A 129,124-nucleotide genomic window follows, 5' to 3' on the forward strand; every position below is an offset into this window, starting at 1 on the left:
TAGCTCAAAATGAAGCACAATTTGATTCCTAGTAATGTTTGCAACTCTGGTGAAGGTATGACAAATGTATAATTATTATAATGCACTGTATTGATAACGCCAATAGGGATGACTTTATGCTTGAAGGCAACATTGAAGGGCAATGGACCCATTCTTCCGTGGTTTGTATCTATCAGTGTGTTTTTAGATGAGACACCGGAAGGTGACCGGATGTCGTCATACCCAGCTGTATTATCATTGGCTCCGCTTCTTCTTCTCTCTCTCTCTCCTGGACTGTTGGTGGAGTAACATCTCCCCGTCCTTGGCTCCCGTTATGTAGCCGCTAACTGCTGTTTATTGTCCCTGAAGAAGACCTAAACCTGGTCGAAACGTTGGATGTACAGTAAGACGATTCTCATGTTTTGTCGGGCTCAAGAAAAATAAACGGCAAAGAACAATCCTTTCTCCGTTTTTTTTGCTAAAAGCTAAGTCATGCTGGAGCTAAATGCTAATGCTAAGCGGGCCTATAAGCTAACTGAGGCTATCCTAGCACAGCCCGCTAGCGAGTCCATAGACATTGAGGCGTATCACGCACAACATGAGGCGAACGCGAACGCGGCACGACGTATGATGATGCAATAACATCGAAGCAAGGGGGCCGGAGAGGAGAGAGACGACGCACACGCGATGACCTGCGAACCGAGCCACGCCGCTGAGACCAGTCCAGGTGCAGCGTCAGCTAAACCGCAACACGGACGGCTGCTGATGAAGGTGACGGCTTCGTGTTTACGTTTACAAAATCAATAACAGTTTAATAACAGAAAGCTGGAGGCTGGAGACGGAGGACAACAGGAGGCTGCGTGGATGTTCGGGACTGCGGGACCTGTCCGGTTTGATGGACCGTGCACCGACAGTGGTCTTCGGACCGCTGTCCCAACCCTTTCACCCCTAACCAGCCAGTGCCTCGCCGGTCTGGGTCCTGTCTTCGCTGGACGTCTGTGCGGTCCCCGATGTTCCTGTCCCTAAGCCTAACCACAGAGGTTTTAAGCCCTAATCACAACCACAGTGACTCACCTGCAATCCACTAACATGGACTATTTCATACTTTAATATGTATTCCTGCTATTAGGATTCTTCATCTGTGTGTACAATACTGTTTGCAATTATTTAAGAGACAAAGTTAACTCCCAGAATGTTATGCATATTTATATACAGGACGTAGCTCAAAATGAAGCACAATTTGATTCCTAGTAATGTTTGCAACTCTGGTGAAGGTATGACAAATGTATAATTATTATAATGCACTGTATTGATAACGCCAATAGGGATGACTTTATGCTTGAAGGCAACATTGAAGGGCAATGGACCCATTCTTCCGTGGTTTGTATCTATCAGTGTGTTTTTAGATGAGACACCGGAAGGTGACCGGATGTCGTCATACCCAGCTGTATTATCATTGGCTCCGCTTCTTCTTCTCTCTCTCTCTCCTGGACTGTTGGTGGAGTAACATCTCCCCGTCCTTGGCTCCCGTTATGTAGCCGCTAACTGCTGTTTATTGTCCCTGAAGAAGACCTAAACCTGGTCGAAACGTTGGATGTACAGTAAGACGATTCTCATGTTTTGTCGGGCTCAAGAAAAATAAACGGCAAAGAACAATCCTTTCTCCGTTTTTTTTGCTAAAAGCTAAGTCATGCTGGAGCTAAATGCTAATGCTAAGCGGGCCTATAAGCTAACTGAGGCTATCCTAGCACAGCCCGCTAGCGAGTCCATAGACATTGAGGCGTATCACGCACAACATGAGGCGAACGCGAACGCGGCACGACGTATGATGATGCAATAACATCGAAGCAAGGGGGCCGGAGAGGAGAGAGACGACGCACACGCGATGACCTGCGAACCGAGCCACGCCGCTGAGACCAGTCCAGGTGCAGCGTCAGCTAAACCGCAACACGGACGGCTGCTGATGAAGGTGACGGCTTCGTGTTTACGTTTACAAAATCAATAACAGTTTAATAACAGAAAGCTGGAGGCTGGAGACGGAGGACAACAGGAGGCTGCGTGGATGTTCGGGACTGCGGGACCTGTCCGGTTTGATGGACCGTGCACCGACAGTGGTCTTCGGACCGCTGTCCCAACCCTTTCACCCCTAACCAGCCAGTGCCTCGCCGGTCTGGGTCCTGTCTTCGCTGGACGTCTGTGCGGTCCCCGATGTTCCTGTCCCTAAGCCTAACCACAGAGGTTTTAAGCCCTAATCACAACCACAGTGACTCACCTGCAATCCACTAACATGGACTATTTCATACTTTAATATGTATTCCTGCTATTAGGATTCTTCATCTGTGTGTACAATACTGTTTGCAATTATTTAAGAGACAAAGTTAACTCCCAGAATGTTATGCATATTTATATACAGGACGTAGCTCAAAATGAAGCACAATTTGATTCCTAGTAATGTTTGCAACTCTGGTGAAGGTATGACAAATGTATAATTATTATAATGCACTGTATTGATAACGCCAATAGGGATGACTTTATGCTTGAAGGCAACATTGAAGGGCAATGGACCCATTCTTCCGTGGTTTGTATCTATCAGTGTGTTTTTAGATGAGACACCGGAAGGTGACCGGATGTCGTCATACCCAGCTGTATTATCATTGGCTCCGCTTCTTCTTCTCTCTCTCTCTCCTGGACTGTTGGTGGAGTAACATCTCCCCGTCCTTGGCTCCCGTTATGTAGCCGCTAACTGCTGTTTATTGTCCCTGAAGAAGACCTAAACCTGGTCGAAACGTTGGATGTACAGTAAGACGATTCTCATGTTTTGTCGGGCTCAAGAAAAATAAACGGCAAAGAACAATCCTTTCTCCGTTTTTTTTGCTAAAAGCTAAGTCATGCTGGAGCTAAATGCTAATGCTAAGCGGGCCTATAAGCTAACTGAGGCTATCCTAGCACAGCCCGCTAGCGAGTCCATAGACATTGAGGCGTATCACGCACAACATGAGGCGAACGCGAACGCGGCACGACGTATGATGATGCAATAACATCGAAGCAAGGGGGCCGGAGAGGAGAGAGACGACGCACACGCGATGACCTGCGAACCGAGCCACGCCGCTGAGACCAGTCCAGGTGCAGCGTCAGCTAAACCGCAACACGGACGGCTGCTGATGAAGGTGACGGCTTCGTGTTTACGTTTACAAAATCAATAACAGTTTAATAACAGAAAGCTGGAGGCTGGAGACGGAGGACAACAGGAGGCTGCGTGGATGTTCGGGACTGCGGGACCTGTCCGGTTTGATGGACCGTGCACCGACAGTGGTCTTCGGACCGCTGTCCCAACCCTTTCACCCCTAACCAGCCAGTGCCTCGCCGGTCTGGGTCCTGTCTTCGCTGGACGTCTGTGCGGTCCCCGATGTTCCTGTCCCTAAGCCTAACCACAGAGGTTTTAAGCCCTAATCACAACCACAGTGACTCACCTGCAATCCACTAACATGGACTATTTCATACTTTAATATGTATTCCTGCTATTAGGATTCTTCATCTGTGTGTACAATACTGTTTGCAATTATTTAAGAGACAAAGTTAACTCCCAGAATGTTATGCATATTTATATACAGGACGTAGCTCAAAATGAAGCACAATTTGATTCCTAGTAATGTTTGCAACTCTGGTGAAGGTATGACAAATGTATAATTATTATAATGCACTGTATTGATAACGCCAATAGGGATGACTTTATGCTTGAAGGCAACATTGAAGGGCAATGGACCCATTCTTCCGTGGTTTGTATCTATCAGTGTGTTTTTAGATGAGACACCGGAAGGTGACCGGATGTCGTCATACCCAGCTGTATTATCATTGGCTCCGCTTCTTCTTCTCTCTCTCTCTCCTGGACTGTTGGTGGAGTAACATCTCCCCGTCCTTGGCTCCCGTTATGTAGCCGCTAACTGCTGTTTATTGTCCCTGAAGAAGACCTAAACCTGGTCGAAACGTTGGATGTACAGTAAGACGATTCTCATGTTTTGTCGGGCTCAAGAAAAATAAACGGCAAAGAACAATCCTTTCTCCGTTTTTTTTGCTAAAAGCTAAGTCATGCTGGAGCTAAATGCTAATGCTAAGCGGGCCTATAAGCTAACTGAGGCTATCCTAGCACAGCCCGCTAGCGAGTCCATAGACATTGAGGCGTATCACGCACAACATGAGGCGAACGCGAACGCGGCACGACGTATGATGATGCAATAACATCGAAGCAAGGGGGCCGGAGAGGAGAGAGACGACGCACACGCGATGACCTGCGAACCGAGCCACGCCGCTGAGACCAGTCCAGGTGCAGCGTCAGCTAAACCGCAACACGGACGGCTGCTGATGAAGGTGACGGCTTCGTGTTTACGTTTACAAAATCAATAACAGTTTAATAACAGAAAGCTGGAGGCTGGAGACGGAGGACAACAGGAGGCTGCGTGGATGTTCGGGACTGCGGGACCTGTCCGGTTTGATGGACCGTGCACCGACAGTGGTCTTCGGACCGCTGTCCCAACCCTTTCACCCCTAACCAGCCAGTGCCTCGCCGGTCTGGGTCCTGTCTTCGCTGGACGTCTGTGCGGTCCCCGATGTTCCTGTCCCTAAGCCTAACCACAGAGGTTTTAAGCCCTAATCACAACCACAGTGACTCACCTGCAATCCACTAACATGGACTATTTCATACTTTAATATGTATTCCTGCTATTAGGATTCTTCATCTGTGTGTACAATACTGTTTGCAATTATTTAAGAGACAAAGTTAACTCCCAGAATGTTATGCATATTTATATACAGGACGTAGCTCAAAATGAAGCACAATTTGATTCCTAGTAATGTTTGCAACTCTGGTGAAGGTATGACAAATGTATAATTATTATAATGCACTGTATTGATAACGCCAATAGGGATGACTTTATGCTTGAAGGCAACATTGAAGGGCAATGGACCCATTCTTCCGTGGTTTGTATCTATCAGTGTGTTTTTAGATGAGACACCGGAAGGTGACCGGATGTCGTCATACCCAGCTGTATTATCATTGGCTCCGCTTCTTCTTCTCTCTCTCTCTCCTGGACTGTTGGTGGAGTAACATCTCCCCGTCCTTGGCTCCCGTTATGTAGCCGCTAACTGCTGTTTATTGTCCCTGAAGAAGACCTAAACCTGGTCGAAACGTTGGATGTACAGTAAGACGATTCTCATGTTTTGTCGGGCTCAAGAAAAATAAACGGCAAAGAACAATCCTTTCTCCGTTTTTTTTGCTAAAAGCTAAGTCATGCTGGAGCTAAATGCTAATGCTAAGCGGGCCTATAAGCTAACTGAGGCTATCCTAGCACAGCCCGCTAGCGAGTCCATAGACATTGAGGCGTATCACGCACAACATGAGGCGAACGCGAACGCGGCACGACGTATGATGATGCAATAACATCGAAGCAAGGGGGCCGGAGAGGAGAGAGACGACGCACACGCGATGACCTGCGAACCGAGCCACGCCGCTGAGACCAGTCCAGGTGCAGCGTCAGCTAAACCGCAACACGGACGGCTGCTGATGAAGGTGACGGCTTCGTGTTTACGTTTACAAAATCAATAACAGTTTAATAACAGAAAGCTGGAGGCTGGAGACGGAGGACAACAGGAGGCTGCGTGGATGTTCGGGACTGCGGGACCTGTCCGGTTTGATGGACCGTGCACCGACAGTGGTCTTCGGACCGCTGTCCCAACCCTTTCACCCCTAACCAGCCAGTGCCTCGCCGGTCTGGGTCCTGTCTTCGCTGGACGTCTGTGCGGTCCCCGATGTTCCTGTCCCTAAGCCTAACCACAGAGGTTTTAAGCCCTAATCACAACCACAGTGACTCACCTGCAATCCACTAACATGGACTATTTCATACTTTAATATGTATTCCTGCTATTAGGATTCTTCATCTGTGTGTACAATACTGTTTGCAATTATTTAAGAGACAAAGTTAACTCCCAGAATGTTATGCATATTTATATACAGGACGTAGCTCAAAATGAAGCACAATTTGATTCCTAGTAATGTTTGCAACTCTGGTGAAGGTATGACAAATGTATAATTATTATAATGCACTGTATTGATAACGCCAATAGGGATGACTTTATGCTTGAAGGCAACATTGAAGGGCAATGGACCCATTCTTCCGTGGTTTGTATCTATCAGTGTGTTTTTAGATGAGACACCGGAAGGTGACCGGATGTCGTCATACCCAGCTGTATTATCATTGGCTCCGCTTCTTCTTCTCTCTCTCTCTCCTGGACTGTTGGTGGAGTAACATCTCCCCGTCCTTGGCTCCCGTTATGTAGCCGCTAACTGCTGTTTATTGTCCCTGAAGAAGACCTAAACCTGGTCGAAACGTTGGATGTACAGTAAGACGATTCTCATGTTTTGTCGGGCTCAAGAAAAATAAACGGCAAAGAACAATCCTTTCTCCGTTTTTTTTGCTAAAAGCTAAGTCATGCTGGAGCTAAATGCTAATGCTAAGCGGGCCTATAAGCTAACTGAGGCTATCCTAGCACAGCCCGCTAGCGAGTCCATAGACATTGAGGCGTATCACGCACAACATGAGGCGAACGCGAACGCGGCACGACGTATGATGATGCAATAACATCGAAGCAAGGGGGCCGGAGAGGAGAGAGACGACGCACACGCGATGACCTGCGAACCGAGCCACGCCGCTGAGACCAGTCCAGGTGCAGCGTCAGCTAAACCGCAACACGGACGGCTGCTGATGAAGGTGACGGCTTCGTGTTTACGTTTACAAAATCAATAACAGTTTAATAACAGAAAGCTGGAGGCTGGAGACGGAGGACAACAGGAGGCTGCGTGGATGTTCGGGACTGCGGGACCTGTCCGGTTTGATGGACCGTGCACCGACAGTGGTCTTCGGACCGCTGTCCCAACCCTTTCACCCCTAACCAGCCAGTGCCTCGCCGGTCTGGGTCCTGTCTTCGCTGGACGTCTGTGCGGTCCCCGATGTTCCTGTCCCTAAGCCTAACCACAGAGGTTTTAAGCCCTAATCACAACCACAGTGACTCACCTGCAATCCACTAACATGGACTATTTCATACTTTAATATGTATTCCTGCTATTAGGATTCTTCATCTGTGTGTACAATACTGTTTGCAATTATTTAAGAGACAAAGTTAACTCCCAGAATGTTATGCATATTTATATACAGGACGTAGCTCAAAATGAAGCACAATTTGATTCCTAGTAATGTTTGCAACTCTGGTGAAGGTATGACAAATGTATAATTATTATAATGCACTGTATTGATAACGCCAATAGGGATGACTTTATGCTTGAAGGCAACATTGAAGGGCAATGGACCCATTCTTCCGTGGTTTGTATCTATCAGTGTGTTTTTAGATGAGACACCGGAAGGTGACCGGATGTCGTCATACCCAGCTGTATTATCATTGGCTCCGCTTCTTCTTCTCTCTCTCTCTCCTGGACTGTTGGTGGAGTAACATCTCCCCGTCCTTGGCTCCCGTTATGTAGCCGCTAACTGCTGTTTATTGTCCCTGAAGAAGACCTAAACCTGGTCGAAACGTTGGATGTACAGTAAGACGATTCTCATGTTTTGTCGGGCTCAAGAAAAATAAACGGCAAAGAACAATCCTTTCTCCGTTTTTTTTGCTAAAAGCTAAGTCATGCTGGAGCTAAATGCTAATGCTAAGCGGGCCTATAAGCTAACTGAGGCTATCCTAGCACAGCCCGCTAGCGAGTCCATAGACATTGAGGCGTATCACGCACAACATGAGGCGAACGCGAACGCGGCACGACGTATGATGATGCAATAACATCGAAGCAAGGGGGCCGGAGAGGAGAGAGACGACGCACACGCGATGACCTGCGAACCGAGCCACGCCGCTGAGACCAGTCCAGGTGCAGCGTCAGCTAAACCGCAACACGGACGGCTGCTGATGAAGGTGACGGCTTCGTGTTTACGTTTACAAAATCAATAACAGTTTAATAACAGAAAGCTGGAGGCTGGAGACGGAGGACAACAGGAGGCTGCGTGGATGTTCGGGACTGCGGGACCTGTCCGGTTTGATGGACCGTGCACCGACAGTGGTCTTCGGACCGCTGTCCCAACCCTTTCACCCCTAACCAGCCAGTGCCTCGCCGGTCTGGGTCCTGTCTTCGCTGGACGTCTGTGCGGTCCCCGATGTTCCTGTCCCTAAGCCTAACCACAGAGGTTTTAAGCCCTAATCACAACCACAGTGACTCACCTGCAATCCACTAACATGGACTATTTCATACTTTAATATGTATTCCTGCTATTAGGATTCTTCATCTGTGTGTACAATACTGTTTGCAATTATTTAAGAGACAAAGTTAACTCCCAGAATGTTATGCATATTTATATACAGGACGTAGCTCAAAATGAAGCACAATTTGATTCCTAGTAATGTTTGCAACTCTGGTGAAGGTATGACAAATGTATAATTATTATAATGCACTGTATTGATAACGCCAATAGGGATGACTTTATGCTTGAAGGCAACATTGAAGGGCAATGGACCCATTCTTCCGTGGTTTGTATCTATCAGTGTGTTTTTAGATGAGACACCGGAAGGTGACCGGATGTCGTCATACCCAGCTGTATTATCATTGGCTCCGCTTCTTCTTCTCTCTCTCTCTCCTGGACTGTTGGTGGAGTAACATCTCCCCGTCCTTGGCTCCCGTTATGTAGCCGCTAACTGCTGTTTATTGTCCCTGAAGAAGACCTAAACCTGGTCGAAACGTTGGATGTACAGTAAGACGATTCTCATGTTTTGTCGGGCTCAAGAAAAATAAACGGCAAAGAACAATCCTTTCTCCGTTTTTTTTGCTAAAAGCTAAGTCATGCTGGAGCTAAATGCTAATGCTAAGCGGGCCTATAAGCTAACTGAGGCTATCCTAGCACAGCCCGCTAGCGAGTCCATAGACATTGAGGCGTATCACGCACAACATGAGGCGAACGCGAACGCGGCACGACGTATGATGATGCAATAACATCGAAGCAAGGGGGCCGGAGAGGAGAGAGACGACGCACACGCGATGACCTGCGAACCGAGCCACGCCGCTGAGACCAGTCCAGGTGCAGCGTCAGCTAAACCGCAACACGGACGGCTGCTGATGAAGGTGACGGCTTCGTGTTTACGTTTACAAAATCAATAACAGTTTAATAACAGAAAGCTGGAGGCTGGAGACGGAGGACAACAGGAGGCTGCGTGGATGTTCGGGACTGCGGGACCTGTCCGGTTTGATGGACCGTGCACCGACAGTGGTCTTCGGACCGCTGTCCCAACCCTTTCACCCCTAACCAGCCAGTGCCTCGCCGGTCTGGGTCCTGTCTTCGCTGGACGTCTGTGCGGTCCCCGATGTTCCTGTCCCTAAGCCTAACCACAGAGGTTTTAAGCCCTAATCACAACCACAGTGACTCACCTGCAATCCACTAACATGGACTATTTCATACTTTAATATGTATTCCTGCTATTAGGATTCTTCATCTGTGTGTACAATACTGTTTGCAATTATTTAAGAGACAAAGTTAACTCCCAGAATGTTATGCATATTTATATACAGGACGTAGCTCAAAATGAAGCACAATTTGATTCCTAGTAATGTTTGCAACTCTGGTGAAGGTATGACAAATGTATAATTATTATAATGCACTGTATTGATAACGCCAATAGGGATGACTTTATGCTTGAAGGCAACATTGAAGGGCAATGGACCCATTCTTCCGTGGTTTGTATCTATCAGTGTGTTTTTAGATGAGACACCGGAAGGTGACCGGATGTCGTCATACCCAGCTGTATTATCATTGGCTCCGCTTCTTCTTCTCTCTCTCTCTCCTGGACTGTTGGTGGAGTAACATCTCCCCGTCCTTGGCTCCCGTTATGTAGCCGCTAACTGCTGTTTATTGTCCCTGAAGAAGACCTAAACCTGGTCGAAACGTTGGATGTACAGTAAGACGATTCTCATGTTTTGTCGGGCTCAAGAAAAATAAACGGCAAAGAACAATCCTTTCTCCGTTTTTTTTGCTAAAAGCTAAGTCATGCTGGAGCTAAATGCTAATGCTAAGCGGGCCTATAAGCTAACTGAGGCTATCCTAGCACAGCCCGCTAGCGAGTCCATAGACATTGAGGCGTATCACGCACAACATGAGGCGAACGCGAACGCGGCACGACGTATGATGATGCAATAACATCGAAGCAAGGGGGCCGGAGAGGAGAGAGACGACGCACACGCGATGACCTGCGAACCGAGCCACGCCGCTGAGACCAGTCCAGGTGCAGCGTCAGCTAAACCGCAACACGGACGGCTGCTGATGAAGGTGACGGCTTCGTGTTTACGTTTACAAAATCAATAACAGTTTAATAACAGAAAGCTGGAGGCTGGAGACGGAGGACAACAGGAGGCTGCGTGGATGTTCGGGACTGCGGGACCTGTCCGGTTTGATGGACCGTGCACCGACAGTGGTCTTCGGACCGCTGTCCCAACCCTTTCACCCCTAACCAGCCAGTGCCTCGCCGGTCTGGGTCCTGTCTTCGCTGGACGTCTGTGCGGTCCCCGATGTTCCTGTCCCTAAGCCTAACCACAGAGGTTTTAAGCCCTAATCACAACCACAGTGACTCACCTGCAATCCACTAACATGGACTATTTCATACTTTAATATGTATTCCTGCTATTAGGATTCTTCATCTGTGTGTACAATACTGTTTGCAATTATTTAAGAGACAAAGTTAACTCCCAGAATGTTATGCATATTTATATACAGGACGTAGCTCAAAATGAAGCACAATTTGATTCCTAGTAATGTTTGCAACTCTGGTGAAGGTATGACAAATGTATAATTATTATAATGCACTGTATTGATAACGCCAATAGGGATGACTTTATGCTTGAAGGCAACATTGAAGGGCAATGGACCCATTCTTCCGTGGTTTGTATCTATCAGTGTGTTTTTAGATGAGACACCGGAAGGTGACCGGATGTCGTCATACCCAGCTGTATTATCATTGGCTCCGCTTCTTCTTCTCTCTCTCTCTCCTGGACTGTTGGTGGAGTAACATCTCCCCGTCCTTGGCTCCCGTTATGTAGCCGCTAACTGCTGTTTATTGTCCCTGAAGAAGACCTAAACCTGGTCGAAACGTTGGATGTACAGTAAGACGATTCTCATGTTTTGTCGGGCTCAAGAAAAATAAACGGCAAAGAACAATCCTTTCTCCGTTTTTTTTGCTAAAAGCTAAGTCATGCTGGAGCTAAATGCTAATGCTAAGCGGGCCTATAAGCTAACTGAGGCTATCCTAGCACAGCCCGCTAGCGAGTCCATAGACATTGAGGCGTATCACGCACAACATGAGGCGAACGCGAACGCGGCACGACGTATGATGATGCAATAACATCGAAGCAAGGGGGCCGGAGAGGAGAGAGACGACGCACACGCGATGACCTGCGAACCGAGCCACGCCGCTGAGACCAGTCCAGGTGCAGCGTCAGCTAAACCGCAACACGGACGGCTGCTGATGAAGGTGACGGCTTCGTGTTTACGTTTACAAAATCAATAACAGTTTAATAACAGAAAGCTGGAGGCTGGAGACGGAGGACAACAGGAGGCTGCGTGGATGTTCGGGACTGCGGGACCTGTCCGGTTTGATGGACCGTGCACCGACAGTGGTCTTCGGACCGCTGTCCCAACCCTTTCACCCCTAACCAGCCAGTGCCTCGCCGGTCTGGGTCCTGTCTTCGCTGGACGTCTGTGCGGTCCCCGATGTTCCTGTCCCTAAGCCTAACCACAGAGGTTTTAAGCCCTAATCACAACCACAGTGACTCACCTGCAATCCACTAACATGGACTATTTCATACTTTAATATGTATTCCTGCTATTAGGATTCTTCATCTGTGTGTACAATACTGTTTGCAATTATTTAAGAGACAAAGTTAACTCCCAGAATGTTATGCATATTTATATACAGGACGTAGCTCAAAATGAAGCACAATTTGATTCCTAGTAATGTTTGCAACTCTGGTGAAGGTATGACAAATGTATAATTATTATAATGCACTGTATTGATAACGCCAATAGGGATGACTTTATGCTTGAAGGCAACATTGAAGGGCAATGGACCCATTCTTCCGTGGTTTGTATCTATCAGTGTGTTTTTAGATGAGACACCGGAAGGTGACCGGATGTCGTCATACCCAGCTGTATTATCATTGGCTCCGCTTCTTCTTCTCTCTCTCTCTCCTGGACTGTTGGTGGAGTAACATCTCCCCGTCCTTGGCTCCCGTTATGTAGCCGCTAACTGCTGTTTATTGTCCCTGAAGAAGACCTAAACCTGGTCGAAACGTTGGATGTACAGTAAGACGATTCTCATGTTTTGTCGGGCTCAAGAAAAATAAACGGCAAAGAACAATCCTTTCTCCGTTTTTTTTGCTAAAAGCTAAGTCATGCTGGAGCTAAATGCTAATGCTAAGCGGGCCTATAAGCTAACTGAGGCTATCCTAGCACAGCCCGCTAGCGAGTCCATAGACATTGAGGCGTATCACGCACAACATGAGGCGAACGCGAACGCGGCACGACGTATGATGATGCAATAACATCGAAGCAAGGGGGCCGGAGAGGAGAGAGACGACGCACACGCGATGACCTGCGAACCGAGCCACGCCGCTGAGACCAGTCCAGGTGCAGCGTCAGCTAAACCGCAACACGGACGGCTGCTGATGAAGGTGACGGCTTCGTGTTTACGTTTACAAAATCAATAACAGTTTAATAACAGAAAGCTGGAGGCTGGAGACGGAGGACAACAGGAGGCTGCGTGGATGTTCGGGACTGCGGGACCTGTCCGGTTTGATGGACCGTGCACCGACAGTGGTCTTCGGACCGCTGTCCCAACCCTTTCACCCCTAACCAGCCAGTGCCTCGCCGGTCTGGGTCCTGTCTTCGCTGGACGTCTGTGCGGTCCCCGATGTTCCTGTCCCTAAGCCTAACCACAGAGGTTTTAAGCCCTAATCACAACCACAGTGACTCACCTGCAATCCACTAACATGGACTATTTCATACTTTAATATGTATTCCTGCTATTAGGATTCTTCATCTGTGTGTACAATACTGTTTGCAATTATTTAAGAGACAAAGTTAACTCCCAGAATGTTATGCATATTTATATACAGGACGTAGCTCAAAATGAAGCACAATTTGATTCCTAGTAATGTTTGCAACTCTGGTGAAGGTATGACAAATGTATAATTATTATAATGCACTGTATTGATAACGCCAATAGGGATGACTTTATGCTTGAAGGCAACATTGAAGGGCAATGGACCCATTCTTCCGTGGTTTGTATCTATCAGTGTGTTTTTAGATGAGACACCGGAAGGTGACCGGATGTCGTCATACCCAGCTGTATTATCATTGGCTCCGCTTCTTCTTCTCTCTCTCTCTCCTGGACTGTTGGTGGAGTAACATCTCCCCGTCCTTGGCTCCCGTTATGTAGCCGCTAACTGCTGTTTATTGTCCCTGAAGAAGACCTAAACCTGGTCGAAACGTTGGATGTACAGTAAGACGATTCTCATGTTTTGTCGGGCTCAAGAAAAATAAACGGCAAAGAACAATCCTTTCTCCGTTTTTTTTGCTAAAAGCTAAGTCATGCTGGAGCTAAATGCTAATGCTAAGCGGGCCTATAAGCTAACTGAGGCTATCCTAGCACAGCCCGCTAGCGAGTCCATAGACATTGAGGCGTATCACGCACAACATGAGGCGAACGCGAACGCGGCACGACGTATGATGATGCAATAACATCGAAGCAAGGGGGCCGGAGAGGAGAGAGACGACGCACACGCGATGACCTGCGAACCGAGCCACGCCGCTGAGACCAGTCCAGGTGCAGCGTCAGCTAAACCGCAACACGGACGGCTGCTGATGAAGGTGACGGCTTCGTGTTTACGTTTACAAAATCAATAACAGTTTAATAACAGAAAGCTGGAGGCTGGAGACGGAGGACAACAGGAGGCTGCGTGGATGTTCGGGACTGCGGGACCTGTCCGGTTTGATGGACCGTGCACCGACAGTGGTCTTCGGACCGCTGTCCCAACCCTTTCACCCCTAACCAGCCAGTGCCTCGCCGGTCTGGGTCCTGTCTTCGCTGGACGTCTGTGCGGTCCCCGATGTTCCTGTCCCTAAGCCTAACCACAGAGGTTTTAAGCCCTAATCACAACCACAGTGACTCACCTGCAATCCACTAACATGGACTATTTCATACTTTAATATGTATTCCTGCTATTAGGATTCTTCATCTGTGTGTACAATACTGTTTGCAATTATTTAAGAGACAAAGTTAACTCCCAGAATGTTATGCATATTTATATACAGGACGTAGCTCAAAATGAAGCACAATTTGATTCCTAGTAATGTTTGCAACTCTGGTGAAGGTATGACAAATGTATAATTATTATAATGCACTGTATTGATAACGCCAATAGGGATGACTTTATGCTTGAAGGCAACATTGAAGGGCAATGGACCCATTCTTCCGTGGTTTGTATCTATCAGTGTGTTTTTAGATGAGACACCGGAAGGTGACCGGATGTCGTCATACCCAGCTGTATTATCATTGGCTCCGCTTCTTCTTCTCTCTCTCTCTCCTGGACTGTTGGTGGAGTAACATCTCCCCGTCCTTGGCTCCCGTTATGTAGCCGCTAACTGCTGTTTATTGTCCCTGAAGAAGACCTAAACCTGGTCGAAACGTTGGATGTACAGTAAGACGATTCTCATGTTTTGTCGGGCTCAAGAAAAATAAACGGCAAAGAACAATCCTTTCTCCGTTTTTTTTGCTAAAAGCTAAGTCATGCTGGAGCTAAATGCTAATGCTAAGCGGGCCTATAAGCTAACTGAGGCTATCCTAGCACAGCCCGCTAGCGAGTCCATAGACATTGAGGCGTATCACGCACAACATGAGGCGAACGCGAACGCGGCACGACGTATGATGATGCAATAACATCGAAGCAAGGGGGCCGGAGAGGAGAGAGACGACGCACACGCGATGACCTGCGAACCGAGCCACGCCGCTGAGACCAGTCCAGGTGCAGCGTCAGCTAAACCGCAACACGGACGGCTGCTGATGAAGGTGACGGCTTCGTGTTTACGTTTACAAAATCAATAACAGTTTAATAACAGAAAGCTGGAGGCTGGAGACGGAGGACAACAGGAGGCTGCGTGGATGTTCGGGACTGCGGGACCTGTCCGGTTTGATGGACCGTGCACCGACAGTGGTCTTCGGACCGCTGTCCCAACCCTTTCACCCCTAACCAGCCAGTGCCTCGCCGGTCTGGGTCCTGTCTTCGCTGGACGTCTGTGCGGTCCCCGATGTTCCTGTCCCTAAGCCTAACCACAGAGGTTTTAAGCCCTAATCACAACCACAGTGACTCACCTGCAATCCACTAACATGGACTATTTCATACTTTAATATGTATTCCTGCTATTAGGATTCTTCATCTGTGTGTACAATACTGTTTGCAATTATTTAAGAGACAAAGTTAACTCCCAGAATGTTATGCATATTTATATACAGGACGTAGCTCAAAATGAAGCACAATTTGATTCCTAGTAATGTTTGCAACTCTGGTGAAGGTATGACAAATGTATAATTATTATAATGCACTGTATTGATAACGCCAATAGGGATGACTTTATGCTTGAAGGCAACATTGAAGGGCAATGGACCCATTCTTCCGTGGTTTGTATCTATCAGTGTGTTTTTAGATGAGACACCGGAAGGTGACCGGATGTCGTCATACCCAGCTGTATTATCATTGGCTCCGCTTCTTCTTCTCTCTCTCTCTCCTGGACTGTTGGTGGAGTAACATCTCCCCGTCCTTGGCTCCCGTTATGTAGCCGCTAACTGCTGTTTATTGTCCCTGAAGAAGACCTAAACCTGGTCGAAACGTTGGATGTACAGTAAGACGATTCTCATGTTTTGTCGGGCTCAAGAAAAATAAACGGCAAAGAACAATCCTTTCTCCGTTTTTTTTGCTAAAAGCTAAGTCATGCTGGAGCTAAATGCTAATGCTAAGCGGGCCTATAAGCTAACTGAGGCTATCCTAGCACAGCCCGCTAGCGAGTCCATAGACATTGAGGCGTATCACGCACAACATGAGGCGAACGCGAACGCGGCACGACGTATGATGATGCAATAACATCGAAGCAAGGGGGCCGGAGAGGAGAGAGACGACGCACACGCGATGACCTGCGAACCGAGCCACGCCGCTGAGACCAGTCCAGGTGCAGCGTCAGCTAAACCGCAACACGGACGGCTGCTGATGAAGGTGACGGCTTCGTGTTTACGTTTACAAAATCAATAACAGTTTAATAACAGAAAGCTGGAGGCTGGAGACGGAGGACAACAGGAGGCTGCGTGGATGTTCGGGACTGCGGGACCTGTCCGGTTTGATGGACCGTGCACCGACAGTGGTCTTCGGACCGCTGTCCCAACCCTTTCACCCCTAACCAGCCAGTGCCTCGCCGGTCTGGGTCCTGTCTTCGCTGGACGTCTGTGCGGTCCCCGATGTTCCTGTCCCTAAGCCTAACCACAGAGGTTTTAAGCCCTAATCACAACCACAGTGACTCACCTGCAATCCACTAACATGGACTATTTCATACTTTAATATGTATTCCTGCTATTAGGATTCTTCATCTGTGTGTACAATACTGTTTGCAATTATTTAAGAGACAAAGTTAACTCCCAGAATGTTATGCATATTTATATACAGGACGTAGCTCAAAATGAAGCACAATTTGATTCCTAGTAATGTTTGCAACTCTGGTGAAGGTATGACAAATGTATAATTATTATAATGCACTGTATTGATAACGCCAATAGGGATGACTTTATGCTTGAAGGCAACATTGAAGGGCAATGGACCCATTCTTCCGTGGTTTGTATCTATCAGTGTGTTTTTAGATGAGACACCGGAAGGTGACCGGATGTCGTCATACCCAGCTGTATTATCATTGGCTCCGCTTCTTCTTCTCTCTCTCTCTCCTGGACTGTTGGTGGAGTAACATCTCCCCGTCCTTGGCTCCCGTTATGTAGCCGCTAACTGCTGTTTATTGTCCCTGAAGAAGACCTAAACCTGGTCGAAACGTTGGATGTACAGTAAGACGATTCTCATGTTTTGTCGGGCTCAAGAAAAATAAACGGCAAAGAACAATCCTTTCTCCGTTTTTTTTGCTAAAAGCTAAGTCATGCTGGAGCTAAATGCTAATGCTAAGCGGGCCTATAAGCTAACTGAGGCTATCCTAGCACAGCCCGCTAGCGAGTCCATAGACATTGAGGCGTATCACGCACAACATGAGGCGAACGCGAACGCGGCACGACGTATGATGATGCAATAACATCGAAGCAAGGGGGCCGGAGAGGAGAGAGACGACGCACACGCGATGACCTGCGAACCGAGCCACGCCGCTGAGACCAGTCCAGGTGCAGCGTCAGCTAAACCGCAACACGGACGGCTGCTGATGAAGGTGACGGCTTCGTGTTTACGTTTACAAAATCAATAACAGTTTAATAACAGAAAGCTGGAGGCTGGAGACGGAGGACAACAGGAGGCTGCGTGGATGTTCGGGACTGCGGGACCTGTCCGGTTTGATGGACCGTGCACCGACAGTGGTCTTCGGACCGCTGTCCCAACCCTTTCACCCCTAACCAGCCAGTGCCTCGCCGGTCTGGGTCCTGTCTTCGCTGGACGTCTGTGCGGTCCCCGATGTTCCTGTCCCTAAGCCTAACCACAGAGGTTTTAAGCCCTAATCACAACCACAGTGACTCACCTGCAATCCACTAACATGGACTATTTCATACTTTAATATGTATTCCTGCTATTAGGATTCTTCATCTGTGTGTACAATACTGTTTGCAATTATTTAAGAGACAAAGTTAACTCCCAGAATGTTATGCATATTTATATACAGGACGTAGCTCAAAATGAAGCACAATTTGATTCCTAGTAATGTTTGCAACTCTGGTGAAGGTATGACAAATGTATAATTATTATAATGCACTGTATTGATAACGCCAATAGGGATGACTTTATGCTTGAAGGCAACATTGAAGGGCAATGGACCCATTCTTCCGTGGTTTGTATCTATCAGTGTGTTTTTAGATGAGACACCGGAAGGTGACCGGATGTCGTCATACCCAGCTGTATTATCATTGGCTCCGCTTCTTCTTCTCTCTCTCTCTCCTGGACTGTTGGTGGAGTAACATCTCCCCGTCCTTGGCTCCCGTTATGTAGCCGCTAACTGCTGTTTATTGTCCCTGAAGAAGACCTAAACCTGGTCGAAACGTTGGATGTACAGTAAGACGATTCTCATGTTTTGTCGGGCTCAAGAAAAATAAACGGCAAAGAACAATCCTTTCTCCGTTTTTTTTGCTAAAAGCTAAGTCATGCTGGAGCTAAATGCTAATGCTAAGCGGGCCTATAAGCTAACTGAGGCTATCCTAGCACAGCCCGCTAGCGAGTCCATAGACATTGAGGCGTATCACGCACAACATGAGGCGAACGCGAACGCGGCACGACGTATGATGATGCAATAACATCGAAGCAAGGGGGCCGGAGAGGAGAGAGACGACGCACACGCGATGACCTGCGAACCGAGCCACGCCGCTGAGACCAGTCCAGGTGCAGCGTCAGCTAAACCGCAACACGGACGGCTGCTGATGAAGGTGACGGCTTCGTGTTTACGTTTACAAAATCAATAACAGTTTAATAACAGAAAGCTGGAGGCTGGAGACGGAGGACAACAGGAGGCTGCGTGGATGTTCGGGACTGCGGGACCTGTCCGGTTTGATGGACCGTGCACCGACAGTGGTCTTCGGACCGCTGTCCCAACCCTTTCACCCCTAACCAGCCAGTGCCTCGCCGGTCTGGGTCCTGTCTTCGCTGGACGTCTGTGCGGTCCCCGATGTTCCTGTCCCTAAGCCTAACCACAGAGGTTTTAAGCCCTAATCACAACCACAGTGACTCACCTGCAATCCACTAACATGGACTATTTCATACTTTAATATGTATTCCTGCTATTAGGATTCTTCATCTGTGTGTACAATACTGTTTGCAATTATTTAAGAGACAAAGTTAACTCCCAGAATGTTATGCATATTTATATACAGGACGTAGCTCAAAATGAAGCACAATTTGATTCCTAGTAATGTTTGCAACTCTGGTGAAGGTATGACAAATGTATAATTATTATAATGCACTGTATTGATAACGCCAATAGGGATGACTTTATGCTTGAAGGCAACATTGAAGGGCAATGGACCCATTCTTCCGTGGTTTGTATCTATCAGTGTGTTTTTAGATGAGACACCGGAAGGTGACCGGATGTCGTCATACCCAGCTGTATTATCATTGGCTCCGCTTCTTCTTCTCTCTCTCTCTCCTGGACTGTTGGTGGAGTAACATCTCCCCGTCCTTGGCTCCCGTTATGTAGCCGCTAACTGCTGTTTATTGTCCCTGAAGAAGACCTAAACCTGGTCGAAACGTTGGATGTACAGTAAGACGATTCTCATGTTTTGTCGGGCTCAAGAAAAATAAACGGCAAAGAACAATCCTTTCTCCGTTTTTTTTGCTAAAAGCTAAGTCATGCTGGAGCTAAATGCTAATGCTAAGCGGGCCTATAAGCTAACTGAGGCTATCCTAGCACAGCCCGCTAGCGAGTCCATAGACATTGAGGCGTATCACGCACAACATGAGGCGAACGCGAACGCGGCACGACGTATGATGATGCAATAACATCGAAGCAAGGGGGCCGGAGAGGAGAGAGACGACGCACACGCGATGACCTGCGAACCGAGCCACGCCGCTGAGACCAGTCCAGGTGCAGCGTCAGCTAAACCGCAACACGGACGGCTGCTGATGAAGGTGACGGCTTCGTGTTTACGTTTACAAAATCAATAACAGTTTAATAACAGAAAGCTGGAGGCTGGAGACGGAGGACAACAGGAGGCTGCGTGGATGTTCGGGACTGCGGGACCTGTCCGGTTTGATGGACCGTGCACCGACAGTGGTCTTCGGACCGCTGTCCCAACCCTTTCACCCCTAACCAGCCAGTGCCTCGCCGGTCTGGGTCCTGTCTTCGCTGGACGTCTGTGCGGTCCCCGATGTTCCTGTCCCTAAGCCTAACCACAGAGGTTTTAAGCCCTAATCACAACCACAGTGACTCACCTGCAATCCACTAACATGGACTATTTCATACTTTAATATGTATTCCTGCTATTAGGATTCTTCATCTGTGTGTACAATACTGTTTGCAATTATTTAAGAGACAAAGTTAACTCCCAGAATGTTATGCATATTTATATACAGGACGTAGCTCAAAATGAAGCACAATTTGATTCCTAGTAATGTTTGCAACTCTGGTGAAGGTATGACAAATGTATAATTATTATAATGCACTGTATTGATAACGCCAATAGGGATGACTTTATGCTTGAAGGCAACATTGAAGGGCAATGGACCCATTCTTCCGTGGTTTGTATCTATCAGTGTGTTTTTAGATGAGACACCGGAAGGTGACCGGATGTCGTCATACCCAGCTGTATTATCATTGGCTCCGCTTCTTCTTCTCTCTCTCTCTCCTGGACTGTTGGTGGAGTAACATCTCCCCGTCCTTGGCTCCCGTTATGTAGCCGCTAACTGCTGTTTATTGTCCCTGAAGAAGACCTAAACCTGGTCGAAACGTTGGATGTACAGTAAGACGATTCTCATGTTTTGTCGGGCTCAAGAAAAATAAACGGCAAAGAACAATCCTTTCTCCGTTTTTTTTGCTAAAAGCTAAGTCATGCTGGAGCTAAATGCTAATGCTAAGCGGGCCTATAAGCTAACTGAGGCTATCCTAGCACAGCCCGCTAGCGAGTCCATAGACATTGAGGCGTATCACGCACAACATGAGGCGAACGCGAACGCGGCACGACGTATGATGATGCAATAACATCGAAGCAAGGGGGCCGGAGAGGAGAGAGACGACGCACACGCGATGACCTGCGAACCGAGCCACGCCGCTGAGACCAGTCCAGGTGCAGCGTCAGCTAAACCGCAACACGGACGGCTGCTGATGAAGGTGACGGCTTCGTGTTTACGTTTACAAAATCAATAACAGTTTAATAACAGAAAGCTGGAGGCTGGAGACGGAGGACAACAGGAGGCTGCGTGGATGTTCGGGACTGCGGGACCTGTCCGGTTTGATGGACCGTGCACCGACAGTGGTCTTCGGACCGCTGTCCCAACCCTTTCACCCCTAACCAGCCAGTGCCTCGCCGGTCTGGGTCCTGTCTTCGCTGGACGTCTGTGCGGTCCCCGATGTTCCTGTCCCTAAGCCTAACCACAGAGGTTTTAAGCCCTAATCACAACCACAGTGACTCACCTGCAATCCACTAACATGGACTATTTCATACTTTAATATGTATTCCTGCTATTAGGATTCTTCATCTGTGTGTACAATACTGTTTGCAATTATTTAAGAGACAAAGTTAACTCCCAGAATGTTATGCATATTTATATACAGGACGTAGCTCAAAATGAAGCACAATTTGATTCCTAGTAATGTTTGCAACTCTGGTGAAGGTATGACAAATGTATAATTATTATAATGCACTGTATTGATAACGCCAATAGGGATGACTTTATGCTTGAAGGCAACATTGAAGGGCAATGGACCCATTCTTCCGTGGTTTGTATCTATCAGTGTGTTTTTAGATGAGACACCGGAAGGTGACCGGATGTCGTCATACCCAGCTGTATTATCATTGGCTCCGCTTCTTCTTCTCTCTCTCTCTCCTGGACTGTTGGTGGAGTAACATCTCCCCGTCCTTGGCTCCCGTTATGTAGCCGCTAACTGCTGTTTATTGTCCCTGAAGAAGACCTAAACCTGGTCGAAACGTTGGATGTACAGTAAGACGATTCTCATGTTTTGTCGGGCTCAAGAAAAATAAACGGCAAAGAACAATCCTTTCTCCGTTTTTTTTGCTAAAAGCTAAGTCATGCTGGAGCTAAATGCTAATGCTAAGCGGGCCTATAAGCTAACTGAGGCTATCCTAGCACAGCCCGCTAGCGAGTCCATAGACATTGAGGCGTATCACGCACAACATGAGGCGAACGCGAACGCGGCACGACGTATGATGATGCAATAACATCGAAGCAAGGGGGCCGGAGAGGAGAGAGACGACGCACACGCGATGACCTGCGAACCGAGCCACGCCGCTGAGACCAGTCCAGGTGCAGCGTCAGCTAAACCGCAACACGGACGGCTGCTGATGAAGGTGACGGCTTCGTGTTTACGTTTACAAAATCAATAACAGTTTAATAACAGAAAGCTGGAGGCTGGAGACGGAGGACAACAGGAGGCTGCGTGGATGTTCGGGACTGCGGGACCTGTCCGGTTTGATGGACCGTGCACCGACAGTGGTCTTCGGACCGCTGTCCCAACCCTTTCACCCCTAACCAGCCAGTGCCTCGCCGGTCTGGGTCCTGTCTTCGCTGGACGTCTGTGCGGTCCCCGATGTTCCTGTCCCTAAGCCTAACCACAGAGGTTTTAAGCCCTAATCACAACCACAGTGACTCACCTGCAATCCACTAACATGGACTATTTCATACTTTAATATGTATTCCTGCTATTAGGATTCTTCATCTGTGTGTACAATACTGTTTGCAATTATTTAAGAGACAAAGTTAACTCCCAGAATGTTATGCATATTTATATACAGGACGTAGCTCAAAATGAAGCACAATTTGATTCCTAGTAATGTTTGCAACTCTGGTGAAGGTATGACAAATGTATAATTATTATAATGCACTGTATTGATAACGCCAATAGGGATGACTTTATGCTTGAAGGCAACATTGAAGGGCAATGGACCCATTCTTCCGTGGTTTGTATCTATCAGTGTGTTTTTAGATGAGACACCGGAAGGTGACCGGATGTCGTCATACCCAGCTGTATTATCATTGGCTCCGCTTCTTCTTCTCTCTCTCTCTCCTGGACTGTTGGTGGAGTAACATCTCCCCGTCCTTGGCTCCCGTTATGTAGCCGCTAACTGCTGTTTATTGTCCCTGAAGAAGACCTAAACCTGGTCGAAACGTTGGATGTACAGTAAGACGATTCTCATGTTTTGTCGGGCTCAAGAAAAATAAACGGCAAAGAACAATCCTTTCTCCGTTTTTTTTGCTAAAAGCTAAGTCATGCTGGAGCTAAATGCTAATGCTAAGCGGGCCTATAAGCTAACTGAGGCTATCCTAGCACAGCCCGCTAGCGAGTCCATAGACATTGAGGCGTATCACGCACAACATGAGGCGAACGCGAACGCGGCACGACGTATGATGATGCAATAACATCGAAGCAAGGGGGCCGGAGAGGAGAGAGACGACGCACACGCGATGACCTGCGAACCGAGCCACGCCGCTGAGACCAGTCCAGGTGCAGCGTCAGCTAAACCGCAACACGGACGGCTGCTGATGAAGGTGACGGCTTCGTGTTTACGTTTACAAAATCAATAACAGTTTAATAACAGAAAGCTGGAGGCTGGAGACGGAGGACAACAGGAGGCTGCGTGGATGTTCGGGACTGCGGGACCTGTCCGGTTTGATGGACCGTGCACCGACAGTGGTCTTCGGACCGCTGTCCCAACCCTTTCACCCCTAACCAGCCAGTGCCTCGCCGGTCTGGGTCCTGTCTTCGCTGGACGTCTGTGCGGTCCCCGATGTTCCTGTCCCTAAGCCTAACCACAGAGGTTTTAAGCCCTAATCACAACCACAGTGACTCACCTGCAATCCACTAACATGGACTATTTCATACTTTAATATGTATTCCTGCTATTAGGATTCTTCATCTGTGTGTACAATACTGTTTGCAATTATTTAAGAGACAAAGTTAACTCCCAGAATGTTATGCATATTTATATACAGGACGTAGCTCAAAATGAAGCACAATTTGATTCCTAGTAATGTTTGCAACTCTGGTGAAGGTATGACAAATGTATAATTATTATAATGCACTGTATTGATAACGCCAATAGGGATGACTTTATGCTTGAAGGCAACATTGAAGGGCAATGGACCCATTCTTCCGTGGTTTGTATCTATCAGTGTGTTTTTAGATGAGACACCGGAAGGTGACCGGATGTCGTCATACCCAGCTGTATTATCATTGGCTCCGCTTCTTCTTCTCTCTCTCTCTCCTGGACTGTTGGTGGAGTAACATCTCCCCGTCCTTGGCTCCCGTTATGTAGCCGCTAACTGCTGTTTATTGTCCCTGAAGAAGACCTAAACCTGGTCGAAACGTTGGATGTACAGTAAGACGATTCTCATGTTTTGTCGGGCTCAAGAAAAATAAACGGCAAAGAACAATCCTTTCTCCGTTTTTTTTGCTAAAAGCTAAGTCATGCTGGAGCTAAATGCTAATGCTAAGCGGGCCTATAAGCTAACTGAGGCTATCCTAGCACAGCCCGCTAGCGAGTCCATAGACATTGAGGCGTATCACGCACAACATGAGGCGAACGCGAACGCGGCACGACGTATGATGATGCAATAACATCGAAGCAAGGGGGCCGGAGAGGAGAGAGACGACGCACACGCGATGACCTGCGAACCGAGCCACGCCGCTGAGACCAGTCCAGGTGCAGCGTCAGCTAAACCGCAACACGGACGGCTGCTGATGAAGGTGACGGCTTCGTGTTTACGTTTACAAAATCAATAACAGTTTAATAACAGAAAGCTGGAGGCTGGAGACGGAGGACAACAGGAGGCTGCGTGGATGTTCGGGACTGCGGGACCTGTCCGGTTTGATGGACCGTGCACCGACAGTGGTCTTCGGACCGCTGTCCCAACCCTTTCACCCCTAACCAGCCAGTGCCTCGCCGGTCTGGGTCCTGTCTTCGCTGGACGTCTGTGCGGTCCCCGATGTTCCTGTCCCTAAGCCTAACCACAGAGGTTTTAAGCCCTAATCACAACCACAGTGACTCACCTGCAATCCACTAACATGGACTATTTCATACTTTAATATGTATTCCTGCTATTAGGATTCTTCATCTGTGTGTACAATACTGTTTGCAATTATTTAAGAGACAAAGTTAACTCCCAGAATGTTATGCATATTTATATACAGGACGTAGCTCAAAATGAAGCACAATTTGATTCCTAGTAATGTTTGCAACTCTGGTGAAGGTATGACAAATGTATAATTATTATAATGCACTGTATTGATAACGCCAATAGGGATGACTTTATGCTTGAAGGCAACATTGAAGGGCAATGGACCCATTCTTCCGTGGTTTGTATCTATCAGTGTGTTTTTAGATGAGACACCGGAAGGTGACCGGATGTCGTCATACCCAGCTGTATTATCATTGGCTCCGCTTCTTCTTCTCTCTCTCTCTCCTGGACTGTTGGTGGAGTAACATCTCCCCGTCCTTGGCTCCCGTTATGTAGCCGCTAACTGCTGTTTATTGTCCCTGAAGAAGACCTAAACCTGGTCGAAACGTTGGATGTACAGTAAGACGATTCTCATGTTTTGTCGGGCTCAAGAAAAATAAACGGCAAAGAACAATCCTTTCTCCGTTTTTTTTGCTAAAAGCTAAGTCATGCTGGAGCTAAATGCTAATGCTAAGCGGGCCTATAAGCTAACTGAGGCTATCCTAGCACAGCCCGCTAGCGAGTCCATAGACATTGAGGCGTATCACGCACAACATGAGGCGAACGCGAACGCGGCACGACGTATGATGATGCAATAACATCGAAGCAAGGGGGCCGGAGAGGAGAGAGACGACGCACACGCGATGACCTGCGAACCGAGCCACGCCGCTGAGACCAGTCCAGGTGCAGCGTCAGCTAAACCGCAACACGGACGGCTGCTGATGAAGGTGACGGCTTCGTGTTTACGTTTACAAAATCAATAACAGTTTAATAACAGAAAGCTGGAGGCTGGAGACGGAGGACAACAGGAGGCTGCGTGGATGTTCGGGACTGCGGGACCTGTCCGGTTTGATGGACCGTGCACCGACAGTGGTCTTCGGACCGCTGTCCCAACCCTTTCACCCCTAACCCTAACCCTAACCCTAACCCTAACCCTAACCCTAACCCACCCGGTTATTTTTTCCTAAACACAACCACTCCATAACCTATGCCTAATCTTAACCCTTCATCATGTGTGGTTGTATTGTAAATATTTCTGCTTATTGGAAAAAATGTGTGTATTATTCCATATTCCATTACTGTTTCTAATTTTAATAATTCAATGTATGATGTTTGCTGATGTTATTATCATGTTTTTGCTGTATTACTAAGTGATTCATGTTTCTGGTTTCGACGATGCTGGTATTTCGGATTGTGAGACGGGTGCATTGAACGTCTCACTGTATGCGATGCACCTAGAGATTTGTAGTTCAGCGCAGCTATTGGTCAGCTACACCGGGGAGGGGAAAGGTCACGGCCGCCATATTGGCGACGCCCTAGCCGGACCGTCATGTCACCGAGCTGACCAGAGCGACAACAACAGCGCGCATCTTTAGCTCACACTTTTTTACAAGTTTTATAGCCTGAGGAAGGATATTCTTTATATCCGAAACGTTGCTAAACTGTTTAAACTTGTTCCGTTTATTGTTTTATTTTTGTTGTTATTGTTCCAGTGAATAAAAGGTAAAAAGAACAACTTTTCCTTCGCCTTTTTTTCGTGGCTAGTGAACACGAGGCTTCACTAGCTAGCGACATGTACGGGCGTGGCCGGGAGGATGAAGGCGAGTGGACGCTGGTGCAGTACGGCAGACGCGGTAGGCGCCGCAATCAGCACGCTCCGCCACAGGACCAGCGCCGAGCCCCGCAACAGTTCCAGCCGCAACAGCCCCGCTTTCAGCAGAACGCACCGCCACGTTTCCAGCGACAGCAGCCCCGCTATCCACGCGACACCTACGCGAACGCTGTCCGGAGACCCGCGGATCGGGGAGGCGCCCCGCGGTGGCGCTATGATGGCGGCCAGGATGACAGGTACACGGGACGTCCCGCTAACCGCGGTCCCCGTCCAAGACCCGCACAGCCCCGGTCCTTTGACTCCCGCTTTCAACGCGCCCCCTATAATAATAATAGCAATAACAATAGCAACTTAAATAACAATAACACACGGTACCAGCGAAACCAGAACCAGAACAATGAGGGCGCTCAGAATAGGCCCAGATCTGACGACCCACTTTTCACTGTTAAATGCCGGATCCTCCATAAGATCATTAAAGCGGCACATCACTTTTCTAACATTGTTATAACACATCCACCGGTCACGATCTCTAGAATGACCCAGCAGTTAGCCGCATTCATTAAGCCGGCTATTCCCAACACGGCCACGCAGATGCTTATTGAAGGCAACGCTAAGAACTGGGAGCACACTGCGTTGGTCATTTTACAGGACCACTATGAGTCTGTGATAAAGGAGGAAATCCGGAACCTTCACAGACTCAATAGTCCTGAGTGGAATGACCCGTTCGAGGTGGCGGCAGCCTGGGCCAAAAGGCAGTTTGGCCGCAGACTCGGCCCGGACACATTAAAAGAGGCCAGAGAGACAGTTGTGGACTGGATGGCCGGTCTGGCGGTAGATGAGCCAATACAGGCCCCTGCAGCGGCGGCGCCGGCGACAACAGCAGCACCAGCGGCCCAGACTGACCCGGCGAGTCATCCCCTGAGGCGAGTGAGACCTGTGGCCAGAGCGGAACCGGTAAACGCACCGCCCACACACACTATCGAGGCCCAGAGACGCCCAGACTCACCTCAGCCCGCCGCAGCAGCAGCAGCAGCAGCAGCACCTGTGGTACCTGTCATCACCACGACGGCGGCCCAGGTCCACGCGGGACCGCATGCTCCAGCGGCGGCGTTGGTGACGCCCTCCTCACCAGTGACGGCAGAACGGCGGCCCAGCACTCCTCCACTGATCCAGAACCTGTTAGACTTCCCGATCGAGGTTAGTTTCAACTCTGACACCCTCTCCCCCGACACGCCACAGTCGGCAGGGGGCTCACAGCAGGTGGTTTCACCCACTCCGTCTTCCCAGCTGCCCCGGCCACAGAGACTGAACTTTCGTAGACCACAGTTCACGATAGAACTTTCACCCAGCTCGTCGTCAGTGGCTTCAGCAGAGGCAGCAGCAGCAGCAGAGACGGAGGCGGAGGAGGCAGCAGCAGCAGAGACGGAGGCGGAGGAGGCAGCAGCAACAGCGCCATCATCAGCAGCGACATCACCGCCGACACCTCCACCGGCGGCAGCGACGCCCTCAATATCTGCTGTATGGTCCTTCGCACCGCGCAATCCGTGTGTGGCCCCGAACACGGACGAGGTGGAGTTCTCCCAGAGGAACCTGGAGGAGCTGGTGCAGCAGGAGGCGAGAGAGCCGTGGTCCCGAATGCAGAGGGACGTGAGGCACGTTCCCTTAACGCCCATCAGCACCACCAGGTTGAGGACAGCGGTGCAGACCCAGCTGATCCGGCCGGTGGCCACTCCCACTTCCGGCCTGCAGACACCGCAGGGAGCTCAGCGACCATGCAGACACCAGTCCACCGCGCGGAAGGCACAGGATTGGAGTCTCCATGTGACCAAGAAGTGGCTCATCATTGGAGACTCCAATGTGTACAAACTGCCAGCCCACAACATCGAGGATCTGCAGGTGGATGCTTTTCCAGGGGGCACCTTCAGGAACGCAGATCTCCTGATGAACAAGACGACCTCGGAGGTCACGGTGCAGAAGGTCATTTTGGCCTTCGGCATTAATAACCGGGTCCAAAAAACGCAGGAGACGGCCATCAAACAGCTGCAGAGGGCCCTCAGAAGCGTTAGACTGACTTTTCCATCTGCTGACGTTTTTGTGCCACAGGTCAACTTCTCCGGAGATCTTCCCCCGAAGGAGAAACTGCGCCTCACACATCTGAACACTGCCATTGCGAGAATGTGTGAGTACATCCCAGCGCTGCCAGCAGGTCTCTTTCACACAGGTCCGGATCACATCCACTGGACCCGAGCCACAGCTGCCCGCATATTTGACAATTGGGTTCACTACTTAAACTAATTGTCCCCATAAACCTGCCTACTCAGGAGGGGGATAAGTTAGTTATCAACCTCACTAAGCACTTTAAACTCACTGAAGCACAGCGCACTCTCCTTGGCAGGGGGTTAAATTTCATTCCCACTAAGGGAACTAATAAACAGATTGTGGAGCAGAGCCGCTTTGATCTACAGCAGTATCACAGGAGGTTAAAGCTGGCGGCTTATTTTGAAAACTCGAGAGAGTGTGAACGACTCCCGTTCATTTATAAATCGTCCTGGGCTCCTGTACAGGCACAAATACCACACACCATAACTGCTCTAATACAATCAGACATTCGGTATTTTAACACACGCTTCAAAATTCACCACGTGCCGCCTAACCTCAGTAGGGAGGAAGTGCGGGCACTTGATGAACTAGTTAATAACAAACACATAGTTATTAAACCAGCAGATAAGGGCAGCTCTATAGTGATCTTGGACAGGGAGCAATATTTATGGGAAGGCTACAGACAGCTTAATGATCCCAAATACTACACCAAATTGACCCACCCCATTTATCCAAACACTGTCCCGATTGTAAATAAAATCATCCTAACTCTACATGAGAAGAAGTTCATTAATCTGAAACAAAAGCATTATTTAATGGGTGACGCTGTACCTAGAGCCAGATTATTCTATATGCTGCCCAAAATACACAAGGACCCTGCCAAGTGGAGTAAACCACATGAAATCCCTCCCGGCAGGCCCATCGTGTCTGACTGCAGCAGCGAGACTTATCACACTGCAGAGTACCTCGACCACTTTTTGAATCCTCTGTCGACCACACACCCGAGTTACATAAAGGACACGTACCACTTTGTAGAGATAATTAAAAGACTCCGCATTCCGGACAACTCAATTTTATTCACCATAGATATTGATAGTCTCTATACAAACATTGACATAAAAGAAGGCATGCAGGCCGTTAAGAATTCATTTCGGAAACACCCCGACAAAAAGCGACCAGAAAAAGAATTATTACAGTTACTGGAGATCAATCTGACCCAAAATGATTTTGAATTTAATGGGGAATTTTTCCTTCAAATCAAGGGTACAGCGATGGGGAAGAAGTTTGCTCCTGCATACGCTAACATTTTTATGGCTGAGTGGGAGGAATCAGTCCTGAAAATATGTCCTAAAAAGCCACTGCATTATTATAGATATTTGGACGACATCTGGGGTGTGTGGCCCCACTCGAGGGAGGATTTTGAAGTGTTTCTGTGCACCCTCAACAATCACAATCAGTCTATTAAAATCAAATCCACCGACAATTTGACTTCTGTTGATTTTCTGGACACCACAACGTTTAAAAGTAACACATTTAAGGAAACCCACACATTGGACATTAAGGTATTTTTTAAGGAGACAGACACACATGCTCTGCTCTTCAAGACCAGCTTCCACCCAAAGCACACATATGCTGGCTTAATCAAATCCCAACTGTTGAGGTTTCACAGAATATGCAGCAGAGAGGAGGATTTCCGTGTTGCAGTCGGGGTGCTCTTTCACGCTTTGTCCACCAGGGGGTACTCTAGGACCTTTCTTAGAAAATGCCAGAGGTCATTTCTAGAGAAGAAGCCTATTACTGTGGGCTCCAGTCTCCCCTTTGTCACCACGTATTCACCTTCCACCATGGCATTGGTCAGAGGATGCAGAAGGAGATTCCTCTCCCACACCACAGGGTCTTCTGTCCTGCAGGACCACAGGATCATCCCGGCCTACAGGAGAAACAAGAATTTACTGGACTATCTGGTAAAGGCCAAATTAAAACCTCTGCACAGCACTAAGGGGAGAGGTCAGAGTGATGCCTTTTATAAACACAGAAAATGGCTGCAAAGCCACAGCACGGGAGACGTTTTCCTGAACTCAGCCAGGGGAAACACCAAGTCTAAGAACTGTGTTTACCTCATCACGTGTGTACAATGTGGATTACAATATGTGGGGGAGACGGGGAACACCATCGCGACCCGCTTCACACAACACAAACACAACATCATTAAAAAGAAAAAAACACTGACGCCACTTGTGGCACATTTTATTTCGCACGGTTGGAAATCTGTGTCTGTGTGTGTGATCCAGATGAACCCCGGATGGAGCGCTCCCCAGAGGAGGAGAGCGGAGAGGGGCTGGATCAATAAATTAAAAACCAGGTATCCTAAGGGCTTAAATGAGGACTAAGAGCTGCGGGCTGTGAGGCAGTGCTGGACAGTGCACAGATGGTCCTGCTCGCAGGTCCATCCAAAACTATTTATTCCCTAACCCTAACCCTAGCCCACACTTAGCCCCCGCTAACCCTAGCCCACACTTAGCCCCCGCTAACCCTAGCCCACACTTAGCCCCCGCTAACCCTAGCCCACACTTAGCCCCCGCTAACCCTAGCCCACACTTAGCCCCCGCTAACCCTAGCCCACACTTAGCCCCCGCTAACCCTAGCCCACACTTAGCCCCCGCTAACCCTAGCCCACACTTAGCCCCCGCTAACCCTAGCCCACACTTAGCCCCCGCTAACCCTAGCCCACACTTAGCCCCCGCTAACCCTAGCCCACACTTAGCCCCCGCTAACCCTAGCCCACACTTAGCCCCCGCTAACCCTAGCCCACACTTAGCCCCCGCTAACCCTAGCCCACACTTAGCCCCCGCTAACCCTAGCCCACACTTAGCCCCCGCTAACCCTAGCCCACACTTAGCCCCCGCTAACCCTAGCCCACACTTAGCCCCCGCTAACCCTAGCCCACACTTAGCCCCCGCTAACCCTAGCCCACACTTAGCCCCCGCTAACCCTAGCCCACACTTAGCCCCCGCTAACCCTAGCCCACACTTAGCCCCCGCTAACCCTAGCCCACACTTAGCCCCCGCTAACCCTAGCCCACACTTAGCCCCCGCTAACCCTAGCCCACACTTAGCCCCCGCTAACCCTAGCCCACACTTAGCCCCCGCTAACCCTAGCCCACACTTAGCCCCCGCTAACCCTAGCCCACACTTAGCCCCCGCTAACCCTAGCCCACACTTAGCCCCCGCTAACCCTAGCCCACACTTAGCCCCAATGTCCAAAAAAAGGTCTTACCTTCTGCCAAAGCCTGTAGAGATTTGCATTCTATCATCCTGCAAGAAATACATTACCCAACTTATCCAGAACAGTCTTAAACACTAGCATGACCTTCTTTCACCTACAGGTTTACATGTAGCAATAAACACATTCCTAAAACATTAGCGAATGGAAAATGGTTAAAACCGAAGAGTTCAGGACACACAACCAAAGACAAGAAGCACCACAAGTGCATTATGCAATCATACCATATCAAGCATTACTGGGAAAACAAAAAACTCTTACCCGTTAGTCAAATCGCTACTTTGGCAATAGCATAAGGCAATTTCCACAGGAGGCTAAAGCTGCTTGCCCCTGAAGCAGGAGCCTGTAGTGTTCTGAATCGTCATGTGTGGTAGCCCAACAGTACTTTAGCAAACAAGAAATATTTAAACACTGACAAGAATGCATCTTTTTACACACTGGGAAAGCGCAGATAAAGACTGGATTAGTTCAGTACATATTAGCAGCAGATGCAGTTAACCAACAAACCGTCAGGCATTCTAACATTTTATTAGACTTTTCACACAGCATGACATGAAAAGGGTCTTCCCTCTTAATTTTCACAGGAGGCTGAAGTTGCTTGGCCGCTCCTAGGGAGCCCAAGGCAGGACCCTGTTGTCTTCTCTGGGCCGTCGTGCGTGGAATCACAGAACTACTTTACCCAACCGGAATGTTTTCCGAACATTGATTGCAGTTTCCCTGTACGAGCAAAAAGCTTCCAAATTCAAATGAAGCAGCTAAAGAGGGTGGTATAGTTCAGGAAATCCAACCACATTTTAGAAGATAGTTAACACATTATGCAACAGTCAGGCTCTTGACAGTTTGAAAAAGAATGTATTATTAGACCAGTCACACAGCCTGCATGTCAAGCATTACACATCAAAAACCATACTGGAAAAACGTCTTACCGTTCACTCAAATCACTAAAGACTGCTGGTAATTTCCACCGTCACAGGAGACTGAAACTGCTCGACCACTTGTGGGGATCCTCAAGGCAGGAGCCTGTTTTCTTCTCTGGACCGTCCTGTGTGGAATCACAACCCATTCTGAAAAATCTTTTTGCCCATAGGTTAATGTTATTTAGCAATACTAACACATTGGGCAACAGGAAATAGATAAACAGCAGCTAAAGGATCCAAATAGTTCTTAAGGACAGGCCACAACACTCAGGCATTCTTTACAGTTAGAAAGACATTTTATTAGTGCCATTACAGCTTGTACGACAAGCATTACCAAAAAAAAAAAAAAAAAAAAAACACCTTGACAAAGACCCCAGGCCTCACCCATCTTCTCCCTCTCCTCTAGAATACATTGACATTTTATTAATTCACTGCCAAAATTACATTCCAGGTACACAGTAAATGTGACTGTCAAATTGGAGAACATTGCAACACTAAGCCAGTAGACATAAGGTCTTAACCTACAGTGTTGGGGTTACACTGAAGTGTACAGCACTATGAGGTTGACTTTTCCATTTTAAAACATCTGCATGAGAAATATTTAAGCAACTATTCAAATCAATAAAGATATTACTAAAACACCCACTTGTGATACATTGTGCAACAAACTCTGGTTCAGTTAATGAAAAATTGCTCTTTAAATAAAAATTTAAAATGAGTTTTAATTACCGTCACAGAAATGTGTATTTAAAGTGCATTTTTACAGGGTACACACACACACACACACACACGATTCACTTGCACTATGGAACAAACATCACAATCACCATAAAACACCAAGCAATTCAAACAGTTAAAACATTGTGAAAAATGCGTGCAGTTAAATATGAGCAGTGGCTCTTTAGTAATGTACTTGTTTACGCAAGTCAGTCATACCTTTTGTTTGCTTTTATGGCACCACGGTCTCCACCAGGTTTCTTGCCCAACGCATATTGAACCAACTGAAATGAGTAAATGACAATACAATATTTTAAAAAAAATTAAATTATCTGCAACAATTTATAAAACAGGGTTACGAAATATCCCACAGGTAGGTCAAACATTTTACACATCAACTAACCCATTTGGCCTCCTACTTGTCCCTGAAATTCAGTGGTAGAGTTGAGATTAAAAGTAATTGCCAAAAGCTTGGTCCATGTATTGAAGTGAGGTTGCCCTTTAACATACCCCGAATTTCCGAACCTTGGAAGTTTTAGCTTTTCCATTGGTCATCTTGATTCTGCAGGTGTAGAACCAGCCATAGCAGTCTGAGAAGAGATCACAAGCAATTAGTAAAGTTCAACGTGCAAGTAAATCCCCTCTAGGGGTATCATTGGCCAATTTCTATTTGGGCTGTCGACAGATACAAGAGAATGAGGGAGAAATAGTTGTAGGGCGGTTGTATTAGAATGCATTAGTTTTAGCTGATGCATAGTGTGTAGATCAAGTCATGAGAAGTTGAGCAACTGGAAGAAAGACATTTGTAACCACCGGTAGCACAGGGTTAAATATTTCCTCATAAATTATCCAATAACCACGGATCAACAGGTGACTGAAGTCAGACTGAGGAAAAAGTATTCCCAGATTTCAACATTTAGTTAAAATATAGAAAGCATACAAAACAATTAAACCAATTTCCATCAGCTGTAGAACTAACCAAATGCACTTCTACAAACAAATTGAGTGCTACTGGTGACTAGGCTGCACCGGGGCAGGGACAGGCTCTGGCACAGGGCACTCACCGACTCAGTTTCTACACACAAACAATATAAAATAGAGGCATGCTATGTAAAAAGAAAATACAGACAAACACAACTGACAATGGGATGAGCAGATGAAAGGCTCAGCCACCAAACCCACCATCTGGGATGCTACTCTGCAGAAAACCTCAAACACAAAAATGAACACAAATTACTTACCAAAAGTAATCATCTGCAAACTAACCAATATTACCAACATGAAGAAACTAGACCAGAAGTGAAAAAGCAACACAAAACAGCAATGGCTTCCAATGCCAGCCTGGAGTTTCTTTGAGGCTCCTCCACCTGGCATGGCTCACACATGGTTTGGGCCTCCCTGACGAGCTGGGAGACACAAACAGAAAGATCACCAATGGCCAAACCATTATAATAAGAACTGAGAATAAAAACACCTACCAGCTCACTGGCTTCTCCAGCCACTCTCCAACATAGAAAGGGACAAGCATGCCAAAAGCAGCTTCATTATGGACATCTTTATACCCTTTCTAATGGGTGAACCAGGAAGTAGGAGGTACCAAGGCCTGCCTGAACCTACAGTAGCTCAGGAAGGACATTTTCTCACTGGCTACACAATGAAAAAGATTATTTATTATTCAAATCATTGAGTTCTAATCTCACAGGCTGAGCTTGAGCTTTTGATTGAGTATATATTCTACTGGTTCCACTATATTAAAGTGGGTCCCAAAGTAAACATCTCTCCTTCAAACACTGGAAAGTGGAGGTGTATCACCAATTGTTTCTAACAAGGTTTCTCACACAGAACGCGCTGGCTAGCTCTTCAACTACTGACTGGTCAAACTGGCATCCATTATCTCTTAATATTTGACTAACAGTTTTTTGAGTAATCAGCACAGCCAGCACCAATCAAATAGTTAAAATCTAAAATAATAAAAATAATCTTCATATGCATTAGACAAGACAGATATTTTCTAACTTAAGCAGAATGGGAGCCATTTTAACCTCAATAACCTTCTCCAAGTTTTGAGAACTCTAATTGTCAAAAACTGAATTTAAAATAGCATTGCTCTTTAAACCTTCCCCAACTGAAATAATACTGGCAACATTGGCACAAGATTCTAGAGCCTCAAATATGAAATCGATTTGCACCTTTCTGAAATCAGACACTATAACCTTTATTAAAGTATGGTTCATTACACTGACTTTATTGCTGTAAACCGACTGAATGTATTTACTATACTAAATTGTTGATAAATTCAAACAAATTCTTCCAGCAGATGGAGCCGCATTCTTCCTTTGAGACTATCACATTACATTTCATTTAGCTGATGCTTTTATCCAAGTGCATTCAACTAAGAGGGAAAAGACCCAGAATGTAATGGAGGCTAATGTTAGATTATTATTTGACAACCACTCTGCTAATAGACCTGCAAGTTTAGCGTTAAAATTGTTTTTAACATACATATACTATGCACTCTCAGTTTACGATTTCTGCATGAAAAAAACAAACCAGTTCTTGGCAAGCACACATGTATATATTCTGTTGAACTGTTTAATTGTTAAAATGGGTTAAGATTTCTTCTTTATAATTTGCTGAGACTGTCGAGTACAAATGTGAAGCAGAAAAGGGGAAATCTTTTCTTCCGATTATTTTATTTTTTCTGAATTTTGAAGCTGGTGACACCAATAGACTTAAGAAGTTGGTGAAGAAGGCCAGCTACATCATTGGCTGCCAATAAGAGCATCTTGAACAGGTGGTGGAGTGGAGGACACTGAATAAACTGTTGTATATATTGGACAACCCGGACCACCCTCTTACCCACCTACTGCTGGGCCAGATGAGCACCGGCTGATTCAGCTCCGCTGTCACAAGGACAGATACAGGAAACCATTCCTGCCAGCGGCAATAAGACTTTACAACCAAATACCTCTGGCTAAATCCTTCTTTATTTGAACTTACTTGAACTACAACACAACACATAATACATATTCCACTGTACATACTCCTTTCACTTAACTTAATATGTTCTGCTCTGCTATTTTATTTTATTTACGGTGTATATATTGTGCATTTTTAATTCTATATTTTTTCCTCTTTATTTACTGTACAGCTGCTATTGCACACAAATTTCCCCTTGGGGATTACTCAAGATAGATTTCTATCTATCTATCTATATATCTATATATCTCTTCACATTTTAGTTGAAGATCCCTGCTCTAAAGCAATTACAGAGCTCCACATCACCTGACCGCCACTGCTTGTCTTCCCCACTTGAAGTTTGGAGTCAAACTGCTCTTGTGAACTTGGAGTCGCTTTCGTCTGACAGTCGGTTTCTCTGAGGTTGTGGCCCTTTAAGTGACACGGGCAGGCTAACATGTTACCTTTGTTAGCTCTGAAACGCTCAGACGTTGTATTTACAGTGCCGCATCGGGAGATTCAGATTAAAACTGAATCTCTTTGTCATTCTCCCTGGGAGTCCATGCTGTTACCATGGTGACAAGAAGCTGCCCTGTAACTGTGACTGTCCCGATACCCTTGTAGCTTGAACCCCCACTCCTTCTATCGAAGAGTAAACCCCTCCCCACCCTCTCTCTTACACTAGATCTTAGTTCTTTTTTTCTGTCTCATCAGAGGACAGACGAGAGGCATCAGAAGTATTTGTTTCTCCTCATTTACAGTGTGAATCATAGTGATTCAAATTTAATAATTTCAGGAAACAGTTTGGATGAAACTAAAGATTTAGCTCAGATTTATTTAAGACTGTAGCCATACGCTTCAGCTTGAGTTGTAGCACAAGACCACCTGGGTCTCTCCTGGTCTGGTCTGAGAGCTAGCAGGATGTTCTGGAAGAACACTGCATGGTCTTGGGACAATGCAGCAGATAATGATGACGCTGGTTATTTGCTCCAAATATTATTTGGCCCCACCTACCCCCGGGACAGACCCCACTTGGCCCCACCAACACCCGGGCAACCCCGAACTTGGCCCCACCAACCCCCGGGCAACCCCCCCACTTGGCCCCACCAACCCCCGGGCAACCCCCACTTGGCCCCACCAACCCCTGGGCAAGACCCTACTTGGCCCCTCCAACCCCTGGGCAAGACCCTACTTGGCCCCTCCAACCCCCGGGCAACCCCCCATTTGGCCCCACCAAGCCCCGGGCCAGACCCCACTTGGCCCCACAAACCCCCAGGCAACACCCAATTGGCCCCACCAACCCCCGGGCAACCCCCCACTTTGCCCCACCAACCCCCAGGCAACCCCCAATTGGCCCCATTTACCCCTAGGCAAGACCCTACTTGGCCCCACCAACCCCCGGGGCAACCCCCCACTTTGCCCCACCAACCCCCGGGCAACCCCCCACTTGGCCCCATCAACCCCTGGGCAAGACCCTACTTGGCCCCACCAACCCCCGGGCAACCCCCACTTGGCCCCACCATGCCCTGGGGAACCCCCAATTGTCCCCACCAACCCCCGATCAACCCCCCACTTTGCCCCACCAATCCCTAGGCAACCCCCCACTTGGCACAACCAACCCCCGGGCAACCCCGAACTTGGCCCCACCAACCCCCGGGCAACCCCCACTTGGCCCCACCAACCCCTGGGGAACCCCCAATTGTCCCCACCAACCCCCGATCAACCCCCCACTTTGCCCCACCAATCCCTAGGCAACCCCCACTTGGCCCCACCAACCCCTGGGCAAGACCCTACTTGGCCCCTCCAACCCCTGGGCAAGACCCTACTTGGCCCCTCCAACCCCCGGGCAACCCCCCATTTGGCCCCACCAAGCCCCGGGCCAGACCCCACTTGGCCCCACCAACCCCCAGGCAACACCCAATTGGCCCCACCAACCCCCGGGCAACCCCCCTATTTGCCCCACCAACCCCCGGGCCAGACCCCACATGGCCCCACCTACCCCCGGGCCAGACCCCACTTGGCTCCACCAACTTCCGGGCAACCCCCACTTGGCACCACCAACCCCCGGGCCAGACCCCACTCGGCCCAAACAACCCCCGGGCAATCCCCACTTGGCCCCACCAACCCCCGGGCCAAACCCCCACTTGGCCCCACCAACCACCGGGTCACCCCCCACTTGGCCCCACCTACCCCCGGGACAGACCCCACTTGGCCCCACCAACCCCCGGGCAACCCCCCACTTTGCCCCACCTACCCCCAGGCCAGACCCCACTTGGCCCCACCAACCCCCGGGCAACCCCCACTTGGCCCCACCAAGCCCTGGGCAACCCCCCACTTGGCCCTACCAAGCCCTGGGCAACCCCCACTTGGCCCCACCAATCCCCGGGCAACCCCCACATGGCCCCACCAACCCCCGGGCAACCCCCACCTGGCCCCACCAACCCCCAGGCAAACCCCCACCTGGCCCCATCAACCCCTGGGCAAGACCCTACTTGGCCCCACCAACCCCCGGGCAACCCCCCACATGTCCCCACCAACCCCTGGGCCAGACCCCACTTGGCCCCAACAACCCCCGGGCAACCCCCACTTGGCCCCACCAACCCCCGGGCAACCCCCCACTTTGCCCCACCAACCCCCAGGCAACCCCCAATTGGCCCCATTTACCCCTAGGCAAGACCCTACTTGAGTCTTACCTGTTACTCATATTGCTAAGTTGGCAGGAGCAAAAATTCTAACAGAACATTGTGTTAGACTTTTCACACAGCCTGCATGACATAAAAGCAGTACTGAGAAAGGGTCTTACCTCTCACTCAGTCAGCAGGCAATTTTCACAGGAGGCTGAAGTTGCTTGGCCACTCCTAGGGAGCCCGAGGCAGGACCCTGTTGTCTTCTCTGGACCGTCCTGCGTGGAATCACAGAACTACTTTACCCAACCTTAATGTTTTCCGAACACTGAAGGCAGCTTTTTGCACATAGAGGGAAACTGCTATATTCTCACCAGAACCTCATTAAATTCATAACATGGCTTTTTCCAATCAGCTGTGCAAGCATTTATGTACTATCTGTCCTGCTTGCTTGTATGTCAATTTGTCTTCAGTGTTGCTCTTTTCTATTCATTCGTATGGGTATGTTGTGTGCTTCCGTGGTATATGAAGTATATGTCCTTGTGGTGTAGGTGGTTCTGCTGTGGTGTATTGTTGTACAATTTTCTTTCCTTTTGCTGTGTATTGGTTTTGTCAATACGTTGTGGTCCGTTTGTCTATGAATTTTATTTACATTTCTTTTTGAGATGTGTATTATATTTCTGTCTTCTGGATTTGAGACAGAGTGAGAGCTCTGTCTTCTCTGTGAAGCTGCTGGCCCTTTAAGAGAGAAGAGGATGAGCCGACACCCAGCCCCCCCTCCGTCATTCAAACCCCCCTCCCACCCCCCCATTCTCTCCGACACATTGTTCTCCCGGCGAGCAGCAGCTTCTACGGACAGACAGAGACAGGCAGACAGACAGGTCTCCGCTGTGCACGTTGGGGACTCTTTGTGTTGGACATGAAATCAATGGAGCAGACTCACGGATCCACCAGCTGATTGAAGGAGACAAAGACAGAGGAGGACTGACGGACAAACCGGCAGACAGACAGGCAGAAAGACAGACAGACAGGGAGACCGACTGATGGGAAAGACGCTATGACCGGAGGCACGGGCCGCTGGACCGTCAGGCACGAGCTCAGGTGAGTGACAGAACAAAGACTCGTCCTTTCTTTGATCTCATCCAGTGATGCTCCCGCTGCCGTCGTCATGGCAACCATATCCCAGTCTGGGGTCATGGAGGGGTGTGTTGGTGCAGACACATAGCATCCGTGGCGCGTGGAGTAGAGAAGGTGCGCCGGGTGGACAGTTCGAGCCCCGTCAAACATCAGCCCAGACCTGACTTGTACCAGTAATACAAATAATTATAAAATATGATGCTACTATTATTACTACTAATAATACCATATATTACTAGTACTACTACTTTGAGTACTACTAAAACTACCACTAGTAATACAATGTAATTGTACCATATATTACTACTAATAATACAAGTAATAATTCTACTGATAATACCATATAATCTAATAAGAATACAATACAACTACTAATAATAAACTGCTATTACTACTACTACTAATATACTACTTAACATATAATACAATTTATAATATATAGTTCTGCTAATTGATACAGTACAATACTACTAATCAAATATTTTAATAGTACTAATAAACCCTAACTACTACTAATAATAATACCATATAACAAGAAAAACATATAACTAATAATACAGTAAATACTGCAAATGATATTAATAATACTATCATATAGGAGCGCTTAATAATAATACTAAAAACATATATTACTAATACCATATACTAGTACTACAAATATTATACAAAATAATATGCAAACCATATAATAGTACTAAAAAATCATATAACAATACAACTACTAATATCATTTAATCCTTCCCTTAATACCACGTAATACTAATAAAACTACAAATGACACCGTATAATGCTATTAATAATGTATAATCATAATACCATATAATACTTACACTTAACAATATACTACTTCTAAGAAAAAATAAATATAAAGAACTGAGTGTTTGATCAGTGAAACAATCAGCCAAATCACTCAGTAACAGTGACGTGCAGTGAGGTCAGTAAGAGGGTAGGCGTTGAGTTATGAAAGTCTGTTGTTTAGGCTAACACGTCAAAACAAGTAAATGTTACACACAAGCGCGAGACATAGGTAGACACACACACGCAGGGTCGGGATCAAGATATTTCCAATGAGAATGACATATCAATATTACTACTCTCTTGGTAGCTTGCTCGGGTACGCGCGCACACCCACACACCCTCAGCGATTTGTTTGGGGCAGTGCTTACATTTGCTTTCACAACCGATTGTAACATTATTGATGACAAAGTCTGGCCTCTCGGAACCTTTTGCTTATTTATTGCACAGCGGCCAATTATGTTTGTCAATCAGCATCAATGAAAACACACACTGCTGAATATGAAGACAAATGGCTTGTTGTCGGCATTCATTCAACAACACTTATCAACTCGATATTAAGCCCCAAATAGTTTCTGACTCACCAATCAGTTGATTATTTGTACATGAAATCCAACCTCCGCTCTGTCCACATGAACACGTGGATCACAGCTTTGTAAAACACCGCCGTCATTTTGACTTTTGACTGAATTTCGCAGGATTAAGTTTACAACCTAGCTGGTGTGGTAATGTCAGCTGTGCAAATGTCCAGTAATGTCTCGATTTAAATTGGTCCATGTTTGATACGAAACGTGGATGATTACTGGCAATAACCTATTTACGTGCAAAGGCACAGCAGAGTTGTGCTTTTTGATGTACATTTTGAAGAATACAGGATCGAAGTGCACATGTGCAACATGGGTTTTTTGCTTGCCGTCCGCAATCAATGGACAGTAAAAGCACTGCTTATTCTACCATTTCTTTGTAATTGATTATGCGTAACGGCTGCATTTGTCATCGTAACATCTAAACATTTGGAATAACACACATATTGCATTTATAACTATACGAATAAACAGTAAAAATATGACTACAAGTTTATTAAATAAAATAATGTAATAAGTATTTTTATGTTTGAATTTTGACAGGGTCGGCAGTGCCTAACTTGCCTACCCTGACTGCACGTCACTGCTCAGTAATATTACTGATTTATAATAAAATAAAACACGTTGAGTCTCTCTCCCCGATTTCACGACATTGCAGGTTTCATCCTTTAAACTTATTTAAATCTTATTTTGATCTATTTATTTTAATTTATTAATGAGAAATCTATTCTAACTGAAATATTTTTTCTCTGGATAAAAGTTTTAACAGACGGCTCCTTTAAATCAGCAAGTCAACAGGAAAACAACTTTGAAGGAAACCAGCTTCCTGACAGGAAACACATACACACACAAACGTACACATACACTTACAAACACACGCCCACACACACACACACACACACATACTAACATACACACAGCTGCTTCGGTCTGTCCTAGTGTGTGTGTGCATGCGTGTGCGTGCGTGTGTGTCCTACTTTCTGCTCTTTGTTTGATGGATTCATTGAAAACACACAAACAAAGAGACAAAAGGGACCAGAGACAAAGACAACATGAAGACATGAAGCAATATAATAGAGAACTCGACTAAATCAGGAAATCCGTAACTATGAAATTATTTAACAAATCTTCAAAGATCAAAAGTGAAGAAAAAACGCCTGTAAATAAACATTACAGGAGTCATTTTGAATATTTATATGAAGTACAGCAGGTCATAACTGCCCCACCGAATGAGATATTGGGCCGTCTCACGTTAGATGGTAGAGTCCATCAGGGTTTGGACCATAGCAAAGATGGTACTGCCGCACTGCTCTCCTGAGGTTGTGACTTTCAAGCGCTTTACATTATACCATTTAGCTGATAATCCATGAGACTTACAATAAGTAGTTTGAAGATAGGTCTATTGCTCAGGGACACCATGACACAGCTGGGGATCCAACCCGGACCCTGCAGTTACCAGAAGACCCTCTCTAACCACTGTGTCATGGTCACCCCTATTGTCACCATGAAGGACTTGAAACTTATCATTCTTGCTTCTACTTTATGCCTGGACTATTACAATGCATTCTTTTTCTCAATTTGCCTTAACTCAATTTATATTTGCCAGATTATTTGGCATGTATGTGCTTTCACTCACGGTGACACGTGATTGGGTGTCGGCAGAGGCGCAACATGCCTGAAGGTTTAGAGAAGTGCAGCTTTGTACTCTGCAAAAGACTGCATAATATTTAATGTATTGAGATCCACAATTTTGAATTGAGTTTGAATATAAAAGTACACATAAACATTAACCTTGATAGAATGAGCTAGATATTAATTAAAGATATGTATTGTTATTTTACATAAATTATATGTAATATAAGGAAACAGTAAAATGCTGTGTAAACAATAATTTGTCATATTAGCACCTATAATACCTAAAATAACAGTTTGGTTGTTCATTTACAGATATTGTCTGTCCTTTTACAGAGTCTGGGCTGAAGGTACCAATGTGATACGATGGATCTCCATGTTGACACATTAGTGCTTATAGATCAGTCCGAACTTTTAGATGTCACAAACAGGGTCAAAGCTAAATGGTCGGTCTGTGTATAGGTAGCCTGGCGCTGAGGTGAGGCTGCTTGTGATTGGTGGATGCCATGGGGCCCAGGCCGTCGTCAGGGGAGCTGTGGGGGCTCCACCTGATGCCCCCACGCATCCTGGTGGATTGCTGCCTTCCAAACGGTACCAGTCATTCTCTTCTCTACTACGTTGTTCCGTTCATATAATATCTATATAATATAATGATTATATTCCAGGGATGATGGTGAGTCTGGAGTGTCTCAGAGAAACTCCTCTCATCAGCATCAAGCAGCAGCTCTTCACTGAGGCCAGAAAGTACCCGCTATACCACTTGCTGCAGGTAAGATCCTTTCCGACCTTTGACACTTGTTTTTGAAGGCAGTGCAGTGATATCTTCTCTCTGAATGGCCAGGAGGAGTCCAGCTACATCTTTGTGGGAGTGACCCAGGAGGCAGAGAGGGAGGAGTTCTATGATGAGACAAGGCGGCTGTGTGACCTGCGACTGTTTCACCCAATCCTGAAAGTCATCGAGCCGCTGGGCAACCGGGAGGAGAAGATTCTGAACCGAGAGATAGGTAACACCAAATGTCTCTCCAGCCATTGGTCAGTTCACAAGCATCTCTTCACCCATCATGAGCATCTCACTAATCAGGGAAAAGTAGTAAGACTGAAAGACGCTGTTGTGAATAGCTTCACACGGGGCAAGAAGTTTTCCTTCTTTTTGGAGCTGCTTGGGCTGGAAGTGAAGACTGGGGCAGCCAGACTTATCTGGAGCAGCTAGAAAATGGTTTGGGTTGGAGAGGCCTAGCCACTGAAAGCTGGGGAGCCTGGGTCCTTAATACTGTCATCGACGCAAGTCGATTCGGAAAAAATGATCTGAAAAGATACTGCAGCCTTAACCTTGCACTGACAATTGTCAGTTTGGAAAAGCTTGATTTGAAGAGATCCTACAGTCTTAACCTTTAACCGGCAAGAGACAGTCCAGAAATGAAAAGATTTAGGAGTGGCTGTCTTTAACTTCACACTGACCTGAGGCCAGTCCGGAAAGAAAGTTTGTGAGAGGGAACTGACAGACCATAGCAGAGAGACCCCTGTCGTGTCTGTGGCTTGACCAATCAGATCTCAGGGCTGTTTCATCAAGAGAGAGAAATCACACCTAGGTGTGAAGACACATTCCTTGTGGGGGTTCCATGTCCTGCAGCAGAAAACTGCTCCAAAAGTCACCCTTGGTTTTATGCTCTGGTGGGAGCCCAACAATGCCAATGTGAAGAAACTAGGTACAAAACAAGCTCAAGCATCAACAGAACCAGAGATAGCTAAACTGGTTGCAGGTAAGAATAAGAACCATGTTGGACGTCTTTGGCTCCAACGGGAGCAGGACCAGAGAGTACTTGTTTCAAAACAGGTCCAAACAGGATTAAATGGAGGAATCAAGAAACAAGTCAAAAAACGTCTGTGTCCCCTTAGTCCGTCATCATACGCTAACCCTCATAATATGATGTCATCCCTCACCAAACTGCACTTCCCAAATTTCCACCCTCACAATATGACCTCATGGCTCACCAAACTCCACCTCCAAGAGTTCCACCCTCACATTCAGACCCCGTGTTCAGGATTCGCCATTGGGATGCCAGTCTGTGAGTTCGAGATGATGAAAGACCCGGAGGTTCAGGACTTCCGTCGCTCCATACTGAGCGTGTGCAGAGAGGCCATGGAGGAGAGAGAAGGAGGGGGCGCCCACAGCCAGGCGCTTTACGTTTACCCCCCCAACCTGGAATCCAGCCCCCAGCTCCCACAGCACATCTACAGCAAGCTGGACAAAGGTATTCACCTTGTTAAAGTATGCCCCCAGATCAGGGATAACCCAGAACAAATCCAACAAATCCAGCCAATCAGAAAGGGACGTCTACGTTGACTTTCAAAGTTCCTTAAATGAGCAGAGGTTACGATGATCCGTGAGCTTCCTTCTGGGGGACACTGTGAGTTCTGTGAATCTTTAGGTATAGATTAGATGCATTGAAAGTTAATGACTCTCTCTCTGTTTTGGCAGGCAGGTTGATCGTCACCATCTGGGTCATAGTATCTCCGTCCAACTCCAAACAGAAATACACCCTTAAGGTAAAGATGAAGATGGAGTCGTTGTGGCGCAGGGGGTAGAGAGGGTGTGCTGGAACCACAAGGTTGGTGGTTCGAGTCCCAGCTGCCCCATGTCCCATGTCGAAGTGTCCCTGAACAAGACACCTAACCCCTAATTGCTCCCTGGGCAAAATGTAAGAGCCATGGGTTAAAAATGTAATTTAAGTTGCTTTGGATAAAAGCTAAATGTAATGTAATGAATGTCTGTTGGTTTGAGTCACTTTCATCCTTTCAAAAATTACTCCTTCAAGCTCTCATTTGATTACAAATTGGTAATTTCATCACCTTACATCAACCAAACTCAGAACGTCACCAACCAATGTGCTCATGGGGGGTTACACCAGCATCATTAATGCATCGCTAACTTCATGTAATGCTGCAGAAGGTTCAGTCATGACAATAGCACCAAAGACTAAAAAGAGGAAGTCGACAAACCCTTTTTTTCTTTTACCATTTTAGAAATCTAAGTGGGAAAAGTTTAGGTGATCAAGAAGTTTTACATTTTCTTTATCATAAAGTTTCCTCATAGGTCTTTAAGATCACTACACATCCTCTGGACTGCTGCTCTAGGTTTGTGTTGGAATCAACAATGCAGATCTCAACCAGTCTCCTTCACACCTTTTAAATAGCCGGTCTGCCACTCCATACCCCTCTACCCACCTTGAGTATGATTTTAAAGTATGATATACAAATAAAATGCATTTCTTAGGGCTTGGCACCTTAAGCAATCCAATCGTGCCGATAATGATTTTATCATAGTTAGCAGCTTTTTCTTTTGCATTGGGAGGGTCTGCGCACATTAACCAAGAAAATGGAGAAAGCCTGTGGTCGCTGGTAGCTCGCCAAATGTTGGGGATTAATTTATTCATAGTTTTAACTATTTTCTAATTATTCTCTAACTCACTGACTTTATCTATCTAACTAAAAATGAGGACCCACACATCCTCCCAGACCAGGGACTCTCAGTAATACACACCCATACGACAGACTGGAGATCTGAATTCTTTCCAAAAAGACACTAACGAGGCGATGATACAACACTGTAGTTATACATTTCTATGACCATTAGATTGAGTGAAGCCCTCCCCTTCAATCTTGACTACGTAACTCTCCACCTGTTGTTGTTGTCCCACTAATCTCATCCTCGTCCTTCACCAGCCCCCCTCTCTGGTGTGTTGACTCTATTTTGGCTCCCTCGTTCTGACTGCGCACCTCATTAACCTGATGTTCTCACTGACAGCATGCAGACTCACACAGCAGTGTGGAGTCCAACATCTGCACCCTGAGGAAGGTGGTTCTCTCTCGCTGGTCATATTGTTCAGATAAAGAGAGGTTCTTTATGATCTGAAAATGTAAAAGACCATGGCCTGATGCACAGGAGTAAGAAAATGTTATGTCGGAGGAATGGATAAAAAAAAGGAAATCCATAGGCTTTACAGACTGAAAAATATTTTTTTTGCCAAACTCCTAGTAATCACTTGGGCTTCTTTGCCTTATTCTCCTTCCGTACAAAAGTTTGGCACGCATCTCCTTCCGCACCGTTGCTTGGAATTGTCTCAACCTTTCAGTGATTGTCGGAACCCATCGGGAATCTTGTGCTATTATCTGGTTAAGAAAAATGACTTACGGTTTTCCCCAAAAAAGCAAATTTCGAGCTCCAAACTCCAATGGAAACATTTTAGGAAAGGAGTTTTAAGAAAAAATAGGAAAAAAACACTAACCGGGGGAGAGCGGACATTACCGCAGGGGGGGCGGACAATTCGGTTTGGGTAGGAGCGGACGTTACAGCAAAAAAGCTCCATTGGAATGGATGCAGTACAATGTGTGTGTCGTTTTTAATGCAAGTCTAGCTGACATTACGACGGGGGCGATGGGGGAGTGGGGGGCAATACGGTGGGGGGAGCATTGCACTAGTAATAACAGGACCCAACTGCTGACAAGTGGCTAAAACAGCCAGAGAAAAATGGGTCATGTCTTTAGTTTACTACCTAGTCTTCACTTTCCTGCTTGGCCGTTTAATGCACAGGCACCTGCGGGCAGTCTAGGCCACACTCTTAAAATTTCTGCGGAATTTTCCAGTTTTTAATTTATTGTTGAATTTTGCGCATAATGCAACTGATCGCTGTTAATCAGAAAATCATGTGAAACCTGTTAGCCACCAACCCCCACTGGTGGGGGCTGGTAGAGGGGTTAGCCCCTTTGAAACTCGATAATTCTGCTGCATAATATCTGCATGCCATCTCATCACAAACAAACATAACAATGCCTCAAAACCACAGAAACGTCTTGCTTACAACATATCATATCCGTTTAAAAATGCTCCATTGTGTTAAGTGTTAAAAGAGTTTGAAAATATCCGATGCAAAGTAGTGCAGCAAATTGAAGCGTGCAGCTAACAAAGACACCAAACACCAAGCACTGCATCATATCAAATGTTTCTTACCCCTGCCATTTTTAACCAAAATATGAATCTAGGGTTTTTCGACTGGCAAATACCCACAGCCATCTTTTTCATGTGGAGGGGTTAGATTCCCCGTTTTCAGATCAAGTTAGAGTGTTCCGGGGGGGGTAAATTTCAGCGACGAGCGTCATCCTTTGCTCTACAGGTCTGATCCAGAAGTTTCAGACAATTCTGAGGGGTTGAGATCTCAGAGTCACCGTAAATCATGAGAACTGTAGCAAAGCCTCTAGGTGGTGTTTTGCTTCACTCTTCACTCAGTAAAACTTTCCACAAATACTGTCCACACACTGGGCTATGACTTAGATGTTTAATTTCTTTTCAGGCAATTCTGGAAATTTTATTTCTGTTCATTTCATTTATTTATTTTCATTTATTTTTAACCAGTAACATATGTACTGATATTTACACATCAGATCACACCTGCAGGTGTTCCCCTCTATCCTGACAGTAATATTTGTCCAGATAGACAAAGTCGTTCCAGAGTTAATGCCCTTTTTTATCAGCAGGGGCATAAAAACACGGTTTTCAAGAGGTTGATAAGGTTACATTTTTTCATCTTTGCTTAACATTAGTTCACTATTTTGTTCACTATCAAATTCCGTGTATGTCTGACATATTATGGCAACATATGTTTCCTGATCCCTGATTTTTATTACAAAATTTTATCATAATGTGTGTGTTTATGTACAGGTAAGTCATGATAGTTTACCTGAGCAGCTGATAGCAGAGTCCATCAGGAAGAAAAGCAGATCGATGCACCTGTCACCTCAACAGCTCCGCCTCTGTGTCCAAGAGTACCAAGGGCAGTACATCCTTAAGGTACAGCTGTCCTGACCTGAGGAATTAAAACATTAGTCAAGGAGAATATCTATATTAAAGGTATCTAAATGTAGACAGTACATCCTGAAGCCATCCAGTCTGTCTGACTCACCTGTGCACCTGTCTCCTCAGGTCTGTGGCTGTGACGAGTACCTGCTGGAGAAGTACCCTCTCAGTCAGTACAAGGTAACAACTTCAGTCTGAGAGCACAAAGCTTCATGGATGAGCTCTTTAGTACGACGCCTTTCCCTCTACCTGTCTCTCTGCAGTATATCCGGTCCTGTATAATAGTGGGACGTCTTCCACATCTGATGCTGGTTTCCAAAGACAGTCTCTACTCTCAGCTTCCTGCTTCTGGCTTTGTCACACCCTCATACAGGTACAACAGTCAATCAGCATCAACCAGCATCAATCTTTATCTCTCACATGACAGCGAATCAGCAGCCTCTACAGATGGAAGATGTGTGTTGTTTGTGTTTCAGTCGTCGGACTCCTCAGCCTTCTCCCTGTCCAGGAGGAGGTGATGGTTCTCCTCCTCGTTCTCTTTGGGCCTTTAACACTCTGCTGAGGGTACGACTACTGTGCGCCACCTACGTCAACGTCAACATCCGTGACATCGACAAGGTTCCTCACCACAACTTCCTCAGTCTACTTTTTAGAGTATCTTTCTGTTTTGTTTGTGTCTGCTGTAAAGCCTGATGTCAAAACTGACTGTGTGTCTCCTTGTGTCTTTGTGTTTAGATCTATGTGAGGACAGGAATCTATCACGGTGGAGAACCACTCTGTGACAACGTCAACACCCAGAGAGTCCCTTGTTCCAACCCCAGGTACCTCACTTTATATATATGAATGCTGAACACGTTAACACATTATCATTGGGTTAATGCAACAATTAATTTATGATTGTTGTGAGCCTGTTGATCACTGGCTCTGAAAACACATCCAGACACACAGGACTGGGGATTGATCAGTATTTGGGGACGGGCCTAAGACTGCTGTGGCGGGGACAGAAAAATTGAAAAAGTAGCAAACTGTTTTTTAAATGCTACACATTTTAAGTCTCTTCCAGACAAAGTTTATGGAACCAAAGTTGTTGATAAACTGCATCACTGAAAGGGACTTTCTTTTCTTTTTTTGACTGATATTCTCAACAATTAATCCAGAATAAACATGGACTACCTCACTCTAACGGGGACACTTGCTACTAAACAGAGGTTGTTGATCCATAGATGATGGATCTAATGCCCTGGAATTGGAAACTAGTTTTGGTTTGATGTATTTTCTTTATTTAATGAAGTTTAATTTGAGATTTGCAATAAATACTTTAACTTTATAAAGCAACTTCTGCTGTTATTAAGCACCTTTTTTGTTTAAAGTGATGGCACAAATAGAAGTGCGCAATACAGAAAGAATCAAGCAATTAATTGCGTTGAAAAATTGTAACCGTTGGCCAGCACTAATAAATATAAGTTACATTACAGGTCATTTAGCTGACGCTTTTAGCCAAAGCGACTTACATTACACTTTAAACCCATGGCTTTTTTTTTTTTACATTTTGCCCGGGGCACAATTAGGGTTTAGGTGTCTTGCTCAGGGACACTTCGACTTGAGACATGGGGCAGCCAGGACTCAAACCACCAACCTTGCGTTTCCCAGCGTACCCGCGCTACCCCCTGCGCCACGACGACCTCTATAAATATGCACAACACAGACTACATTCATAGGGAGTACCCGTCTCTCCTGTCCCATCTATCTGGCTGTCTCCAGGTGGAACGAGTGGCTGGCCTATGACATCTACCTGGCTGATATTCCTCGCTCCGCCAGACTCTGCTTGTCAATCTGCTCTGTGAAGGGAAGGAAAGGAGCCAAAGAGGTGAAATGGGAAGGAGACAATGGCTTATGAACAGATGAGGGAAGCAAAGGAAGAGTGACTAAATCCCCCTGTCTGTCCCTCAGGAGCACTGCCCTCTGGCCTGGGGCAACGTGAACATGTTCGACTACACTGACATTCTGGTTTCAGGTAAAGTGGCTCTCAGTCTTTGGCCGGTGCCTCACGGCCTCGAGGACCTCCTCAATCCCATCGGAGTTGCCGGTTCCAATCCCAACAAGGTAGAGTAAGTCCCTGACTACCGGTCCGTCTCCCTGCCTATGAATGAGTCCGTTCATTGACCGACTGATGGTCCTCTGTAGGAGACTCCCTGTGTGGAACTGGAGTTCTCCTGGTTTAATCAGACTGTGGTATTTCCTGATGAGCAGCAGATAGAGGAACATGCTAACTGGACCATCAGCAGAGAGCTTGGCTACAACTACTGCCACGGAGTGGTAATATGTGTACATGTACACACACACATATATGTGTATGGCCCGACTCGCAGTGTCGACCTAACCCTAACCCAGAAATAAAAGATGAGAGCAGATCCCATTCTAGTTCTCATTTTTACTTACTTTCCTACCTGACTCCTTTTTTTCATCCAACTCTCTCCCACCTGTCTCTCTCCCTCTAACTCCTGACTCCTCCCATTCTCTCCTATTTGTCTCTCTTCCTCTACCTGACTCCTCCACCTCTCTCCTCATACTTGTCTCTCTGTCTCAGAGCAGTCGTCTGGCCTGTGACAGCAGAACTTCAGTAGCTGATACAGAGCAGCTTTGTTCGCTGTGCTCCAGAGATCCTCTCTATGAACTCTCGGAGCAGGAGAAGGATTTCCTGTGGAGGCATAGGTGATCTCCTATCTCTCAAGCTGTCAACTCAGGCTTACTTTCTTAGTGTTTATCTCTAATGTCTCTGACTTTATTATTTATTATCTACAATATCTGACACCATCAGTGTTTTGCTCTACCTGTTTATCCCTCTCTCTGCAGACATTACTGTGTAAACATGCCAGAGTCTCTTCCTAAGCTGCTTCTGTCCGTCAAATGGAACTCTCGAGACGAAGTGTCTCAGGTCTGAACAACACGTCAGAATCTCACCTCCTCAGTTACCTTTCTGTCTCCTCCTCTGTTTCCTTCTCTGTTACCTGTCTGTCTCCTCTTCCTCAGTTACTTGTCTGTCTTCTCCTCTGTCTTCTCCACAGTTACCTGTCTGTCTCCTCCTCCTCTTCCTCTTCAGTTACCTTTCTTGCTCCTCCTCCTCAGATGTACTGTCTGCTGAAGGAGTGGCCTCTAATGGAACCTGAATCCGCTCTGGAGTTGTTGGACTGTAACTTTCCTGATCCGATGGTCAGAGAGTTTGCTTTGCGCTGCCTGGTACAAGGCCTAACCGACGATAAGCTGTCACAGTACCTGCTGCAGCTTGTACAGGTGAGTTTCTCTTCTTGGTACAGGAACGCTTCACTTCCTGGTACAGGAAGGCTTCACCTCCTAGTACCACCTCACTTCCTGGTACAGGAAGGCTTCACCTCCTAGTACCACCTCACTTCCTGGCATAAGTACATTTGACTTCCTGGTACAGGTCCATGAAACTTCCTGGTATGGGTACGTATTACTTGGGGTTACTTGTACTTTTTCCCTCCTAGTACAGAAATGTTTTACTTCTTCATACAGGTACGTATAATTTAAATGTACGTTTCACTTCTTATAAAGGTACATATTACTTGCAGAGTTAAATTTCACATCCTGGTAGAAGTATGTTTCACTTTGTCCTACAGGATTACTTCCTCGTACAGGTACGTATTACTTGCGGAGTTTTTTGTGTTTTACTGTCCATGCTGCATATGGCATGCAGTGCAAAAGTAGGAACACACTTGTTAAGGTTAGTTATTAAAATAGTATCCTAATATATGCTATGTCCCTCTCTTGTATGCACAGTAGTATAAGTACTTCATTAAGTATGTTGTCACTTTATTCGTCTTCCTCTGACAGTCTGTGAAAAACCTGTTGTTGTGTGGTCCAGCAGAGGCACGAACCATCCTTCTCTGGCTCTGACTGGCTTATATTCTTACCCTCATGTTCAATCCAGCCAATGAAGGAAACAACTACCAGCCATTTCTTAATTGTATGTTTCAGGTGTTGAAGTATGAGATGTACCTCGACAATCCTCTGGCTCGTTTTCTGATAAAGAAAGCTCTGACCAATCAGAGGATTGGACACTTCTTCTTCTGGCATCTCAAGTGAGGAACACCACCTATGGAGTGGAGGAATGCTAACCACGACGTGATGTCTAACATTTCTTCTGTTGTGTTCTCAGGTCAGAGATGCACAACAAGACGGTGTCCCGTCGCTTTGGGCTGCTGCTGGAAGCTTTCTGTAGAGCATGTGGGATGTACCTGAAACACCTCAACAGACAGGTGAGCACAGCTGGAAAGCCGTCTAGTGGTTCAGCGTCGTAATGACTGTGTGTGTGTGTCTGTGTGTACGTGGGTGCATGCAGGTGGAGGCCATGGACAAACTGGTGAACTTGACCGACACACTCAAACAAGAGAAGAAGGACGAAACACAAAAGGTATGAAAACATCCTGTTTCCCATTTTAGAGGAGCAGAGTTTGAGGTTTACTGACCAGAGAACTACAATGGCCTTCAGGGATACGTGTTATAACAACTAGGAGCTGCTCTTCAATCAATACTCACCCCTAACCTACGAAACAATTGTGTAATGTTAAAAGAATGAATTATTCTCCTCTCCTTCTCCTTCTCTCTTCTCTTTTCCGTCTGCCACTCTTCTATCCTCCTCTCCTCTGTCCTAATCCCTTCTGTCCTCCTCTCCTCTGTCCTCTTGTCTACTTCTCTTCTCTACTCTCTACAGTCCTCCTCTCTTCTGTATGCTTCTTTGTCCTACTGCCTTCTTCTCTACTATATCCTCTATCCTCCCCTTCTGTCGTCCTTTCCTGTGTTTTCTGTCCTCCTCTCTTCTGTTCCACTCTCCTCCTTTTGTCTCTATTCTCTCCTCTGTCCTCCTCTCCTCTGTCTCATCTTTTCTCCTCTCTTTGTTCTCTGTCCTCATCATTATCGTTGTGCTAAGCTAACACAAAGACAATAATTAGTGTCAAGTGGCACTCCGGTGTACCGGGCCGATGGTAGGTTCTTAAGCCAGATGCTGTCCTCCACTATTATGGAGTTCCAGTATGAAGACCAACAGACCTCCAGTGCATCTTAAAGGCTATTAGAACTCACTGGTTCCGGGAACCTGATCTGAACGTCAAGATGATTAAGATTTGAATAATATCCCGATCATCACCTCAACCATCAGCCAGCACCAGATGGACAGATATTTTAAGGCCAACTGAATGAAGGTCAACGCACCCAAAAGGACATCAAAAGAGGAACACTATATGCAGGTGTTGCTTTAACCTGAACAACACGAACATCTGGGACAGGGTGTTCTCCAAAGGAACAGCAAGACCCTAGTACCACTGAAGAGAAGGGCAAAACCTCAAACTACCACCTCGATGAAACCCCATCAGATGCCCACCGAGAAAGAACCTGTGGATCAAAGACTCTACAGACCAATCGACTGGAGGGCGATTCTACTTGGCTTCTTATTGTCAAAGTCATAATGATGGTTATCCTGATGTGCTGCAATTGGATGGTACTGATGTGTTTCTGTGCTGTGATTGGTTGTCAGACTCAGATGAAGTTCCTGGTTGAACACATGTCTCGTCCAGATTACATGGAGGCTCTTCAGGGATTTGTTTCCCCGCTGAACCCAGTTCACCAGCTGGGAAACCTGAGGTAACTAACAAAATAACCAACCAACTAACTCACTAACAAGCAAACTCGCTATATAACTAACCAACTCATTCACTCACTAACTACCTACTTTAATCACTAACTCATTAACAAACTAACTCACTAACTCATTAACAAATTAACTAGTTAAGTGAAGTGACGCTTCAAAAGGCATTTTAAGTTAAAGAACAAAAAGGTGAAGTGATGTCAATTAAGTCAAGTTAAGTAAAAAAAAACATAAAATAAAAATATACTACAGCGAAGAAAATAGAATAGGGTACAATAGAGTAAAGCTAAATAGAATAAAGGAAAGTAGAATAAAGTATTGTAAAATAGAATATATAGAGTTAACTATAACAAAGTAAAGTAGAATCGAGTAAATAGGAATAGAGCTAATACAGTACTGTAAAATATAGTAAAGTACATTTAATAAAGTTAAAGTACAATACATTAAAGCAAAGTGGGATATGATATAGTACAGTAAAGTATAAGTGAAGTAAAGAGAAGTGTGTTTATCTTCAGGCTGGAGGAGTGCAGGATCATGTCGTCAGCGAAGCGCCCCCTGTGGTTAAACTGGGAGAACCCCGACATCATGTCTGAGCTGCTCTTCACCAACAACGAGATCATCTTTAAGAACGGAGACGGTAGCTCAGTGCTAACAGAAGACCTATTGGACTGCGTGTAAGGCATTGTGTAACCTGTGTTTGTGTGTGTGTTGCAGACCTGCGTCAGGACATGCTGACTTTGCAGATCATTAAGATCATGGAGAACATCTGGCAGAACCAGGGCCTGGACCTACGGTGAGAACCTGTGATATCATCAATCACATGAGCTCTGATATCATAAAACACCTGGCTAATTGAGTGTGTGTGTGTCTTTGTTTGTGTGTGTCAGCATGCTGCCGTATGGATGCCTCTCCATCGGAGACTGTGTGGGTCTGATTGAGGTGGTGAAGAACAGTTTCACCATAATGCAGATTCAGTGTAAAGGTGGCCTGAAGGGAGCGCTGCAGTTCAACTCCAACACACTCCACCACTGGATCAAAGACAAGAACCGAGGAGAGGCGTAAGTACCTGTCTATCTGAATACCTTTCTGTCTGCCGGTCCCAATCAGAGCATTGTTTAAATATTATCTTAAGGAGGTAGGTGAAGTTTCCTTGGTGTAGCAAAGCTTTGGACGAGCAGCAGTCTGAAGTTCCATGAAGCTTCAACATCTACTGCGAAACTCACAAAGAAGACTCTCAGTTGAAATAAGTTGTTGAAAAAAGGTCAAACTGTCACTGAACCCGTCAAATCTGTAAGACAGACTCACATTATCTCAGGCAGTCACACAAACATATACAACACAAGAACATCATCAGACCTTTATATATATATCACAGATATATAACACAGATACACCATCAGGCAGGTGACAACGTCTATCTCTTAGGTACGACCGGGCCATTGACCTCTTCACCAGGTCGTGTGCAGGTTACTGCGTCGCAACCTTCATTCTGGGAATTGGAGACCGGCACAACTCCAACATTATGGTGAAGGAGAATGGCCAGGTGAGCAGCTCATCCGCAGATCCTGAAACGATCCAGACTCCCACTCACTTGACCTCCTCTTCTTCCTCCAGCTGTTCCACATCGACTTCGGTCACTTTCTGGATCACAAGAAGAAAAAGTTTGGGTACAAGAGGGAGCGGGTTCCCTTTGTTCTAACTCAGGACTTCCTCATTGTCATCAGTAAAGGCGTCCAGGAGTCGACTAAAACCAAGGAGTTTGAGAGGTCTCGCCTGCACCTCACCTGTAGAATGCTGGTCCTCGTTGTCCCTTTCTGCCTGTCTCACTACCTGTTTACCTGTCTGTATGTCAGGTTCCAGGAGATGTGTTATAAGGCCTACTTGGCCATTCGGCAGCATGCCAGCCTCTTCATCAATCTCTTCTCCCTATTGCTGGGCTGCGGGATGCCCGAACTGCAGAGCTTCGACGACATTGCCTATCTGAGGAAAACTCTAGCCCTAGGTAGGTGGAGGGGGAGACAAGCTGAGAGACCGGGGATGTAACCTCATCTTCTATTATTGGGCTGTGGTTGAAATGTTGTTTTTTCTCAGGAAGGTTCTTGACAAAAGCATCAGACAGTCAAGAGCTGCTCACCTTCGGGTGCTTCAGTCCTTCCACTCGTATCTCCTTGAGCTTGGGATACACTGGGCCGTCTTTTACCAAAGGAAAGGAGATAATGACCCTCTCACGGCTCCAACCGTGATAATGAAATAATGCATTATTAATCCATTAAGATATGTAAGTCCTTAATAAGTCTAACAGCACTAAAGGAAACCGTGCGATAACAACAAGAATCACTAAAATGACCTAAACCTCTAGTCCAGTGGTTCCCAAACCTGTTCTGCCAGGGCCCGCTTTTAGGGTCCGCCTGAAGCAGCGCTGGAGTCAGTCATCAGTTACCCAGACACACTTCCTGGAGGAGTCGGTGAAAACGATACCTGTCGATAACAGAACAAAAAGCTGCAGAGATAAGCCACTCCCCCTTTCAGGCACGAATGAAGTGAAAAAAATGGGACGCGAATGAAGCAAAATAACTACAACTAGTGGGCTGAGTAAACTCGTGCGAGTAAAGCGTGGCGAAAATTTGCTACAAAAAAAGGTTGTTCCTTCTTTGTTTTAAATGAATTGCTTATAATATGAACTCTATAAAAAGTGTTTTTATTTTTAAAATAAGTAAATTCACTAAAATTGAAGTTGGTAACGTATATTTCCACATCTATCGAGAGGGCAAAAGTCATACAACATATATTTTCCCACCATTAGATTTTCCGGTAGATTTTCTCACACAAATATAACATAAATAACAATATTTAGCAATGATCATATGTCATTTTCATGAATAGAAACTTGGGAATTCTGCTTTGAATCTATTGCTCGACAATTAACAACAACTTCTGTTCTGTTTTGACATCACTGTGAAATCATCCTCATCAAATATGCCTATTCTCTGTATAGAGCTGTGCACCAACCCTGTGCCTGCACAATACGACACATAATAACACATAATCAGGCAAGAAATTCCACAAATGAACGCTTTACAAGGAACACCTGTTAATGAAATATTATTCCAGGTGACCACCTCGTGAAGTTGATTGAAAGAATGCCAAGAGTGTAGAAAGCTGCAGCAATTGACACTTTTTTTGTTTATCACATAATTATATTTGTGTTCCTTTACTTTTTATGTCTAAAATATTAATCCACAATGTAGAAAAAATAAAGAAAAGCGTTGAATGTGAAGATGCGTCAAAACCTTTGACTGCTACTGTGTCTATGTAAATATATATATATATATATATATATATATATATATATATATCTTGTGTCTTTGACTCTTCACGAAAGTCTCCACAGTTCTTATCAGAACATTTAAACTAACTTGATGACAATTTCTTGTCTTCCGTATGAAACCGTTGCCAGATTTTTATACTTATACAGCTCTGGATCAGAGATATTTTCCTGATCTCCAGATTTTGATCCGTAAACTTATAAAACTTCCCATCTTTTTTTGTCGGTCTCTCTGTCTGTCTCTCAGAGAAGAGCCAGCAGGAAGCCTTGGAATATTTCACCAAACAGATGAACGACGCTCATCACGGAGGGTGGAGCACCAAGATGGACTGGATCTTCCACACCATCAGACACATGCCCAATGAACACTGACATATAACCATTTATATACAACTCAAACACACCATCAGACACATGCCCAACGAACACATACATGCATATATGTATTGTATGTATGTGTATACATATATATATGTATATGTACTGTATATACAGATACATATATATATATATATATATATATATATATGTATATATATATATGTATATATGTATATATATGTACATATATATAACAACACACACACCCTGCTGCGTATTTACTGCACTACTGTGATGACAATGAAGACAACGATGAAGGTGTCTGACTGTGTTAGATGTCGTCGTTCTGATATCATGTCGGTATTACGACATTACGTCGGTGGGCTGGTTGTTATAACAACATAAAACTCAGGGTCACAGGTCAGAGCCGTGGCTGAGAAGGCCAAAGGCATGCTGGGAAAAAGACAGCGATGATGTCGTACATGTCTTCCGGTCAGGGCTAGAGTTAGTGTGTTAGCTCTGCTAGCTCCTCTAAGCACAGACTGAGCCTTTCAAAATAAAATACTTTATTACCGTAGCATTTGAATTAGAGCTCATCGAGTAGCAGCTGTAACTTTATTGAAACCAGCTGAGATAACACTGTGGTCACTGTGAGAGCAATAAAACCTCCAATAACCAGTACTTTCATTATGACAATCAGGAGTTGTGAGCTGGCCGATTCATCCTGAGATCACACTAAAGTAATCAATTATGCTTCTGTGAAAGTTAACAAGACTTTGAACACGAGACCATTAAACCTTTATCACAGAGTGTCTGCATTAAAGCTCTTTTTCCACGGCAATATTATGGTCTGGTTGACATTGATTTGCTTTCTCTCTAAAACGCTCATGATGAGGTATTAGATGTAACTTTACCCATCCTTATATTATATTATTATTACTGTTAAATTATATTACTCCGAGTTCAATTACTTTTCTCATTAATACCATGGCTTCATTTAAACTTGTGTCTTGAAGATGTACACTTGTTTATTTTACAGTGGCACTTATACTCAATCATAGGAAGTGCTTTTTGCACTGTTTGATTGATTGATTATCAATGTAAAGTCATCAGCTGGTAATAAAGTTTTAACTCCAGAGGTTTAAAGGATTTTTACATTGTAAAGTTTCAGTGTGATTTATGGTCTGAGTTCATCCAAATTTTTAATTGATTTTCACTTACATGCAAGTACAACATATTACGTGTTTCCAGGACAATCTGACCCAATCAGCTGCTCGTTAGCTGAGTCAGGTCTTAGTTAGCATCAAGAGCTTTGAATCCAATAAACCACACTTATTAATTAGCTTAGCTACTGCACAGAATAAACAAATAGTTAGTAAAGCATAGTATTATTGGAAACCCCACAAGGCCGGCAAGGCTAGACTCAGACGGGTACATGGCCACTTTTTAATATATTAATATACATTTTTCTGCCCGTGTCAGAGATTAGTCTAAGCCCCACGCACACATTAGTAACAGTGACAACCGATGAGCTGGCCTGATCGTGATTATCAACCATACTGGTTACCATAGTGACTGGATATGTGGGAATGAGCATCAATATGTGATTGTTTTTCAGGTAATCAACACTATTCATTGATATTTGAGCAGATGTATGCTGTGATGTCCACTGATTCAATCAGTTTCTACTGAACACTATTGATCCTGTTCTAAGGTGAAGGTTACACGTATATATTCTGTATATATTCATTAACCCTCACCTTAATCTATCGAAGATTAAGATCCGACACAGACAACTGATGTACCAATCAGAGGGTCTGTACCATACATTCACACACACTAAACACTCAGACTCGTACACGGACGCGGACGCACACAGCACTAAGGATAAAGATAAGGATACGGATGTTTAATGTCATTGTAAAAGTACAATACAGTACAGCAATAACAGGTACAAAAGAATGTATAAAAACATGACAGACAGACAAGACAAGACATTAAATTAATTCACTGATTATTGATATAAACAAAACACAGACATCAATGGCTATGGTTATCACTATTCAAATCACGTTAAAATGAAAGTTGAATTTGATCATTTCAATGTAACAAAAAGCCACGTACATTTATTTTAGGTAACTTAGTGGATCAGTTTTTGGCCCTGTCGACTTTGAGTAAGCGATCTTTGATTTTTGAAATGTCCCTTCTGTCTTACCGTCCACTGGTCACGCACATGCGCAGTAACCGAAATTGCACAGTTCAGACGCAGATGCACGAGGAGACCGTAAGAGGACAATAGTAAGTAAACAGTAAAATAGTAAAGCAAATAGAAGAAATATAAAAAGAAGAGTCTGCCAAAGAAGGGATGAACCAGCTGGAGTGGTAAGACTAAGACATTCTTCATCCAGTAAATAAACGCTAAATGTCCGGTACGAACCCGCAGCTAACGGCTCACAGTTAGCATTAGATTACATTCATTTCAAACTTTAATCACGTAGAACGTCACGTGTTGTTGTTGTTGTTTACAGCTATTTGTGTGATTCCGGTTATTTTGTGTGTCAATACATCAGATGCTGATCAGGTTATTGATCCATATCAGGAGAGTGTGTTATGAACCAAGACGTGTGTGTGTGTGTGTGTGTGTGTGTGTGTGTGTGTGTGTGTGTGTGTGTGTGTGTGTGTGCGTGCACGTTCACGCACGCGTGCTTGTTTCTTTACTAACAGGTGTGCTGCATCTTTTTTACTATTCTAAATAATCTCGACCTAATTGACGTTGTGAAACCCAAAATGAAATCAATAAGTCAAACCGTAGAACTGAATGCTTTAGCATGTTAGCATGCTAACAACGGTCGCGTTTGTTTCAGCACAAGAGAAGAGGAGGACCAGGAAGAGACTGAGTGTCACCATGACAACAGTGACAGGACCAACAATAATAACAACAACAACCGACGCAAGGTGAGACACACTCTGTCTGTCTCTCTACCTGGACATGAACCTGTCTGTCTCTCTACCTGGACATGACCCTGTCTGTCTCTCTACCTGGACATGAACCTGTCTGTCTCTCTACCTGGACATGAACCTGTCTGTCTCTCTACCTGGACATGAACCTGTCTGTCTCTCTACCTGGACATGACCCTGTCTGTCTCTCTACCTGGACATGACCCTGTCTGTCTCTCTACCTGGACATGAACCTGTCTGTCTCTCTACCTGGACATGAACCTGTCTGCCTCTCTACCTGGACATGAACCTGTCTGCCTCTCTACCTGGACATGACCCTGTCTGCCTCTCTACCTGGACATGACCCTGTCTGTCTCTCTACCTGGACATGACCCTGTCTGTCTCTCTACCTGGACATGAACCTGTCTGTCTCTCTACCTGGACATGAACCTGTCTGCCTCTCTACCTGGACATGACCCTGTCTGTCTCTCTACCTGGACATGAACCTGTCTGTCTCTCTACCTGGACATGAACCTGTCTGTGCAGACGGTGTGTCCGGGTGTAGGTGAACATCCACTCCAGTATAACTACACCTTCTGGTACAGCAGAAGAACACCAAGTCGTCCTGCAAGTTCTCAAAGTTATGAACAAAACATCCGGCAGATTGGCAGCGTGGCATCGGTACGCACACACAACATTTTTTAAATGTAAATATGATTTTGATATACATATCAATACATCTCTACTTACTTTGTGTGGGTTTCTCTCTCTGTGTGTGTGTTCAGGTGGAGCAGTTCTGGAGATTTTACAGTCACCTGGTCAGACCAGGTGACCTGAGTGGACACAGTGACTTCCACCTGTTCAAGGAAGGAATCAAGCCCATGTGGGAGGTAACAGCAGCCTCAGTGTACTATAGTTTAACTGTCAAAATGCTGACTAGTACTGCAGGTTTACTGTTAAAATACTAATGCTCTACGGATACTGGGTTAGGATTATGGTTGCGTGCATTTCGGGGCGAAGCCCGCCGTGCTATATGCTCATCTGGTCTACAGGTGTTTTGTGTACTTGGAGAACCAGGTCCCCCAGGAGATACTATGGGAGGTGCTATGGGAGTACGAGGTGAGGGAGTCCCTTCCTGGGGCCTCCAATCCCTGTACACCCAAAGCTGGCTTCTGCCAGTTGAGGTTGTTTGGGCATCCTTAAGGATGGATAAAAGCGTCAGATAAATGACATGTGATGTAAAGAGGACTAGGTGGAGAGATAATACACTGGTAGATGTGGCCCGGGTAAGGGAAGTTTGGCGTCCCCTGCAGTAACTCTTGCAACATGCAACCTGGATAAGCGGTTGAAGATGAGATGAACATTTAGTCTGTTTAATGAAAGAGAAAGTTATAGACCTGTTCAATGGGGAGGGGAACCGTATATAACTTCTGTTGGGATCTGGCGTTGTATTGAAAATAAAATGAAACAACATCCACCTGACTGTCTAGGGCAGGCAGGGCTGCTTTTGGTAGAGGAAACACGGCTGATAATAATACTATAGCCACCCTGTAATAATGCTGCAGTATTAAAGTTAAATACTGTACTAATACTTTACTAATGATGTACTGTAACACTGCAGCCATATTGTCAAATGAATGTCCTTATGCTGAATTTATACGATTGTCTTGGCTGTTAGTGCGCGACAGTAGACAGACAAGACAGTGCACAAGTAATAAAATAAAGTGGAATGAAATGTTAATGCAATGGGATAGTAGAATAAGGCTATGGGTTAGTATAAAACAAGGGAATAAAGTTTAAAAAATTTAAATATTAAAAAGTTAAAAAGAAAAATATTAAGCATAAAGTGCACTAACGAACAAGTAACAGACAAGAGACAAAGTGACAAGTGACGACAAAGTGATGAATAACAGTTAAAGTGACGTGTGCATTGTGAAGGGGAGTGACCGGTGGAGTGTTATAGTCAGTCAGTGGGGGACCGGCTCTGTTGATGAGCCCGACTGCCGACGGGAAGAAGCTGTTGGTAGTTAAACTATTTATATAATGGAGTTGTACTGTTACCATGTTTTACTTTTAATGTTATATATACTGTCTCACTGCGTCCCCATAGGATGATTACAACCGTAGTGGAGGGAAGTGGATCATTCGACTTCGTAAAGGTTTAGCCAGTCGATTCTGGGAGAACATCATACTGGCCATGCTGGGAGAGCAGTTTATGGTGGGAGAAGAGATCTGTGGAGCAGTGGTCTCCATACGCTTCCAGGTACTACTGTAGTACTACTATTGAAGAATTGCAGCAGCGCTACTATAGTAAAATAAGAGGACTATTACTGCAAACCAAACTGTTTCTACTTCAGGATTACCATAGCTGGACAGGATCAATGAACTGTAACGAACGTTTCATCCTGAAGTCTGATGTGAATCAATTGTGAATCTTCTTTTTGTCCTGTCTGGTTCTAACAGGAAGACATCTTGTCGATCTGGAACAAAACGTCCAATGACCAAATAACAACTTCCAGAATCAGAGACACTCTTAGACGAGTTCTGAACCTTCCAGCCAATACCATCATGGAGTACAAGACCCACAACGACAGTCTCAGGTACGACTACTACTATGATACTGGTGTAAAACACCATCATGGAGTACAAGACCCACAACGACAGTCTCAGGTACGACTACTACTATGATACTAGTGTAAAACACCATCATGAAGTACAAGACCCACAACGACAGTCTCAGGTACGACTTCTACTATGATACTAGTGTAAAACACCATCATGGAGTACAAGACCCACAACGACAGTCTCAGGTACGACTACTACTATGATACTAGTGTAAAACACCATCATGGAGTACAAGACCCACAACGACAGTCTCAGGTACGACTACTACTATGATACTAGTGTAAAACACCATCATGAAGTACAAGACCCACAACGACAGTCTCAGGTACGACTACTACTATGATACTAGTGTAAAACACCATCATGGAGTACAAGACCCACAACGACAGTCTCAGGTACGACTACTACTATGATACTGGTGTAAAACACCATCATGGAGTACAAGACCCACAACGACAGTCTCAGGTACGACTACTACTATGATACTAGTGTAAAACACCATCATGAAGTACAAGACCCACAACGACAGTCTCAGTTACGACTACTACTTGTAGGGCCAATAGGATAATGAAAACCCCAGTTGGATTTGAACTTGATTGTGATCTCACCCTGAAAAGGTGTGGAATAAACTTTTTTTTTTAAAGTATTTTCCCACATGTGATTTGAATTAGTGTTTTCACATCAAAGAGAAACCTTGAATCTGAGCTGCATCAAGATCAATATAATCTAACTTTAAATGGCAGACCATCTGTTGTATCTAGAGCATTTTCTAAAAGAATGTATCTGTTTGGGTTTGTTGAACTCCGCTCGTCCCTGTTAATGTCCTTTGCCTTAGAACCCTGTGTTAGAGCCACAAATCACCGAAGACATCGCTCTGTGTGTTTCAGGGACAACTCCAGCTTCAGAAACACCAAGATCTCCCTCTGAAGAGTGTGAGTGTGAGTGTGTGTGTGTGTGTGTGTGTCACTGTTTGATTCATTTGAACCCTACCTGTACAGTAAAACCAGTATACTGACTTGTCCAGTATTGGTTCAGACTGGATTTCTTTTTTTTCTCTTCAATTAAAACTGATTCATGTCGATTTCCCATTTTTTCTCGTCCCGTTTTTATAAAACAATGACAAATCATATTTAATTTTATAAACTGTTAAAAGCACACAAATGAAGTAATTACAGTTCTGCGGCTATAAGAGTAATTATATATTCAGGAGAAACTTTATTCTCTCTGATGGCTTTTACCCAACATCTGACCAGTCAGTGCCTTTGAGCAAGGCACTTCTCCGGACTGTGACTCATTACATTTCCTTCAGAGCATCACTCTGACCCAGATGGCACTGCCTTCATCGGACCCATTGCTGGTTCTTCCAGGCAGGTTACTGCATGTCTAATCTTACCTATTCCTGGCCCCAGACCAGCTGGGAGCTGTGATCTCTGATCTCTGAGGATGGACCTAATCCAGATCAGGATTAACTGATCGCTTAGATCTGTGAGACACTAGAACTGTGAGACTAGAACTATGGATTCTACTGATGATTAATCCACTACAACTGTGAAACATTCAAACTATGAGACATTAGAACTGTATATATATTTTTTTACTGAACAACGTTTAAAACACCCCTGTCCACCGGTAGACTGTCACCTGAGACAAGGACAGGTCGATGACGTCATCACAGGTAAGAAGGTCGGACACACACAGTAAGTCATCCTCTCGTTACAGACTTAACTGAAGCCAAACTTCCCCCAGAACTCTAAACAGGATTAAATGAAAGCCTCTGTGACGCCTCTCCCTCGCTCCACCTGACATCAGCTTTCTCCAGCTCAGCGTCCTTTCTTCTTCTCAAGGGATTTCTCTTTGTCCATCAAAAAAGGGGTTTTGGACACATGAATCTTTGAGACAAAGGTAAACCCTCCGTCTGCGTATAAATGTTTGTCTGTAGGTGATTTCATGTGATTTTCCCCGTGTGTTAGGATTTAGGGTTTAGGATTACCTAACCCTAAACCCTGATGAGCCCAACCTGTATAGTTTGATAGAAGTGTTACTTTATTACTTACATTGGATGTATTTTTATACCTTTGAGTGCCTTGTCTATCCCCAATTTAAAAAGTTGAACCCAGTTAAACTGACGATAAAAATGATCACGTATCTATTGAAACTATATGTCTCATGTAATGATACGACGATGACCCCCAAAGTGACCAAATGAGTGTGTGTGTGGTTAAATAACTGAAACGTCCCAGCTGTCATTTCACATTGAAGCGGTTTAGCAATGAATCATTTCACGCATATTTATCCGAGGAGAGAATATGCCCACTGATTGATATTCTTTACGTCTTGGGCGGTAAAGGTGTCCTCTGTGGGCAATGGAGAAATCTGGCAGGGGTAGGGGGGGAGGGGAGGGCGAGGGGAGTCAACCTGGTGTGAACCCAAGCGGTGGATTGTTGTTGGACTTCTGTGCTGGTCATCAATTGGACATAACAAACACCGGGTCTGCTTCATAAGATTACGTGGAACATGTGACACAGGTCTTGTTTCTCAGGTAACGTTGAAGAGAGTGAAAATGGGACTTTAAAGAGTTTCAACCAAATGGTTTAATTGTACCTACCTCCCCACAAGGGGTCACACATCTGATCAGTGCTTCCTGCACCCGAGAGACATACTACCAGTGCACGCTGTCAGCTGTGGAGCGGTTTGAAATTATTGGTAGAAACCCAAGAAAACATCAAACGACATAAATTAATTCCAGAACAGGTTCTTTTCTGATATTTTTTGTTTTTTGATTAGGACAGATACAGAATACATAGTTATTCTACATAGCTGTTTGCCGTTCGTCCATCAGACTCTCCCACAATTATATCTCCACCACCTGCACACCGGATCTGCAAGTATAGTGAGTTTCAGCTCTCACACAATCACATTATATTCTTATTTCTAAACATACTGGCTAGGTTCCCCCTCAACCAAACCCTAATGATAGTTTGTATGTATGCAGATATATGCAGTTTAGTGTGGATCCAGTAATGTCCAACAACAAACGTTCAGATCAGTCTCCATTGTTACCAACAACTCATCTAACCTGTGGGCTCCCCACTGAGACAGAGGGTCTCCAAGAAGACAAAGTTCTTCAAGCCCATGTTTTCTACATGGACACAAGCCAAAGTCAGAGAAAATGATGGAGTGTAATAGTCGGCTGAACGGGTAGTGGATGTGAAGAAATGAGCCTCTCATCAGAAGGAGGGAGCCGTCATTATGTCATTTTCTTTATCGATGGCACGCGATCTACTGGTACTGCCTTCGATCGCAAACCTATTGGGCACCCCTGCACTAGACAATAGCTTTGTCTTTAAGTTGTGTAATTTTGCCTGTGGTGGACCTGCTGTCATTTGTCGAGATCCAGTCGAAGCGTTACAACAGCAAATACTTCACTGTCAACTGAAAGGAAAGGGAACGTTTTTTGCCATACCATTCTTATTCATATCCATACTAACGAGTATTATAAAACAATATAGATATAAGATCACAAAACCTTGCATTGACGGAGCCTCTGGATCTGGAACCAGATTGCTGCATTTAAATAATTGTTATTTCAATATTGACAAAAAAATGATTTCATATCTACCACTAGATTTTCGGACTTAAAAGTAATATAAAGATTCTTTGGGTGATGTCATCAGGTAAGAGTTATTTATATTGTCATTTCCAATGATGCTGATATTTTCTCTCTCTCAGCTTGTGTTAACAGATTTAGCAATGTTGCTATACTTAGCGTTCTTAGCACTATTTACCATTAGCTAATAATATGGTGAAGGTTTAGACGCTGGTGGTCACATCAGTTAGCTGGGTTCACACTGAAACAGTTGGTCTTTTTCTCCGTTTGAATGTGATATACAAATATACAGTTTGAGTTTCTGAATGTCACCATTTAGGTCACTTCAACAAGGGACATCAACAACCACTGATGTCATCTAAACAAACTCCTTTTAAACGTTTGCATGCGACGCAGGTCTATTGGATCTAAATTATTTTTATTTCCCGCTCTGAACTAAAATAATCCGACTGAATTAAACTGTTTTTGTTGATATTTCTTTTGTCTATCCAGGATGCGGCCTCCAAGATGGTTGCTAGGCTCATGGCTGTGGTTGCTATGCATTTCTGAGATCTGGACAGCAACCTTTAAGCTAGCCCTTATAGGTCCATGGTCATGTGACCCTATGTTCTCGCGGGCGATGCCGACCGTGGCGGCAAATCTGGCATTGTCGCGGTTACGGAGCGACATCACTCTGAGCAGAGGATACTGGTATGACATCAGACTCCTGGATGAGGACTGCTCCGCTTCCAAAGGTTTGCAAACCAATCAACCAACAAAGAGTTCATTAATTATATCATGAGCGGAAAGATTCAATAAAATGTAGATCAAAGGTTTTTAGAACAAATGTAATAAACATTAACATATATTGCAGAGATTTTCTATTTGTCTCATTAAAGGTTGCATCATCACCTGTGACTCATTTGGTTTATTACAGCACTGACAGAACTTGGGGACATGGAGGGTTATGGTCATGCCTACATTGGACCCTTCAACCCTTCCCTCTGTCATGCAGCCTCCTTATTAGCCCAGCATTGGGAGGCGGGGCTTGCCTCTCCAGGCTGTCTGAATGCTGATTGGCCGAACCTGGCCCCAGTCACTCCCCCAAGCAGAGTCCTGTTTACTGTGCTCAGATTCTTCCGTTGGGCCCATGTTGCGATCATCTCAGGTGAGTGCGTCAACATTGAAGAGTATGGTCGCTAATTAAGGGGTGATGTCACTGCAGTGCTTTGTCCAACATCAAGGGCAAATGTCAGTGTAGGGTGTGGTCTAACATGATTAGATGATGTCACTGCAGGGTCTCACTTGTAGTTCTTGTTCCTGTTTGGTCACCAGCTCCATCTGACCTATGGGAGAGCACTGGACAGGAAGTTGCCTCTGCGCTAAGGGTTCTGGGCCTGCCAATCGGTCCGGTGGTCACCATGGAAACAAAGAACAAGGGTGGACCCCAGGCTGCTCTCAGATCTATCAGAGATGCCAACAAGGTCAAAGGTCAGAGCAGAAAAATGAAATGAGAGGGAAATGTGGTTGTTTTTGTTTAAACCTTTAGAAAAAAGACATGAAAAATATTTAACTTAGTAGAGTCGAAACATTCAATCCATACACGTGCTTTGTCCACTGAGAAACAAAAACTCATTCACAAACTGTTGTTCTTTATTTCCAGTGGTGATAATGTGCATGAGCTCCGTCTTGATTGGTGGAGAGGATCAGAGAGAACTCCTATTGGCTGCTCTAGACATGGGGATGGTTTCCGATGGTTATGTGTTCATTCCTTACGACGCCCTGCTGTACTCCATGCCATATCAGGTACAATCTGGGAGTACTGATTACTGAATATAACTCGTCCACGGTACTGACAGTCACGCCCCCCCACAAATATAGCAGGTTAAAGAAAGTATATACTATATAATACTATTTATCTTTTAGTTTTGTGATAGAGGTCATGACTGAGCTTGGCATGCTTTCAGGTTGTGCGGTATTCATCCAGTTTGGCAAATATCCCCATCTCCACAAAGCATCAGCTGAGGTTATTGTGTCATCATGCAGGAGTCCAGTGACCTGATGCTTTTACTCTTATTAATCACACCTCATTTTGATCACATTGAAATGCCCCAGAATATGAATATATTTATATTATTACCAAGGTAATAATACATTTTATTTGAAGATGAATGTACTTTTTGTTCCCCGGTTTTCTACTCTATCCAATCAGGACGTAGTATTCCCTCAGCTAACCAATAGCACGCAGCTTCGGCACGCCTACAGCTCTGTTCTAACCGTTACCATGGCGTCCGACCAGAGTTTCTACGAAGCTTTTCGTCAAGCTCAAATTAACCGAGAGATCCGGTCTTCTGTCACAGCAACTGAGGTAAGTACAGAACAGATACAAGTACTATGCATCGAACCACTACACAGAGGTGTTCAACAGGGGGTGCGTGGAGGTACTGTACAAATTTAAATGTCTTCAGAATCAGAATTGTATTTATTGTCTTTAAATACACATTAACATGAATCCAACATATGGTAGCGTGAGGATAAATTGATAGAGAAGACGTACAGAAGATCTTTCAGTCCCACAGCAGCTCTCAAGCTGGGCACCGGTTCACTCACAGCACCTTTCATGCAAATACGACAGCACAGGCCCCAGCCAATCAGATCACGTCTAAAGAGCACACAGCTCAAAAAAAAAGATGGCGGACCAAACTCCATAGAATAGGGCGTCCCTGCTCCATCTCACCATCAGTTTGGGGGGAGACCCCTGCACTACAGGGATAGGGTTAGGGTCGGCACAAGTCTACTATACAACTACTACATGCACACAACACACAACTTATTCTGGATCAGTTACTATGGCAAAAAATACATCTTTTAATGTACTTTATTACAATTTGCCTGCAGGTGTCTCCGGTCTTTGGGACCATCTTTAACATGGTGTACTTCGTTGCTAAGGCGGTGGAGGAACGTCGTCAGGCAGGGGGGGGGCACTGGGTGACAGGCAATCAGCTTGTCCAATCAGATGGAGGCTTTGATTTCCAGGGCTTCAATCAGGTCAGAACATTTTTAACATTCAAGAATGCATTCAAAATATTTGTATTACCTCTTATTCATTGAGTGTAGGGAACGGGAATTCATAGAAGATAGTAAAAGAATAAGAAAGTGAAATAACCTGTTTCATTTAGCTCTATGAAGAGTTAATGTATCTCAATAAATTATGATATCAACATTTTTCATGACCTGACCCACAGGGTTCTCTCCATCTCTGCAGTGAAGAGAACCACCTAAGACCACACCCACCTGTTGCTCAAAGAGGCCACGTCTTATTATTGAAATATGTGATTATGTGCCCACAGTTGTCCTAAATGGAGGTATTAAAGACCAAAACTATGTTGTAACATGTCTACTTCTGCTGTAAAGTTTTTAATACGAGATCTATAGAAACGATCTCTTTTAGAGCCTCTAGTTGACATTTGAGGAACTGCTGTTTTTGCTTTTACAGGTTTGAAAAGGTCATAGATTACATTACATTACATTTAGCTGACGCTTTTATCCAAAGGATACAAACCCAGAAGAACAACAAGAAAGTGTAATTTCATCAATTAAGCCGATTTACAACTTGCTATAGATAGGAGCCATTATAAGTGCAATTAAGTGCTACAATTTGTTTTGTGTGTGTTAGTGGAGGTAGAGTCTGAAGAGGTGTGTCTTTAGTCTGAAGATGTGAAGGCTCTCTGTGGTCCTGATGTCTTCAGAGACCTCCTTTCACCATTTAGGAGCAGGACAGCAAAGAGTGGAGATCTAGTCGAGTGTTTTGCTCTCAGTGAGGAGGAACAAGCAGTTTATCACATGCAGAGCGGAGAGTGCGGGTCGGGATGTCGGGTTGGACCAGGTCCTGGATGTAAGCTGGACCCCATCCATTCACAGCATGGTACGTGAGCACCATGTTTAGAACTGGATGAGCCACCGGTACCAGTGAAGAGAGCGGAGGAGTGGAGGAGTGAGGGAGAACTTAGGAAGGTTAAAGACCAGTGGAGCTGCTGCATTCTGGATGAGCTGCAGAGGTGGAATGGTGGTAGCAGGAGACCTGCAGGAGAAAGTTACAGTAGTCCAGGAGGGAGATGACAAGAGCCTGAATCAGTACCTTCTGAGTGAGAAGAGGACGTGTTCTCCTGATGTTGTAGAGCGAGTATCTACAGGATGGTGTTGTCAGTGATGTTGGGAGTCAGGGAGAGTCGGCTGGCGACGTCACGCCGAGGTTCCTGCAGTCAAAGTTGGCGTTAACCCTTAGTTCCTGGGTAGGATAATCTACCCAGAACCTGATGTAATGTTTACACAACTGTATACTATATAAATGACCTGACCTGTATACACTGAAGCAGATAAGCTTCATGGAGAAAAGTCTTACTTCCCATCTGTTAAAAGTGACACTTTGGATTGTCTTGAGTTGAATACTTTACACTAGGTGCTTTCACAAACAAAATATAAAAGCTCTCCCTTAGCTTTCTGTTTTCACTCTGTCACGCTGGTCAACTGAACAATCAGAGCACACGTTAATGCCGACATACATATGATGCTATCTGGCAAGTCAAAGAATACGCCCAACTGGGCATGCGTCTGCGTCTTTACGCACCGTTGTGTCGACGCACTGGTTTCACTTCCTGGTTGTAAAGTCCTGCGTGTGTTGCAGAGCGATTCACCTCCAGAACAACAGGTGGAGTCACGTGTTTTGTTGAAGACGACCTTAAAGAGTCACGTCTTTGTGTGTGGAAGTCGTTGGTTGCTTTATTTATGTATCATAGACTTTATTGCCCCGTGCATCCACACTGCTGCTTTTCATCAAGGACACATTTGTCCCGTATTTTGCTCCACGACTTTGTTCCCCTCGTTTGTGGAGATCTCCCTCCATGAATCAGAGGCCATCCGGCGTCCTCATAGTCCGCCAATGACAGCTTGTACAAGCGCTCATATTTAAAAGCTCTTCAATCTGATCCGTTCTCTCGTAAACGTTCTTCCTTTTAATAACGGCCGTATTGTGCTGTGAAAACGGAGACGTGAGACTCCGTAAAGGACGTAGTCAGCGGACCAATCACAGCCTGGTGCTGCAGGAGGCTGCGTCGCTTTAGACGCAAGGAGGTGTGAAAAGACACGCCAGGGACACGCAGACGCAAGGCTGCGTCTCTCTCTCTCGCAGAAGCATAAACTAGGCTTAAGACAATCAACAATATGGTCCCCATAGACTTTTCTGCCTAGACTACCTCTCTTACGTAGAGACACGAGGCTCAATCTGACTGGATAAAAACTTTAAAACAAGCTGACCCCTAATTACTGCAACTTGGTGCTTCTTTGAGGAGACTTGACTGACTCAAATAAGCATACTACCATTACGGCTAAATTTGATCCAATTGTGTGAAATGTATCAGTGGATTTATATTATCTATCAATGAAAAATGTTGATGCAGCAAACCTTTTCCCATTGGGGATTAATAAAGTAACTAGCTATCTTAAATCAAAGTTAGGGCTAACAACCCCTCCTCCCTTCCTCTCTTTTCTCAGGTGTTACATGGAGGTAGAGACGGGCGTGGCCTGGTGGCCGGCTACGTGGTGTTGGACAGTGATGGTGATCGACTCGTGCCAACGCACTCGCTGGCTCCCAAACACACAGACGGGGCGGTCGGAGGCCTGAGACCGATGAGTCGCTCCTTTTTCTTCCCAGGAGGAAAACCCGCCTCCGCCAGCTTCTGTTGGTTCAGTCCAGACGAGGCCTGCAGTGGGGGTGCGTTCACCGGCTGACAGGGAGGGAGGGAAGTTTCTATAGTCTGTACACTATCAGCTGTATCTGTAATGGGCTGTTCATGTGCTGCTTGGTCAATAAAAGCCTAAGCTACTCTATCTTCTAAACTTTAGTCTCAACTCCGAAACTTCTTCGAGCTTTCGTTGTTTCTCGGCAGGTTTAGACACAGTGGACATGGTCTTCAGCCTCCTGCTGTTCTGTGGTGTCACTGGAGCTTTCCTCTTCTGGATCAAGTAAACAAACAAACACACACACACTGTTGCGTCTTTCTGTGTGTGTTTGTAAGATTCATTTAACTCACTTGTCTTTTTATTTGATTCATTTTCAACTTTTGTTTTTTCCCCTATATTGTATATATATGTGATAGGTGATTATGATGATTAAAATGACCTTTTTAATGAATGTGTGTACAGGAAGTACAAGAAGACAGCGAACATCACCAAACTCATCCTTACTCTGGATGATATTGTTTTCATTGATACTCATCTCAGTAAGAAGGTAAGAAACTCTTTAGTTCTCTACTTCAATATAAAGGTACTTTATATTGCTCCTGATTCTAGACTTACTTTCAAACTTGAGTATCAGTATTTAAACTAAATAATGCTTCTGGTTACACACATAGTTACACACATAGTTATTGTATTTGATTTAGTTCTTGTCTACAACATTGATTGAATCTTTGTCTTTTGTAGAAACTGAATGACGAGTCGATCATGAGAAGTTTACTTGAAGTTAAAACGCCTCAACGGTCGATTGCTCGAAGTTACATCCTGACAACACCTGAGAGCTCCAACATAGGAGTACTGGAGGTACGTACAGAAGAACTTCTCAAGGTTTTTCTTTCACAACCCGGTTGGAGGAATATGGAGAAAATGGAGAATATTCATTGAAACCACATTTTTTGACTCCTTCATTTATGCTTCTTGGAATGGAATAAAAAAATTATAGTCACCCTACCAGCAAAATTACATTCATGAATAGATATTACAGAAATTGTTTACAATATCTATAAGCAGCATATAATACAGCATTACAACAACCATTTTTTTAATCCTTGATAATACAACTTTTTATTTCCTTAACATTTTAATTTCATGAAGAAAAAAAAACATAATTAATAACTTTTACAAAAAAAGGGATAGTACTTTGACATAAATTGTTACTTTATCATCCAAAAACTCGAGAGGCAAACTTTTGACAAAGTTCCAGTTCAAATGAACCCAACTGGTGACTGATCCAAACAACACTTACAGCACCATTGAATAGAACGGTAATATACATACAGCACAAAGGGTTATAACGTGTTATTGTGCATGTAAACATGCACAATAACACGTTATAACAGTGCACTCAAACCAAAGCAAACTGAATGCGGGAATTCTTGAGAAGTGAAGGGGATTTTCATCCTTATGACTGGAAAATGTTTACTTGCTAAGGGAAAATAATGTCTTTCTCTTTCATTTGCAGGTTAATTTGGTAGAGACTTGACTGTAAAACGAGTCCTCGGTTTTCTTAAAAATCAACAACTTTTTGCGTGCCCTCTGTCTTCACTAATATTTACAGACTCATATGAGGATGAGCACAGGGATCCCGCATTGTCTCTGTGGCCCTGGTCCAATGAGACCGTAGACTTGAATGGGCCTTCTGTTTGTTAGGATTTATAGCCAAATACGACTGTTAAAAAACAGTCCCAACAACCTTTACGTGTACCTGTCTACCTGTCTGTTTGTCTGGCTTACTCCCTGACTGTTATATTTTTACCAGGGAGACTTGGTTTGGCTGAAGAAGATCCCCATCGGGAAGTCGATAATGGCTGTAAATCAAAACACTCAAAGTCTGTTCAGCCAGGTACGATGATCAGTAATCATTAGATACACTGTTCACACATAGTAAAATCATATTCTCATTATGAAGATTATTATTGTCTGGTTTTCATTTTGGGTATATGACATGAAAACCTGAAATTTGATATTAGTCAGCAATTACATTTATTTTAGAGTTATATTTTTCCTCTCACCTTTCTCCAGTTGAGGGAGATGCGACATGAGAATTTAAACCTCTACGCCGGTTTGTTTCTGGACTCTGGGATCTTTGCTCTGGTCGTTGAACAATGTCCTCGAGGGAGTCTGGCCGACCTGCTGGCCGACAGCGAGATGAGGCTTGACTGGATGTTTAAATCCTCCCTTCTAATGGATCTTATCAAGGTGCTGCTTGGGTAGTTCCACTACGATAGTACCACTATTACTGTCAATACTAGTACTGCTGCTACTACTACTTATATGACTGCTACGGCAGCTGCTACTACTTACACACATTTACAATGTATTGTCATACTCAAATTCTGGGACAATTACTACATTAACATCTGTATACCATCTGTATACATCATGTCAGATTAAATTGATTTGACATGAATGTATACAGATAGAGAGGAAGAGAAGGGAAGAGCTCTGTGTAACGTAGGAAGCAATCTTGGCATATCTAGGGGATGGACTAAAGCAACCCAGGTCAGGCCCTAACTATGAACCTGAGCCGGCCTCAACTATGAACCTGAAATATGAAATGGAAGGCTTGTCTGTTGCCACTTTAATGATAACAAAGCTTTCTGTTTTAGGGAATGAAGTACCTTCATCTACGAGGTTTGAGTCACGGTCGTCTGAAGTCCACAAACTGTTTAGTCGACGGACGCTTTGTTCTGAAAATCACAGACTACGGGCTTCCCATGATTCTTCATTCTCAGAGCATCACCCTACCTGGGGACCCACAAGGTAAAATGCTTAAAGTCTTCTCTCCTTGTAATCACTATTGCAAAGCGTGTTTGTGTGCTACTGTCACTGAGTGAATCATATCTGAGGTGGAACTCGGGTGGCTCGGCTGTCACTTTGTCAGAAAGGGGCTGGCAAACTCTTATCTCAACGACCCTGTCCAGCTCATATAGTTTGTTGAGGGGTCTGTGCCTGGTGCAGGCCTCTGAGCTTATGTGGAAGTCAGCGCGAGATGGTCAGAGCAGCTCTTAATCTATTATGGTGGCCCTGAGAAGGGATGTGCTCTTCTCAAAAAGCATATGTCAACCTGGATAGTTGACTGCCCGTCCATGCAAAGTGAATGACCGTGCTAAGCCATTCTACCAGGAGTGTGTCCACATCATGGGGTCAAGTTCCTCTGCTTCAGCAGTATGAAGAATGTACTTGGGATTCCTTGCAACTCTGTTGATATAAGTCTCTGCACATGTATCTCTGGGTCCGGTGCTCAGCGAGGATGAAATAGAACAAGGGTTACGAGTGTAACGATGGTTCTATGGATCCCGGATGCCTGCCAGAGTTCCTGGTCACTTAGAAATGCATGAACTCATGAGGAAATTTAGTAGGAATGGTATCCGAGGTGACAGCAGAGTCTATATTTTTATTACATTACATTACATATCATTTAGCTGACACTTTTATCCAAAGCAACTTACAATAAGTGCATTCAACTATAAGGATACAAACTAAGAAGAACAAGAAACAAGAAAGAGCAATTTCCTCAAATAAGCCAATTTACAATTTGCTATCGATAGGTGGCGTTACACTTTAACACAATTTAAGTGCTATCCTTTTTGCAATCCTGGTGTCTTCAGAGAGCATCTATACATTGCAAAGTTGACTTTGTTAATATATATATAGTCATAGTGAATAGTCCACTTGCAGGTGCGAAACACAAAAGATATCCGGCATATGGCAGTTACCCAGAATTCATAGAAGCGCAGTTACATTCGATTAGTTTTTAGTTTTTCTGAAACGGGAAGCATACATTTTTATCTAAAAGCTTCTCGCTGAAAAATAGAACTTTAATTTTGCATGTCAAAAAATATGAACCAGATAAAACAAGAATACCGTCAAAGATTCTAGACACACCATCTGCCTACCTGTCCGTCTCCCTACCTGTCTGTCTCCCTACTTGTATCTCAGAGTTGCTGTGGACTGCTCCAGAGCTCTTAAGGAAGCCGGTGCAAGGAGGTTCGTTTTCTGGAGATGTCTTTAGTTTCTCTATCATCATACAGGAAGTGATCTCACGATCATTGCCGTACGCCATGATGGACATGCCCTCCCAAGGTGAGAAAGGGTATATGACACCTGTCTATCGGGATAGTGGACCGTCTTAATCCCTCCTCCTCTCTGCAGAACCCCTGTCAGGCTGTCTACCTGTCTGTCTCCCTGAGGTAGTGGACCGTCTGAGGTTCCTCCTCCTCATTGCAGACACCCTGTCTGACCACCTGTCTTTCTTTTTTCCTGTCTGTCTCACAGAGATAGTGGACCGCCTGAAGCACCCTCCTCCTCTCTGCAGACCACTTGTTTCATTGGATGAAGCGCCTGCCGAGTGTCTCAGTCTGATGAACGAATGTTGGAATGAAGATCCGAGCATGAGGCCGAGCTTTGATGACATTTTCAAACAGGTGAGAGGAGCTACCCGCTGCCCTCTGCTGGCTCATAGCTCAAACTGTCACTGCATATGTTTGACTTTCATTCATGCAGTTTTAAAGCAGAGAACGTCTGAGCCCATTTTTCCTGAGAGGAGCTGTGATGTGCTTTTACTCTGTGTTTGCAGTTTCGGGGTATTAACAGAGGAAAGAGGGCAAACATCATTGACTCAATGTTGCGGATGTTGGAGCAATACAGTTCTAACCTGGAGGATCTGATAAGAGAACGAACAGATGAACTGGAGGTTGAGAGAAACAAAACAGATAAGCTGATTGGACAGCTGCTGCCCAAGTAAGACACATCTTAATTACATCCAAAATAATAAAATACAGGTTTAGCATAATACCGTTGCTACATTTTCCATAATTCTCCATCTATAATACCTGTGATACTGCTACCAATAGCAACACTACAGTTTTATCAATAAAAGATCTTCTGTTTACATCCTGAGCTGGAATCGTGTGACATTAAAGTGACATTATAAGATGTTAGACCAGTGGTTGTTCATCTTAATGGAGCTACTGTACCCTGCAAGCTTCATCAGGGCATTCACCAAACCCTTCGTTATTGAAAAAATGAAATATGGTTTCTTCAAAACATAGGTATATATTTAATTAGGGCACAAAATGAAATGCATCAGTTGCACACAAAATGTGCCCAAAGAACATTTCACACAAAAGAATAAACTCATATTTACACCACATCAATGTAACTTATTCTGTTGCCTTTCAGATACAAGCTTAGCAATGCACCGCTTCACCTTGGCAAGTGCCACTCTCATATCATTTTCGCAAAACAAAGTCTTCTCCAATTCTTAGTTTTTATGTCTACCATCCTTAAAAAAAGATTGCTCACAAAGATACGTTGTAACAAACGGTGTGAGAATGTCAAGGGCTTTCTTAGCAATAAAACGGTATGGTACAATTTGGTGACACCAAAACGTTTGTTTTTCTTAAGAGTTGCTGTTGAAACTGGCTCAGCTGAAATTCAATAACTTCGTCAAGGTATCCACTGACATCGGCTCTCGCAAAACTAAATGTGAACGACTATGTCACTCATGCCGAATATACTGTCCCGTCGAGAACATCAGGAATAATACGAGTGGGCTTCATACCACTGACACTGTGGAAAACAATTGTGTGTTGTTTTTGACGGCTGCCAAAAATGGCCCGACAATGCTCGTGTGAACCAGGCTATACTGTGTGTGTTTTGACCCCTGCCGCACCTCTGGGGTTCGATCAAACACAGGTTAAGACCCATTGTGTTAGACCTTCTGTTTTAAAAAATGTTGATTTGATCTTGAAGAGGAAACCCAACTAAGTTCATAATATGTCAACCGCTCCTATTGTTTGCTAGTTAAAGCAGATATCCTGCTACTTTTATCCCTAAGGGGCGAGTAGACTTTTATTCTACGGCTTCATTAATAACTGTGTGTTTCAGGTCCGTGGCTCAGGCTCTGAAGAAAGGGAAGCCGGTCCAACCTGAACATTATTCAGACTGCACTCTTTACTTTAGTGACATTGTTGGGTTTACAACCATCTCAGCTCTAAGTGAACCCATTGAGGTACAAAGTGTTCAGATAGCTGTGATAATCTCCATCCGTCCCTGTCACCACCATGAGGGCTAACGGTTTGTGTGTGTGTGTAGGTGGTCGATCTTCTGAATGACCTCTACACCATGTTTGATGCTATTATTGCCACTCATGATGTCTACAAGGTAGGAAACCTTTGACAAAGAACTTTCATGTTTGTCCACATGTAGCTGGCTAAATGATTAAAGACGTTCTTTTCTTTGAGCCTAGCCTAGGTTCAGAATAAAACGATTCACTAAAACTCACTGCAGAACTTAAACGTTAAACAGACAGCTGGTCAAAGGTGTGCACAGGTGCGTCTGGTAAAACACCTGGTGGTCGGCTTCATGTAGTCAAAGTGATTCATTGAACATAAAACATTGAACATAAAAAAACATATCTTATAAATGATAACTAATACATAGTTGTGTTTTGTGTGTGTCTGCAGGTAGAAACTATCGGAGACGCCTACATGGTGGCTTCAGGTGTTCCCAACAGAAATGGGAATCGACACGCAGGTGAAGTGGCCAACATGTCTCTGGACATCCTACATTCAATCGCAGCTTTTAAGATCAAACACATGCCTGAGATCAAAGTGAAGATACGCATCGGACTTCACTCAGGTACATACACAAACGCACGCACACACACACAAACATGCACACATTGCAGTGTGAGAGATTTAGAGGCATCTACTGGTGAGTTACATTCGGCTCTTTGACAAAACGGCCACCACAGTGGGGTGGGGTGGCCGGAAGCAGTACTCAGACGTAGGTTTTCACAACAAAAACGATTCTTTTAATAAATCCCAAAATCCCAAACCCAAAACACCAGGGGGGAAAAAAATGAAGACACGGAAAAACGCAGACGGGGAACAGGGACGAGGTTCAGGGTAGACATTCAAGGCTGTATTGTTCTGAAATGATTATTTTAATTATTTTAATCATTTCAGAACAAGATGAGAGATTATTCAAAATGTAAATTAAATATACCATCACAGCAATGTTTAAAAGACTTCATAAAGTTTCCTCTTGTTTCTGCTTTCTCCTCTGATATCCTGTGTGCTTTGTTACAAGTTTAAATGCGAACTCTTAGACCAGTTGTGCCCATTAGGTCGATCGCCAAGGCAGTGCCGGTAGATCGCCTGCCTTTGGAAAAAAATCACGTCGGGTCACCAGGCATGCGCGGACGACCGCAGGAGCTAACAGAAAATTTATGCTAATTAGCAATCCTTGCTTACTAACGGACACATTTAATTTAATTCAAAAGCAACCCTGACCGACTCCAATCAGTGCAAGTCATCCGACTACGGTAATGATCAGAAATGCCTGGAATGGTTGTGACGGTTCTCTCCTTCTTACAGATGAGAAGCTTGTTGTTATAAAAAAAATATCCACTTGTTTCGGGCTCACGGTATGTTTCCTTGTTGTTCTGCTTGGTTACTACTATCAGGAATCAGGAATCAGGAAACATTTATTTGCCAAAATATGCTAAACTACAAGGAATTTGTCTTGGCTGTTAGTGCGCGACAGTAGACAGACAAGACAGCAGTGCACAAGTAATAAAATAAAGTAAAATGAAATGCTAATGCAATGGGTTAGTAGAATAAGGCTATGGGTTAGTATAAAACAAGGGAATAAAGTTAAACATTTTAAATATTAAGCATAAAGTGCACTAACGAACAAGTAACAGACAAGTAACAAAGTGACGAGTGACGACAAAGTGATGAATAACAGTTAAAGTGACGTGTGCAGTATGAAGGGGAGTGACCGGTGGGATGTTATAGTCAGTCAGTGGGGGACCGGCTCTGTTGATGAGCCCGACCGCCGACGGGAAGAAACTGTTGGTGTGGCGGGAGGTCTTAGTCCTGATGGACCTCAGCCTCCTGCCAGATGGAAGGGACACAAACAGGTTTTGTCCGGGGTGAGAGGGGTCGGCTACCATCTTTTTAGCTGCTTCAGAGACCTGGAAGCGAACAAGTCCTGCAGGGACGGCAGATTGCAGCCGATCAGCCTCTCTGCAGAGCGGAGGACACGCTGCAGCCTGCCCTCGTCCTTGGCTGTGGCTGCAGCGTACCAGACGCTGATGGAGGAGCAGAGGATGGACTCCATGATGGCCGTGTAGAAGTGGACCATCATCGTCTTTGGCAGGTTGAATTTCTTCAGCTGCCTCAGGAAGAACAACCTCTGCTGAGCCTTCTTGGTGATGGAGCTGGTGTTCAGCTCCATCACCTGATCCCCATCATACTCATTCGCCTGATTACTACTCATTCGCATGACTACTACCACACCTGTCGGCCAGTACTTGGTGGGGGGGTAGATCGTCATGACTTGGTCGATTGAAAAGTAGCTTGCGAGACTAAAAAGTGTGGGCACCGCTGTCTTCGACTATAGACACACTTGTAGCATTGTGCTATTAGCCGAGCTAGCAAAGTGTTGGTGGAGGAGACGTGGGACAAAGCAAAGGGAACTAGGTTTCTCATTGTTCACATGTACATGCTTTGGCTATAACTCTGAATGTAACTCTGAAATGCAGGAGTGACATCAGAGGTTGTATCAATTCTGTGGTCTTTAATAATTTCATTCCGGAATTGATTTAATCCAGAGTTCAAGAACCATCCCTACCTTCAGATAATGCAACAACAGCAACGTTTATTTGTAGATTTGATGTTTGGTTTGTGGACTCCTGTAGAAATCCGTCATTAGACTGGGATCAGACACATAGCAGGATATTAACTCTCAAGAGTGTGAACATTGTGACTCATTCTAAGTTAGGGTGAGAACCTTGTGACCGCCCAGCTTTACAGTGATGACAAAGACTTGCCTGAGTCTCTCTCTCTGTGTCTCCAGGTGCGTTGGTAGCAGGTGTGGTCGGTCACACGATGCCCAGGTATTGTCTGTTTGGAGACACAGTGACCACGGCATCACACATGGAAGCCAGTGGACTACGTATGTAAAAACATATGAAATCAATGCGCTTAAGATTCCAACATCAGTAACTAATATTTTGAAATTATCTGGTTTCTGTGGTCTTTAGCCTACAGGATCCACATCAGTCTGAATACAGTGAAGGTCCTCACAAGTCTCAAAGTTGGGTACCATATAGACACCAGAAAGGCACAGGTACACTGACCTGCTCATATGTAATGTTTACAGATGTTACCTTGTATGAAGTATTTGTCCTTTAGAAATGTTACTTTATGATTCAACAGTCGTAGGAGACTTCTCAGAGTAATTACGTTAAAATCTGTTTTTTACCTGTCGTAACTAATGAAGAAATTTCTCGAATGTTCTGTACTGTTGCTACGTGGAAATGGTCTGTTTAAAATCAACACAAGAGGAAAAAAGGATCTGTTTTATGAACTTCTGAGAATCTTCAGATGTTCTCGATAGCAACACAGGTTTGACGTTTCAAAGTAAACATAAACATTTTAAATACATCACCTTGGAGTGATAATTAGATGTGTGTTATTTGTCATAACAAGAACAGAGGGTTTGGGTTTAACAGTATAGCATCGTTTTTCTCCAGTGTCATTTATAAGAAGTCACCAATCTTTTTAGTAGTATGAAGATATTATACTACATTATTATCCTTTCAAGGACTTTCAATGAGCAGTGAGAGGTTAGGTGACCTGCTCGGGGTCTCTATGAACCAGGACACGTATCAGCTGGGGATCAAACCGCCACCTCTGCTGTTGCCAGATGACCCTCCCTAATCAGTGCACCACGGTGGCCTACGGTTGTCTCTTTGATGGTCCACACTTCTTTGTTCACAGTGTTCCTATTACACCTCGTTCCCTCTCCATAATCAAGAGGTCTTTGACTCGTTTGATGTCAGAGTTCTTATGAATACTAAAGGGTTGAATCACTTCTCAAAAAGTCCCATCTTGATCCTTCCTTTCCCCAGAAACACAGACAATGACTAAGTTACCTGTCCTGTGAGGGAGATGTTCATGTTGCAACACTAAAGTGTAATCACATTAAATGTTTGTTTCTAGGTGAAGGGCACGGTGGACACATACTGGTTGATGGGTCGAGAGGGTTTTGATAAACCTCTTCCTATTCCTCCAGACCTCATTGGAGGGTAAGAATACACACACACACACACACACACACACACACACACACACACACACACACAGCTGTCTCTACCTCTTTCTCTCACCTGTCTCACTCTTGTCTGTCTCACTCTCAGGGCCAGTAATCATGGAATCAGTCTGGATGAGATTCCAGTTGAACGAAGACAAAAGTTTCTGGATCGACAAAAGAATGCAAAGAAATAATGCCAATGTACGCATACAGATGCCCACATATTTACTATACATATATTAACACGCAGATGCACTGAAATATACACATTAACACGCACGCACACACATTACCTCAAGATGTAGATCATTCTTTAATAGATTTTATCAGCTGGTGAAAAATGTTCAGCCCAAACTCGAGGAATGTGAACAAAGTGCTGACTGGACCGGGATTTTTCTCCCTGAACTTCTAAAAGAAGGAAGCGTCATTGTCAGTGTGATTCTGATTTTGCATTGATGCCAGACTTTTGTGCCAGTTCGTTGGAAGTTATTGGGGTAGGCATCCCAGGTCCCACTTCAAACCATCATATGTGTTTTGTTTCACCTTGGGTTGTTTTGCTTCCATTGAATAAAAAAAATGACATGAGAAGAGATTTTGTATTTTTTTTTTCTAAATCTTTGTCTGAAGTCTGAATCTGAATATCTTGCCAACTTCACCGAACCATGAAGGAGCCTGCGCACGTCTTACGTCAATTTCAACTCAAACCCCTTCATTTTTTCAGTGCGGAAATGGGCTTCTTTAGTGGGAATGCACAACGCTGAAATCCAGCCAACTCAAAGACGAGGTTTGTAACCAATCAGATGTAGAGATATCTGGGGACTGAATCTGCTCCTTTACTGTCAAAAAGAAAAACAGCACGCAAACAAGGGGGTTCAAGTTTCGCGATATCTTGCACGAGAAGGACTTTCTCGCGAATGTCTGATTTCCGCATGCATGAACTTTTTTTATGCTCTCGGATTTTGACATTGATTTGCTTTCATGGGGAGGCAGCATGACAAAAGTGTCACAGCGGGTGGGCGAAAGCAGGACTTAAATGCAGACTTGACTAACTATCCAAAAAACAAAAATGTCTAGGGGCAAAACCTAAACCAGGCAGGAAGTGAAGCTACCGCAGGGACAAAAAAGGCAGGAAACTACAAAATAAAACAGGACACAAACACACACGATGACAGAACCATCCCCCCTTCCTCAAGGGACGGATGCTAGACGGCCCTAAGTCACACAGGCGGGGGAACTCTGGCGGACCCGGTGGTTGGCTGGGACAGCAGTCGGGGGCAGGCATCGGGAAGCAGGAACTGGCAGTCAGAGTCAGCAGGCGTCGGGGAGACGGAATGGGACGTCGCTGCAGCCCAGCGGGAACGGGGGTGCGCTGCTTCCCTTTGTCCGATCGTCTCCTGCGGTTGAGCAGTTCTCGGAGCAGGTATGCAGCTGGTTTGATCCATAGGCCTACTCCAAAAACGAGGTGGTCGAGTCATTCTGTCACAGCGGGTTGGCAGAAGCAAGGACTCAAATTGAGACTTTTTCAGACTTAACAAACTGAAAACTTTATTTATACAAAAAACAAAAATGGCTAGGGGCAAAACACAGACCGGGGGTCCGTTTCAAGAAGTGCGTTTAGTGGACCGTCAGAGTTTGTTAACCCTGAGATGAGGCAAACTCTGGGTTGTCTGTTTACATCACATGTCATTTATCTGACGCTTTTCTCCAAAGCGACTTACAACTTGTTCAGTTTGTTTATCCTCGCAGGACGAAGACGAGCAGAACAAAGACAAGGGAGTCTTTCGTGGCAGTCAAGACGAGCAGAACAAAGACAAGGAAGTCTTTCGTGGCAGTCAAGACGAGCAGAACAAAGACAAGGGAGTCTTTCGTGGCAGTCAAGACGAGCAGAACAAAGACAAGGGAGTCTTTCGTGGCAGTCAAGACGAGCAGAACAAAGACAAGGGAGTCTTTCGTGGCAGTCTTCGGGGCGGCTGAATGCGGCGCCTTCTTCTGCTATTTTTAATAATGTGTTTGACCCCTTCACCCGTGCCTGTTCGAATCTCTTCCCGCAGATACTACAGGCCTCGGGCTAGATCTGCTCTCTATCGTAACCTCTCCTCTCTCTCCTATCCCACCCGCTCCTCACACGTCCAGCACCTCGTCACAGGAGGTCTCTGGAACTGCCAGTCAGCGACTCGCAAGGCTGACTTCATCTCCGGCTTTGCTATCCAGCAGTCACTCGACTTCCTCGCTCTGACCGAGACCTGGATCACACCCGAGAACACATCCACCCCAGCCGCTCTCTCCTCCGCCTTCTCCTTCAGCCACACTCCCAGGCCCACTGGTAGGGGTGGTGGCACAGGTCTACTCATTTCACCCAAATGGAGCTTTTCTCTCTACCCTCTACCACCAGCCACCCCATTGTCCTTTGAATTCCATGCTGTAACAATCACTCACCCGGTACAATTAACCATCATTGTCCTCTACCGTCCGCCAGGCTCCTTAGGTCATTTTTTGGAAGAATTGGACATTCTCCTGTCTAATTTCCCCGAAAATGGTCCTCCGGTCATCCTCCTGGGTGACTTCAACATCCAGACAGAGAAGTCATCTGACCTCGTACACCTACTTTCTTCCTTCGCTCTGTCACGCACTCCCTCTCCTCCTACTCACAAAGCCGGCAATCACCTTGACTACATCTTTACTAGAAACTGCTCTACCACTAACCTCTCTGTAACTCCACTTCATGTGTCTGATCACTTCTTCATCTCTTACTCCCTTCCACTCTCTATAACTAACAAACCTCCTTCATTGACTAACTCTATACCGGCTCGTCGCAATATTCGCTCCCTCTCTCCCTCCTCGCTGGCATCCTCTGTTCTATCAGCTCTCCCTTCAACTGACTCCTTCTCACTCTTGCATCCGAACGCTGCTGCAGAGACTCTCCTCTCATCTCTTTCCTCCTCTCTAGACTCTCTCTGCCCTCTTACGACACGACGGACTGGCAAATCCCCTCCGGCTCCGTGGCTGTCTCAACCGGTCCGTGCCATGAGAGCCACCATGCGAGCGTCGGAAAGGAGATGGCGTAAATATAAACGACCTGACGACCTGCTTGAATTTCAATCTCTCCTCTCCTCGTTCTCTGCCTCTATCTCTGCTGCCAAAAGCTCTTTCTACCAGTCCAAAATCGAATCCTCATTCTCTAACCCCAAAAAACTCTTCTCGATCTTCTCCAATCTCCTCGAACCCCCTACCCCTCCTCCCCCCTCCACCCTTCTTCCGGGAGACTTTGTCAACTACTTCACCAAGAAAATAGCTGACATACGCTCCTCCTTCTCAAACCCACCACCTACTTCTCGCGTCCCACCGACCTCACCTCTTTCGCCCTCACTTCCCTCTTTCACCGCCCTCTCTCCTAACCAAATTCTTACCCTAGTAACCTCTGCCCGTCCGACCACCTGCCCTCTTGACCCCATTCCATCACATCTTCTACAATCTATCGCACCTGACCTTCTTCCGTTCCTTACCTTTCTCATCAACAACGCTCTGTTATCTGGCTATTTTCCCAATTCTCTGAAGGAGGCAACCGGTGGCCGCCCGCATCCAGTTCAAAACACTGGTGCTCACGTACCATGCTGTGAATGGATCGGGTCCAGCTTACATCCAGGACATGGTCAAACCCTACATCCCAACCCGCACTCTCCGCTCTGCATCTGCAAAACTACTCGTCCCTCCCTCACTGAGAGCAAAACACTCGACTAGGTCTCGACTCTTCGCTGTCCTTGCGCCGAAATGGTGGAACGCGCTCTCTGAAGACATCAGGACCGCAGAGAGCCTTCACATCTTCCGCCGCAAACTAAAGACACACCTCTTCAGACTCTACCTCGACTAAAGACTAACAAATTGCAGCACTTAAATTGTACTTGTGACGTCACTCATCTATAGCAAATTGTAAATTCGCTTATTTGAGGAAATTGCACTTTCTTGTTTCTTGTTCTCCTGAGTTTGTACCCTATGGTTGAATGCACTTATTGTACGTCGCTTTGGATAAAAGCGTCAGCTAAATGACATGTAATGTAATGTAATGTAATGTAACCCTCTCCTGAAGAAACCCACCCTCAACCCTTCTGAAGAAAACAACTACAGACCGGTCTCTCTTCTTCCCTTCTTGTCCAAAACCCTTGAACGTGCTATCTTTAATCAACTCTCCTCTTATCTCCACTGTAACAACCTCCTTGACCCCCACCAGTCAGGTTTCAAGGCAGGCCACTCTACAGAGACTGCTCTCCTTGCTGTCTCTGAGCAACTCCACACTGCTAGAGCCGCCTCTCTCTCCTCTGTCCTCATCCTTCTGGACCTCTCTGCTGCATTTGACACGGTCAACCACCAGATCCTTATTTCCTCCCTTCAAGAACTTGGTGTCACAGGCTCTGCTCTCTCCCTTCTCTCGTCCTACCTCGATGGCCGCACCTACCGGGTAACCTGGCGAGGATCTGTGTCGGAACCGTGTCCTCTTACTACTGGAGTTCCTCAGGGTTCCGTGCTGGGTCCCCTCCTGTTTTCGCTTTACACCAACTCTCTTGGCGCTGTCATTCGCTCGCATGGCTTCTCCTACCACAGCTATGCCGATGACACCCAACTAATTCTCTCCTTCCCTCGCTCGGACACCCAGGTGGCGGCTCGGATCTCTGCCTGTCTAACTGACATCTCTCAGTGGATGTCCGCCCACCATCTGAAAATCAACCCCGACAAGACTGAACTACTTCTTTCCCTGAAAAGATTCGCTTACCCAGGACCTGACAGTCAACTTTGGAAACTCTGTGCTAACGCCCACTTCGACTGCTAAGAACCTCGGCGTCACACTCGACAACCAACTCTCCCTGACTCCCAACATCACTGCGACAACGCGATCCTGTAGATACACGCTCTACAACATCAGGAGAATACGTCCCCTTCTCACTCAGAAGGCAGCGCAGGTACTGATTCAGGCTCTTGTCATCTCCCGCCTGGACTACTGCAACTCCCTCCTGGCAGGTCTCCCTGCCACCGCCATTCGACCTCTGCAGCTCATTCAGAATGCAGCAGCTCGACTGGTCTTCAACCTTCCGAAATTCTCCCACACTACTCCACTCCTCCGCTCTCTTCACTGGCTACCGGTGGCCGCCCGCATCCAGTTCAAAACACTGGTGCTCACGTACCATGCTGTGAATGGATCGGGTCCAGCTTACATCCAGGACATGGTCAAACCCTACATCCCAACCCGCACTCTCCGCTCTGCATCTGCAAAACTACTCGTCCCTCCCTCACTGAGAGCAAAACACTCGACTAGGTCTCGACTCTTCGCTGTCCTTGCGCCGAAATGGTGGAACGCGCTCTCTGAAGACATCAGGACCGCAGAGAGCCTTCACATCTTCCGCCGCAAACTAAAGACACACCTCTTCAGACTCTACCTCGACTAAAGACTAACAAATTGCAGCACTTAAATTGTACTTGTGACGTCACTCATCTATAGCAAATTGTAAATTCGCTTATTTGAGGAAATTGCACTTTCTTGTTTCTTGTTCTCCTGAGTTTGTACCCTATGGTTGAATGCACTTATTGTACGTCGCTTTGGATAAAAGCGTCAGCTAAATGACATGTAATGTAATGTAATGTAATAAGAACATTTCAACCATAAGGACACAAACTCAGAAGAACAAGAAACAAGTGAAAAGTGCAATTTCATCAAATAAGCCGATGTACAACTTGCTGTAGATAAGAACCATTATAAGTCCAATGTAAGTGCTACAGTTAGTTAGTGTGTTAGTGGAGGTAGAGTCTGAAGAGGTGTGTCTTTAGTCTGAAGATGTGAAGGCTCTCTGTGGTCCTGATGTCTTCAGAGACCTCCTTCCACCATTTAGGAGCAGCGTCACCATGGTAACTGAAATATTGTTTTTTATATTGATTAGATATATTGTCATTTCCAGATAAGTACTTGTTTAAATGGTATCGTTTTTCTTCACGGTCCATCAAAAACATGTACATAACCGCACCCGTCCTCATATAACTAACGTTCCCCCATCGTGGACATACTCTCACATCGAAGCAGATTCTTTGCGTAGTATTACGTTTTTCTGCAAACGGCAGTTTTCTTTACAACATTAGAATATTAGTAAAGCTGCTGCATGCAGAGCCGTGAGAAACTTGTACCTGGCTCAACCCAGAGTTTCCCTCATCTCAGGGTTAACAAACTCTGAGTTTCCACTTAACCTGCTTCTTCAAACGGACCCCTGAAACCGAAATCTCAGGGTAAATCAACTCAAAGTTAAGGGTTTGACACAGTTTGTTAAACCTCCTACTTGAAACGGACCCCCAGGACCAAACCAAAACACATACAACGTAATGACTCGACAAAGGACGAGACACACAGGGATTAAATACACAGAGGTGCAAAGGTGCAGGTGATTGGACACAGGCGGAAACCATCAGGCACATGGCAGACAATCACAGGGGATGACAGGACAAGGCAGGAAGTGAACCCAGAAACACAAAAGGCAGGAAACTACAAAATAAAACCCAGATCCACACCGTGACAAAAAGCAGTTTGTTTTCAAATATTTAAAAACATAACATGGGTTACCAACGTCACGTCACTTCAGTTATTTTATAAACTAACGTGATGTTATATATTATAACATTGCTATATTTCTGTAGATATTCAAGTGAATTCTATTACTTCCATTTAAAAGTGAACTTCCCGCTTCCACCACAGACAGCTCACCTGCCTCTATCCTCGTCAACACGCACTGCATACTGGGATATGCTGATCTATCCTATGTGGCCCAGCCACATAGGATAGATCAGATGTGTCCTACAAATCGCCGCTAGGAAGACTGCGTTGTTCGATGGCGTTAAAGAAGCCAACGGAAAGGGACAGCCGAATCGCACGCTGTGTACCTACTATACAATGTGTACCTCCTGCACGCTGTGTCCCTCCTGTACGCCGTACAAACTGGTGTAAACTGGTATTAACTGGAGTAAAGAGACTGGTACAACAAACTGGGGTAAACTGGTATAATGGACAAAAATCAGAACTGTTCTTTATAGAACGTCTTCGGTCTGGAGCATCAAGAACAACACAAGATCTGTAGTTAAGACTTTATTAATTCATAAGATTCTACGCTCTATCATCATCATCAGATGTCATGGTTACCAGGGTCCTCTTTAATCTGATTATCAGCTTGTTCCACTCATTACCACGACAACGCTCTCAGGTCAGTGTGCTATGTATATTCTGTATATTGTGTGTTACATGATGTGTATTGTGCACAATGTGTGTCTTGTTTATTGTGTGCATACTGTGAGTTAGGTGTTGTGTTTACTCTGTATATTGTATTTACTCTGTACGTGTATTAATGTGTGTTAGGGGTTGTGTGTGCTGTGTAGATTGTGTGTTAGTGTTCTCAGGATTTGGTTCTCTCTCTCCAGCTGTTGGTTCTTTTCCTGCAGCTCTCTGATTTGTTCCCTCAGAAGCTCCACCTCCTCTCTGACTGCCAGCATCAGGTGACTCTTAACCAGGTCCTACAAACACACACACACATAATAATAACAATAATACCACTGCTGCTATATTATTATGTATATACAATACATATATATAGTGTAAATACAGTGTATATATATATATATATATATATATTTATAGTAGGGCTGTCAACATTAATGCATTATTCTATGCAATAAATGTGGCCTAGATTAATATTTAATCTAGCCGAACTTTAACTTTAGTTAACATTTGTTTGTTTACCTCGTTGACCACGGAAACGAAACAGCGGCTAGCTGCAGTCAGTTACATCACGATGGAGGGAGCTTTTTGCATTAGAGGAAAAACAAATAGTGGTGCGACATACAGCAGAGAACTGCAGAGGAATTACTCCATTACTCCAAGTGGGGTGAGTATGGCGGCAAATCACTCTCAAAATTCGAGAGCGCAAATCAGGTTGATGCGTAAATCAAACATCCGCGAGCAAAAGTCCATCTCGCGCAAGATATTCGCTCGCTCGCAGAACGTGAACTTCCTCGCTCGAGAGTGTCTGCTCGCGCTCGAAGGTGTTTTCTACGCGCTCGCTGTTGTTCTTTCTGACAGTAAGGGGGCGGAGCCAGTCACCACGGTCTCTACACCTGATTGGTGTGGAAAATCCGGTCAATTTTCAAAATAAAACATTTTTCAGAAAAAAAATATATACAAGCTTTCTGTGGTGCGGCCCGGTACCAAACGGCCCACGGACCGGTGGTTGGGGACCACTGCAGTACGTACTACTACACACCATTCTCATTAAGTAAAAGTAGACTTGCATTCAAAAATGGCGCATGTGGAATTCAAACCCAAGTGTCCAGCATTGAAGGTGAAATGCTTTACCACTGGCCTACCAGCCCTGCTATACATAGACATAGACTTACTAAGTAAGTAAGTAAAAAGTAAATAGGCCACTGGCCCTGCTGTACTGACACAAGAGAATGGGACCAACTTCTGCTCCACAGAGAGGTATTAACATGTCAACCACACACCTTTCTGATTGAGTAGAGGCCTGGCAGATATATTTTGCCCACTGAACACACTGAATGTGTCTCTGCAGAACAAAATGACCAATATTTAAACTGACAACGTAGGTGGTTTCCTGAAGAGAGCAGAGTTGTGGTCAAGTGACAGCAAAGAACTCTGCTTTCATGGAAAGGATCATTTCTCTCCAGTGAGGATGTGGAGAGCAGGAGCACCCTCACCGTGGAGAGTAAACTGGATCAGTTTCTGCCCTTTGTTTCCACATATTAATGTGAGGGCTCCTTCCGAGCAAACAAATACTGTGACTTAAAGCAAAGGAATAGACTGCCTTGAGAAGAGTTTGCTCAAACCATAGCCTCGCTGCTACAAGGACTGCCGAAGATAATCATTGAATCACATACTCAAACTCCAGTCGCTGGCTTGATAACCGAAACACCTAACCACTAGGCCACTGGCCCTGCTGTACTGACACAACAAAAAAGTCAGTAAAATATATATATATCGCTTCCATTCAGTTAAGGCAAAGAACGGGTGCTCATCAACCAACTTCTCCTCCACAGAGAAGTATTTCCTTGTCAACCACACACCTTTTTGATTGAGTAGAGACCTGGCAGATATATTTTCAAAATCATATGAAGTAACGACATCTTTAACTGTAAATGTGTATGCCAAGGCTTATCTGCAAAAATGTAAGGCTGATATATAAAAGGGCTAGGAGATAAAACGTTTGCATTTACCTATGACAATAGGTGGCGCTATAATTCTTTTGAAAATCACTGCATTGTAATACTTTAAGGCCAACATAACCATCATGAATTAGAAGTTTTGGCCAGAAATATGGCATACATACATACATGTCAATAGGCATACATACCTATTGACAGTCCTTATAAATATATATTATATATATATATAGTAAATACACTGTATATATAATAATGTTGGTAAAACTACAAAGGGAATTTGTCTCACCATAGCTGCCTCAATTTTGTTGTCGATGGCGATCAGACTGCTCCCGGAGCTGCTATGACACAGAGAGAGAGACAGGTGAAACAAAGACGGTGGTGGGAGAGAGTACTAGCTAATAGCACTAATGCATACAGTTGGACGACTAGCATAAAGTACTAATACACACAGATGAAGAAAGTACTGGCTCAAAGTACTCATGCACATACGAAGTCATCATCACTAACTTTTTATTAACATCGACCTCCAGGTGAATCTGAGCACACCTGGTTACCATGGCTACCTGTGGCAGAGCAGCAGATGTGACATCATAATGGCGTCAGAGCTCCGCCCACTGAGCGATTCTCTAATGGGGACTGACCAATGAGGGTGTAGGGCAGCGGGGAACAGGGCTGCCACGTTCACGTGAGGGTGTGGTTGGATGGAATCTTTAGACAAGGCCTCCGCAATTGGTCCAGCCAAGGCGGGTGGAGCCGGCATCCTCTGACTCTTCTTGGATTTGGGTTCGAAGGTCATCGGCCCGGCCCCCGGCCAGGACTCCCTGACACCTGATACCTGACCTTTGGGCTTCTTCCGATCACGTAACACAACGGTCGTTTCGGGTTGCTTAGCAACAAGTTGCAGAGTCCTGAGCGGGAGAGGCGGGGTTGACGGAGGACGCCGCTGATGACAAGGACGAGGGGCGGAGTCAGTCAGGGTAGACGAAGGCTGCCATCGCCCAGAAACGATCTTACTTGCACCACGATACATCTCCAAATCACAGCCCACCCACAAACATAACCAGCCAATCAGAGCTCAGCTACAGCAAACCAATCACAGTTCAGATTGGCCAATTAGGACGTGGTTGAAAGGCAATCAAAAAAACAGGAAATAACTCCAGTTTGCTGTCCCTTGTTATTGTCCCTTATCCTTGGTTTTGGTCTCCGGTCCTCCACCAAGGCTGTCTGTGATTGTCCATCCTTAGAACCCCTGGCTAATCCCCTGCAGCGGCCTCAGGACGTCCAGATATTGACGAGTGAGAGACATCATGTTCAGACACAGACACACACATTCCCTCTCTGTTCTTCGATTAGCTGCTCTCATTCCAGCCCCCGCCCACTCACTGACACAGCCAATAGAAACACGGCAGTGAGATTCTGCTCCCGCCCACTCAGAATGAGTCTGAACACAAGGCTTCATTCATCCATGAATTCCTCATACTGAGTCAAATATTAAGCAAATGTGGGGGGTGTCATCACATGTCCCAACCAATGACAGCATTTGGGGGCGGGGCTAAGACTGCGGCAGCAGGGACAAAAACATGGAGATACATTATTGATGCATAGATTGTTGATAGATAGATTACTGATCCATGAATAGATGATTGATCCATAGATAGATTATTGCTGCACAGGTTGTTGATCCATATATAAAATATTGATGCATCGATGCATCGATAGATGATGGATCCATAGATCAATAGACTGCTACTGTGTAAACAAATACTGCTCTCAAAAAGCACCTCATTTGTTTGAATTGTTTACACAAATAAAAGTACAAAAAATAGCTGACATACACTCCTCTTTCTCAAACCCATCGCCTATTACTAATGTTTCGCCGCTATCGCCCTCGCTTCCCTCTTTCACCCCCCTGTCTCTTAACCAAGTGTCCGACCACCTGCCTTCTTGACCCCATTCCATTCCATATTCTACATTCTATCGCTCCTCACCTTCTTCCTTTTGTGGCTGGTCTCATTAACACTTCCCTGCTATCTGGCCATCTCCCCAACTCTCTGAAGGAGGCAAGAGTCAACCCTCTCCTGAAGAAACCTATCTGAGGAAAAACAATTACAGACCGGTCTCTCTTCTGCCCTTTCTGTCTAAAACTAACCAACTCTCCTCCTATCTCGACCGTAACAACCTCCTTGACCCCCACCAGTCAGGCTTCAAGACCATTCCACAGAGACTGCTCTCCTCGCTGTCTCAGAGCAACTCCACCCTGTTGCCTCTCTCTCCTCTGTCCTCGTCCTTCTGGACCTTTCTGCTGCATTTAACACAGTAAAACACCAGATCTTCATTTCCTCCCTTCAGGAACTTGATATCTCAGGCTCTGCTCTCTCCCTTCTCTGTCCGCTGACAATCTGAAAATCAACCCTGACAAGACTAAACTTCTCCTTCCGGGAAAAGGTTCTCCTAATCTCTCTCCTAAACTTGTTAGACTTCAAGCATGTCATGAGACATCAAGTTTTGATGACCTGCAATTTCCTGATGCTAAACTCAGAAATGCTCAGAATGCTTATCTTGATAAGCCCAGAGCGCCTTCGAGGTCAGCTGTCACGTGATAGAGTTTCTATGGATGGAATTGCTCTGGTATCCAGGAGCACCGTCAAGAATCTTGGAGTTCTCTTCCACCGGGATATGTCCTTCACCTCCATATAAAGACTGCCTTTTTCATCTAATATCTAACATCTAAGATATCGAAACTTCCTGTCTCAGAATGATGCAGAACAATTAGTTCATGCGTTTGTCACTTCCAGACTGGACTACTGTAATTCTCTGTTATCGGGCTGCTCTTGTAAATCTCTTAAGCCTCTCCAGTTGATTCAGAATGCTGCAGCACGTGTATTAACAAGAACTAAGAAAAGGGATCATATCACTCCTGTATTAACTTCTCTGCACTGGCTCCCTGTTAAATCAAGAATAGATTTTAAGGTACTTCTCCTCACCTACAAGGCACTTGCTGGTGAGGCACCGTCGCATCTTAAAGAGCTTGTAACACCTTATTGCCCTACAAGGCAACTGCGCTCCATAGATGCTGGTTACTTGTTGTTCCTGTGGTTTTAAAAAGTAGGCTGGGGGCCGGAGCCTTCAGTTATCAAGCTCCTCTTTAGTGGAACCAGGTTCCACTTTCAGTCCGGGGGGCAGATTCGGTCAGCTCTTTTAAAGTAAAACTTAAAACGTTCCTCTTTGATTGTGCCTATAGTTAGGGCTGGCTCAGGTTAGTCCGGACCAGCCCTTAGTTAAGCTGCTATAGGCTTAGAATGCCGGGGGACTTCTTAGGACACACCGAGCTCCTCTCTCACGCTCTCCTTCTACTAATTCAGCTTCTTTCAGGGTGTTTTTGTGCTTTCTCGCCTGCAGGTCTTCGTAAATCGTAGATCCTTCTGGACCCTGGTCCTGACACCTGCCATGGCCCTGCTGACACCTGCTGCTGCCATCATCATCATCATCATTACTTTAAATATTAATCCAAACTATTACTGTCTATTACTGTCATCATAAATCAACATTACCCTTTTCTGAAGTCTCTGTGCTCTCCCTCCCCACACCTTCTGTGGATGGTGGTTCTATCTGATGGTGGTTGCCCCTGCAGTGGTCCTGCCATACACCTGGCTTGCTACTCGCAATTACTTGAATAATTTCTGTCATAGGAATTTTTATTACACATATTTTAAATAGTTCGTTCTGTACACATGACATCCATTGTAGTCTGTCCGTCCCAGGAGACTCCTCTCACGTTCTCCCTAAGGTTTCTTCCCTTTTGTTTCCCCATGGAAGGGTTCCTAATTTTTTGGGGAGTTTTCCTGTGCTGATATGAGGGTTTCGGGACAGAGGAAGTCACATTTGTACAGACTGTAAAGCCCTCTTTGCGATTTTGGGTTATACAAAATAAAATTAATTGAATTGAATTAATCAGGACCTGACTGTTAATTTTGCAACGCCGACTTTGACTGCTAGAAACCTCGGCATGAGACTTGACAGCCAACTCTCCCTGACTCCCAACATTACAGCGACAATACGATCCTGTAGATACTCGCTCTACAACACCAGGAGAACACGTCACCTTCTCACTCAGAAGGCGGCGCAGGTGCTGCTCTTGTCATCGCCCACCTTGACTACTGTAACTACTGTAAATTGTAGCACTTAAATTGTACTTATAATGGTTCTTATCTATAGCAAGTTGTAAATTGGCTGATTTGATGAAATTGCACTTTCTTGTTCTTCTGAGTTTGTGTCCTTATGGTTGAAATGCACTTATTGTAAGTTGCTTTGGATAAAAGCGTCAGATAAACGGCATGTGATGTAAATCAGTGCATTTCAGGATGCTTCATTCGTCTTGCGTTTGTTTGTTGACAGTTCTCCCGCACACACTGAACTGTAACATTATTGACGATAAAGTACAGCCTCTCGTACCTTATTGCTTAAATTGCTTAAATTCAGTTCAGTTGGAGAATTGAGCTCTAGCTCGTCCTGCCAGGATTTTAAACCTGAGCATGAACTTTGTCGTCACTCGTCACTTTGTTACTTGTTCACTAGTGCACTTTATGCTTAATATTTTTTAACTTTTTTAAATGTTTAACTTTATTCTCTTGTTTTATACTAACCCATAGCCTTATTCTACTAACCCATTGCATTAGCATTTCATTTTACTTTATTTTATTACTTGTGCACTGCTGTCTTGTTGTCTTTTGTTACACTGTCTGCTGTCACGCACCAACCGCCAAGACAAATTCCTTGTATGTTGACATATTTTGGCAATAAATGTTTCCTGATTCCTGAATGTAGTCAGAGCCATTCTCCTCACCTGGAGGTGCTCATTTAGCCTCATAATGGCGTTTCCCATCGGCACTTTTAATAAGTGCTATGGGTTCTGAGCATATGATATGTCAGCTAGTGTAGTGAAATTTTATTTTATTTTATTCCAGCATCAGTTTGATTTTTGAATGAACACCTTTAGGTTTAGCATCTTACTCATGTCGATCATGTCATATAAGGCATCTTCTTATATGCCTTATATAACATGCCTTATATCCTTATGCCTTCATATAAGGCATATACATGCAAAATAACGTGGGCCTATATGATCATGAGGTCAGAATGCACACAAAATTTTACCAAATAATACACACTTGATGTATTGAAAAAATAAAAACAATTAGGTGAAGATCCACCCTCAATTGTTTTTATTTTTTCAGTTAAGGAAAAATAATTATTCCATGAATTAAGATAAAATGTGACAATATAAGCATTGTTTATCCCACAGACAGTCAACAGTCAAACAGATGCCGAGTGAAAAAGAGAACCCAGCTGTACATGGAGCAGCCGGGGCTCGAACCATCAACCTTGCAGTTCCCAGCGCACCCTCTCTACCCCTGCGACCCCATGTCGACCCCAGGGATATTTTGGCTGGTATAATATCAAAGTCATAATTTGGTATCGTGATCTATACACACCTTGCGTCCCCCGGCAGGCTGAAGATGGCTTGGTCCAGACTGAAGACTGCTGGTGTTCGAGCAGGGGTCAAAGGGGGATGATATGCTCCAGCGGGGGGGGAGCTTGGTTGAGAGTGAGACAGCCTGAAGACAGACTGGCACAGAGAGACAGACAGATGAGCGGGTAATAAGACGCACAGTGGCTCACTTACGCCAATAAAAACTGGTCCTTACCCGGCCGGCAGAGTCGACGTCCAATCGTAGCGGAGGAGGGATGTGTCGGGGGCGGGTCAAAGGACATGGTGGGTTGGAGTCAGAACCCTGAGCTCCCATTGGCTCTTTCCAATCCAGGAGCCGGATAATTGGTTCTTGGTGTGTTAGTGAAGATGGCCCACTCAGCTGTATCAGACTCGCTTCTTCCTTTCCTCTGATTGGCTGAGCTAAAAGGTGGCCGGCGTAATGGGAGTGGACTCCGCCTCTGTCTGTGTCCTGGCCAATGATCTCCAGGGACTCTAGCGAGTGGGCGTGTCTCATAGAGTCCATCACCCGCCTAAACCCCGCCCCTTCCAGATGCTCTATAAATTCTGTGCAAGTCCATCGCCCTCTGCGATATGGCTCGCCCTGCCCACCATCACAGGCCCCTCCCACCGCCAGCCTCACCACCCTGAACCTGGAGGAAGACCCCACCCCGTGCCCAAAGGCATCATGGGAGATGTATTTCCTCTTCAGAGAGGGTGTGGTGGGCTGGGAGGAGCTTCCTTGAGGGCTGCAAGAGGCAGCTGCTGATTGGAGGACGGTCAGGACCACCCTGTCTGAGGTCACGCTCGTGATTTGGAAGCCACTCCTCTTTTTACCACCACTCATCCTCTCACACACACACAGACACGCACACACACTCTGCAGGATCACTGGAACACAAAGAGAATCGGCTTTATTACAGACACAAGCAGGTTAAACAACAGTGTCTCACCCCACATCCTGTCTCTCTCTCTTCTTATGGTCATCACACGTCATTTATCTGACGCTTTTATCCAAAGCGACTTACAATAAGAACATTTCAACCATAAGGACACAAACTCAGAAGAACAAGAAAAAAAGTGCATTTTCATCAAATAAACCAGTTTACAACTTGCTGTAGATAAGAACCGTTATAAGTCCAATGTAAGTGCTGCAGTTAGTTAGTGTGTTAGTGGAGGTAGAGTCTGAAGAGGTGTGTCTTTAGTCTGAAGATGTGAAGGCTCTCTGTGGTCCTGATGTCTTCAGAGACCTCCTTCCACCATTTAGGAGCAGGACAGCAAAGAGTGGAGATCTAGTCGAGTGAGTGAAGCGAGAGGAGGAGTAGTGTGGGAGAATTTCGCGCGTGTCCTCCGCTCTGCAGAGAGGCTGATCGGCTGCAATCTGCCGTCCCTGCAGGACTTGTTCGCTTCCAGGTCTCTGAAGCAGCTAAAAAGATGGTAGCCGACCCCTCTCACCCCGGACAAAAACTGTTTGTGTCCCTTCCATCTGGCAGGAGGCTGAGGTCCATCAGGACTAAGACCTCCCGCCACACCAACAGTTTCTTCCCGTCGGCAGTCGGGCTCATCAACAGAGGCGGTCCCCCACTGACTGACTATAACATTCCACCGGTCACTCCCCTTCACACTGCACATGTCACTTTACTGTCATTTCTCACTTCGTCGTCACTCGTCACTTTGTCTCTTGTCTGTTACTTGTTCGTTAGTGCACTTTATGCTTAATACTTTTCTTTTAAACTTTTTAATATTTAAAATGTTTAACTTTATTCTCTTGTTTTATACTAACCCATAGCCTTATTCTACTAACCCATTGCATCAGCATTTCATTCCACTTTATTTTATTACTTGTGCACTGTTGTCTTGTCTGTCTACTGTCGCGCACCAACCGCCAAGACAAATTCCTTGTATATTTAGCATATTTTGGCAAATAAATGTTTCCTGATTCCTGATTCCTGATTCAGTGTCTGTCTCACCCCACATCCTGTCTGTCTGTCTCTCCTCTTACAGACATTGTCCGTCGCAAACTTTTCTTCTTTACTTCTGGTTTTCTGAGTCATTCTGTTACTGTTGCTTCATCCTGCTGCCTGTTGCACAACCTGGAGTAATGTGTGTGTGTGTGTGTGTGTGCGCATGCATGCTGAGTTCAGGTTCTGCAGGATTTCAGCTGTGAAAAACACAATCACTGTCTATTTCAGATGATACAGATTCATATTCTATTCATAGATAGAACATCCACAACATTTTCTTAACACCCGTTAAGTTACTTTATACACTATTATTCTTTCATCACTGCAAACTGCAGCTGACAAAAGCTATGACCTACACGAACAGATGTGTGCACACAGACACACAATCACACACCACCGTGTCAGTCAACTACATATCATCAATAACATCTAAGAAGAATGCATTTAGTTGTGATGTTCATCATTAAGTCCGACCTCTCTGATGTCATCTTGTAAACAAACACTCACGTTCATGTATCGAGCTGAAGCGCGTTCCCGCCTCTCCTGGTTATGAGCGCGTTCAGCGGCCGCACGCCTCCCTCCGCTCCGGTGACGTCACAGCCGTGTCTGGTGACACAATCGGTCCATTGTACATAGGAGAAAAAAAGCCGCGGTGAGCGCATGCGCAGTACACGCAGGCAATGGTCGCGCGCGCAGTTAGCAGATAAAAAAGTTAGGAACTCCGACTTCTACGGACGTGATTCTTCTTCAGTTATCTCAACATCAACTGCAGGACGCTTCTTCTTCTTCTCTGAACAAAGACTCTCAACTGTGCGCGTACTGAAGCTCACCGGGACGACGGCCCGGCGCGTGAACGAGCCTGGAGCGAGCAAAACGCGTGCGCGTCCAAAGAGAGGCGCCTGCGCTGTGAGGACCGGGAGACGAAGATGATGATGGTGATGAAGATGAACACGTTTAACCGTTTTATTAAATATCAAAGACTTTTTCTTAACATTAAAATATAACTATTTAACATTCATCACCTTGACTTTCTCCACCTCCTCATTACCTCCAACATCCCCACCTCCTCCATCACATCTACCTCCCATCACCCCTATCTTCTCATCACCTCTTGTTTTCCGGTGGCTCATCCAGTTCTAAACATGGTGCTCATGTACCGTGCTGTGAATGGATGGGGTCCAGCTCACATCCAGGACCTGGTCCAACCCGACATCCCGACCTCTGACCTCTCCGCTCTGCATGTGATAAACTGCTTGTTCCTCCTCACTGAGAGCAAAACACTCGACTAGATCTCCACTCTTTGCTGTCCTGCTCCTAAATGGTGGAAGGAGGTCTCTGAAGACATCAGGACCACAGAGAGCCTTCACATCTTCAGACTAAAGACACACCTCTTCAGACTCCACCTCCACTAACACACTAACTACCTGTAGCACTTACATTGGACTTATAATGGTTCTTATCTACAGCAAGTTGTACATCGGCTTATTTGATGAAATCACACTTTCTTGTTCTTCTGAGTTTGTGTCCTGATGGTTAAATGTTCTTGTTGTAAGTCGCTTTGGATAAAAGTGTCAGATAAATGACGTGTGATGTGATGTTACATTACAGGTCATTTACACTTTAAACACGTGTCTTTTTACATTTTGTCCGGGGAGCAATTAGGGGTCAGGTGTCTTGCTCAGGGACACTTCGATTTGAGACATGGGGCAGCCGGGACTCGAACCACCAACCTTGCGGTTCCCAGCGCTCCCTCTACCCCCCTGCACCACGACGACCCCGTGTTCCTCCACCCATCAATCAGCTCAGAATCATCACCAGGTACGAGGGAGCTTATTGTTATTATTGTGTTATGATGGTTGTTATTGTTGTAATTGTTTATAGATTTAATAAATATAAACATCTGTTGTTGCCTCGATACTTAAGCTCCACCCACATTAGTACTTAATGAAATAATAAACCATTTAAATATCTCTCATATCTTTATTGTAATGTCACACCAGATATCTGCACAACATCTGTCACATCATTAGACAGAAATATATAAAAGGTCATATTAAGGTTTGTATTAAGGTAATGAGGAGGTCATGTGCTTTGTTTAAAGGTCATATGAAGGTCAGGTGCTGTTCGTCACTAACACCATAGTTGCGTTTGTGCTGTTCGAAGAGCTCCGTGAGATTCTGCATGTAAAGTCTATGAAGCATCTCTATGTCCTCGCTGCTGGGACTCGGAGTCTGGACCACCGCGATCGGCTTCCCCACTGAAACAGAGTGTGTCGATGAGACGGAGGACACCACTTCCTGTTGGTAAAACACCAGTGACTTCATACCGACGGTGTGGATGGGCTTCCTGTACGGTATCAGTCCAAAGCTGTACTGGAAAACTCCTCTGGCGTGAAACAGCGGCATCGCTACTCCCATGATGCTTTGCAACCCATTCTGTGAACACAGAACAACTTCTCAAATTTAAGACGTTTACTTTTTACTGCAATTATTTGAATATTTCACAGGGAAACATTAATGTGTGACCTCTGACCTGCAGCTTCCTCAGAGGAGAGCCGGAAGGATTCTCCATCTGATCAAACAACTCGTTTTCTCCGAAAGAAAAGACTGGAACCAACTGAGCTCTACAGCACACACACACACACACACACACACACTGTAATGTTTGGAGCTCCACCCCTCAGAGCCACGCCCCCCCCACAAGCTCCACCCACCCATGTTTGAGAGCCATTTTGATGAATCCCTTCCTGTTGAGAACCTGAAACAGAAACAAATCACATTTGGTGACATTACTATGGTCTCTAATATTGCTATGGTAACAAACGTTACCAACGTTACAAGTCTGTCTGTTTCCCTCTGGACTCTGATACTACTAAACTATAAAAGGCTGAAGGTTTCATAGTAAACCTGAAGTGTTAGAGCTCCTGGTCGAGCGTCCAGAGCCTCTGGAGCTCCGCCCACTGCGATGACAGCAACGTTACCTCCGCCAGGTCGGCTGGCGAGGTGAGACAGGCTGGATTTACAGCTTGACACCAAGCCTGAGAGACAGACAGGTTCATAAAGACAGACACCAGGCCCGAGAGAGACAGACAGGTTCATAAAGACAGACACCAGGCCTGAGAGACAGACAGGTTCATAAAGACAGACACCAGGCCTGAGAGAGACAGACAGGTTCATAAAGACAGACACCAGGCCTGAGAGACAGACAGGTTCATAAAGACAGACACCCGGCCTGAGAGACAGACAGGTTCATAAAGACAGACACCAGGCCTGAGAGAGACAGACAGGTTCATAAAGACAGACACCAGGCCTGAGAGACAGACAGGTTCATAAAGACAGACACCAGGCCTGAGAGACAGACAGGTTCATAAAGACAGACACCAGGCCTGAGAGAGACAGACAGGTTCATAAAGACAGACACCAGGCCCGAGAGAGACAGACAGGTTCATAAAGACAGACAACAGGCCTGACAGAGACAGACATGTTCATAAAGACAGACACCTGACAGAGACAGACAGGTTCATAAAGACAGACAACAGGCCTGACAGAGACAGACAGGTTCATAAAGACAGACACCAGGCCTGAGAGACAGACAGGTTCATAAAGACAGACACCAGGCCTGAGAGACAGACAGGTTCATAAAGACAGACACCAGGCCTGAGAGAGACAGACAGGTTCATAAAGACAGACACCAGGCCCGAGAGAGACAGACAGGTTCATAAAGACAGACACCTGACAGAGACAGACAGGTTCATAAAGACAGACAACAGGCCTGACAGAGACAGACATATTCATGAAGACAGACACCTGACAGAGACAGACAGGTTCATAAAGACAGACAACAGGCCTGACAGAGACAGACATGTTCATAAAGACAGACACCTGACAGAGACAGACATGTTCATAAAGACAGACACCTGACAGAGACAGGATTTGGTTCATCCTCATGTGATAGGTGCAATTCCACAGTCTGTCCACCAGGTGGAACGTGGCACAGGTGACTCCACCTGGGAAGCTGTTATCTAAGTGTCATCACTTGAAGATCAATGATGACCTTGAGCCCATGTGACGCTGCTCTGACCATCAGCCAATCAGAGCAGCTTTCTGCCTCCTCCTGCTCTGACCCGTAACACAGTGTTCCTCAAAACCTCTTTCGGAACCTGGTTCTGGTCCCCATTAAGAGAAAGAGCTAGGTGTTTACCTCCACACATGATGTAGTCTCTGAAGAGAGGAACTCTGAACCAGAACGGCAGCATCAGCAGGTGAGACCTGAGTCCAGGAAACAGACGAGAGAAACCTGTGGCCTCCGTACAAAAGTTCCCAAACGCACCAGCTACCAGCACACCTGAGAGACAGACAGGTCAACACAGCTACCAGCACACCTGAGAGACAGACAGGTCAACACAGCTACCAGCACACCTGAGAGACAGGCGGGTAGACGGGCAGAGAGACAGACAGAGATACAGACAGTTTCTCACCATGTGGATGGAATCCGAAGATGTAGTTTTTCTTTGGATCCAGATCGACTGTTTTAACCAGCTGGAGACACAGATCAATAATCAATCACCACACTCACAGATAAGGTTCATTGATCAGATCAATAATCAATCACCACACTCACAGATAAGGTTCATTGATCAGATCAATAATCCTTAGCTCACCGTCAAAGGGAAGTAGTCCTTAAAGAAGTCCCAGACGCTCCAACTCCTGACCCACTGTGACCTCCGACCCCCGCAGGTGGGCGTGTCCCAGTCCAGCCACAGCCAACCAGCATACAGCAGGGCCACAATCCACCAATCAGAGAGAGCCAAGAGCACGAAGGCAGCAAGACAGCACTGAGCTGTCAGGTGATCAGACAGACAGCATATTGATCATCATGATTCTACGCGGGGAGGTTCTACGCGGGGAGGTTTAACCCGGGGAGGTTCTACGCGGGGAGGTTTAACCCGGGGAGGTTCTACGCGGGGAGGTTCTACGCGGGGAGGTTCTACGCGGGGAGGTTTAACGCGGGGAGGTTCTACGCGGGGAGGTTTAACCCGGGGATGTTCTACGCGGGGAGGTTTAACCCGGGGAGGTTCTACGCGGGGGGGTTCTACGCGGGGAGGTTTAACGCGGGGAGGTTCTACGCGGGGAGGTTTAACCCGGGGAGGTTCTACGCGGGGAGGTTTAACCCGGGGAGGTTCTACGCGGGGAGGTTTAACGCGGGGAGGTTCTACGCGGGGAGGTTTAACCCAGGGAGGTTCTACGCGGGGAGGTTTAACGCGGGGAGGTTCTACGCGGGGAGGTTTAACCCGGGGAGGTTCTACGCGGGGAGGTTTAACGCGGGGAGGTTCTACGCGGGGAGGTTTAACCCGGGGAGGTTCTACGCGGGGAGGTTTAACCCGGGGAGGTTTAACGCGGGGAGGTTCAACGCGGGGAGGTTTAACCCGGGGAGGTTCTACGCGGGGAGGTTTAACGCGGGGAGGTTCTACGCGGGGAGGTTCTACGCGGGGAGGTTCAACGCGGGGAGGTTTAACCCGGGGAGGTTTAACGCGGGGAGGTTCTACGCGGGGAGGTTTAACCCGGGGAGGTTCTACGCGGGGAGGTTTAACGCGGGGAGGTTCTACGCGGGGAGGTTTAACCCGGGGAGGTTCTACGCGGGGAGGTTTAACCCGGGGAGGTTTAACCCGGGGAGGTTCTACGCGGGGAGGTTTAACCCGGGGAGGTTCTACGCGGGGAGGTTTAACGCGGGGAGGTTCTACGCGGGGAGGTTCTACGCGGGGAGGTTCAACGCGGGGAGGTTCAACGCGGGGAGGTTCAACGCGGGGAGGTTTAACCCGGGGAGGTTTAACGCGGGGAGGTTCTACGCGGGGAGGTTCTACGCGGGGAGGTTTAACCCGGGTCTTCGACCGCCAGCAAGGCGACGCGCTCCGCGGCTGCAGGGGGAGACGGAGCGGCTCGGCCCCGCTAACGACCAGGCGGACCGGGAGGAACGCAGGATGGCGGTCTGGGGACGTTGCCGTGCGTTCCTCCCGCCCAAAGAGGCGAAGGAGCAGTCCGGAGGAACCGACAGTAGTTCAGGTTAAAGCCGGGCGGATGGTTGTTGTGTTGGGTGAGATGTTAGCTTAGTTAGCTTAGTTGGGTTAGTTGGGTTCACTGCTTCTCTTCACCTGTCGGTGTCACTCTGTGTCTGTGGCGTGCTGCCTAAGTCCCGCCCCCCTTTCCACAAGGAGGGACAGAGGATCAACTTAAATGTTAAATGTAAAATGAATATCGCAGCACCAAGGATTATTGCACGTGATTTCTGAGAGTGTGAGATGTGTCATTTTATTGCACATTGCGACAAGCCTAGTTATGAGTAAGTTGAACTTTTAAAACATTGCACGAACCAATCACAGCAGGCGGATATCTTTTCTTACTGGCATCAGTCGTCTTTAAATATATGGTGGAGTTCCATCACTTCAGTGCAGGGCAACCCGTCCGTCCCACTATTTCAAATACTTAACCCTAACAGTTGGGACCTCCGGTTCAAAGGTCGCCAACCAGCTGTCGGTCAGCTGGTGACGTGGAGCTAGAGTCCAGAGCCTGGCTTTTCAGCACTCCGAAGACGAAGAGTCAATGTTACTTGACACCAGAATAAAATCATTAAACAGGACATTTATTAAATACTTGACCACATACAAGTCATCAAGGCTAAAGGGTTAGGGTTATTAAATGTGGAAAGGCACATGTTCTACACCTCAGGACATACATTTTGCCCCATGAGTCACCACGAGATTACCTGGACATTGAGGCGCAAACATCTTGGCTATGAGCTGACTTAACAAACTATCGTATTGTTGTGACAGAGAGCCTAACCCACTACTGACCATCAGTCAACAAATCAGATGTTTGTGTTCAGTCACATGCTCGTTAATGTCAAACAACCACACCAGGAACAGGCTTAACTACCGTTTTACGGCAGTAGCTCTGGTTGGAGCCGACGACGTAGTTGTCATGACGCCTCTAAGTTCAGCGTTTTGTTCGTCGCCACCTTGTTTTTGCAACCAGTGAAGAGGAAGTGACAGTATAAAGACTGAGGGGGACGCAGAGACATTCTATACGTCTCTAGTCCTGTCAATCAGCGTGTAGCCCCGCCCTAAAGCATCCCCTGCTTTATGGTGTGTTTGACTCTAAATGGACCATCTGTAGCGATGTGGAAGAGCATAGCAATGTACACATGAGAATATATATCTTGAATCTTGATCAATGTACTAAAATACATTACATTAAATGAACATCCTGCTGTATTGAAGAAAACCTATGTATTGTACATCTTTTACATTGGATGTGTACAGAATGAACATTGTAGTCTGTCCATCAGGAGACGGATCCTCCTTGAGGTTCCTTTTTCCCCATGGAAGGGTTTTCATTTTCTGGAGTTTTTCTTGTGCCGATGTGAAGGTTTCGGGACAGAGGATGACGTATGTGTACAGACCGTAAAGCACTCTGAAGCAAATTTGTGATTTGCGATTTTGGTCTATACAAAATAAAAATGAATTGAATTAAATCAAATATAGCTGAGTTCAAATGCATTTCCCCTTAATTAGGTTTGATCACCGCTTGCAGAGCCACCAGCTGTTTTATTCTAGTGTGAAACTACAACATCTGATGGAGAGCAAAACATCAGGACCACAGAGAGTCTTCACATCTTCACACTCTACCTCCACTAACACACGAACTGGAGCACTTACATTGGACTTATAATGGCTCTTATCTATCTTATTTGATGAACTTGCACTTTCTTGTTTCTTGTTCTTCTGAGTTTGTTTCCTCATGGTTGAAATGTTCTTATAGTAAGTCGATCTGGATAAAAGCGTCAGATAAAGGACATGTGATGATTCTCGTTAGAGCTAAAAGCAGCTGGACTTTGACCTGCAGCTCCACGTCACCAGCTGCCACTGAACCTGAGCGCGTCCTCGACGTGAGAGCACGACGTCCCGTGACGGCAGACAGGTACACGTTACCTAAAGCCAGGAAGGAGAAGACCCACTGCAGCGTGGCGGCGGTCTGCAGCCTCCTCCGCAGCGGGATGTTCAGCGGGGCGAACTCCACCTTCATGCCGGCGGTGAGGCTCTTTTGCCGGCTTGGAGCGATGCGACTTGCCCGTGTGTCCGCCTGGAAGTCTGTCTGTCTGTCTGTCTGTCTGCCTGTCTGCCTGTCTTACGGCAGACAATAAGCAGACTGCTCTTTTAGTTGAATATAAACTGTATCAATCTTGTCTCAGTCGGACTCTCAACTAAACTCAAACTACAAACACGCGCCTCCTCCCTCCGCTCGCGCGCATGCGCATCGGGCCTCCCCCGCGGGAGGAACCTCCCATCGGCCAATCAGAGCTCAGGAGTCCTGCGCGTACCCGTGCGCGTACCCGTGCGTGCACACGAGGAGGTCTTTCTAAAGTAAATACAAATTAAAACATAGAAGCCTATGTTCGTATTAAAGCCTGATTTAAAATAGACCGTCAGTGATGTTGATTCGTAGGAAGAATCCTTCCTAATAACAGTCACGTGACCTTTTAGGGTTTCAACACATTTCTAAATGTGCGAAGTTGTGAAACTCATTAGAAATCAGTTGAAAAGTTTCTGTGTGAAGAGTCAAATGTTTCATATAAAACTGTTTTATAAGTGAGTCAGTGTGTGTGTGTGTGTGTTTAGGACTCTTATGACGTCTTTATAAGTCTCTCAGAGTCATTTTCACAGTTCATGTTAAACCAGTTAACATGTTAGTTCATTTAAACAGGTCCAGTTAAACATTTTAAACCAGTTATCCCACATACACCAGTTAAACAAATTAGACCCGTTCAACATGTTAAACTAACTAGTTGAAACAGTTCAACCCATTAGTCCAGTGGGACCAAAAATCAGACCAGTTAAAACATATGTATACATAAGTATTTACTATAGTACTGTGTATTATACTACCAGGACTTTTACTGTGTACAATACACAAGTTACTTTACTAAGTCGTTGACTATTTATTGATTGATACATTAATCCAGAGGTCTTCAACAGGGGGTCCGTGGAGGTACTGCAGGGGGTCGCAAAACCTTTGGATGAGAAGACAATCTTTTTTTCAACCAATTTTCTTTCCACAAATTCAACTGTCATCAGAATTGTATTTAAATACACATTAACATGAATCCAACATGTTGTAGAAACCGATACATTGATGCAGGAGACGTTGTCTTTCAGTCCCTCAGCAGCTCTCAAGCTGGACACCGGTTCACTCATCACGCTGATACGACATCACAGCCAATCAGATCCGTTCGTGCTCACGTCTAAAGAGCGCGGAACTCAAAAATAAAAGATGGCGGACCAAACGCCGTAGAACAGGGGGTCCCTGCTCCATCTCGCCATCAGTTCGGGGGACCTTGGCCTGAAAAACGTTGAAGAGCCCTGCATTAATGTGTTCATAGCTTCAATGTTGCAGCTCCTTAATAATATGGAACTATACAATTAGTTTGTCTTCATAATATCAATACTTTGAATAACTCAGAGTTTATTAGTTAAGAATCTCATTCATTAAAGAAGCTCTGAGAAGTAGAAGCAGACACACACACACTAAACAAGGCCTGTTGGTTCCCCATTGAGACCTTGTGGTTCCTAAGTGGACCGGTCCATCAGAAGTAGACCAGTCCGGAGTGTGCATTGTGGGGTTGTCCTGGTGGAACCTCCTGTAGCATGTTCTGGTCCGTATGTCTGCTGACAGTGTGGTACTGGACTGACCCGTCCAGCAGCTGGAGGTACGGACTCACAGGGGGGTCCAGCAGTCCTCGGTGTGGACCGTCAGGTCCATAAGCTACAACCGTCAGAACAGAAGTGTCGCGGTCCAGGTCAGTCTGCTCGCCCATGTGGTGCAGCTGTTTCTTGTGGGTCTGAAGGTGGTCCTGATTGTCAAACTGGCCCTGGTACTGCTGCTGCTTCTTCAGATTGTTGGTGTGGTCCTGGTACTGTTGCTGCTTATTTTGGTTCTGGCTCTGCTCCCCCTGGTTCTCCTGAAGGTCCATCTGGGTATGGAACTGCTGCTTCTTCTGGCTCTGGATCTGGTTGTGGACTTGGTTCTTGACGTCTTTCCAGTGTCGCCCTCTGAGGTCAGGCTCCAGGTCTAGACAGCGCTGGCAGACTTCCTTCCCCGGAACCGACTGGACCAGCACGTAGACTCCCAGCTGTCTCCAGACCGCCTCCTTCTCAGCAGAAGACCAGGGTCGACGTTGGACCTTTCCAGGAGCCACAGGGACTGAAAGACAGAAAATTGATGACAAATGAGGTCTCAGGCCAGTGATGTGATCAGCAGAATACAGGAGAACCCACCAGCAGGGGTCTGCAGCCTGGACTCCCGTGAACTCATGTAGGTCGACGTTCTGGGTCTGCTTGGAGACAAAACTACAAACGAGACAGACGGTCAGAATGCACCATCTAGTCGACGTGTTCTGATAAAGGTTGGTCGTCTGGGGTCAGAGGTTAGAATCAGGATGTAGCCTCTGGCCTGGGGTTGAGATTTATTTATTTTGCAATGCAAACCAATCAATAATTGTACTTTAAGTGAGCAGAGAGGCTCATTTCCATCTGCTGTCCCCAGCCAGACGATTGACGGAGAATAACAAAAGGAAATTAATTCAAATTCATGGACTGACAAAGAACAGAAAAGTGTACGACAATAGACCAGACAACAGAATGCAGCCTGCGTCAGGCAGAACAAACACACCTAAGCACATATACAGCACAACACTGAAGCACGTCACATACACAGAGAGATAATAACACTGAACAAGACGTACATCTAAGCAAGCAGAGGTCCGTTTCAAGTAGGAGGTTTAACAAACTCAGTCAAACTCAGAGTTGATTCACCCGGAGACGAGAAACTGACTTTCTGGTCTCAGAACTGCTGTTCAGAGTTGGTTCATTCAACTCCAGTAGGTTGACTCAGAGTTGAGCGTGTGCATCACCACAGTATGAAGGCAGCATGAATGGAGCCACGATACTATCAGTTACCATGACAACCACCACAAACAGTATATTCACACCTATTGAGCTGTAAATAGTAATGCAAGCGGACGGCGAGGATGAACCTGTAACTAGGAAGTAAAGCAACACGCTGCTGCAGCAAATGACAGAGAAACGGCGTAAGTTACAATAAAGTGTTGACAGTTAATATTTAATGTACACTCATCATAATCCATACGTTTTACTCATTTCCAGTGGGAAAATAACATTTTTTACATTCTGTTAGAATGCACTAAATACGCGCTTGAAATACCCACTCATGCTCATATTTAGATTAATATCGCTGGTAAAAACTAGTATTGAACCTATAATATGTTTTATTCAGGTGCCGGTTGGAGCGAGGCACACGTTTCTCACGGCTCTGCATACAGCAGCTTTACGAATATTCTCTGCAGCACCGATGTAAAGGAAAATGCCGTTTGCAAAAAAAGTAATACACGACACAAAGATGCTCGTATGTGAGATCTTGTCCACGATGAGTGACATTAGTTATATGGACGGGTGAGGTTAGGAGCCAGGTACAAGTTTCTCACGGCTCTGCATACAGCAGCTTTACTAATATTCTACTGTTGTAAAGGAAAACACGTGATACTACACAAAGAATGTACTCGTATGTGAGATCTTGTCCACGATGAGTGACATTAGTTATATGGACGGGTAAGGTTAGGAGCCAGGTACAAGTTTCTCACGGCTCTGCATACAGCAGCTTTACTAATATTCTACTGTTGTAAAGGAAAACACGTGATACTACACAAAGAATGTACTCGTATGTGAGATCTTGTCCACGATGAGTGACATTAGTTATATGGACGGGTAAGGTTAGGAGCCAGGTACAAGTTTCTCACGGCTCTGCATACAGCAGCTTTACTAATATTCTAATGTTGTAAAGGAAAACACGCAACACTACACAAAGAATGTACTCGTATGTGAGAGCACGTCCACGATGGGGGACGTTAGTTCTATGAGGACGGGTGAGGTCATGGACATTTTTGATGGACTGTGAAGAAAAACGATAGCGTTCAAACAAGTAGTCATCTGGAAATGAGAATATATCTAATCAGGCCTCAATATTCTCTCCAGACGCGTTTAACGAAGTAAAAGCGCTTCTTCATCAACAGGATCGTCCAGAAAGCACTTTAGTCTTTAACGTAACAGGGATCTTATTTTGTTCATATGTGTAATACAGAATGAATGAATGAGGAAAGTAAAGCGCGCTATGTGATTGGCTGGGCTGCTGTCAGAGGGAGGAGCCTGTGGAAGGAGAAAGAAAACCTGCTCCCGACCAGGTGATGTTCACAGGCTCAGTTACCGTGGTGACTGAGCCGGAGCTTCAGTTACCGTGGTGACGGACCCGGAGCTTCAGTTACCGTGGTGACGGACCGAGTTTTCCTCATCTCAGGGTGAACAAACTAAACCCACTTCTTGAAACGGACCCCAGGACAGACACCACATTAATGTGTGCACACCTGAGTGGCAACAAGCAAATCCTTAAGGTTGTATTTCAAGATTGTGTGTGTGGTGGCTGAGCATTCCACGAGTGAGCTGCCTTCATAGAGAACGTAGGTTTTCTAAATGAGCTTGACCGCTTTATAATAACACAATCACGTCTTGAAGCAGATCTAGTGAATCTGCTGCTTTGTTAAATAAAACCACTAAGTGGAGGCGGGGCCATTTCATGTAACGGTTTAAAAACCACACACACTGAATTTAATGAGGTTCTCCCAACTCAGGATATGGTGTTTGGTGAGAATATTGCAGTGACTTTTGTTTTTGGAGAATGTGAATAGATTGAAATGTTGTGCTGCTGGCTTGTGCTCAGCTGGTTAAGCAGTAGCTCCAATTTCAAGACCTTTTTCACATGTTTTTCCCCATTTTTAAAAGAAGTAAAATACATTTGAAATGATAGTGACACTTTCAGACAGTGCATTCCAATTGGACATTACTTAAACCCCCAAATGGGTGGTCGTCAGCATCAGGACTCACCCTCTGGTCTGAGGTCAGCGGGGTCTTTACACTTCCCACCTCTAGATGGGACCAATCGTTTCTTCAGCTTGGCTCGGACCGCTTCGTCTAGAAAACAAGCTCAGCCACTCAGCGATGGAGACCCCTGAACCGCAAACTCTCAAGTAGGGCTGCAACTAACGATTATTTTGATAAAAATCGATTCATCGATGAATTGGATGAAAAAAAAACAGCATCAAAAGGCTTTAATTTGCAACCCTTCATTCTAAAAAAGGACTGCAAAGATACTTCAGAAAGCACAGGTTGCTCCTTGAACATAATCATTTAGAAAAAATAAAGAATACAAATCACAAATCAGAAAATGTAACAGGGTTTGTTTTAATGTCAGAACTTGTTCTCTATACTACTCAAACACCCCCATGTTCACGTGGAGCTTATTCATTAAATTATTACAATCATTGTAGTGCAAATAAATGTACACACCCAATCCCCAAGTACAGCTACAAAAACAACTAAGTGCTATGAGATGAATTTAAAAGGCCATTTGTAAATAAATGCATTAGGCTTCTTAGTTCGCCGCGCTGGTTTAATGGAACACTGCGTCTCCCTTTACAGGCGTAACATCAACTACCGTATAACCCACAGTATGTGCGCAAGCGCACTAGACTACCGTATATGACAGCATTAAAAAGAACACCACACAAATATATAGGTCAACAATAACAGATATGGGACAAAGCACAAAATACAACAGATTGAAAAATGAAAGGTCCAAAAGAGGCGAGTAAATAGAGACGTGTCTTAGTCTTGCTAACTGCTTGACTGCAGTTATTAGCGAGCTAACGCTAGCTTGATCAGCTGGACGACAAGTAAACAACAGCAGCGCTGCTGGAGGCTCCTTACGTTCCTCACGTCCAAACGGGACAACGTGGTGCTCCCGTGCCAGGTTACATGTCGCATTGAGTGTGACAGTCACTCATTTCGGTTTTTAGCAGCGCTCTCCCGCCACACATCCCCTTTCTCACACAAAAAAACCCCCGAATCGGACTTCAGTTCCTCTTTAACCTCCCTGTGCGCCGTAGCATCCATCTCCGCAGCTCATTGAGTGACGTAATAATCGCGAGACACAACGGATCAGTATTGAAATTCGTCGCCAATGCTTTTAATAAATGGAATTTCATCGATTCCTTGTTGCAGCCCTACTCTCCAGGTTCAGTTAAATGACCCCCCGCAGCTAGCTGCCATGGTTACCTGTGTTGGAGTCGGGGCTCTGCAGCCCCAGCTGGTCCCACTCCCTCCCCAGCATGTGGTAGAAGTCAGTGGTCTTGGCCGCGGCCTCCACGTCTCCGTCCTGGAGAGTCTCTCCGATCGCAATCTCACAGAGAGTTTTCAGCGTGGTTTTCACCGCCAGTGGCGGGCGACTCCACCGGTAGCCGGCCGCCTTCCTAGCGGCGGACAGAGACAGGGCGAGGCGGCCCGGCGCAAGGAGGTCCTGCAGGTTCTGGACCCCAGAATCTAGAGACTTAGCGGCTAGAAGGAACCGGCCGAGCTCCCTCAGCTTCTGACTGACGTAGTCGTACCTCCTCTGGCTGCCATCTTGATTTCCCATCAACTTGTTTCCGTATTTACAAATCAACCAATCAGATTTGACCTGGCGAGGGTGAGGAATAGCGAGTTAACACGGAGACAGACGGGCAGACAGACAAGCAGGCAGACGGACAGACAGACCTGGTGTGAGACGTGGTCCTGGTTCATGCGGTGCAGAACTTCGCTGCAGCTCTCCGATGCTCCGCTGGAAATCGGGAGGAGGCGGGATGCTGCGGCCTGGACCCTGTTGCGCTTCCTGGGCTGGTCCGCCTCTGGGTGAGAGGTCTCGTTTTGATTCACTGTGGGGTCAGATGTCTGGCCCTTGGTAGTTGTGTCTCCTGAGGGGTCAGAAGGTGCATCCTCGGTGGACGCGTCGCTCCGGTCGGCTGTTGGATTACAGGCTGATTTACCTGCGGAGTCAGAGTTTGTGTCCTTCGTCAGGTCAGAGGTAAACTTAGTTGTGAACTCTTTTGGGGGCTCAGAGGTCATCTTCTTGCGACAGGAAGCTTGATGTTTCCAGAGATCAGCACGTAGGAAAAAACCAAGGCAAAGCGGGCAGGGAAGATAGTTCCTGGCATCAACGTCCTCTGAGGGCTGACGCCACGGGACAATCTCTCCGGTGCCCTGTCGGATCACCTGAGGGACAGACAGGCAGACAGACAGTCAGGCAGACTGGTGGATAGTCCTGAATATTATCCGTTTCCCCTATCATTATAAAAGTGGGGGGGAGCACCCGGTCTTAGGTCCTTAACGACTTGTTCTGGGGGGAAAACAGAGGAAAGGCATGACAGGGCAATAATGCTTCCCAGTTGTCTCCCATGTCACCCTCTATATCCCTGTCACCTCATGATTGGGTTGATGGGCTGCAGGTGTTCCCAATGCCAGTTGCCAACCGGTTGCAGCCCATGCACTGGGTAACACCCCCCCTCTATCACCTCCCCCAACCTGATCCACCGTCTTGGCTTGACCCCTCCTCCTGGTTTGCCACAGTACCTAAATCAGAGGTCACTAACTGGCGGACCGCGGTCCAGATCTGGACCCAGAAGCCGTCCCATCCGGACAAAAAGTTTAGAAGTTTGTAAGTTAAACGTGACGGTGCACTTTTCAACTGCGCAGCTTTGGTCTTCTTTACGGTAGTGGCTTAAATCACAGACCAATTGCATTAGAGGTAAACCATCCCACGTGATACCACTCGACCAGGTCTTTGCATTCCAAAACTGCTCAATTGTTAAAATGTGTGTATTTACTATTTATAATTTGCTGAGACTGTCAAAGCAGCACGGTGGCGTGGTGGTTAGCACTGTCGCCTCACAGCAAGAAGGTCCTGGGTTTGACTCCGCCCAGTGGCCTTTCTGTGTGGCGTCTGGGAAAGACTCCGGCCCCCTGTGACCCTGTGTGCAGGATAAGTGGTTTGCAGGTTGATTTACTGACAAGTCCAGATATGTCTTATATAGATATTTCTTGTTTAAATGCAGCCCTACTTTTATTTTACTTGAGAGAACATTACTTATATTTGCAGTCACACATACATGTTCAGTCCTTCAAATGTTCTATTTGATCACACTAAGTAGTCACATTATGATCTTCCGTACCTTTGCTGCTAGACATTTTCTATAACTGGACCTCTTCATATTTTAGTTGAAGACCCCTGACCTACATGGTCTCCTCTGCTCTCACACACACACACACACACACACACAGGTGGGAAACTGTGATACAGGTACTTTATTCTGGCTGTTAGCAGACAGACAGGCAGGTAGACAGACCTCGATGTTGTGCATGTAGTTTCCCCTGCAGCGTAGATGCTCCAGCAGAAAGTGGCGCTGTTTGGAGCCGGTCGGCAGCTTGCCGGCGGCCGCCACTTCCTGTTGGTCGCCGTGTTTGGTGAGCAGGTGCCGAGCTATCTTCACCTGTGGCTGCCGGCAGAACACGCAGTAATGTTTCTTATCCCAGCGCCGCTTCCCGTCGCTGTACATCCTCTTCACCGTAACGCCCTCCTGCTTCTTCTCCTTGTTGCCCCGCCTTTTATCTCTAAGACGCCGCTGCTTCTCTGCAGGGCCCCTCCTCTTTGCTTTCTGGCTCGGCCGGTGGCCGTTAGGATTCAAGGGTTCTTCGTCAGAAGACGTCTGTCCCGAAGCTTGGATCTTCGTCTTGTTCGCCATCAGTGTGGTCTCCACGGCAACGGAGCTCTGACAATGACAAAAATACAGGTAAATATCACCGTGGGGCAGACAGGTGTGATCATTTCTGATTGGACCATTTAAAGCACTGCGTCTGGAGTGGAAGTCAGGTCAGGTCTAACCTCAGGGGAACACGACTCAATTCACAATTTCACTTCTGTTTTTTTTTTCTCCATCAAGAAGAACCCATCCGAACCCAACCCCATCCGAAAATACACCGGGGATTAAGCCATCGCGTTAATGTATAAAGGGAGAATTTCGTTTGTGCGACTTCTGCTCAGTAGAAATAGATTTAGAAAAGCTATAGAAAAAAAAGAGCACCGATGGAGTTTTAGATGTTATTGAGAAATTAATCATACTTGCGTAATGTGCTAGAAAACCTGACAGAACTATGTAGAGCATGTGGGGATGCACAGCAACGTCCAGGGACAAAGGTAAGGTGATGGGTAAGATTCTAAGGTACAGTTCTGTAATCTTACAAATGTAATATATTACTCATCAATGCTTCTCCTCAGATCCAGTGTGCAACATCAAAACATCTGCTCCACCATTCGTCTCCTTCCTGTTGTCAGAAAAGAGACAATCCAATCAACAAGGGTGCAAATGAACTTAGAGAACCCCCCCTGGCTACGTCTCACCTCTGATAATCATCTTGCTCAAAACATGGTGTCCTAAAACATTCGTCTAATCTGGGTTGAATTGAAAGGGTCTAAATAGAGAGAAGTGTACGATTACAAACAGGAAGATCATTTATATTGTAAAAGTAAGAATACGGTGGAAGTTTGCCATCACTGCCAGTGTCCACTCTGCACCTCCTGCCTGACAGCCATCAGTCTTTGTGCTTTGTCTCCTCACAGGTCACCATGGGTCACGGTTCTATCTGGACCCTGGTCTTGCCTCCTTCTGTGGTTCTGTCCATTGAATATTTTGTAGCTCTTATGATGATCATTCTGTACATCTATTGCACTTCTGTCCATCTTGGGAGGAGGATCCCTCCTGGTTTGCTCTCCCACAGGTTTCTTCCTCTTTTCTCCGTTAAAGGGGTTTTGGGGGAGTTGTCCCTGGTTCGATGTGAGGGTCCTGGGACAGAGATGTCGTGTATGTGCAGATTGTAAAGCCCTCTAATGCTAATATTTGACTTTGGGCTGGACTAAATAAATGTAATGGAATTATAACTGTTTTTGCTCTTTTAGATATTGTATTGCTTCACCCTGAACCAAAAGGTTTCCTAGCCGCTGACGGTGTACAGTTTAATGATAGAAAACAGCATATTTTAATACATATATGTTCTTTAATGTGTTTCTTCATACGTGGCAGTGATGTAGTGCTCTCTTATACAATCGTAATCGCTACAATGGATATGTGATGGATTTTGAACATTTTCAGCAATATGTTTGCGAATGTGTGACGAATCTGCTGTTACCTGTTCCTCGTACGTGACGAGGAACAGGTAACAGCAGATTCGTCACACATTCTGAGTTAGCCTGAGTTCTGAGTTAGCCGGATCATTTTCAGGATGAGCGACGCAGACGCAGACGCATGCGCATGCGCCGGCCTTAACGTGTCCCTGCGTGTCCCTGCGTGTCTTTTCACACCTCCTTGCGTCTAAAGCGACGCAGCCTCCCGCAGCGCACCGGGCTGTGATCGGTCCGCTGACTACGTCCTTTACGGAGTCTCACATCTCCGCTTTCACAGCCCGATACGGACATTATTAAAAGGAAGAATGTTTACGAGAGAACGGATCAGATTGAAGAGCTTTTTGTAGTCGTCATCGGCGGCCCCTCGGCCGACAAAAAGCGACGCAAGCCGAGAAAAACGGGTGGACGCAGTGCGTCGCTCTGAAAGCGCAGAAGCACAAACTGGGCTTTAGTTGAACCACGTACGAGAACCGGCTCCCTGCAGCACTGGACCGGTCCGGGACGGACTCCGGGTCCTGCTCCAGCTTCCCCCGCGTGTCCAGTTGATGACGATGGAGGACTGCGTGTCCGATAATGGAACCGTGTTTAAATTCCGATTAGTTGCTGAGCGCCGGGAGCCAGTGACGTCACATAGAAGCACCGGTGAACCGAGCAGCTGATTAGAAAAAGACTGTAACAGAAAATCCACTTCAAACACCTGAAACGCTCCTCACCTTCTGACGGCAACCTTCTTCTTCTTCTACTTCTTCTTCTTCTTCTTTGGTTGTCTTTATGTGTCCACTCAACACACCGCCATCTATTGGTCGAGACTGTAAATGACATCATAGAGTATTTACCATATTATAGTAATGTCATCAAAGTCCATAAGAGTGTAAAGACTCTGTGATGTACAGTCTATAATGTAGACTGGTCTGATATGGTCTCAATGATTGGAAACGCACACAGAAGGTTTACAAATGCATTCCAATGCACACATAGATCAATTACGATTTATATTTACATTTCTCTGCGGATCGCTTCACATTTGTTTGTTGTTTTTTTGAGAGTAGATTCACAAATGTACTTTTTTTCAATCAGATGTCGCCCTCATTTTCAACCAATCACGTGAGCGCAGCTCTCCCCTCCCCACGAGATTGCAGGTGATGCGACGGGTCAGAGGTCAGCAAACAATGACGTCTGGTCGCGACGGCGCTCCACTTCAAATGTACGTGAAACGTGATTAATCAGGTTGGACTTGTGAAGTATTTTGCAGCATTTTAGAAGTCACGCATTTCGGTCTCTTGTCACGCACTCCCGCCACACATCCAATTCCTCACGCCAAGGAATCGGTCCCCGAGCCGTAGCGTCCGCGGCGTCCACTTTATTTACTTTTATCTACAACACCAAATATAATTGAACAACAAAACAGCGGTAAAACGATGGTGAAACACTAGTAGGACACTTTCTAGACACTGTAGGCGGACTCGTCCCCACCACAGATCAGTCCAATGAGGGTGGTGTCATCCACAGACCTCAGGAGCTGGACGGACTGGTGGCTGGTGGTGCAGCGGTTGGTGTACAGGGAGAAGAGCAGAGGGGACAGAACGCTGGTGTTGAAGTCCACAAACAGGATCCTGCCGTAGGTTCCTGGGGAGTCCAGATGTAGTGGAGGGCCATGTTGACCGCATTGTCTACAGACTACGTAAACCGTAGTACTGTATGAGTAATAGTACTGTGATAAACAGCAGTGTTGTGTGAGTACTAGTATTCTGATAAACAGTAATAGTGAGTAAGTACTAGTACTCGTTATCAGTGGTGGCCCAGCCAGTGTTAATTTCGGCGACGAACACTATGACGAAACTTTTTCGTTAACAAACCTTTTTTTCATGACTAAGACGAGACTAAAACGTGACGAAAACAATCTTAAAAAATAAAAACTATGACTAAATCTATTCTAACTTTCGTTAACGAGACGAACATGTTCCATGTCGAAGTGTCCCTGAACAGGACACCTGACCCCTAATCGCAGGACACCTGACCCCTAATGGTTTAAAGTGTAACGTAGGTCGCTTTGGATAGAAGCGTCTGCTAAATGACCTGTAATGTAATGTGGGTGACGAAGTCACGATACTTTTCCCCCTAAATCCGCACGCAGCCAACTGACAACAAACAGACAAAGTACGGCGGATATTAACGCGTCATGATGACGTCATCCACCAACCCTCATCACAGCGGTGGTTCTTGTGCACCGACTACGGACCGCGGCGACTATTTTAGCTTCGTTGAGTTTGAACGTGGCTTCGTTAGCTTAGCTCAGCTGTCTCGGTTAGCTGCCTGTTAGCTGCCTGTTAGCTGACTGTTAGCTGCCTGTTAGCTGCCTGTTAGCTGCCTGTTAGCAGGCTGAAGCCGCGCTGCTTCACAGAAACATGAAGACGCGTTTAAAGACCGTGGGACCTTTCTGCTCTGTTCTCTGGCGACGGCAGGCAGCGTTTCCTCGCTGGATGAGACGCTCCGTCACAAACGCGTCTAACGTAATAAACTCATTGCAGGTTCTGAAGCCAAGAAACTAATGTATTGCAACGATTGTAGGACGTTAAGGTCTCTTTTGTTGGGTCAGTGGAAACAATAAAGGACCATGACGTGTCAAAAGCATTGCAAGTAAACAGACAAAGACAACAAAGTGTTGCGTTTAGGTCCCTGGTCCTCATCAAGTTGTTACACCTTTGACAATTTGTTAAATTGACTTGCAAATAAATGCTTTGCTATTTGTTCAAATCCAAATCCTTTCATGTGATGATGTTTCACACGTCATTTATATCAGCTCACAAACACTTCAACCGTTTGTTCTTCCTCCGTCACATTTTACAACCCACTGTGGCCGCGAGTCAAAACGTTTGCCGACCCTATAGACCTGTCCTAGGAGGGACATCTATAGACCTGTCCTAGGAGGGACATCTATAGACCTGTCCTAGGAGGGAAAGCTATAGGCCTGTCCTAGGAGGGACATCTATAGACCTGTCCTAGGAGGGACATCTATAGACCTGTCCTAGGAGGGAAAGCTATAGGCCTGTCCTAGGAGGGACATCTATAGACCTGTCCTAGGAGGGACATCTATAGACCTGTCCTAGGAGGGACATCTATAGGCCTGTCCTAGGAGTGACATCTATGGACCTGTCCTAGGAGGGACATCTATAGGCCTGTCCTAGGAGTGACATCTATGGACCTGTCCTAGGAGGGACATCTATAGGCCTGTCCTAGGAGGGACATCTATGGACCTGTCCTAGGAGGGACATCTATGGACCTGTCCTAGGAGGGACATCTATAGGCCTGTCCTAGGAGGGACATCTATAGGCCTGTCCTAGGAGGGACATCTATGGACCTGTCCTAGGAGGGAAATCTATAGGCCTGTCCTAGGAGGGACATCTATAGACCTGTCCTAGGAGGGACATCTATAGGCCTGTCCTAGGAGTGACATCTATGGACCTGTCCTAGGAGGGACATCTATAGGCCTGTCCTAGGAGTGACATCTATGGACCTGTCCTAGGAGGGACATCTATAGGCCTGTCCTAGGAGGGACATCTATGGACCTGTCCTAGGAGGGACATCTATAGGCCTGTCCTAGGAGGGACATCTATGGACCTGTCCTAGGAGGGACATCTATGGACCTGTCCTAGGAGGGACATCTATAGGCCTGTCCTAGGAGGGACATCTATAGGCCTGTCCTAGGAGGGACATCTATGGACCTGTCCTAGGAGGGACATCTATAGACCTGTCCTAGGAGGGACATCTATGGACCTGTCCTAGGAGGGACATCTATAGGCCTGTCCTAGGAGGGACATCCATAGACCTGTCCTAGGAGGGGACATCTATAGACCTGTCCTAGGAGGGACATCTATGGACCTGTCCTAGGAGGGACATCTATAGACCTGTCCTAGGAGGGAAATCTATAGGCCTGTCCTAGGAGTGACATCTATGGACCTGTCCTAGGAGGGACATCTATAGACCTGTCCTAGGAGGGACATCCATAGACCTGTCCTAGGAGGGACATCTAATGGACAACCAAGTACTGCAAGCTGGACTATTATGCAGCTGTAGACACAACACAGGGTCCCTGGGCCTGAGAAGGAAGGACTGACCCGAGAGCAGCCTGGGTACTGGGGAGGACTGACCCGAGAGCAGCCTGGGTACTGGGGAGGACTGACCCGAGAGCAGCCTGGGTACTGGGGAGGACTGACCCGAGAGCAGCCTGGGTACTGGGGAGGACTGACCTGAGAGCAGCCTGGGTACTGGGGAGGACTGACGACGCCCTGGTGATCCCCGGGATGAGCCACAGCGGGGGACCGGAGGCGGAACACAGGGGTGGAATCTACAGAAGCTCCGTGTTTCCCTTTCACGCAGCTCCGTTGTCGGATCGTCTGGTCCGGCTGTTTCACCGCTAAAGTTCTTCTGTCAAACGGCTCTTGGAGGAGAGAACGTAGAGTGAGGGTTTGGTTGTTGGAGGGACACTGGAGCTGAAACAGCTGAGACATGTAAACAAGAGAGGAGGACGGGCAGGGAAAGCATATATTTTGCGCAGATATCTTAATTTACAAATATTACCGGGTATATAATGAACGTTTCACACAAATGTTGACTATTTGTCAAATGTAATTTTAATATAAACAAAGATTACAATTTATTTTTTCCCCCATTGTCCTCAATGGACCAGCCGCCACCGTCTGATTAAAACAGTAAAGTTGAAACGTGAGAGACGCAATCACATGCGATCACGTCACACTCTGCAGGGGGCGGGGTCGGCCCGCTGATTAGTGGTGTGACGTCACACAGGGTTTGAGGGAGGAGTGATTTGCAGTGACTCGGTCTTGTCTTTCTCTGTCTCCGTCTGTCTCGGGGTCTCGTCTCACCGGTCATATCCGTCATCGATCCCTCGGATCGATCCTCCCTCACCGACCGTCTCTACGCTCCAGCAGCAGCCGGGAGGCTCGTGCCGTCATAGCGGAGACATCGCGCGCTGCTCCGAGCCCACAGACCGACCTCCATCTTCCTCCTCTTCGTCCTCCTCCTTCTCCTCCTCATCATGTCCGGAACCAGGGAGGAGGACCGCAAAGGCTCCAGCGAGTGGCGGGACTGCTTCTGGAACCCAAGGACCCACGAGCTGTTGGGCCGAACCGCCTCCAGCTGGGGTGAGTAACCCCCCCCCCACCCCCCCTTCTTATGATGAGTAATACCATTATCAATAACTATATTACTCCATCGATCAGCTCAATCTATTTGATAATATTTATAATATTTTATTGATATTATTAATACATTTATTTGGATGTATATATATATATAAACATCAAATTTCAAATAGAATAAATGATATTATATATATATATATATATATATATATATATATATATATATATATATATATATATATATAATATGCAATATCCAAATAAAGACATTAACAATATCTATATCTATAATATGTAAATATCTAGACAGATAAAATTATTTATATATTACCAAAGCATATTTCTAATCAGAATTATCAGAAATATTATGATTATAAATGAATGTTAAAAGTTATAATCATTTACGCTATCCACCAGGGCAATAAATAACCACAATTTCTGCTCTTTATTTGTTGTGTGAATTACACAAACGTCGGAACCGCAAACGGCGTTGTGTTCAGGTTCATGACATCATCATCCGCACACAGCTGGAATGTCACCGACTCCTCCAGGAAGTGCGTCTGGATGACTGCGGCTTCCCGGCTGCTTCAGGCGGCCCAGCAGCCGGTCTGATGACCTGTTGTGTCGGATCGGTGCTCCAGTTCAAATATCTCAACTTTGGGCGACAAAGCGATTTATTCGCTTCACTCGTTTTGCTTTTTCCGCCCTTTTAAAATTTGCCTCATTCACGACCAGACGCGTCTGTGCATTGACTTTACATGGAATCTACTCGCGCCAATAATTCGCTACCATTAGGACCAGTTGGGTGTAGGGACCAGTTGGCTGTAGGGACCAGTTGGGTGTAGGGACCAGTTGGCTGTAGGGACCAGTTGACTGTAGGGACCAGTTGTGTGTAGGTACCAGTTGGATGTGGGGACCAGTTGGCTGTAGGGACCAGTTGGCTGTAGGGATCAGTTGGCTGTAGGGATCAGTTGGCTGTAGGGACCAGTGGGCTGTAGGGACCAGTTGGCTGTAGGGAACAGTTGGCTGTAGGGAACAGTTGGCTGTAGGGACCAGTTGGCTGTAGGGACCAGTTGGCTGTAGGGACCAGTTGGCTGTAGGGACCAGTTGGGTGTAAGGACCAGTTGGGTGTAAGGACCAGTTGGCTGTAGGGACCAGTTGGCTGTAGGGACCAGTTTGGTGTAAGGACCAGTTGGCTGTAGGGACCAGTTGGCTGTAGGGACCAGTTGGCTGTAGGGACCAGTTGGATGTGGGGACCAGTTGGCTGTAGGGACCAGTGGGCTGTAAGGACCAGTGGGCTGTAGGGACCAGTTGGGTGTAGGGATCAGTTGGCTGTAGGGACCAGTTGGCTGTAGGGACCAGTTGGCTGTCGGGACCAGTTGGCTGTCGGGACCAGTTGGGTGTAAGGACCAGTTGGCTGTAGGGACCAGTTTGGTGTAAGGACCAGTTGGCTGTAGGGACCAGTTGGCTGTAGGGACCAGTGGGGTGTAGGGACCAGTTGGATGTGGGGACCAGTTGGCTGTAGGGACCAGTGGGCTGTAGGGACCAGTTGGGTGTAGGGATCAGTTGGCTGTAGGGACCAGTTGGCTGTAGGGACCAGTTGGCTGTCGGGACCAGTTGGGTGTAAGGACCAGTTGGCTGTAGGGACCAGTTGGCTGTCGGGACCAGTTGGGTGTAAGGACCAGTTGGCTGTAGGGACCAGTTGGCTGTAGGGACCAGTTGGCTGTGATATAAAAGAATCCCTCAGTGTCTAAAGTCGGCTCTTGCTTTACATAACTACACTCTAATGATGTCATATTCCCCATCATGCATCAGGGCAGTGACGGTTTGGCCTTCATTGAGATTGAAGGACACACACACACACACTGTCACACACTGATGCACGATAGACTGAAGTGAAGTAAATGTGTGTGTGTGTGTGTGTGTGTGTGTGTGTGTTTGTGTTAATCTGGATTAGGGAGGGTTAGGGTTGATTGCACTGTAATATGGCCACACACACACACACACACACACACACACACACACACACACACACACACACAACATTTGTTTTCAGAACAGAAAAAAAGACATGGAAACAGACAGATATGCAGTGACTCTATAATGTATTCAGCTACTGGATATTATAATACGGGTAGATGAAATCCAGTGTTCTGATTGGCTGGGAGTGAGTCATGGGGTCCATTATTGAATGATCATGTACAGGAATCAGGAAACATTTATGGTCATAATATGTCCGACATAGAAGGAATGTGACTTGGCGTTTTGTGCGTAACAGCAGACTGTACGACAATGGACAACAAGACAACAGTGCACGAGTATTAAAATAAAATATAATGCTGGTGGTAATGGGTTAGTAGTATAAGGATATGGGTTAGTAGTATAATGCTATGGGTTAGTAGTATAATGCTATGGGTTAGTAGTATAAGGCTATGGGTTAGTAGTATAATGCTATCGGTTAGTAGTATAATGCAATGGGTTAGTAGTATAATGCTATGGGTTAGCAGTATAAGGCTATGGGTTAGTAGTATAATGCTATGGGTTAGTAGTATAATGCAATGGGTTAGTAGTATAATGCTATGGGTTAGTAGTATAATGCTATGGGTTAGCAGTATAATGCTATGGGTTAGTAGTATAATGCTATGGGTTAGCAGTATAAGGCTATGGGTTAGTAGTATAATGCTATGGGTTAGCAGTATAAGGCTATGGGTTAGTAGTATAATGCTATGGGTTAGTAGTATAATGCAATGGGTTAGTAGTATAATGCTATGGGTTAGCAGTATAAGGCTATGGGTTAGTAGTATAAGGCCATGGGTTAGTAGTATAATGCTATGGGTTAGTAGTATAAGGCTATGGGTTAGCAGTATAAGGCTATGGGTTAGTAGTATAATGCTATGGGTTAGTAGTATAAGGCTATGGGTTAGTAGTATAATGCTATGAGTTAGCAGTATAATGCTATGGGTTAGTAGTTTAATGCTATGGGTTAGCAGTATAAGGCTATGGGTTAGCAGTATAAGGCTAAGGGTTAGTAGTATAATGCTATGGGTTAGTAGTATAAGGCTATGGGTTAGTAGTATAATGCTATGGGTTAGCAGTATAATGCTATGGGTTAGTAGTATAATGCTATGGGTTAGCAGTATAAGGCTATGGGTTAGTAGTATAATGCTATGGGTTAGTAGTATAATGCTATGGGTTAGCAGTATAAGGCTATGGGTTAGTAGTATAATGCTATGGGTTAGCAGTATAATGCTATGGGTTAGCAGTATAAGGCTATGGGTTAGTAGTATAAGGATATGGGTTAGTAGTATAATGCTATGGGTTAGCAGTATAATGCTATGGGTTAGTAGTATAAGGCTATGGGTTAGTAGTATAATGCTATGGGTTAGCAGTATAAGGCTATGGGTTAGTAGTATAATGCTATGGGTTAGTAGTATAAGGCTATGGGTTAGTAGTATAAGGCTATGGGTTAGTAGTATAAGGCTATGGGTTAGTAGTATAATGCTATGGGTTAGCAGTATAATGCTATGGGTTAGTAGTATAATGCTATGGGTTAGTAGTATAAGGCTATGGGTTAGTAGTATAAGGCTATGGGTTAGTTTAATATAAAATAATACAAAAATTAGAAAATAAAGTGCACTAGCGAACAAGTGACAAAAGTGCCAAGTGAAAGTGACGTGTGCAGAAGGAAAGTGAGCGGTGTGATGTCAGAGTCAGTCAGTGGGGGACCGGCTCTGTTGATGAGCCCGACTGCCGACGGGGAGAAACTGTTGGTTTTAATCCTGATGGTTCACATTGACCCGAGCTTATCACATATCACTGCTTCACTCAGTAACGCTTAGATTTTGCACGACCGTTAGTTGTCGTATCAGTTTTCAGCTCTGTGGCGATCGCCGAAAAAAGACCGGTAAACACCACAAATGATCGTTTCCGATGGTCGTCACGGGCGATGTGGATGAACGACATGGTGCAAGATCTAACAACACCCCCGAACTGTTACTTTATTGGACGATCAAGTACAGCCTCCTGTACCTTTTTGCTTAGTATAATATATTAATTGATTCCATATTAAAATATAGGATGTGACACTATATTATAATATATCCAGTGATGTTATAATAGAAGATGATGATGATCATTATAAATATTCAGAATGAAGGATCCAAAGCTGATAAAAGTGCAGTGTTCTATTGCCAAGAAGAAATGTCATCATTTGTAAAACTGTAGATGGAAAGTGACCAATAAGAAGATGAGAAAAAGAGAGAGAGAGATTATCCCCTCCCCCTCTCCCCTTCCTCCCTGCACACATTGAATGTAGGTCATCAGGAGGCGGCGCTGAACTCAAGAGGATTATAAAGATGATATTTGGAGAAGAGGAGGGGGATGTGAAGGGCTCTCTTGTGTTTGCCCCCCTCCCCCAGGGCTGATCCTTCTCTTCTATCTGGTCTTCTACCTGTTCCTGGCCGGCATGTTTGTCCTCACCATGTACATCATGCTGCTGACGCTGGATGACTACAAGCCCACCTGGCAGGACCGCCTGACCACTCCAGGTAACAACAACAAAGACGCCCGCCGAGGCTCCGCCTCTGATTGGTTAACAAGGACACGTGTCGTCATGTTTCAGGGATGATGATTCGTCCGAAGGGCGATCAGCTGGAGATCAGCTTCACCGTCTCAGAAACCGAGAGCTGGGACGGATTCACCAACAACCTCAACAGCTTCCTAGCTCGTGAGACTATTGGCGCTATGATGTCATGGCATGATGTCACACATATAGAGTGACCTCATGTTTACAGTTAGATGATTCTATCTACTTGTCTGCCTGCAGCATACAACGGCAGCTATCAGGTTCAGACCAACGATAAATGCTCTCCAGATCAATACTTCATTCAAGAGGACAGTGGAGAGGTGAAACTGTCAGTCTGTCTGACTTTACCTTCCTTTTCATCTACCTCCCTGTCTCACCCTCTGCCTTTCTTTCTGTATCTGCGTGCATGTCTCACTCTCCCCCTGCCTGTCTGTCTTCAGGTCAGGAACAATCCCAAGCGCTCCTGTCAGTTTAATCGGACCATGTTGGAGGAGTGCTCGGGGATTTTGGATCGTTTCTATGGTTACAGCAGAGGGCAGCCCTGCATCCTCATCAAGCTGAACAGAGTAGGTCATTATTTAACTTTGTATCTGGCTGCCATGATAGGGAATATTCTTCTGACGTGTCCGTCTCTCCAGGTGATCGGTATGCTGCCGGGGAAGGACGGTCAGTCCCCTTATGTCACCTGTGGAGCCAAGGTGTGAACCGCCTGTCTGTCTGTCTGTGTTGAGTGTCTCTATGTCAACTCCACTCGGCTGGTTGTCCAGGAGAAGAAGGACCACATAACCAACGGGATGTTCCCACCACAG

The 129,124-nt window shown here is 45.7% G+C and overlaps 8 protein-coding genes across 38 annotated transcripts in view; 5 read left to right on the top strand and 3 right to left on the bottom strand.

The window, feature by feature from the left end:
- Positions 1-40,161: 40,161 nt before the first annotated feature.
- LOC120822125 (phosphatidylinositol 4,5-bisphosphate 3-kinase catalytic subunit alpha isoform) lies at positions 40,162-59,861 on the top strand. 9 transcript variants are annotated; one of them, XM_040181521.2, is made up of 28 exons: positions 40,162-40,491; positions 44,001-44,129; positions 44,204-44,307; positions 44,380-44,542; positions 45,581-45,790; positions 46,018-46,085; positions 49,255-49,383; positions 49,516-49,569; positions 49,653-49,762; positions 49,866-50,007; positions 50,125-50,210; positions 51,151-51,256; positions 51,340-51,492; positions 51,574-51,705; positions 51,977-52,101; positions 52,243-52,324; positions 52,516-52,680; positions 53,386-53,489; positions 53,567-53,666; positions 53,750-53,821; positions 54,941-55,047; positions 55,567-55,688; positions 55,766-55,844; positions 55,939-56,109; positions 56,477-56,594; positions 56,666-56,817; positions 56,905-57,053; positions 58,624-59,861. In XM_040181521.2, exons 2-28 carry the CDS (start codon positions 44,045-44,047, stop codon positions 58,746-58,748), a joined length of 3,213 nt encoding a protein of 1,070 aa, XP_040037455.1. In that variant the 5' UTR covers positions 40,162-40,491; positions 44,001-44,044; the 3' UTR covers positions 58,749-59,861. The 9 variants fall into 9 exon arrangements, with proteins under 9 accessions (XP_040037455.1, XP_077961991.1, XP_040037457.1 ...); XM_078105865.1 differs by lacking the exon at positions 58,624-59,861 and adding an exon at positions 57,143-58,325; XM_040181523.2 differs by having other exon boundaries at positions 40,175-40,491; positions 49,339-49,383.
- Positions 59,862-60,862: 1,001 nt separating this feature from the next.
- Positions 60,863-65,340, top strand: eif4e2rs1 (eukaryotic translation initiation factor 4E family member 2 related sequence 1). 2 transcript variants are annotated; one of them, XM_078105889.1, is made up of 7 exons: positions 60,863-61,079; positions 61,562-61,652; positions 62,181-62,315; positions 62,420-62,524; positions 63,745-63,897; positions 64,098-64,234; positions 65,147-65,340. In XM_078105889.1, the coding sequence occupies exons 1-7, from the start codon at positions 61,063-61,065 to the stop codon at positions 65,184-65,186; spliced, it is 678 nt and encodes a 225-aa protein (XP_077962015.1). In that variant the 5' UTR covers positions 60,863-61,062; the 3' UTR covers positions 65,187-65,340. The 2 variants fall into 2 exon arrangements, with proteins under 2 accessions (XP_077962015.1, XP_077962014.1); XM_078105888.1 differs by having other exon boundaries at positions 60,926-60,995.
- A 361-nt stretch (positions 65,341-65,701) lies between these two features.
- LOC120822615 (retinal guanylyl cyclase 2) lies at positions 65,702-84,333 on the top strand. Its single transcript, XM_040182409.2, has 24 exons — positions 65,702-66,161; positions 68,359-68,600; positions 68,783-69,013; positions 69,181-69,336; positions 69,509-69,651; positions 70,058-70,213; positions 70,744-70,893; positions 73,396-73,615; positions 73,791-73,866; positions 74,047-74,131; positions 74,326-74,442; positions 75,398-75,481; positions 75,661-75,837; positions 76,248-76,401; positions 77,581-77,724; positions 77,917-78,065; positions 78,218-78,381; positions 79,531-79,654; positions 79,738-79,806; positions 80,109-80,283; positions 82,510-82,608; positions 82,697-82,782; positions 83,658-83,743; positions 83,855-84,333. The coding sequence occupies exons 2-24, from the start codon at positions 68,360-68,362 to the stop codon at positions 83,940-83,942; spliced, it is 3,174 nt and encodes a 1,057-aa protein (XP_040038343.2). The 5' UTR covers positions 65,702-66,161; position 68,359; the 3' UTR covers positions 83,943-84,333.
- A 6,516-nt stretch (positions 84,334-90,849) lies between these two features.
- tsc22d4 (TSC22 domain family member 4) lies at positions 90,850-101,309 on the bottom strand. 7 transcript variants are annotated; one of them, XR_013468205.1, is made up of 6 exons: positions 100,408-100,549; positions 98,655-99,328; positions 98,442-98,575; positions 93,591-93,892; positions 93,236-93,284; positions 90,850-91,284 (listed from the first exon to the last, which is right to left on the bottom strand). XR_013468205.1 is itself a non-coding variant. In XM_078105885.1 (5 exons), the coding sequence occupies exons 2-5, from the start codon at positions 99,282-99,284 to the stop codon at positions 91,126-91,128; spliced, it is 972 nt and encodes a 323-aa protein (XP_077962011.1). In that variant the 5' UTR covers positions 99,285-99,328; positions 100,909-101,309; the 3' UTR covers positions 90,850-91,125. The 7 variants fall into 7 exon arrangements, 6 of the variants coding, with proteins under 6 accessions (XP_077962011.1, XP_077962010.1, XP_077962008.1 ...); XM_078105885.1 differs by lacking the exons at positions 93,591-93,892; positions 100,408-100,549 and adding an exon at positions 100,909-101,309; XM_078105884.1 differs by lacking the exons at positions 93,591-93,892; positions 100,408-100,549 and adding an exon at positions 100,909-101,309 and having other exon boundaries at positions 93,236-93,287.
- A 1,052-nt stretch (positions 101,310-102,361) lies between these two features.
- mogat3a (monoacylglycerol O-acyltransferase 3a) lies at positions 102,362-108,723 on the bottom strand. 2 transcript variants are annotated; one of them, XM_040182840.2, is made up of 9 exons: positions 108,386-108,723; positions 105,062-105,240; positions 104,879-104,939; positions 104,602-104,745; positions 103,308-103,438; positions 103,115-103,158; positions 102,934-103,024; positions 102,728-102,836; positions 102,362-102,658 (listed from the first exon to the last, which is right to left on the bottom strand). In XM_040182840.2, exons 1-9 carry the CDS (start codon positions 108,477-108,479, stop codon positions 102,504-102,506), a joined length of 1,008 nt encoding a protein of 335 aa, XP_040038774.1. In that variant the 5' UTR covers positions 108,480-108,723; the 3' UTR covers positions 102,362-102,503. The 2 variants fall into 2 exon arrangements, with proteins under 2 accessions (XP_040038774.1, XP_040038775.1); XM_040182841.2 differs by lacking the exon at positions 104,602-104,745 and having other exon boundaries at positions 108,386-108,706.
- On the top strand, positions 105,287-107,460 carry LOC144410261 (uncharacterized). Its single transcript, XM_078105887.1, has one exon. It carries the CDS (start codon positions 105,443-105,445, stop codon positions 106,463-106,465), a length of 1,023 nt encoding a protein of 340 aa, XP_077962013.1. The 5' UTR covers positions 105,287-105,442; the 3' UTR covers positions 106,466-107,460.
- Positions 108,724-109,299: 576 nt separating the features above from the next.
- LOC120822877 (uncharacterized) lies at positions 109,300-120,345 on the bottom strand. 15 transcript variants are annotated; one of them, XM_040182834.2, is made up of 9 exons: positions 117,963-119,303; positions 117,789-117,859; positions 117,646-117,712; positions 116,737-117,159; positions 115,112-115,606; positions 114,635-115,034; positions 113,405-113,491; positions 110,729-110,800; positions 109,300-110,654 (listed from the first exon to the last, which is right to left on the bottom strand). In XM_040182834.2, the coding sequence occupies exons 4-9, from the start codon at positions 117,130-117,132 to the stop codon at positions 110,038-110,040; spliced, it is 2,067 nt and encodes a 688-aa protein (XP_040038768.2). In that variant the 5' UTR covers positions 117,133-117,159; positions 117,646-117,712; positions 117,789-117,859; positions 117,963-119,303; the 3' UTR covers positions 109,300-110,037. The 15 variants fall into 15 exon arrangements, with proteins under 15 accessions (XP_040038768.2, XP_077961999.1, XP_077961997.1 ...); XM_078105873.1 differs by having other exon boundaries at positions 117,661-117,712; positions 117,963-118,122; XM_078105871.1 differs by lacking the exons at positions 117,646-117,712; positions 117,789-117,859 and adding an exon at positions 120,080-120,345 and having other exon boundaries at positions 119,282-119,377.
- Positions 120,346-123,282: 2,937 nt separating this feature from the next.
- The window catches only part of atp1b2a (ATPase Na+/K+ transporting subunit beta 2a), a 9,987-nt gene continuing 4,145 nt past the window's right edge, over positions 123,283-129,124 (top strand). The window contains exons 1-6 of the mRNA XM_040182842.2: positions 123,283-123,730; positions 128,149-128,277; positions 128,352-128,456; positions 128,556-128,635; positions 128,756-128,881; positions 128,954-129,013. Coding sequence (XP_040038776.2) covers positions 123,625-123,730; positions 128,149-128,277; positions 128,352-128,456; positions 128,556-128,635; positions 128,756-128,881; positions 128,954-129,013 — 606 coding nt within the window. The 5' untranslated portion in view covers positions 123,283-123,624. The remainder of the gene's footprint in view (positions 123,731-128,148; positions 128,278-128,351; positions 128,457-128,555; positions 128,636-128,755; positions 128,882-128,953; positions 129,014-129,124) is intronic.

The sequence above is a fragment of the Gasterosteus aculeatus genome, chromosome 7 (assembly GCF_964276395.1).
Source record: "Gasterosteus aculeatus chromosome 7, fGasAcu3.hap1.1, whole genome shotgun sequence".
In the NCBI taxonomy this organism is placed as follows: Eukaryota; Metazoa; Chordata; class Actinopteri; order Perciformes; family Gasterosteidae; genus Gasterosteus; species Gasterosteus aculeatus.

Excerpts from the sequence above, each read along its gene's own strand:
- LOC120822615 (XM_040182409.2), top strand. The coding sequence starts at position 68,360 with ATGCGGCCTCCAAGATGGTTGCTAGGCTCATGGCTGTGGTTGCTATGC. Across the intron at positions 77,725-77,916 it reads GATGGACATGCCCTCCCAAG|AGATAGTGGACCGCCTGAAG; the intron begins GTGAGAAAGGGT and ends TCTGTCTCACAG. Across the intron at positions 79,807-80,108 it reads CCACTCATGATGTCTACAAG|GTAGAAACTATCGGAGACGC; the intron begins GTAGGAAACCTT and ends GTGTGTCTGCAG.
- tsc22d4 (XM_040182701.2), bottom strand. Across the intron at positions 98,576-98,654 it reads ACGTCGACTCTGCCGGCCGG|TCTGTCTTCAGGCTGTCTCA; the intron begins GTAAGGACCAGT and ends TCTCTGTGCCAG. Across the intron at positions 91,285-93,235 it reads ACAAAATTGAGGCAGCTATG|GACCTGGTTAAGAGTCACCT; the intron begins GTGAGACAAATT and ends GTGTGTTTGTAG.
- LOC144410261 (XM_078105887.1), top strand. The coding sequence starts at position 105,443 with ATGTTCTACGCGGGGAGGTTTAACCCGGGGAGGTTCTACGCGGGGGGG.
- LOC120822125 (XM_078105865.1), top strand. The coding sequence starts at position 44,045 with ATGGGGCCCAGGCCGTCGTCAGGGGAGCTGTGGGGGCTCCACCTGATG. Across the intron at positions 50,008-50,124 it reads ACATCCGTGACATCGACAAG|ATCTATGTGAGGACAGGAAT; the intron begins GTTCCTCACCAC and ends CTTTGTGTTTAG. Across the intron at positions 55,048-55,566 it reads CACCAGCTGGGAAACCTGAG|GCTGGAGGAGTGCAGGATCA; the intron begins GTAACTAACAAA and ends GTTTATCTTCAG.
- eif4e2rs1 (XM_078105888.1), top strand. The coding sequence starts at position 60,931 with ATGCGCAGTAACCGAAATTGCACAGTTCAGACGCAGATGCACGAGGAG. Across the intron at positions 61,653-62,180 it reads ACAACAACAACCGACGCAAG|ACGGTGTGTCCGGGTGTAGG; the intron begins GTGAGACACACT and ends CTGTCTGTGCAG. Across the intron at positions 63,898-64,097 it reads TGGTCTCCATACGCTTCCAG|GAAGACATCTTGTCGATCTG; the intron begins GTACTACTGTAG and ends TGGTTCTAACAG.
- mogat3a (XM_040182840.2), bottom strand. The coding sequence starts at position 108,479 with ATGAAGGTGGAGTTCGCCCCGCTGAACATCCCGCTGCGGAGGAGGCTG. Across the intron at positions 105,241-108,385 it reads CTTCTCCTTCCTGGCTTTAG|CTCAGTGCTGTCTTGCTGCC; the intron begins GTAACGTGTACC and ends ATCACCTGACAG. Across the intron at positions 104,746-104,878 it reads CTTCGGATTCCATCCACATG|GTGTGCTGGTAGCTGGTGCG; the intron begins GTGAGAAACTGT and ends TCTGTCTCTCAG.
- LOC120822877 (XM_078105871.1), bottom strand. The coding sequence starts at position 120,235 with ATGCGGTCAACATGGCCCTCCACTACATCTGGACTCCCCAGGAACCTA. Across the intron at positions 119,378-120,079 it reads CAGTCCGTCCAGCTCCTGAG|TCTCGACCAATAGATGGCGG; the intron begins GTCTGTGGATGA and ends TGTCATTTACAG. Across the intron at positions 110,801-113,404 it reads CGCTGACCTCAGACCAGAGG|TTTTGTCTCCAAGCAGACCC; the intron begins GTGAGTCCTGAT and ends TCTCGTTTGTAG.